Here is a 144,179-nt window from a genome sequence, read left to right as displayed (position 1 = left end):
TAAAATTAATTTCACATGCTATTCTCACATAATTTTGCATGTAGAATCTATTTCCAAGCTCAAAATAATCAAAATCAAACTTGTTCCTCATGAGCCAGCCTTGATCAAATAGTATGCTTTTAGGGTTCAAGATTTCGATTTTCAATTCTAATGCTTCCAAACTTGTTTTCTCACTTTTACCCCATACAATTTTTCATTTTAAACACATTGGAAGCATTAAAATTATCAAAATCACATCCTAGGAGCAAGAACTAGGTCTGGCCGAATTACTACTCAAGTTGCAGAATCATGAAATTCAACCAATTTCTACATCAAGCCACTTGATTTTTGTTCCTCTCAGGCCTTTAAACATTATTCTAACGTCAATTTCATCTTTCTCTTAACTTACAGATTTCATGCAGTATACCCCCTAGGGTTTCAAGCTCCCAAAATCATTAAAATCTATAACCAAACTCAATAATATAAGGGTAATGAAAAAAAACTACATCAAAAACCATGAACATACCTTGTTTTAGAACTTGATCTTGCATTAGGTCACTTGACCTTTCTCTCTCCTTTTTCTTTCTCTTTCTAGAATTCATTTTGCAAGATCTTTCCCATGGTTTCCATGAGCTTGGACGAAATGAGGGGTGGGGAGGGGGTGTTTTATAGAAAATAAGATTGAATCTTGGCCGTTGATCTTAAAATATGTGGTTTAATCTTGACCGTCCATTTTTTATTTTCATCTTGTGATGACAGGTGTCCTATGACATTATGCTTACATCATGTCTTCAATCCAACCGTACATGTATCCTTTTACTAGAAATTTCTAACATTATCCATGAATTTTGAATTTTATTTAATTAATTTCTTTGAGTGGCCAGCAATTCACGAAATTGGGCTCTCTTCCAGACCCAATGTGGGTCCCACATATGGTCTAGGATGGCCCAAAAAGTTGGCCCACAAACCATTTCGACTCCTTTTTTGTTACTATTCACTTGTAACATTCCGTAATTTTTTAGGCCTCCAAAATTTCATTTCTCTTCATGAAAAATCCCATTCTTATATAAGAATATGATTTGAAAATTTTCAAAATTTTTCTCCACCTCTAGATATTTATTTTGAATTTCCCCCCGATTAGGCCTTTATTAGTAAAACTGCGAGAAATAAATTTTTCAAAATTAATTCCTATACTTCCAAGGCCTGAAACTGATATTCAATCTCACATTTTAGATAATTTATCCATATTTTTTCCAAATTTATTGAGGCCTCTAGCTATTTTAAATAATTATTTTCCTCCAATTTTTTCACTATTTTTCTGAAAATCTCTGTTTTCAGAAAATTCTGTAAGAAACTATTTCATACTATTTTCAACTTTTGGACCTCAATTAAGGTTCCAAAGCCTCTAATTTACACCTTACCATTTTTTTAGAATTTTTCTAGAATTTTCAGGTATAATTTTTATTTTTACCCTTACTAGCCCAAAACTTTATAAAAGTACAATTTTGTTCCTCATTTGGCTTAATATGAAATTCACCTTATTGAAACCTCCAAGATAAACTTTGGCCTATATCTGTCTCTATTTCTCATTTCTGGGCCCTGAAACTTATCCAAGTCTCTCACTTTCTCTTTTCTCAGTCCCAGTAAACTTTCCCTTTGCGATTTAGTCATTAGGAATCGCTCTATCCTTTTAGGGAATCTCTTGGACCTCTATCAAAAAGAGTCTGGTATCCTATCCATTTTAGGCTAATTTCATTACTTTTAGGCTTAAAATTCAGGATGTGAAAAGGTGGTTTTATTGCTTATTGATAATACTACTCTTGCACTTTGTGTGCTCAATTTGCAGTGCCACATCCTGAATTTTAGGTTTAGAAGTACCGAAATTAGCCTGAATTGAGCAGGCTACTAGATCCCATTTTGACAGAGGTCCTAAAGATTTTCTAGAAGGACAGAGAGATTCCTAGGAACTAAATCATAGAGGAAAAGTTTTCCGGAACTGAGAAAAGAGGAAGTTAGAGACTCTGAAGAAGTTTCAGGACCCAAGAATAAGAAACAGAAATAAACATAGGCCAAAGGTTATGTTGGAGGAGGCTTCAATGAGGTAAATTTTGAGGTTAAGCCAAACCAAAGGCAAAGTCGTAATTTTGCAATTTTGGGTTAGTAATGGCAAAAATGAAAATTATGCCCGAAAATCCCAGAAAAATGAGAAATGGTAAGTTAAGGCCCGAACACTTCAGAAAAATTCTAGAAAAATAGGGATAAGGTTCATAAACCTTTATAAGGCTAAAAATGATGAAATACCCCTAGAAGAAATTGTGGAATTCCTAGGGCTTTGATTGATTTGGAATATTTTCAAAAATAAATTATTTAAAGTATAGGGAGGCCTCACATAATTGGAAGGAAATGGGAGAAGATACTTGAAGAATTATCATAGGTTTTAAAAATAATTCCGTCCTCAGAAAGCCAAGAGATTGGCTTTAATGGAATTTAAAGCCTATTTATATACTATCTGAGGAAAGTCAAAGTTAACTATCTAGAGGTTGAATTTTGGCTCAAGAAAAATTAGAGAAATTTTTCATGATGAATAAATAGTATTGGTACCCAGAGATAGATTCTCGGTGTTGTGGACCGGCAGAAAGAATTCGGTCAAGATCACTCCAAAATAAATATTATTAACTATTTTAATTATTTTAATGGAAGAACAAGAGAAGGGTATCATTGTCTCTTTGTGCATGTTATATAATGCCATATGGATTTATTTGAGGTGAGAAAATGGTACCATAACATGTCTTAGTGGTCTCGGGAAAGTCAGGACCCTAAAAAGTACCATATACGATGCAGAATGGCAAGATAGATGGAGGAATGGCTAAGGGTTGTATTTTGCATGAATTTTATACTAATTTCCTCCATATTTTAATGCCTTAATGATGAAGGAATATGGAGGAGATAGGCATACAGTTAGATGAGAAAAGAAGGTATTAAGTGTACTGCTGAATGCAAGACACGTGTACGATCGGATACAAGACACGTGTATGGTTGGATTAAAAGCATGTGGATTGATGAGATAGGTATGATGTCATCATGATGAGGTAAGCATGATGTCATAGGACACTTGTCACCATAAGATTTAAAAAGAAAATGGACGATTTAGATCAAGCCACATATTTTCAAGATCAATGGCCCATATTCAGTCTTGTTTTCTATAAATACCCCCTCCCCACTCCTCCTTTTTGTCCAACCTCATGGAAACCTTGGGGAAGCTTTGGCAAAATAATTTCTAGAGAGAGAAAGAAGAGGGAGAAAGAAAGGCCAAGTGGTCATATGTAAGATCAAGTTCCAAAACAAGGTATGTTTATAGTTTTTGATGTAGTTTTCACTACTTTTGTTATTGTTGAGCTTGGTTATGGATTTTAATGATTTTTGAGAGCTTGAAACCTTAGGGGGTTATGCTGCACAAAATTCTTAAGAGTAGGGAAAGATGAAATTGATGTTAAAATAATGTTCAAAGGCTTGAAAGGAACACGAATCAAGTGGTTTTATGCTGAAATTGGTTGAACTTCATGATTATGTAACTTGAGTAATATTTTGGCCAGGGCTGGTTCTTGGGGCTAGGATTGGATTTTTGATGATTTTGATACTTCTAATGTGTTCAAAATGAAAAATTGTGAAGGGTAAAGGTGAGAAAATAAGTTTGGAAGCATTAGAATTGAAAGTGGAATGTTGAGCCCTACGACCCTATGTTCAGCCAGATAAAGTTGAGTAGGGAGGAGTTTGATTTTGATTATTTTGATCTTGGAAATAGATTCTACATGCAAAATTGTGTGGGAATAGTATGTGGAATTAATTTTAAAAAGGTAGGATGTTTCATACAGTCTTTAGTGTAAGTACAGTTATACTTTCCATCAATTCTAATGTTTATGTGAATATTAGTAATGCTGTAGCTATTCTTTTTGTTGTGGTTGCTTCTTATTTCTTAGTCATGATTTATAAATTAGGGTAAAGGGGCACCCAGCACCCCAATCTTATTTTTTTAGGAGCACCCAACACCCTAATCCTTTTAGTAGTGCAATTTTACCCATTTCTAACGATCCTCTGACATTTGTTAGCACGGACATGTTTTTTTTTTTTTTTTAAAAAAAAAGAAGAAGTCCACATCAATAAGAGATCATGCGACTAATAAGGATGAAAATTGCCAGATAATAATAATTTCTTAATTTATTTAGAGATATAAGGGGGAGAAAACAAATTGAGCTATATTTGTGCACCCACTTTGCAAGCATTGGAACCGTACTTATTTCTATGGTTGGGAATACTAGCATCGGGAGAAGGGCAACAAATTTGTGTGAGCCTATGAGAAAAGTTTTCTAGGTTTGGAAAGGTAACAACTTGCTTGAAAATTTTACTTTTGTTTTCCTTCTATGGTCCTACATATGAAATAAGGTTTGCTAAAAGGGGTTTTATAATCAGAAAATGACAGGAGATGCGAATGTGGGAGATGATGTGGAGTTGGATGAAGATGATGTGGCTATCAATGTGTTAGTTGCTGAAGATGATATGGCAGTCCATATGTCAGTGACTGAAGATGATTTGGAGGCTGTCAGTTGCTTTGATGTCGATGTAGGGACAAGGAAGCTGCGTCAAGGAACAAGATATGAAGTTCAACGCATTGGTAAGGCTCATATAGTTGAAAAGAATTTCTAAAGTAGTTTGAGAAGGATAATCAACTACATTAATATTATGATGAATTCAAATGATAAGAGTTTATAACTTAGCCTCATTCAATGAAAGGAATTCTGCTTCTTTTTTTTCCTCTTCATACTTGCATAAATTTCATAAATATATTAAAGAGAAAGGTGGACAAGCCAGATTGAGGAGCAACATTTGAGTTTTATATACAACTTTATTTTATTGGTTTGTTAATACATCTAAAAACAACAAATAGAACGAGTAGAGAGATTTGCTGTTATATATAATTTTGATTTTGTTAAAGTTAAACATTCTAATCTACATTGTTTGTTACTTTTTTTTTTTGTGTGTGCAATAGATGACCAATTTTCCACCTTTAGTGAGAATGGAGAAGAAGGTGAGCAGGAAGAGTCACTAAATAAAGATTGTGAAGGTAAGGTGGGAGAGTCAGGAAGTGAGGAAATTGAATATGAAGAGAAAGAGTCAATAAGTGAAGAATGTGGAAGTGAGAAGGAAATGATGAGGTCGAATAACAATCATGGATTAAACAAACAACCCTTCTTCATGTTGGGCATGACATTTACCAATGTTGAAGAAATTAAGAGGGCCATTAGCAAATATGCCATTATAGAAGGGGTTAAGAATTTCAAGGAGTAAGCCTTCAAGAATTAGAGTTATTTGTCAAGAGGGTTCTCCTTTTGTTTTTTATGCTTTAAAAGAAGGGGATAACCTTGGATTGAAAGTTAAAACTCTATGCTATGAGCATAGATGCCTTAGAGTTTATAAGAACCCAAGAGCTAGTGTGAAGTGGTTAGCTAGGCACTTTAGAAACAAAATTCAGGAGAGACCACAATACAAATTAAGTTATATGAACAAAGGTGTAAAAGCTGAGTTTAAACTACACGTGAGCATCTATAAATGCAAGAGAGCAACAAAGTTAATAATGGAGGAAATGGAAGGAAGCTATAAGGATGAGTTTGCAAATTTAGAAGCTTATTGCAATGAGTTGAGAACTTCAAACACAGGGTTAGATATTGAAACATCCTGCCTTTAACCCCTCAGAGTACATATTCGTAAGCGTTATGGTTCAAGCAGATCATGACACAAGCCCGTGGATTTAAAATTTCAATATAATTACTCGGGTTACTATTCACTGTTTAAGTTTTTAGATTACAGGCCCAACTTCAAAAATTCATAACTAATTCCATAAAAATCGTATTGAGGTGTTCTAAAATTTTACAAAAATCTATCTCGATGCTCTTTAAGGAAAAAAATATCCAATTGGACTTATCCTTGCCCAATTCGTATAGTTTAATCAATAAATATTACTGTTCATTTCATAAAATTTGGGACTTCCAGATTCTATGCCTTAACTTTGGAAATTTGTATCTCCTTGTGTACACATCCAATTGAGATGATCTACCTCTCATTTAAAGCTTGAGACGTGTACTATGAGTCTACCAAATCTCATGACTTAACTTATTCGTTTGATAGGTCAAACTGGAGCTACAAACTTACTACTCCAGGACCTACGTCTTATCCCTTAACATCTCTTTACTTTCATTCTTTTTATTTCTTTGGCATACATAACATGGGCTTACTCTTTTCTATTCATGCTTATACATTTCTCTACATGCCATAAATATTATAATTAAATACATGGCATCATAGGCATCCATAACATAAATTACATGATAGGAGAATTACATATTGAATAATAATATCATTCATTAACATGAACAATTCTCCACTTTCTTCTCTTTGCTTCTCATGCCATTATTGCCCATCATTAATTGACCTAAATGGTTGGTTAGGGAGGGGTGAGATTCGGGAGAATCTCAGTAGCAAACAATACCATAATAATCATGCTAGATGGATACTAATGCACTACACGTAACTTGTTTATTCTCTTGTTAATTAGTGACATATTAACATGCTCAAAGCTAACTTCTTGATGCATGGCCATGGAGACATAATCTACTCATCATGAATAGAAATTACAAAAGCTAAAACATGTCACAATAACATTCAATAACATGTACATGGCAACGCACAAGCATACAACATCAAGCAATGACAATAGGTAAGTTCACTGCCTTGCACCTTAAGCTTTCCTCTTACTTTTCTTTTAACTCCCTTGACTTTCCAACTATATGGGCATTCAGTCAACATTACCAAACATCCTCTTGGATGTTCCAAGGTCCTAAACATAGTCACATTGATCATACAATCCATTAGGACCTCTAGATTATATAAAGTTTAAGACTAGCTCTCTTGAACCTCAACCCTTTCTCATGCTTTTAGGGTTTCCTTTATAGCTTTTCTAACATAAATCTCATCATTTCCCATCCTTAAGATCTATTTCTTGTCAATTAGGACCAGTTTAGATGGACTTAGATTCAAGAATATCAAATCTGAAAATTTTGCTTCGCGGGTACTGTTCACGCAGAAATTCCAGAATTTTTGCTCAACTTTAAAAATTCATAATTAATTCTAGAAAAATTAACATTGAGTGGCTCCAAGTCTCACTGAAAGCACCTTCAGTTAACTTTAGAAGAAAAATAATTTTAGGAACCAATTCTATGCTGAACAGTACCGGAATTGTACAGAACTCGACACTCTTCCAAAGGTTAAACACTGTTTCTAGATTTCAAACCCTAACTTTGAAAAATCACCATAAATTGTACACATATCCAAATGAAGTGTTCTACCAATGGATTTAAAGCTTACAGAGTGTACTTTAATCATGCCAAATTTCAAAATCAGATATAAAGAGCAACTAATTCGAAATAGGTATCAAATCAGATGCTATAACCATCACATACCTTGATATTGAAGCTTGAATCTTGTTCCTTCTTGAATCTTGTTCGTTCTTCTTGGCCTTCACCCCTACATTTTTCTCTCTAAATTTTAGTAGATTTTCTCCTCTTAGAATCATGTTGGCTGAAAATATGAAGGGGGAGAGGCTCTATTTATAGCCAAAAATTTGGCTTGAATGGACCAAAATGCCCTTGGTGGCTAATGGAAAGGGTAAGGGCAATTTTGGAACTTTAAGTTGACTTTTACATCATCATTGCATCATCTTCTTGCATCATCCTTACCTCATTCTTCTAGAAGGTGCTAGATGTCACAAAAGTAGTGGAGGAGAAGGGAGATCAGATCCTAGCCGTTGGATCAAAACTTAATCCTTAAGTTTCCTCCGAATTTACTTGGCCCACATTTCTCCGGCTTTCTTTATAGCCTTCCGAAACTCAAAAAATTCTTCTATCTACTCCATAAATTCTTTTTAATTCTAGAGAGTATCTATGAATTTTTTTAGGCCATAACACTTCCTTTAAGCCTTATATAAAAGTTCATTTACTAAAATACCCTTTTATCGGCATAATCATCTTTTTAATTTATTAAAACCACACCACTGGTCTTTAGTTACGGGACTAATTTTATAAATTAATACAACCTTTCAACCATTTAACCTCATTTTTGTGTATATTTTTGAGGTCTCTTGCTATTTCAAATAATTACCTCAAATAGTATACTTTTTATCGATCATAACCTCATAAATTCCATTTAAGCTACCTCAGGGGTATTTTCTTCATTTCTCTTAACAGAAGAGTCTTAGAATATTATTTCTCATTTTCTAGGATTTTCTTGGAATTCTCTGTATCCTCTTCTATTTTTACCCCTATTGGTCATAACTTTCTGAATTTACGGTTTAGTCCCTGCTTGAACTTAACTTTATACAATCCTCTCTTTGAGGTTTCTAACTTAACCCTTGGCCTATATCTAGCCTCTTTTTTTTCTCTTTCTAGGCCTTGAGACTTTACTGGAGCCTCTAACTTTGATTACACTTTAGCCTCTTAAAACTTTTACTTTGCAGTTTAGTCCTTAAAACTGCTTTGACTTCCTTTCTCATCTTTAGGACTTTTGCTCAAAAAGGGTCTAGTAGCCTATCCAATTCAGGCTATTTCGGGTACTTCTAGGCCCAAAAGTTTGGATGTTATAGATATTAATGTTGAGGTGAGAAAAAAGCATTGGAACATGAGAGGAGAGTGTTTAGAAGAATGTATATGTGCTTTATTGCTTGTAAGGTATAATAATTCTACTTAATTTGTGCCTTTTTTTTATTATGTCCTTTTTGATTAAGCATTGGAACCTGGACATATGTTGTGAATCATGTTGCTTCTAAATGGACGCTGACGGTATAGAATTTTGAATATTTGTTATACGTCCTTATTTATTTTATTTAGTTGGTACGCTGACACTACAGAATTTAATTAATTAGACTTAATTTATACTTGGATATGTTTCTTAATTATTAGTGTTAGGTACTATAGGATCTATATATTTATTTTATTTAGTTAGTACATTGACATCATTTAATTAATTGATTGATGTCTAGTTAAAGATTGTAATTGGTTAATTTTTTTATGTTTTATAGGTTGGATGGAAGGCCAGTTGTAGGCCATTTATTAGGCTTGATTTGAAAGGTAAATCAAGAGGAATTCTCCTCAGTATAACCAGGACTGATGCAAATGACTCCTTATATCCAATTGCATTCGTGCTAACTCAACAAGAAAATAAAGTAAACTGGAAATGGTTTTTGCAATGGCTTACGAAGTCACTAGATCTTAGGGATGGATTAAGAGTGAGATTAATGTCAAATATGCAAAAGGTAGTGTTACTCAATTCATAAACTTTCATTTTATGATATTGCCATTTTAATTGAGCCTTTCTTTTATAGGAATTACATTTGGTTGTTGAAGAGGTTCTGCCTCAGTCTAAGCACAGGTTATGTGCTAGACATATTTATGCAAATTGGAGTAAATGGTGGAGGGGATGTAAGCTATAGAAAAAATTCTTCTCTTGTTCATGGAGCACTTTTGAAGAACAATTTAAAGACAACCTAAACAAACTAGAAGGGTTGAGTAGAAAGGCAACAAAGGACTCTTTAGACTACAATTCACAATATTGGATGAGAGCCTATTTTAGTAATAGGTGTTAAACATGGACAGTAGATAGTGAGAGCTTAAATGCATGGATATATGAATGTAGGTTTCTTTCTGATATTCATGTGTTTGAAGGGATAACAAAGAAATTGATGGTTAAATAGGCAGAGAGTGATAAAATTATGGCAAGATAGAAGTGTGATTTTAGCCTGAGGTGTATGGAATTGTTTGAAACAAATAGGTAGTTTAGTAGTAGGTTGTAGAGTAGCTTTTAATGGGGATGATGGGTATGAAGTTAGGGAGGGATAAGATAAACATACTATGTTTCTACGTAGAAAGTTATGTAGTTATAGGGCATGGGACTTGCCTGGGATTCCTTGTCAACATGCAATTTGTACATTTTATAATGAAAAGATTGAACCCAACAGTCATATATCGAGATACTATCATAGGGCCTCTTACACAACGAGTTATGACATGAAATTTCAGCCAGTTAAGGGTGAAAGGTTTTGGAACATAGAGAATTTCTAATCTATAGATCCCCTGCCAGTGTATAAGCTACCTGGAAGACCGAGAAAGAAAAGGAAGAGAACTGAAGAAGCAAGTAAGAGGAAGAATAAAAGCATTGCTCAACAAAATGCTTCATCGAAATAGTTTGCAATGCCATACCCGATAATTGAAAAGTTGGCGAAGTCAAGTTCAACTTAGAGATGCACTATATGTAAGCAAGAAGGTCACAATAAATTAACATGCAACGATGTAAGTTTGCCTTCCATAATTCTATTTTACATGTGATGTGCCATTAAATCTAAGTGATAATCATACATAATTTGTCTTCAATACAACTTCCTCCATTAACAAGTATTGGTGGAACAAGAAAGAAAAGAGGAAGACCCAAAAGGGTTGTTTCCAATTCTAGTCAACATAGTCAACTTACTCGAGAAGCACAATGCCAAACAAATACATTAAGGTTTAAGTACCAGAAGAGTGCAGAATGTGGCGTGGGTGTTAGATTTGACTTAGACATTGGACGAGTTGTGCTAAATGTAAGTGGAGAATGCAGAGTAACTTCTGGTCATCTATTTTCAAAGTGCCTCCCAAGGTTTGACTAATGGCTGAATGTTGAAAATTACATTTTGGAATTCTAGTAGTCCTAAAAAAAATCACCATAGCTATATAGAATTCCTTCTGGATCCAGCCATTGCTTTAATATTACCACACACCACTCTATACTAATTTTATGAATTGAATTCTTCTTTACGTTGATTTATTTTGTTACAATATCATATTTCTTTCTTTCTTTCTTTCTTATTTATTTTTTTAGCCTAGAATGCAATTTGAAACTGTGATTGAAGAAGGGACTGCTCAAGAATACATGGAACATTATGCTGATCCTGAGATACATTTTCTAATTCCAAATGAGAGGGCAGCAAGCAAGAGGTACCTTCCACAAGGTCAAGAGAGGAGAATTGTACTTACTAGTGATGGTGCCATGGTCTCACAACCAATTCAACTTCCATTCAATCTACTGGGCCTAAGATGGATGGGACAACCATACTTGACTGCCTCACAATTACAAGTCCAAAAGACAAAGGAGGATTAGTTTGCAGACATCTAACTCAAAAAGTTTTGGCATATAGAATTTGGTCTCAAAAGATGTAAATTTTAGGCTGTTATATTTTGGTATAATTTGATATACAAAGACTGTATATTTTGGTATCATGGAACCATTTATTGCCTTTTTGGTCCATGAATTATGTCATTTTTTTGAAAATGACCTTATATGAATAAATGACTATTATTATTATTTCTATATTGTAAGTTGTAGCCATATTGGATTTCAAGTCACTTCCCATCTACTATTATTATAACCACACATTTCCATCTATTAATTTCTTTACCATCATCTTCTTTTTTTAAAATTTTTTTAAATTACAAGTAAAATCATGCTAAAGCTAACCACTTAAGATTTCTTTTGGGACCATACAGTTATGTATTTTGATGTAATTTGAAATAAAATGGCAGGTGTAAACATCAAAATTGTAAGTTGCAGCCATATTGGATCTCAAGTCACTTCCCATCTATTATTATTATACCCACACATAATTCTCCCTGTAACACCAATTTCCATCTATTAATTTCTTTACCATCATCTTCTTTTTTAAAATTTTTTTTTAAATTACAAGTAAAATCATGCTAAAGCTAACCACTTAAGATTTCTTTTGGGACCATGCAGTTATTTATTTTGATGTAATTTGAAATAAAAAGGTAGGTGTAAACATCAAAATTGATATTGATTCAAAAAAAGCTTAAAAAGTAATTCCTTTTTGAATTAGCTATATTTGATAAATTAGCTGTAGATGACTTTTGTTCAAAATAGAATATGAGAGCTAATCTTGATAGCAATTCTTCTTAATCTAATTTTGAAAATTGAAAAACTTAAAAGCACAATTGTTAGTAATCTTGTCGATACAATAAATAGCAAACATTAACATACTGTCATTGCAGAGTAAACCAAACTTACTAATATAAAATAACAACAACCTTACTGATAAAGTATATAGCATGCGTTAACATGCTGGGAACATAACAGTTTCTCATTAGCATAATAGCAACATTATAATAGTTGCAAAATCATTACAGTTGGAACTTCAATTATACTTTACAAAAACTTCCATTACGAATCGAATATCTACATCAATAGTTTCCTAATAAATATATTTATAAAAAAACCATGATAAGAACACAGCAACTATGAGAACTTTCAGCTTCTTCTTCTTGCTTTCTGCTTCCACTTCCAAGCTGTCATGTCTCCTCTCAATCTTCTTCACCTTTTGATGTATTTGAGTTACCTCTACACCCAACACTTCCCTTTTAAGTCCTTTTTTCAGCCTTATGTTCTCATCATACAAGGAATCTATATGATCCAGTAGCTCACTAATCACTTCAACAGACCTTTACCCCATTTCACTATCATGCCATATAAAGTACCCGCAACCCCTCCTTGTAAGGTTCAAGACATTGAGAATGACATTTGATCTTAGATAGAACCAACTTCACAGCCAAATAATAATTACATACCTAATTGTAATTACGGCACCTATTAAACCTTCTACCCGGGTTCTTTTCACTCCAAGCTGTATATCGAGGAGCCAATAAGCTGCAAAAACAATACCATCTTTGACCTTCATACTCCGTCTCTATGCCAACTTGCCTCACTAAGCCAACCCTTTACTCGATGCCATTGAAGATAAGTTTGATTCACCCATCAAACATTTAATTGAAACAAGCCATAGACGCAGTCGATTCTACCTTAGCAATGGAGATTTTTTATTCACCGTCTTCCTCGCGACCTTCGCTACTACAATTTGCAATTTGCTTTAGGGTTCATTCCTTTTGCCACTTCTCTTCTTCAATTCACTTCAATTTTTCTTAAACTGAATAAATAAACAAATTAAAGCTTTAATCTACTCAGATATTATGTGTCTTTCAAATGCCTATGTGGATTTTTTTTCTACAACAAATTGCTTACGTGTTAATAGGCATTTAGAAGACCATTAGAAATGGGTAAAATTGCACCCAAAAAAAAAAAGATTGTGGGTAAAATTGTACTACTAAAAAGATTAGGGTATTAGGTGCTCCTGAAAAAAAAAAAAAAAAGAAGAAGATTGGGGTGTTGGATGCACCTTTACCCTATAAATTAATGTCATACTAGTATATTGAGATTTTGGTCTTTCTATTTTGCATCAATTGGGTAGAGGTGAGTCATTCTAAATATAAATTTTGTTGTTTTTAATGATAACTAAGAGTGCATGCATGTGTTGACAATTTAAGGTGTCAAATCGACAAGTCAGGGTGCTATAAATGACGACTCTCTGTATATCAAAATATTATATTAGATTATATGAAGTTACAAGCAAAATATATCATATAACCATATTTAATTTGAAATCAACTTAAATGAGATTTATATTATAGGTTTATATTAAATTTTTAGCTGCATGCTATGCGTTGACAAGTTAATGTGTTAAAATTAACAATGTAGTGTGTTACAAATGACAACTCTCTTAATGACTTAATGTAATATAATGAACATGTAATGTAATATTTTAATCTTACATTATTTCTTGTTACATATGCTTATATGATACATTTTGGTTATAATGTGGCATAATATTCAGATTTAAAGTAAATGACTCAATGCAAAACATTTGTTATTAGTTGCATCCTTACTTGTTAATATTGGCACCCTCACTTATCAATGTAGGCACTATCTTAAATTTCAATGATGATAAAAATGTAGTTCAAATTTGAAACAATCTAAGTTTAAGTTACATATATTTATTTAATACATTTTGTTGCATTAAAATGTATTTTAGTTATAACGTGATATATGGCATATGATAATATAATATAAACATGTTAGTGCAGATGAATTGACAATATTATATCACCTTATGTTACTTGAAATCATATTTTTCCAAACTTATATTATCAGATAAATTGACAAGTGATAATGCCATAAGTGTCAGGTGATGAAGGGTGTATTGACAATGAATGGTGTCAATAATTACATACAAGAATATAACATTGGTTTATAGCCAATTTTCATTTATAGCTTCATATATGTATAATTACACCAATTTCACAACTCATAAAAAAAAGCATACAGATTGTATATATTCAATATCAAACTAACTGTTGGTGTGGATTATCACATCTGCAAAAAAAAAATTCTAGCCCTATATGCCATCAACTTACACTACATAATAATCTTTTGCTGATTATTCTTAATAAATTTGTATGAAAACTTTTGTGATACGTTGTACTTGTATAATGTGTCCCGAAGGGTGGCAGCATTTAAAAACATATGTCCTTCTCTAATAACTAAATCCTTTCATTTTGTAGAATTCGTTTAAAATCTATGTGTTGGTATTATTTCAATAGCACATGGCATTAGTGGTGACTCTCCAATCTTATTAAACAGGTAGGTGAAGACATAGATGATCCATTTGCATCTGAAAACAATTGATCAATCGTGCAGCAAATGGCAAGTTAAGGAGCACATATAGATCACTTATCAGTAGTCTTATAACAACTTACATAGCGATAAATGACAATAGAAAAAAAATAGAACAAAGAGTGTTGAGAAATTACAATTAAGGAAGAGGAAAGAAGGAGCAATGGGGCCCGATTTCTGTTATTGAGAACAATAAGAAGGTACATGAAAACAATGATGACAAGAACTAAAAATATATTACATAAGCATATGTAACTTTAAATCACATTGTTTCAAAATTGAACCCGATTTTTACTAGGAACAAATTGACAAGTGACACTATCTATATTAACAAGTGATTGTGTTTGATTAACAAATAAGGATGCAGTTAATGGCATGTTACTGCACATCAGAATATAATACATACTAGATAATATCTAAATTTCATTCACACGTCCATCAACTATGTATTTGATGAAAGTTTAATGAAAGTTTCGAGCTCATATTCACCAGACTTCAAAATTACTACTCATTTATGTGGACTAAATATTCAATTGACTCAAAGAAATAAAAAAAAAAATTGAAGGAACCCTAGTTATCCATTTTTCCTACATTTCAAATTAAGCATCATTTTCTCAGGCTTTTTATCAAACACCATGATGGTAAAAGCATGAAAATTAAAATGACAATGTAGTAAAAAAGAACTTCAGGAGGAAAAATGATTAAGCATAAGACTTTAAATAAGTACGTGAGCATGAAAGTAATTTTAACAAGCAGTGATCTTTGATCATAGAATGGGAGGATAAGATTTGAGACGAAGGCAAAATAATTAGACACTACCATATAGCAAAAGAGAGAAGGTTAGGTAAAAGAAGATGTTCAAGTTGATGCCGACACCAAAACCGAGATTTTGGGAGCATAAAGAGTGTAGATTTAGAGTATTTGTTAGCATTCAATGATGATAGTAGAGTGGCTAAGAGTTTGAATCAGGAGAGAGGCCTTGAGACTCAAATTTTTAGAGGCATTTATGTGTCTATTAGTATGGGCAAGGAAGTCTTTCCACATATTCTCAAGGGAGGTAGCGGTTTCAAGGGTCAGTGGGTTAGACCGGGGTCAACTAGAGGTCAAACCGGTCATATTAAAATAATATAATTTAATTAAAAATAACAAAATACAATAATATTAATGATCACTAATAATAAAATACAAGGAAATACAACAATAGTTTAGTTGTAATAATAATAAAATACAATAACATTGAGAATTTTGATCTTTATGATTCCTCAATAACTAAAATTAATAGTCATTGATACCAAAATCATCATTAAAATTCATGAAAACCTATAGTCACTGAGATATTTGAAGCCGAATGAGAAAAAAATAGGACCAATAGTGACATAATCATCCAAACCAATGCACCACTTATTTGATTGGGTTCATACTAGTTTAATTTTTAACCAGTTCAACACTGAAACCAAACCAAATGATTGAACTGGCCGGTTTATCGGTTTTATGCTTGAACCGACCAATTCGGTCCTTTTTTTGACTATGCATATCCTATAAATTGCAATCTCTCACTCAAGTCCCTTTAGGACTTTTATTTATTTACAATTTATATGGGACTTTTTTTTGCTGTATTTTATGTTCCTTGGGAGCTTAGTGCAATTTTTTCCTTTTTAATCATTTAATACTACCTCTGATTCTTAATATAAGATCTCATTTAACTTTTATTTTGATCCTAAATATATAACCCTAATCTATTTTGTCTCTCATATTAATCTATTTTTTTCAAGACAGTTCTTGTTATAATAGTAGTTCTAAGCCTTACGCTTAATTAGCAAGGCTATTTTAGGAAAAACAACATCTATTTATTACAAGTAACTAATTTAACTAACTTCTTTAATCTACTCAAATTAATCAACTAACTCTTATATTAAAGACTGGAGGTAATATGGTATAAGTGAAACTATAAGTAATTATTTTAATTAAACTTAAAATAGATTGATCTTATGTGATTTAGTGTGTTCTATGATAAGTGAATCAAGAAAGTTGAACGAGGCATAACCTACAACTTTTTGGTAGTCATCATGCGTTTCACATCGTAATGTTGATTTAGTCAAATTTATGAGAGTTTAATTAAATTATTAATTATTAAATTTGTGAATTTGTTACAACATGAATTACAAAGAATTTCTTTTAGAAGCACATATATTCTCCTATTAGAGGCAATTCTATTCAAGACACTGTCAATACTAATTATTTTAATTGTTGAACAATGCTTGATTCACTCTTGGTGCCTAACCCATTTTATTTGGGAATAAACAAGAGTATGGGTATTTATTTGGGACATGCCTGTCTTATTTGAAATGCATGAAGTAGGCAATGATTATCTCTATCTGAGTGTGAGGTATATATATATATATAGGGCATTATTCATGATTCATGAATAACTTATGTATGCAAGGATACTTTGTTACAGTAAACAAAATTACAAGATACAAAACTTAATATAAGCTTACTCAGATCACTAATAAATATTATAAAAGAAGGTCAATCTTGAGAAATGTGAACACAAGTTACAATACACATGTCCTTTTTTGCACCATATGCATAGATCATGCTTGTGTAAACGGATAACATTTTAATAGAGACAAGTTAATAAAAACCCTAAAATGCATTCAATAATCAGAGTCCCTACTAAATCCATGAATCTTCTAATAAATAATTCCCTCAAAATCCAAAAAATAGAAAAAGGACCAATTCTATGAATCACTTCTCTTTCTTGATATATGTATAAATATATAAATCTTTATGCTATATTTAATGCTCTCATTTCTATATCAAAAAAGATTTTAGGAGTTTTCTACAAGGAACTAATAAAGAGCTTGTCCAAAGTATAATCTTCTCCCTTCGTGTAGAATTTCATTTAAATTTTCACATATACATATAATTCCTAATTTTAGGAAGAGGCAATAGTTTCTAAAGCCCATATATGGTTCACATTTTAAGAGCTATGAGAGTTTGGGTTCGTAAAAGAACAACCTATCATCATTCTTAATATAAAGGGGAAAACAAACGAGGGTTGAGTTTAGCGGAAGAGACTAATCTCTCACAACATGGTGAACCAAGATTCAAATCCCTACTGGGAGAGGTGCCCATATTTAGTGCCCAATAGTGCCTCGAACAAAATTGCTTCCAATAGGAGGATACTTATGCTTTAACAAAAAAAAATATAAAGGACAAAAAAACAGAGAACCAACTATGTCCATGTAGCAGAAGGGAATAGTTCCTAGAGCCAACTAATCTAAGTGGCATTGTTTGAGGCAATTCCAATTATCATAATTATTTTGAGAAATTACAAAAAGAAAAAGGCCCATTGGCAGCCGAAGATTCTATCAGACCATACCCTTCTTGGAAAATAGGCCCATTTTATATCAGTTTTAATTAAGAAGCAATAGTTAAGCCGTGTCAAATACATTATTATTTGTATAAAATATAGAAATTTACTTAAATTGTACTATTCTCGAATGGAACACCCCTGGGGTATAAACATAAGCAACGAATTGTTTCTAGATTTTGAAAGAAGTACATTTATAAATCTTACTATTTTAGGGGAAATTTGAACTTTTCTTTCAACCTTTATACAAAATAATGAAACACACTTGGAATTTCAAATGCACGAACTGAACTCTTAGGTCTTGTTTGGCATAGCTGGCAAAAAAAAAGTCTTGTTTGGCCAAAAAAGTAAAAATAAATTACAAAATAAAATAAAGACTGGTGTCTCATTGCAGGTTAAAAACAAAAAAAGGATATTGACCCCTCATAAGAACTAAATTGAGATAGCATACCTTGATACCCAAAATAGGAAACAAATTTTATTAAATCCTTATTAGATAATAACATAAAAAACTAAGGACAAAACTTAGGTCTAGTTAATTAGGTCAAGTTGGTCTAGTTAACCAATTAGTTTTTGCCACGTATATTAATTGAATGCATCATCATTTAACACCCTTAATGGCTTCTTCTTGTATGCCAATGCTATTCCCTCTGCCCTCCTCCACCTTTTGCCCTCATTTTCATCCCTAAACCCCAATTAATTTCCACTCAATCTATATACGCTCACAGATTCAACACAGCAAATTCTTACACAACAACCTTATCTAAATTAGCATTTTCAACAACGAAGACCATGTCAACATAAAAGGGACAAATTAATTAATTTATATTTAACACCATAACTCCTTCGGATTAGAAGGGAATATTAGCCAGGACTAGGAGGGGATGAGGCTTCGTCAATCATCATTGATCAGGCCACTTGTCTTCATGCTGAATGTTAGAACCTCTCCCATCGAAGAAGCAAGCATCGAGTTCTAGAATAGATATTGCTTCTACGTCCTATCCAACCCCTTGAAGTCAACTCTAGCGCCATCGAGGTATATGGTGATGGTGGAGAGCGGCCTAAAGCGCATCAACTCTAGCACCATCGAAGGCAGGTCAATGGTTCGTTAAGATACAAAACGGCAATGCATAAACCCTTTTATCTTCTCTCTCCATCAAGTCCAACAATCCTTCTTTTCCTAGTTAGCATCTCTCTATCTCTCACTCCGCCTTCTGCTATTTCACCGTCCATCCCTCTCTTGGCTAGGTTAGCCATTCGACTTTAGACATTTAGAGATACGAAACAATTGATTGCATTTCCTTAGTCTAAGGTCGACTCCAAGGCCATTTCACCGCCTCCCCGCATGATCAGTCGATCCTCACTAACGAGGTTAATAAGTGTTAAACGATGGTGCGTCCAATTAATATATGTGGCAGAAGCTAATTAGTTAACTGGAACAACTTGACCTAATTAACTGGACCTAAGTTTTGTCCTAACGATAATTGTAGCCATTTGTCAGAGGATAAAAATTAATAATAATATAATAGTGGTAATTGTTATAAAACTAAAGAAAGAGTAGAGAAGAAGAGTAGAGAAATAGAGAGGAGAAGAGTATTTCTTATGCCGTTCAAGATTCTAAACACATGATACATGCTCTCTATTTATAGACATAGTTTTACATCTTTAATAGAATCTATAAATTATGTAATAAGAGGAGATAATTGTGAGATTAGATATAATGGGAGATATTGGAGATGATATGAGATATAGGAGATAAAGAAAGATATACGGATATTTACAAAGATATTATTATATTCATAACACTTTCTCTTGGATGTTCATTGATGTGTCTTATTAAAAAAAACTTCAACTAGGAAAAACCTATGGGACAAAAATCAAGTAGAAGAAAAAGAGTACATCATGCATTAATATACTATGCAATGCTGTCTCATTAAAAACCTTGCTAGAAAAACCCAATGGGACAAAATCATAGACAAGAAAAAAGAGTACAGCGTGTATCAACTCCTCCTCTTAGGAATATCAGTTTACATCTTTGAGTCTGCCAACTCTATTATGACTAATAAGCCTTGCAAATATTGTAGTGAGATAAAAAGTTAAATATTAATTTCATAATATTTTGACAATCATGAGATAAATAGTCTTTTTGTGGTCTATCCACATATAGATCATGCTCTGATCTCTCAATATGAGGATCATGTATACTTTATCTACATAGCCAGTAAGATTAGTTTTGGGTATATTTGGATAATATTGCCTCCACAATAACCTTAAAGTAATGAACAACATGCTCAACTTCATTCCAACATTTTCATATTGGTGAAGAACTATATTATGCTAATTAGTAAATGATATATCAAGTTTTATGTGGGTAGCTAGATATATAAGTGCTCTAGTGACATTAAGATATGATACTTCTTGACTAAGTATTTATTCATCATCTTCTAAAGGTCTAAATGGATCTTTGGTCCACGTCTAAAGATCTTCCAATTATCAGAGCACATAATAATAAATGTGACTTATCGACACAATAGATGTGACTTATCCATATTTATTCTTCCAAATCTTTTATTTTCAATTCTTTCTTTAAGCAATTCACAATTTTTGTAAACTTTTCATAAGTTTTAATAGTATTATATCATCAACATAAATAGTAATGACAATAAACCCATTTCCAGATCTTTCATATATCGACAATTTGGAATATTTTTATATCATCACTTTAACCAATATTTATTAACTTGGTTATACCACATACGCCTCCATATAGAAACTTATTTAATTTAATTGAGTGATATCTTAAGAACATAATTGTATGCTTATGGAAACTTGAATCTTTTAGGGATTTTCATATATTGTTATCCAAATCTTTCTATATATTGGATCATTTTGAACCCACATAAGGATTCGAAGCCTTCTAGATTTATATAAAATTTCACTATTTATTGAGTCACTATATTTCCTAGATGAATATGAAATATTTTTGTATATTATCAAACTGTCAGATTGATAAGATGCATAAAAATTTAATCCATCACAAGATTGTATTTCTTTTTTCTTATACAAACGCTCATTTATATAATACTAACATTACACTTCAAGTGCTTGGGTTAGAAATACACGAGTCCCTGTTATAATGTTGCATATTGTGTCTTTTGTTTTCTATTGGTCAATCATCATTCTATTTTCATCCCATAGCAAATTTAGATATAAGATCCTTATTTGATCACGTGATATCATCATTAAAATTATCATCGACAATTTTATTCCTTTTCGATCCCCCCTTTTCTCTTATGACATAACATATTGAGATGTCTTCATTGCTTTCAAGTACTTAAACATCTTCAAGGGTTAAATAGTTATGTTTTAGCCTCCTTTGCAATTCATGCCTCCTTAGTATGATCATCTTGATCATTTACTCCTTTTTCTTTTCTTTTGGAATCAATAATTCTAATATTTCAGACATGTTTTATAAAAAATAGGAGCCTGTAAATGTAATACTTTATAAACTTCTGGTTCATACTACTATATTTGAAGATCTACGTATGATAGTAAAAATGCATTTTATGTGTTATTTTTTCTAGCTACTCATTTTCTTCCCCTCATATTAGAAACATACAGTATAGTATCCTAAATTTATAAGTTTCTTTTAGAAACATTATTTTGTTTCATTGAGAGACAAATAAGAACAAGGAGGTTTTTATCCAACATTGATCCTAATGTTCTTTTAATATCCATTTATATGCATTATTGTGGTAGAATAATAGATATTGCATATTCTAATATGAGAGATATGGGGCTCTTGACCAAAAGCCAATTATAATAGGAGAATTGACAATACATTATTGGTTTAATGCATTTATGGGCAAAAATATATAAAATCAATTATCCCAACACTAAAATAGGAATTTTGTTTTCATAAGCTTTGATCTAGCTACTTATGGAGGCTTTTTGTTAAGCATATAATCATTGACAATTAACAACTTGAGGAATAATCACTAGCAATTTCACCTAAAATCATATGGTTGCATAATTCGGGACTTATCCACTCAATGTAATTATTTGAACATATTTGTAAACTTTCAGTTGCAAGTTGAGATAAATGTCCATGTGACCATTCTATAGATGTATATCTCATTCATAAGGTATTAATTTGGTCCGCATGGTATCCAAATAGGCCCATACGCATATATTTGATACATTATATTTGTGTATATATATGCACAGATTCCGATTTCAAGTACAACTAGTGATGTTCTCTTATTTAATTCTTTTGAGAATAAGCAGCATATTACGTCAACACACATTTTTAATATTTTGCATCATTATTATCTTGGATGATCTAACCGGTCATGCCAAATAATAAACATATGAATTTTGAGTTCACTGTAATATTATTCTCAAATATTGATAAACTTCTGCTTATCAATAAAAATGATAACTCATGATATAAGTCTTTTAGTGCCTTATATTCTCATCTCTCACCAAATGGGAGAAACTCATGCATTGTAATATTATTCTCAACCATCAATGGGGATAATAAAACATGATATAGCTCTTCTAGAGCCTTATATTTTTAGCTTCAGCCAATAAGAGAAGCTCACACATTGTAATATTATTTTCAACCATCAATAGGAGTAATAACCCATGATATAACTCTTCTTAAGCCTTATATTTTTATCTTTCATCTAATGGAAGAAATTTACACACCCTTAAAGGGTCAAATTCACAACCTCTTGACTTAAGTCAAGACTTAAGCAAAAGTTTAGTGTTAGTCAAATCTAACACTTCCATTCTTCTAAAATATTAATCAATATGTGATTTTTATTGTTATATTCTTACCCATATAAATAAAAGAAAAGATTATGATCTGTATAAATTAAAGAAATTTTGAAGGGATTGTGAAGAGAAATCCATTATAATGAATAAAAGATAATCAATTTGTTTTTTATATTTTCTCCCAAAATCTAATTATAAGGATAAAAAGATCTCTCTACAAAATCTTTTCTATTTTACAGATAATAATGAATAAAATAATGATTTTAAGTTATGGCGTTTAAATTGTAATTTCCTCCAAAAGAATAAGAGAAGAGGTGCTGCTTGGAAAAGGAAAAGTGGGATCCCTGAGTGTAATTTCTTTGAAAAATGGGGTCTCTAAGTGTTATTTGTTTTCTAGAATTTCAAAAAATAATCAATGACCCATTTAATAGCATAAAGCTATAATATTAGCATATATCAAATTGAATATTACAAATATATAAAAATAACATAGGAATAAAAATTTAAACTTCAAATTAATAAAATATAAAACATGAATATAATGTAATGAGAAAAAGTAAATTTTTGTACCTTATATGATGAATACAAATCTTCACTATAAGATTAAATTTTTTCCCAACAAATTGGAGCTATAGAGAATTAATATAGCTTCCAGCTATTTTATTATCGTGCTTTATAACGAATTAAGTCAATTCATATCAAATTTAGATGATCATAATCATAAGAATAAAACTAAGACTTTAAGTAAATAAAAATCTAATAAAACTAAGGAATATAATATATATCCACGTACCTTTATGTGATGAACAAGAATCTCATAAACAAACATAGCATGTTATCATTCTTTATAGTCAAGAGTTTCTTATAATATAATATATTTGAACCAATAACCTTTTAAGCTATATTATTTATTGTATTCAAAAAGTCTAATTCCTATAATTTTTTTAATAAACAAACCATGTAGTAATCTTTTTCAAAATCAAAACTATGTGGCTTCTGAAAATTTAATAAGATAGAAATTCAAAGTTGTATGGTTTCTAGCCATAACAAAAAAATCAAAATTGTATAGCTTCTGATCATAGTATAAAAAATCAAAGCTCTATAACTTAAGACCATTTAATCTCAAGAAAATAGAAAATCAAAGTTGTTAGTAGTAGTCTCACCCAAGAGGGAATGAATTGGGTGAGTTATAAAAATTTTAACTGAATTGAAACAAAGAAATCAATAAAACAGAGAGCTTTAGAGTTAGAAAGATTTCACCACAGAACAAAGACACCGGATTTATACTAGTTCAGTCTTAACCACTTGACCTACATCCAGTCCTTAGAACACCTCTAAGATTTCCACTATGATCCAAGATTAACCGGGCTCTTGGTGCCTCAGTACAGTAATTGATCTTCTCAATCACTCCCCCTTACTACACGTAAGGTTACAACTCATTCAAGAGTCCACACTCTTGAGTTACACTTAGAAAGTGATTAAAGATGATATGTTAGTCTCTCTCACAGAGTAAATGAATGAGAAATACTGAAGTTCGATAAAGACGAAAACAGAGTATTGAATGCAATAGTAAAATATTTGCAGAAGGTAGGTCACGTATTCAATATCCGTATTCAATGCTTCTTCATGCCTTTTATAGTTGCGGAAGTTTAATAACCGTTAGACAGAAGAGCTTCTAGCCGTTGAGAGTTCGGTCATGTGTTTTCCCAATTGCAACGGTACTCACCATTTAATGCTTCTGACATGGTAGGTTACAGGCTACTGAATAATTGTTGAACTTTCTTAATAATCTATAATAATACTTCAATCTAACAAGTTTTTCCTTCAGAATGAAATTCAAGAAGATAACTGATAAAATGATAGTAATATTCATATGGTAGAAGTCAAGGAAATCAATCAAACATCAAATCCAATAACTATGAACTGATCATCCTTGATCGAAGACACGATCGATAACTGGTTTGTCGATTACGTTATCAATTAATTAAGATGAAATATTTTGAAACAGATAACTATAATTATCAATCAAGTTATGGATTAACTCATGATCGATCAAGGCTGAGAAAAGGTCAAAGAGAAATATTCAGAAGATTCTTAAATCTCACCGTAGATTCTGGTATTGAAAGAACTGAATCATTGATCGAGTAGGTGATCAAAAAATATTTGATCGATCAATTTATCGATAAAGATAAGCAAGAGAGAATTTGATTTTCAAGGTACATTGATCTAATACTTTATCAATAAATTGATAACAGAAAATTTGATCGATAAAACGAAGTTTAACAAATATTTTCATAAAGAGCACAAATCCTAAGATGATCGAGTAAGTGATCGGTCAAAGACTTATCGATCAAGTGATTGATAACAATGTAGTCGAGAAGCTCAGTCCTGAAATACCAAGAGCATATTTGATCAATCACGTTAAGTGAAAATAGAATATTCAGAAGATTGGATGATCGATCATTTTATCGATAAATCGATGATCGATCAAGTGATTGAAGAAAGACTTAAACAGTTTAAACCATTGAAAAGGTGATGATCGATCATTTGATCGATAGACCGTTGATCTATCAAGTGATAAATAAAGTATTTTTCAAAAGCATTTTAAGAGAAGAAAAAATATCGATAAGTAGGTAAGTTATTATGCAATGACAGAACAAGTTATCGATAAAGCTGTGATTGATAAAGTGATCGATAAATGGTGGTTAAAACAAAAAAACAATGAGAGTAGGAAGCTTTACCATTTATCTGTCTTCGCATTGATAACTTATTTATCGATCAAGTGATCGATAAACACTTACCAAAATTGTGTCCCATTATCTGTCAATTGTTTGATCACTAGATTATCAATCAATTGATCGATAATTTTTTATAAACTTCTATATAAAACAGTGTTAACAATGATCGATAAATTAATCGATCAACACATACAAATTGATTTATCTATCAAGTTATCGAATAACATTTCTACTAAGTTAATTGTTTACACAAGAACTTATCATGTGATCGATAAATCCTTGATCAATCAAGTGATCGATCAATTTACTAAAACATAGATTCTTTAATTTGTTATCATCAAAACCTTAAATCTAACATTCTCCCCCTTTTTGATGATGACAAAACATAAGTGTAGAATTAATCATATATCATTAGCTAACAGTGCAAATCTAATTACAAAATTAGTAAAAACTTACGATAGATAAAAACTAGTAGAAATGCACCACTGATAATATTCAAACATAACTGATAACATTTAAACATCAGAATTCAGATTACATATCAGAATATCATAACTAGCAGAAAAACACAATAAAATAAGAAATAAAAAACTAAGCTAAACAGGTTAAATAAGAACTAAAGAACTAAGCTAAACAAATTCCTTCTCCCCCTTTTTGTTAGCATCAGAAGGTGGAGAAGAAGTAGAAGCAATAGGCAAGGTGATTGAGATGGGAAGAGGGGAAAGCTGAGTGAATGGAGAGACAGTCTAAGAGATAGGTGGGAGAGTTAGAGAAGGAATAGGCTGAGAAACCATGATAAGGGCTAGGGTAGCGGGAGGAGGAGTGGAAGAGGTGGAAGGTAGAGATGGTAAAGTAGAAATAGAAGAAGTAGGTATAGGTGAGGTAGGTGGTTCAGGTTCAAGATGAGGAGAAGATGGTGGGTGAGAGAGTAGGTCTTCAAAACTGAAGGAAGTGCTTGGTGTAGAGAAATTGTTGCAGAGAGAGGCTACCATCCCTTTTAAGTCTCTGATCTCCCTTTCAACATAGTCAGTCCTTTGAGAGACCTCCTTTTCCAAAACTACCATGGCTTGACGATGAAGGTCTAATATCTTGGAGAGTCCATCAAATTTCTTGTCTCAGATTTCTCCATAGTCTTTAGCTGTGGCATGCAATCTTTTCTTGAACTCTTGTAGCTTAGTTTGGAATATGTTTCGAATGATGTTGCCATAAAATGAGGGGCTCGAGCCTTGAGAAGGTTGTGTAGAAGGTTCAGCCTCATCTTGGCCCTTTAAAGCACTTGTCATTAGCTGTTTTCCTTTCTCCTTTCTTGCTAATTTCTGTGAAGATCAAAAGGGCACTGGAATCTTTATCTCATTGAGCTGGTTAATTCTAAATGCAAGAACTTTTACTTTGACTTCTCTAGGCTCGAATGGTGCAATGTTATGTACCTAGAGGAGGTATGTTACTAGCTGAGGATAGGGGATGGGTATGGATTTGGATTTGGATTTATTGAGGGTGAAATCCTTCATTTCACTATAAATCAAGGCTCCAATATTGATTTTCTTTCCACTAGTTATCTTAGCTAACAGTAGGTAGTCATCCTGATTTAAATGTAAAAAACTGCCAGACTTATTCACCATGCTCCTCGAATAAATGTAGTGGATTATTCTATAATAATCACACATTTGTTTTGGTAGGAAGTTTAGCTCTCCTGGTTAGCTATCACTCTGCATCAAAATCTTATATGCTTTTATGTCATTCATATCGAGTCCTCTGACAGATTTCGGATTTCCCAGAAGTTCATTTATCTTGGCAGAAGTGAGAGTAATGGTTCTACCTCTGAGTCTCGTTGTGAGATAATTATTCACTAAATTATCTTGGTCATCATACTCTTTTGCAGATTCCATATTGTAATAAAATCTTTTGACCACTTCAGGGCAGTATTCACCACCAATACTCAGCCAGTTAGAATAGTGTTCTAGATGGTTACTCAAATATAATTTGATCTTCTCATTCTTTTTCAAATTGTCCAAATCTACTGAGACCACATGACAAAATTTATGAGCTGCAAAATCAGCTTTGACCTTTAACATGCTTACATCTTGATCTAAATTTCCAACCAAGAATTCAGATGCTTCGGAAGGTATACCTTGGCTAGAAGACTGTTGAGGCACACCCTCTCTTATTCTCTGTTTCTTGTGTCATGGTTGTTTAGGAACAAGAATTCTAACGCAGCCTCCACAGCTTTTTGAACTAAAGCTTCATCATCAGATTCTATTTTAGATTCTTCAGTCACAACTAGCAACTTGGACTTTGAGCATGGAGACTGTCTCTGTAGTGTAGGTTGCCCAGTTCCTTAAGCTTGGCCTTCTTTGATTTTAAGCACTCCCTTTTTCTTTGAAGGCTCTTGCCTCACTTTGGGTCTATATCTCTTTTTCGTTGTAGGAGTGGCAACTTCTCTGGACTGGGTTTGCTTTTTCGTGTTTTCTTCCTGGTCACTTCCAAGTTGTTTGACTGTCACCATTTTTTGTTATACTAAAGGATTCTAAGAGTTTGATCAGTGAAAGGAGTGTTTGAAGGGTGTGGTAGAGATCAAGGATGCTTAAGTAGTGATTTCGAGTAGAAAGGGGTGAGAAATTTAATGAAACAATGAATTTTGGACCGTTGCACAAGAACAGGGGAACGATTTTATTGAGTTAAGGTTGCGATAACTGATGGGGTTTTTCAAAAATTTAACATTATAGACACTAAATTTATCGATCAAGTTATCGATCAATGAGTGATCGATCATGTGTTCAATAAATAATAAGAACACTGAAGAACACTTGAGACAATTATCGATCAAGTTATTGAACAATGAATTATCAATCATGTTATCAATAAATATTAAGTAAAAACGTGTACCTAGCCTAGTTAATCGATCATTTGATCAATTAATAATTTATCGATCATCTTTTAGATAATTTTTACCCATTTGCTAGACTTGACTGAGATTCTACATTGCTGTTGATCGATGTGTTGATTGATAATTGAGTGATCGATCAGTTGATTGATAAATCAACCCTTCCTTACAGCATGATTATTGATGTCTTTATCAATCATTCCATACTCTGTTTACCTTTGTTTTTCTTTGACGAAACAGAGTTTCCTGTAAAACAAATTTCTATACACTCTGATGCTTATGTTAGTCTTTTAAGCATAAAAAATTTAAATCTAAAGACTTAAATTAGAGAGATAATGTGAAATTTCTTACAGCTTATTGGGATTTACCATTCCCAATTCTCTTCTGAAGTAATTGAACTTCTGTTGATCAAGAGGCTTTGTGAAAATGTCTGCTATTTGATATTTAGTGGGGATGAATTCTACTTTTACATCTTTCTTTTGAATATGGGCCGAATAAAGTGATGTCTAACATTAATGTGTTTGGTTCGGGCATGATGAACTGGATTCTTGGACAGGTTTATTGTGCGTGTGTTGTCACACAGAATTGGAGTCTCCTTCAAGTTGATTCCCAAATCTTGTAGTTGCTGCTTTAACCATAGAATTTGAGCACAACAACTGGCAATGGCAACATATTCTGATTCTGTGGAGGATATTGCCACAGTATTTTTCTTTTTGCTTGACCACGAGACAAGGCATCCTCTTAGGAATTGACATTATCCATTGGTATTCTTTCCATCAGTCTTATAACCTTCATGATCAGTATCTGAGTATCCCATTAGATATTTTGCTCCTTTCTTTGGATACCATATTCCCAAATTTTGTGTTCTGACAAGATATCTGAGAATTCTCTTAACAGCTTATTCATGTGATTCCTTGGGGACTGATTGGTATCTTGCACACATCCCTATACTAAATTGAGTGTCTGGTCTGCTTGCTATTAGATAGAGTAATGACCCTATCATTCCTCTATATTTGGTTAGATTCACGTCCTTGCCCTTCTCCTCTGCGTCAAGTGAGATGGTTGACCTCATAGGAGTCTTTACACTTTTAGCATTTTCCAATCCATATTTCTTTAGTAACTCCTTGAGATACTTTGTCTAAGATAAGATTATGCCATTTCTCTTTTGCTTGATTTGCAATCCCAGAAAGAAGTTCAATTCTCCCATCATTAACATCTCGAACTTACCCTGCATTAACTTGGCAAACTCTTGATAGAGATCCTCATTAGTAGCTCTGAATATAATATCATCCACATAAATTTGAACAATTAAAAGTTCCTTTTTTACCTCTTTTGATGAAAAGTGTAGCGTTTACTTTGCCTCTTTCAAAACCTTTATCTATCAGGAAAATGGTAAGTTGTTCGTACCAAGCTCCAGGAGCTTGTTTTAAATCATATAAAGCCTTTTTCAGTTTGTAAACATGATCAGGGAAATTGGAATCTTCAAAACCAGGAGGTTTTTCAATAAAACTTCTCCAAGATATAACCATTCAAAAATGCACTTTTAACATCCATTTGATATAATTTGGAATCCTTAATGCAAGCAAAGGCTAAAAGTACTCGTATGGTTTCCAATCTAGCTACTAGAGAATATGTTTCCTCATAATCAATATCTTCTTCCTGATTATAGCCTTTAGCTACTAGTTTGGCTTTGTTCCTGACGATTTGTGCAAATTCATTGAACTTATTTTTGAGCACCCACTTGGTGCCTATGACTAGATGGTCATTCGGTCTGGTACTAATTCCAAACTTGATTTCTTTCAAATTGGTTCAGCTCTTCCTGTATTGCTACTATCTAGAATTCATTGGATAGAGCCTCATCAACATTGGTTGGTTCGATATGTGAAATGAATGCAGAAAAACGTACTCATTGAATACTTGTCTCTGGGTTTTAACCCCTTCATTGACTTTACCAATGACTTGTTCCAAAGGATGATTTCTATTATGTCTCCAAGCTTTAGGCTATTCTAAATTTTCTTGTGAAAGGGGTTCATTTGAATCATCCTTATTTTCTAAAGACTCTTCTAAAAGTACTTTGTTTGAGGATTTGTTCAAATTCAATTTTTTAAAATTTTGAACGATCTCAGCATCATCATCTAGAGGTTTTGAAATCGATTTAGTTTCAGCAAACACAACATGTATTGACTCTTCAATAGTGAATGTAGGTTTGTTAAGAACTCTATAAGCTTTACTACAATTAGAGTAACCAAGAAATAAACCTTCATCAGCTTTAGGATCAAATTTACCAAGGTTTTCTTTGTTGTTGTTGTCAATGTAGTACTTACTACTGAAGATCTTTAGATGAGCTAGGTTAGGCTTCCTTCCTTTATATAGTTCATATGGAGTTTTCCCGAGTAGTGTTATGATGTAAGCTCTATTGGAGATGTAGCAAGCTGTGCCGATTGCTTCGGCCTAGAACACTTGTGAAATCCCTTTCTCATTCAGCATTACTCTTGCCATTTTCATGAGTACTCTATTCTTTCTTTCCATAACTCTATTTTGTTGAGGAGTTATCAGTGCTGAGAAGTTGTAATCAATCCCATACTCATCGCAATAGTCCATGAATTCGTTGTTCTTGAATTCTTCTCCATGATTAAACTTGATTGACACAATAGAAATACCTTTCTCATTTGGTAACTTTTTGGAAAAAAATGATAAATGCATTAAATGTCTCATCTTTAGAGGAAAGAAATAGAGTCCAAGTAAATCTCGAATAGTTATCAACTATTACAAGAGCATACAAGTTTCCACCGAAACTTTTGACTCTTGACAGAGCAACCAAATCCATATGAAGGAAATCTTTTTGGCTTGACCAATCAGTCATATGTCCTCTGAAGTGGCCTCTTGGTTGAGACTATCTTCTTTGATTTAAATAAGGACTTTGTTTGTTTACCCTTCTGACAAGCATCGCAAATAATGTCATGTTCATATTGAATTTTAGGTAAACCAATGACCAAGTCCCTTTTTGTTAATTTTGAAAGTTGATTCATGTTAACATGTGCAAGTCATTTATGCCAAAGCCAACTTTCCTCCTTTTTGCTAATAAAACAGTTTTAAGAAGATTTCGAATCAATTTGAATAGTATAACAATTATCGTCCCTTGGAGCTCTTAGCTTTACATTCTACTCCTCCTTCTTAAGTGGTAAGTCATCTTTGCTTATCACTAAACAATCCTCTGAATCAAAGATTACCCAGTTGTTCTTATCAATACTCTAACTAACACTGAGCAGATTGTGACACAAATCTTCTACATAGTACACATCTTCAACCTTCATCCCTTTGTCACTTCCTATTTCTTCGATTCCAGCAATTCTTCCAGATTGATTGCCACCGAAGCTCACTTTGCCTCCTTCTCTTGGTTTGAGTGATGTGAAACTTCTTGGTATCACCCATCATATGTCTTGAGCAACCACTGTCGATGTACCATTTGTTTGTTCTGGATGCTTTGAAACACACCTACAACAACACAATCATGTTTTAGGTACCCATACCTTCTTAGGTCCTTTTTGGTTAGTAGGGATTGATCTAGGTACATAAGTACCTTTGGACACCCATTTTAATGTCCTGTAGGTTCCTTTCTTCTTGTGATAACAAGAAGAAGTTGTGTGACCTTTACAGTTGTAATATGAACATAATGTAAAAGGATTAAAGGAATGAACAACATTTCTAAAGAAAGTAAGATACGACCGTCCACCACTTTTCTTCTTTCCTTTCCTCTTATCTTGAATAGGATCATATCCTATTCCGGTTTTATCCATTAAACACCGTTGGGCTCCCAGAATCACTTTGAGCATTTCACTGCCCTTAGTGAATTTTTCCAAGGTTCTTGTGAGGTCCTTGGCCTTTCTTCTGTTTTGCTCACATTCTGTATATACTGGAGGTGGAGTTGTGCTATCTTTCTACTTCGTTTGTTGTTCCTTCATAAGCTTAATTTGTTTTCTTAGAGCTTAACAACTCCTTTGCAATTCTTACTAATTTGGAATGTAATATATTGTATTCAGATTGTAATTCATCATAGGAGGGTTCAGAAGTGATTACCTCATCTGTCTCTGAGTCTTCACCTTCCCAAGCCACAAGACAGATGTTGGCTATTTCTTCGTCGTTGCTCTCTTCTTCTTTTGAGGAACTGTCTCCCCAGATTGATGTGACAAAGGCTTTCTTCTTCTTGAACTTTTCTTTCTTCTTTTCTTTGTCCTTCATTTTAGCCATCTAAGGACACTCTACTTTGATGTGTCCTAGCTTTTTGCATTCGATACAGATGATTGGATCTTTTTGAGATGTGGAGATTTTGCGTTTTGATTGAAACCTCCTTCTGACTTTGTTTCTGTAGAATTTCTTGAACCTTCTGACTATAAGACCCATCTCATCATCTTCCAGGTCCTCTTCATCGTCGTCTTCACTGTCTTGGGTTCTAAGAGTGATGCCTCTGTGATTCTTCTCGTTCATTTTCTTTTTGTATTTTTGCTTGCTCTCATACTCTGCTAAACTCCTAAACAAAGCTGCGATAGAGCCAATTGATTCTCCCTTTGTTTCCTTAATGGCTGTTACTTTCAGCTCCCATTCTTTTGTGAGACCGCTTAAGATTTTCCTCACTTGATCCTCTTGACTATACTTCTTCCTGAGTGCAGTGAGATGATTGATAAGGTGTAAAAATCTGGCTTCCATGTCTCTGATGCTTTCTCTTTCCTTCATTCTGAACAATTCAAACTCCGTGGTTAGAGTGTTGATTCTGCTTTGTTTTATGCCCGTTGTCCCTTTATGAGCAATCTCAAGTGCCTCCCACATTTCCTTTGCAATTTCTAGACTAGAAACTTGGAAATACTCTTTTTGGCTTAGTGCACAGGTAAGTATATTGACAGCTTTATCATTTAGTATCATTAGCCTCTTGTTTTTTTCATCAAACTCATTAGGACTCTTACGAACTTGTTAACCATCTATGGTTTTCATTGGGGTGTAGTTGCCATGTTCGATCACGTCCCATAATCCATACTCTGTAGCTTTAATGAAGATCTTCATCCTTATCTTCCAAAAGGTGTAGTTTTCTCCATTGAAACTAGGAGGCTTCGATGTTGAACATTCTTTGGGTAGCACACTGTCTTAGGAACCTGCCATGGATCTCTCTTCAGACTGTTAAGTCTTTACTGAAGAGATCCGCTCTAATACCAAATATTAGTGGCAGTCTCACCCAAGAGGGGGGGTGAATTGGGTGAGTTATAAAAATTTTAACTGAATTGAAACAATAAAATCAATAAAACAGAGAGCATTAGAGTTAGAAAGAATTCACCACAGAACAAAGACACCGGATTTATACTGATTTGGTTTAACCACTTGACCTACGTCCAGTCCTTAGAACATCTCTGAGATTTCCACTATGATCCAAGATTAACCGGGCTCTTGGTGCCTCAGTACAGTAATTGATCTTCTCAATCACTCTCCCTTACTACCTATAAGGTTACAAACCCACTTAAGAGTCTACACTCTTGAGTTGCACTCAAAAAGTGATTAAAGATGATATGTTAGTCTCTCTCACAAAGTAAATGAATGAGAAACACTGAAGCTCAGTAAAGATGAAAGCAGAGTATTGAATGCAACAATAAAATATTTGCAGAAGGTAGGTCACGTATTCAATATCTGCATTCAATGCTTCTTTGCGCCTTTTATAGTTGCGGAAGTTTAATAACTGTTAGACGGAAGAGCTTCTAGCTGTTGAGAGTTCGGTTGTATGTTTTTCCAGTTGTAATGGTATTCGCCATTTAATGCTTCTGACATGGTAGGTTACAAGCTACTGAATAACCGTTAAACTTTCTTCGTAATCTATAACAATACTTCAATCTAATAAGTTTTTCCTTTAGAATGAAATTCAGGAAGATAATTGATAAAATGATAATAATATTCATATGGTAGAAGTGAAGGAAATCAATTAAACATCAAATCCAATAACTATGAACTGATCATCCTTAATCGAAGACATAATCGATAACTGGTTTATCGATTACAATATCGATTAATTAAAATGAAAGATTTTGAAACTGATAACTATATTTATCAATCAAGTTATGGATTAACTCATGATCGATCAAGTGATTGATAAATGAAAAGAATGACTTCAGAAAGATTATGTAGAGAAAAGGCTCAAGGGCAACTATGATTTTGAAACCCTTAAAATAGAGTATTAAGATAATCAGCAAGGCTAAGAAAAGCTCGAAGAGAAATATTCAGAAGATTCTTAAATCTCACTATAGCTTCTGGTATTGAAAGAGCTAGATCATTGATCAAATAAGTGATCGAAAAATGTTTGATCAATCAATTTATCGATAAAGATAAGCAAGAGAGAATTTGATTTTCAAGGTACATTGATCAAGTATTTTATCGATAAATGGATGATAAAAAAATTTGATCGATAAAACGAAGTTTAACAAAGATTTTCATGAAGAGCACAAGTCCTAAGATGATCGAGTAAGTGATTGGTCAAAGAATTATCGATCAAGTGATCGATAACAAAGTAGTCAAGAAGCTCAGTTCTAAAATGCCAGGAGCATATTTGATTGATCACGTTATGTAAAAACAAAATGTTCAAAAGATTGGATGATCGATTATTTTATCGATAAATCGATGATCAATCAAGTGATCAAAGAAAGACTTAAACAGTTTAAACTAGTGAAAAGGTGATGATTGATCATTTGATCGATAGACCATTGATTGATCAAGTGATCGATAAAGTATTTTTCAAAAGCACTTAAACAGAAGAAAAAATATCGATAATCACGTAAGTTATTATGCAATGACAAAACAAGTTATTGATAAAGCTGTGATCGATAATGTGATTGATAAATGGTGATTAAAACAAAAAAAGACGAGAGTATAAAGCTTTACCATTTATCTGTCTTCTCATCGATAACTTATTTATCGATCAAGTAATCGATAAACACTTACCAAAATTGTTTCCTATTATTTATCAGTTGTTCGATCACTAGATTATCAATTAATTGATTGATAGTTTTCTGCAAACTTCTATACAAAATAGTGTTAACAATGATCGATAAATTGATCTATCAACATATACAAATTGATTTATCTATCAAGTTATCATTAACATTTCTACTAATTTATTTGTTTACACAACAATTTTATCTATCATGTGATCGATAAATCCTTGATCGATCAGGTGATCGATCAATTTACTAAAACACAGATTCCTTAATTTGTTATCATCAAAACCTTAAATCTAACAAAAGTTGTATGACTGCTGGACCTTTAATTTCAAGGAAATACAAAATCAAATCTATATGAACAAATCTATCTCCAATATCAATAATGAATCTAACATAATCCTTTAAGGAGACTGTAAGTATCAACTGGATTTACATTAATTGCTAGCATTTAAGCTGATATGAATATATGCCCACCCCTACATCTTGTGGCCTTTTGGCTTCACAGTTTGAGCTTTCTAAGGGTTTACCCCCATGTCTTGTGGCCTTTTGGCTTTACAACAAGTCTTGCTATTTATTGCTAGCCTTGACCTTTTTCAGGGTTATTCCCACATCTTGTGCCCTTTTGGCTCCACAATAAATATTTTCCACTTACTTTCAATAAATATATTCATTGGCCATTTGCTAAAATATGACTTATAGCCATATTGTAACCATTACTCTCTCAAATTCTCAGTTTGAATGTTAGCCACATGTAATCATAAATATTGATTAGAACTCCTAGTTCCATCAAATTAGTGACGTCAAGTTGGATGTATAAAAACATCAATTGAAACTTGAGGTTTTATCGAAGATAGTGACGTTAGGTTGCCGAGGTATAGATAAAAGAAAAACAAATTCCTCATATCATAGTTAATTCAAAAGGAATAACATTTATATCAAAATTAAATAATAGTGCAAAAATATAAAATAATAATAATCTGTAATCTTAGCCATAGAACCCCATGTCTAAAACAATAGTAAATAATCCTTTTAATTCCATATAATGGCTCAGATTATCCCAAATAAATTAAATAGAGATACAGATACTTTGAAACACCGTAAATACAATTCTCGAGATATTTTCATTTCAATAGAGCAAAGGATACCTCTAGAAAAATCATAAAGATGATGCTCTAATGTTATGTTGAGAATCTTTGTGCTTATAACATGTTATAAAACTAAAGAAAGAATAGAGAAAGAGAGGGAAGAGAAGATAAAGATATTTCTCATTCCATTCAAGATATTGAATATATGATACATCCTCTACTTATAAACATAACCTTACATCTTTAACAGAATTTACTTATTACAAATAATAGAAGATAATTATGGAATATAGGGAGAATGAGAAATATTGGAGATAGCAGGAGATAATGGGAGATATATAGACATTCACAAATATATTATCATATTCATAATAGTAATAACATTATTACGTTAGTCGGCTTTTTTTTTTTTTAACTGAAGGGAATATAAAGTCAATTAATTTGAAGAGAAATTAATATAAAAGAAGAGGAAGAAACGTTTCCTGAGAAATTGATATGAAAACTTCTAATTTTAAGTAACTGAAATACAAAAATAAAATAGAAATCTTCAACTTTTATTTATCTCAACTTCTAAATGAGATCATGCTTTGACTCAATTGCACAAATCACAAGAGTGTTATGCAAATAAAAATAATTATATATGTATGTATAAAGAATTGAGCTGATATTATCATTAATTTCTACTTTTTCTATCTCTCAAATTACAGTGTAATTAATACTTTACAAGGGTCAAAAGAGGTGTGCTTTCGCTGGGAATATTGTCTTTTCATATTTTTTTTTCTTATTGTAATAAGGTTCTTCTAGACTTCTGATTAATTAGTGCATTTTAAGGACATATTTTACAGTATTTTGTTTTCTATGGGATCTCAGTGTCATTTTTCCTGATTTTATATACACATAGTGAAATACTGATAGAATTTTTATAATAATTAGAAGGATATTATAAAGAGAATTAAGCAGGCAACTTTAGATTTGTTGCATCCTATTACATATATTCTAGCTGATAACGTATGCTACAACAAAAAAGAAATAGTAAAATTGCGATGGAAATTTGAGGTAGATGCGCAAATTTTTTTTTTGACAAAAGCACATATTTAATTATTCTTTAATTTTATATAAAATTTCAGTTTGATTGATTAATTTTATAAAGTATTTTTTAGTCTTTAATCCTAATATTGTTAGTCTCAAATTATATTTTTTTAATGTCAATCATTGCTATTTCTAAAAATCTAACTTAATATATTAGTATTTAAGAATGTTTTATTGACATTTAAAATTTCTTGTTAATGAAGCAAATGGAGTCAATATCAAAGCATTGAAAAGGCATTTTATTAAGTTAAGATAGTAAAATAAAATCTTATGTAAAGTTAAATGACCACAAATACACTTTTATCACACAAAAATTTCTTTATACAAATTTCCTTGAAAGTTTTCTGTTTTGGTAGGAGCACGGGTTTTTACAATGCCAAAAAAAAACTGAATTACGTTTTGGACAAAACTTAGGTCCAGTTAATTAGGTCAAGTTGGTCCAGTTAACCAATTAGCTTCTGCCACATATATTAATTGGACGCATCATCGTTTAACACCTATTAACCCCGTTAGTGAGGATCGACCGATCATGCGGGGAGGCGATGAAATGGCCTTGAAGTCGACCTTAGACTAAGGAAATGCAATCGATTGTTTCATATCTCGAAATGTCCAAAGTTGAATGGCTAACCTAGCCAAGAGAGGGATGGATAGTGAAATAGCAGAAGGCAAAGCGAGAGATAGAAAGATGCCAACCAAGAAAAGAGGGATTGTTGAACTTGATGGAGAGAGAAGATAAAAGGTTTATGCACTGTTGTTTTGTATCTCAACGAACCATTGACCTGCCTTAATTTCCTTGACCTTTCTAGAACACTGGGGCTTCAATTAGGAAGAAAGCACACAAATTGATGTTAGAGTTGATGCGCTTTAGGTCGCTCTTCACCATCACCACATGCCTCGATGGCGCTAGAGTTGACTTCGAGGGTTGGATAGGAAGTAGAAGCAATATCTATTCTATAACTCGATGCTTGCTTCTCCGATGGGAGAGGGTCTAACATTCAACATGAAGACAAGTGGCTTGATCAATGATGATTGACGAAGCATCATCCCCTCCTAGTCCTAGCTAATATTCCTTTCCAATCCGAAGGACTTATGGTGTTAAATATAAATTAATTAATTAGTCCCTTCTATGTTGACATGGTCTTCATTGTTGAAGATGTTAATTTAGATAAGGTTGTTGAGTAAGAATTTATTGTGTTGAATCTGTGAGCGCATAGAGATTGAGTGGAAATTAATTGGGATTTGGGGATGAAAATGAGGGGGAAAGGTAGAGGAGGATAGAGGGGACAGCATTGGCATACAAGAAGAAGCCATTAACGGTGTTAAATGATGATGTATTCAATTAATATACGTGGCAAAAACTAATTGATTAACTGGACCAACTTGACCTAATTAACTGGACCTAAGTTTTTCCTTATCATTATGATTCTCAATGTCAATTTAATTTTCTTATTAATTTTTAATTATACATTTAACTTTCAAAATAAGGTTAGATCAAGAAGAGATAAGACATGAGAAATCAAGAAGAAATGATTGAGAGACTGATTCAAAGTTTATGAGTTAAAGTTATGTTGTTATTCTATTTGGCTCCCACATGTAACTATCTACATCCTTGTCTCCAATAAAGTTCAATTCTGGCCAAAATAAAAATAAGGTTATTAATATCATATTATCAGTACAGAATTTACTTCTTCTAGTTTCTTTTTAATACCGTAGTTAGGATTATGGCTATGTTTGATCCAACAGAGAGGATAGGAGAGGAGAGGAGAGCAAAGCAGGAGAAGGATTTTAACAAGAAAGGAAAGGAAGAGTTTTTGGGGGGGGGGATAAATTTTAGAGGCAGTATAAAAAATTTAATTAATATTGTTATAAACATGTTGGCCAAAAAAAAAACATTATAACACAACTACAATAATATTTATAGCACTTGTTGTCATAAAAATAGTGTAGAAAAGTGAGACTGGTGATCTTTTCATAAATAGGATGTGAGACTGTTAATTTTTTTATACCAGTTGCTATAGCTATTAAAATTATTTAATTTATCTTAAAATTTATCACCTTTTACACTAGTTGCTGATCAAATAAATGGTGTAGAAAGGTAATATCAAATTTATTCCAAAAATATTTCATTTAAAAGCCTCCTCCAATTTTTGGAGGAGAGGAGGTGGTTTTTTTTTCTTGCTTACCTACCTTAAAAAATTTCTCAGCCTCTTTCATTTTCCTTATGAAGGATAATGCAAGAAAATATGTTAAAGTTAGTTAACACTATTAATTGTATAAAAAATTTCATGAATGTCTAAAACTACTATTTATTTCATGACTTCATAATCACCGTTTAGCTTAACCGTAGGCGTACGGGTTGCAAGTAGTATAAAAAGTATCATTCCCTCAGAGACTAAGACCAAATGAGTTAAAAATTGCAATTGTGTTTAGGATTTTTTTTTTGGGGGGCCAAATTATGTTTAGGATTAAGTTAAGTGAAAATAGTGTGAAAATGGGTTGATTAAGAAAAGTATTTTGTAAAACAAGGATTATAAGCAAAATTAAAACTTAACTTTGAGACAAACAAGGCTCTAGGATTATTTCTCACTATTTCACTTTATAAAACTTGATTAGAAACCCCTCATTTGGTGTTTAAATGATAAAATATGTTAGCCCAAGATTCACAAATATTGATTAAGCCTTTTCAAGTCAAAACCAAGTGTTGTATTTACAATCTCTTGCTTTTGTTGAAAACATTATACTTTGAAAACCAAAACCCTTTGTGGACAATACTAAGTCCATAGATATATCTCTATTCTATCAACAAACAACCTATTTAATAGATAAACTTCCAGTCTAGCACTCTTTTACCTAAATTTTAGGATCAACTTAACTTTCTTAAGCTTCAATCAATCAAACAAATCAATCCAAGTGATGGCCAAACACACGGAAGCACTAAGTTCAGGATAAAAACAATATACATTACCATTCACACTAAAGAGAGTTAAAATAAGTCTTAATCTATATAATAGATCAAAATAATCCTAGAATGACTACTCTAGCTACACATATTTAGCGAAGAGCCATATATAAGAGTATTTCGCAATCGTTACAATAAACAAGGAGAAGAGAAGAAGAAAACCAAAGGAAATGAGGAAATCTCTTCCAAACTTCAAGCCCAAAGCTCCCTAGCTTCAAAACCTCCAAACCCTGGTAGAGAACTCCTCCAAACTAGTCTCAAAGTCAAAGAATGCCTAGAAAGCTTGAGTTCTCCCTTTTATATGTCCTCAAAGTCAAACTTCAAGCTATGTTTTGCAAAAAATTTCTTGCAAACCAAGAAGTGCTTTAACCATCTATACCACCCAAAATCACCTCCACACTATTAAAAGGCAAACGAAGGACTTCCTTATTCGCCAAAATACAAAAGCTAAAAGAGTTTGCGCATGAGAGATCAAAAATTAGTAAACCTGCACCTGTATAGATATGAGCTATTCATACAGGTCAGAAAAGTCAGTTCAGTAGAATATATACAAAATGAAACCAACATAACATCAGTTTGCATTAGTAAGGCAAATAGCTTATATACAGGTATTCACAGTTCTTCATTCAAAGTTAATTTTGTACCAAAAGATTTAGTGTTCCAAGCTATCAGTAGCCTTTCAAAATGTCAGAATAACAATTTATCAAGACAGTCAAATAGCTACCACAAAGCTAAGTAACCATAATCAAAACACTAAATAACATAATTAACAAAGGAAATGACTCAAAAAACAACAAAATAAAACAATAAAAGATGCAGTAGCAGTAAATGGCCCCAACTATGTATCATTATCCTTTAACTACTCATCCTCATTCCCAGCCATGTCTTCATTCTCATTGAAACCTTCACTAAATGCTTCATCTTCCTCCTCATTAAGCTCTTTCTCAACCTCAGTGCTGGTGTTTTCAACCTCTAGCACTTCAGTCTCTAGCTTCTAAGCTATTGGAACCAAAAGCTTCTCTATGTGCCTCTCTCTACATCTCCTATGGCGAATTTCTCTGTCTAACTTCTCATGAAGGTGGTTCAAGCTTTCAGTTGTAGGATTGGAGCTTGAGCTAGCCATGGCTTCTTGTTCTTCCCTATAGTCCTTAGGGAATTGCTCAGTATACATTTCCCTCTTCATGTGCTACTATTCTCACTCAAGAGCTACGGTGGAGTAGTTGAATTTGGAGGGTGGCTTGAACTTAGGATCTTTGTCTTTCCATTTTACACCTTCCTATGTCAAAAGATCAGAAATTAGGTAAGGTATGATAAGGTTGGTGTTATATGTCTGGTTGGTAAAACATCCTTCCATTTACCCCTCCTAGTACGTGTTTAGAAGCTTCAAGGTTTAAGCAAATCACAAAATAAGCCCATAAATTATATATTTAAATTGGAATTCTTAAGTTACTATTCTCTAGTAAATTCTAGTTTTTTGTTTAACTTTGAAAATTTGTAACTAATTATAGAAAAATTATATTTAAGTAGTTCAAATTTCTATCTAAGGCCCTTTCAAATCCTACAAGGAACAAAATACTCTCTGATTCATTTCCTTGCTAAATTCATACAATTAATTGTGTGAAGTAGCACTATTCATTTGGTCAAACAGTACATTTTAACTTTCTTGCCCTAACTTTAAGCAGTCATAATAGACATGCTATTTAACACATCTAAGCTATTGAAGATAACTTCTAATTTCAGAGTTTTCAAACTAAACTCTCAACAAACATAGGTCATAAACATCAAAACCAGCACACAATTTTCTATACTATCTACCCTAAACCAGAGATGCTATTTAGCACATCTAAGCACAACCTACAAGCTCCCCTCAATCACTATACACAATATACCTCTAAAAATATAAACTATAATACTCAAAATCAAACTAGAATAAAGGAAGGAAAGAAATAACTCAAACAAGAAGAATATAGAGCAAAACTAACTCAAGAAAAGAAAGAAGATAGAGACGATAGTAAAACTAAGAAGAAAATGATAGCAACAACGTTAAGGAGAAGACGACAATGGCGAGACGGAGAGGGAGAGAGACGGCAATGTTGTGGATGATGAAAGAGAAGGGGTGGAGTCAAATTGGAGGGGAGCAGTTAGGGTATGAAAAACAAAACCTGGAGAGTATGGAAGGAGAGAGTTATTTGGGAAAAAAAGGAAAAGGAAAATAGGACATAAAAGGGGTAAAAAGAAAAAAGGGTTAAGGATTTAAAAATTAGGGGACAAATAGAGACCAAAAAATGACTAGGTATAAAGGCAAAGCAAGTAATTCAAAATAAATTAAGAGCAAAAAAGGGAGAAGGAATCAAAGGACTCCTACTTAGACATACACACTATGGCACCTCAGGTAGAAGGAGAGGGGTGCCAATAACAAGACAGATGCTACGACAGATTATGATGGGTACCGTGGCTCTTATTACAAAATATTCATTTTGAGGCAAAAGACTAGACGCCGCTGCGTATAGGTACAGATGCCACTATATCCTAGACAAAGCTGACAACACGCTCATCAGAATGGATCTATTGTGGTGCATAGCTTAGTGTATCACAGCTTCTATGACAGAAATGAGAAATGCCTAACAAGAAGGGACACCGCAGATTTTACATCAACACACTGTGGCACATATTATCAAAAAGGGAGAATTTTATCAGAAGGGAACTGTCGCGGCGTGTAGTTACATATCCTATGATACCTATCACAAAAAAACCCTTAAAAGCACTTAAAATACTCCAAAACACTTACAACATAACTAGAACCACGAACCAAACAAGTCTTAAATTAGTGTAACTTCTAAAATGCTGAAACAAGAGCATCAAACCCAACATATAAGCACACACAAAAAAATGAAAGAAACAAATGTGAAAAGCCAAAGAGAGCATAATCAACAAGCCTTAAATTAGCGTAACTTCCAAAATAATCAAAGTACTTAACAAAAAGCCATAAAATCATTCTAATTCATGATAGACTCACTTGATTAGCTAGAAACAAGAATAAAAGCACAGTTAAAACTTGAGGATCAGAGTTTAACTTCATTGAGGTTAGGATTTAGGTTTTCTTCCCTGGATGTAGTGCTCACAGCGTAATCATTCTTCCTGTTGAGTGATCAAGTACTTGGGAAAAAACATTCATACCTACAAAAACCAAGTTCAAATAGAAAACTAATAAAATCAAATCAAAAGCTGCATATAAAATCAAAATAGTGCAAAAGAAAGGTTCAAAACTTGGGTTGCCTCCCAAGTAGCACTTGGTTTATAGTCTTCGGGCTGACTCTTCATCAACTTAGGTATCCTCTAACAAGGGGATAGTGACAGTTTACTGATCAATTGGGCTACCCCAGTAGTGCTTCAACCTCTAACCATTAGCTTGAAATTTTTCTCCCTCTTTTCCTTTTAGCTTCTACTACTCCATGACTATGAACTCCCATAACTGTAAATGGACCAAACCATCTAGATTTTAGCTTCCTATGAAAGAATCTTAGCTTTGAATTGTACAATAGAACTTGTTACCCTGATTGAATAGCTCTGATAAGGATTTTCTTATCATAAAGCCTCTTGGTCTTCTCTTTATAGAGTCTTGGATGTTCATAGGCATTAAACTGGAATTCTTCAAGATCATTTAGCTGTAAGAATCACTTCTCACCAATAGCCTTAGCATTAAAATTCATTTTTTTTAATAGCCCAATAACCATTATGTTCAAGTTTAAAAGGGAGATGGCATGCTTTTCCAAAGATCAGTCTGTATGGTGACATACCAATAGGCATTTTGCATGTCATTTGGCAGGCCCATAAAAAGTCATAAAGCTTAGTAGACTAGTAGTTTCTTGTGCGTCCCACTATTTTCTCCAATTTCTTTTTGTTTTCTTGATTAGAGATCTCTGCTTAATGGTTGGCTTGGGGATAATAAGCCAAAACAACCTTATACTTAACACCATACATGTTCAATAGAGCTCTGAATTGATTGTTACAAAAATGGCTTCCCCCATCACTGATTATGGCTCTTGGGGTTCCAAACCAAGTAAAAACATTCATTTTCAAAATTTAACAATGACCTTTATATCATTGGTTAGGGAGGCAATGGCTTCAACTCACTTTGACACATAATTTACTGCCATCAAAATGTATTAATTATTGAAGGACTTAGGGAATGGTCCCACGAAGTCAATCCTCCATACATCGAATGATTCCACTTCAAGCATATTATTTAGGGGCATCTCCTTTTGTCTTGATATATTGCCCACTCGTTGACAATGGTCACAAGTTAACACAAACTCATTGGTATCGTTGAGCATCAAGGGCTAGAAAAATCCAGATTGTAAGACCTTTATAGTAGTCTTGTTACCCCTAAAGTAACCTCCATACTCAGACAAATGGTAATATCTCAAAATTTCTTCTTATTCACATTCTAGAACACAGCTCCTTAATAGTTGGTTAGCACAATGATGGAACAAAAATGGTTCTTCCCAATGGTAGAGCTTGACATCATATAGGAATTTTCTCCCCTAATGGTGATTTAAATCTTAAGGAATAATGCCACAAATAATAAAAATGACAATATCAACATACCAAGGCACTGCAGTGTAAGTTATAGCAAAGAGTTGCTCATTAAGAAAAGTCTCATTATTCACTTGATTAGCTTCTATTTTAGCATCCGTACTCAATCGTGAGAGATGGTTAGCTGCTTGATTTTTGGTGCCCTTTTGATAAACAATTTCAAGATCAAATTCTTGCAAGAGAAGCACCCATCTAATCAATCATGCTTTAGACTACTTCTTGTTAAAGAGATATTCCAGTGCTGTATGATCAATGTAAACAATCACTTTAGCTCCCACCAAGTAAGAGCAAAACTTGTTAAAGGCAAAAACCACTGCAAGTAGTTCCTTTTTAGTAGTGGTGTAGTTCTCTTAAGCATCATCAAGTGTTCTGCTTGCATAATAATAAGGTGAAAAACCTTATCTTTTTTTCTAGCCAAGAATAGCTTCCACCACATAATCACTAGCATCACACATAACAATGAATGACAAACTCCAATTAGGGGCCATCATAATAGGGGCAGTGATAAGCCTTCTCTTTAGCTCTTCAAAAGCCTCACAACAAGTATCATCAAACTTCAATTCCATATCCTTCTCAAGCAAAGCACGTAGTGGCTTGGTGATTTTGGAGAAGCTCTTGATGAAGCATCAATAAAAACCAGTGTGGCTTAGGAAGCTTCTCATGCCCTTAATGTTTATAGGTTGAGGAAGTTATTCAATCATAAAAATCTTTGCTTTGTCAACTTGTAATCCATTATTGGACACTTGGTGGCCTAACACAATACCCTCTTTCACCATAAAGTGGCATTTTTCTCAATTGAGGACAAGGTTGGTTTCTTCACACTGCTTTAACATACTAGTGAGATTAGCTAGACACTCATCAAATGAATAACCAAAAACTGTGAAGTCATCCTTGAAAACTTCCATAGTGTGCCTAATCATATCAGCAAAAATGGCCAATACACAATGTTGAAAGGTAGCCAGTGTGTTGCACAAGCCAAACACATGTGTTTCAAAGCAAAAATCCCATAGGGACAAGTGAAAGTTGTCTTCTCCTCATCTTTTGGAGCAATGGCAATCTGATTATAGTCAAAATACCTATCAAGAAAGCAAAAGAATTCCTTTCTAGTAAGCTTATCTAACATCCGATTATGAATGAAAGGGGAAAGTGATCTTTCCTAGTTGTAGCATTCAATTTCTGTTATCCATACATACCCTCCATCCAGTAACAGTGCGAGTAAGAATTAGCTCATTACAAGTGTTAGCCACTATAGTCATACCACCCTTTCTGGGGATGTATTGGATTGAGCTCACCCAAGAGCTATCCGAAATAGGATAAGTGATTCTCACATCAAGCCATTCGAGAATTTCCTTGTTTACCACTCCCTTCATAATTTGATTGAGTCTTCTTTAGTGTTCAATGAAGGCTTTACAATTGTCTTCTAACAAAATCTTATGCATACAAGTGGAGGGACTAATACCCTTGATATCTGTAATTGTTCATCCAGTGGCCTTTTAATAAGCCTTAAGAACTTCTGTGGTTGCCAAATTCTCCTTTTTTGACATTGATAAGGAATCTAGCAATTGCCAAAAATGGTCTCCTACGTAGTAAAGGCATTTTCTTATTGACTTTAAAGTCAAGAATAATAAAGTCAGTAGGGAATATGAATTTGTTAACCTTGACCAATACATTTTCAATGATTCCCTGAGCATAGGACATGCTTTTATCAGCCAGTTACAATATAACAGTGGTAGGTCTAGCATAATCCAACTCTAACTTGTTAAAAACTGAGAGTGGCATCAGATTCACACTAGCTCCAAGATTGAATAAAGCTTGCCCCAAAAACCTATTTCTAATATGACAAGAAATAGAGAAACTGCTAGGATCTTTCAACTTATGAGGGATTTTCTTGATGACATCAGTGAAACTCTAAGTGATAGCTACTGCTTCATACTCAATAAACCTCCTTTTCTTTGAAAGCACATATTTCATAAATTTAGCATACTTTGGCATTTGTTCTAACGCTTCCACCAAAGTATGTTGATGTGCAGTTGCTTGAATATTTTGAGGAATTTCTTGAATTGACTATCCTCTTGTTACTTCTTAAGTCTTTGAAGAAAAGGTCATGGTAGCACATATTTGGGAGGAGAGGTATGAGTTTTCCTCTGCTATATCAAAGGTCACATGCTTGTCTTTAACCATATCTGCTATGTCCTCTTTAGCTTGCTTTCTTATCTTGTTGTCATCTTCAACGATGTGTTCTTCATTCCTTTCTTCACCCATGTCAAGATCAATCATTACCTCATTCCTAACTTCTTTTTCAGCTCCGCTGTAGCTAAACATGTCAGGTAAGATCTTTCCACTTCTTAAAGTGATTGCTTTATGATCTTCTTTGCCATCCCTCTTAAGATTAGGAATGGTGTCACTTGGAAGGTTATTCCTTGTAAGAACATTCATTGGTGATGCTAACTGACCCATTTGAACTTTAAGATTCTTAATAACGATTTCATCAAGAGAAAATGTGGCTTTGTTCTCAGTCCTTGTAGACTCTTGATTAGCTAACAACTAAGCAAATATTTTCTTAATTTTTGACTCTTCTTTGTGATGCTAGTGTTGTTGTAGTTTTTGCTCGCCATGAAATCCAGGAGGCATTATTGGTTTAGTGCCATAAGGTAATGCTTGTAGGGGAGTCAAACTTGGCCGTTCCTCTATGAAAGATTTGGATGAGTCCTCAAATTTAGATTGTAGGTTTGAGAATATAAACTTCCTTGAGGCCTTATATGCATATTGTTCATGTAATTGACAGTATCCAAGGTATAGGGGCACTGATAGGAATGATGCTCTTCACTACAATGTTCACAAGTATACACCAAGGCCTGAAGTGCATGAACTCCCACAGCATTGCCTTTCTTGATTTGCAATTCCAAGTTGTCAAATCTTCTAAAGATAGTAAAGATACCTTTTAAATGTGATGTAACATCCTTAGATCAAGAACTCCCATCTTGATGCCTTTTTGAACCTTGCCTCTGTTTGTTTTATTATTGCATAGTGCTCGAGGCTACATCTTCATACGATTGATATAGCTTATTAGCCTTCATTTTTCCACTTCTTCCATTGGAAGCCATGTTAAGCATAGTCACTATCTAATTATTCAACCTATTCCAAAAAGTTTCCATGAAGACATACTTCTTCTACTAACGATTTAGACAATTCTTCTACATGTCATTGAATCTCTCCCAAGCTTCATAGAATAGCTCATCTAATTGTTGCTCAAAAGACAATAGCTCTCCTCTCAATGTGGCTCTCTAGATATAAATCATGCCTTGAATTTTGCTACCAAATCATCCTAGGTTCGAATAGAGTGTTCAGGCAAAGAGTTAAGCCATGCTTTTTCCTTGTGGCTAGGGACATAGGGAATAATCTCAACCTAAAAGCATCTTTAGTAACTCCATTGTGCTTGAAGTTCTCACGTATTTCCATGAACTTGGTCAAATGCTCATTAGGGTCTTTATTAAAATTCCCTTGGAATGTATATTCATTCCCAAAAGTTGAATCATGGCCAACTTAACTGCAAAGTTTTTGGCTTATATATCTGGTAGCTGGATGCTTGAGTGAAAAGTCTAACCTTGCTTATCCAAATAATCATCCAAAGTGTACAAGTCATTCTTCTCTTGCTCTGTCATGTTTCCTGATTGTTCAGGTTCAAGTGGTGGTTGGAGAAGTAGTTGTGGGTGTTATGGATTCTTAAGTGTGACTTCAGCTTCTTCTTTAGAACTATATTCTTCTTCGACAACCCCTTCAAGAATAACTTCTAAATTTCCTTGCATGTATTAAGAGGTACCTACAAAATCAAATTAAATCCAAAAGTATTGAACTTACCCAATGAAACTAAACAACTAAATTTTTCTACTCTACCTATGACTATAACTAATAAACACTAAAAAGAAGACTTAAGTATAGCCAATCACACAACAGGGACAATTTACTACAAACAATCTTGCCTTTAATCCCTGGCAGCGGCATCAAGACTTTGTTCACCGTATAGCTTAGCTGCAAGCATATGGGTTGCAAGTAGTATAAAAAGTATTGTTCCCTCAGAGACTAAGGCCAAACAAATTAAAAATTGCAGTTGTGTTCAGGATTAAGTTAAGTGAAAATAGTGTGAAAATGAGTTCATTAAGAAAAGTATTTTGTAGAACAATGATTATAAGCAAAATTAAAACTTAACTTTGAGACAAACAAGGCTCTAGGATTATTTCTCACTATTTCACTTTATAAAACTTGATTAGAAACCCCTCATTTGGTGTTTAAATGATAAAATATGTTAGCCCAAGATTCACAATATTGATTAAGCCTTTTCAAGTCAAAACCAAGTGTTGTAATCTTAATAGCCCTTTACAATCTCTTGCTTTTGTTGAAAAGATTACACTCTGAAAACCAAAACCCTTTATGGACAATGCTAGGTCAATAGATATATCTCTATTCTATTTATAAAAAAAAACCATCTATTTAATAGATAAACTTCTGGTCTAGCATGCTTTTACCTAAACTTAAGCATCAACTTAACTTTCTCAAGCTTCAATCAATCAAACAAATCAATCGAAGTGGTGGCCAAACACAAGGAAGCACTAAGCTCAAGGTAAAACAACATACATTATCATTTACACTAAAAAGAGAGTTAAAACAAGTCTTAATTCATGCAATAGATCAAAATAATCCTAGAATGACTACTTTAGCTACACATATTCAGCAAAGAGCCACAAATACAAGAGTATTTCCAGCCATTACAATAAACAAGAAGAAGAAAAGAAGAAAATCAAAGGAAATGAGGAAATCTCTTCTAAACTTCAGGCCTAAAGTTTTCAAGCTTCAAAACCTCCAAACCCTAGCAAAGAACTCCTCCAAACTGGTCCTGAAGCCGACAAATGCCCAGAAAGCTTGAGTTCCCCTTTCTATATGTCCTAATTTTTAAGTTACAATGCAAAACACATAGCTGCATAAGGATAGACACTGTGGTAGATATAAGTTCATCTGCCACAGCGGATTGAAAAACGATGAAACTCATTACAAGAGAGGAGGTGTAGTGGTGGATTAAGCCAGGTGTTATGGCGCCTTGTATAAAACACGTCCTCCTTGCTTTCTATTTTAGGGGCCACAGGGGATGGACATAATTGATCATATAGTCTTGGCCTTCTTCACTTAGGTCTTTGTTTCTTGATCTCTCTGCGTCCATGATCTTCCTCTCGACAACTAGAATGAGTTAAGTGTTTGTCCTTGTTGTCCATCTTCTAATTCTTGCTGCTTCCTATACCAAGAATTTTAGAAGCATTCTACAAATAATCCCCAAATGGTAGTACAAAACAAGCATCACATTTTCAAAACATATTTTTTTCAGCTTTAAGGGTAGCACACTTGCACACATAGCTTCCAAAACCACTAAAAAGTGTTCAAAACAAGCTAAATTGGTAGGAATTTCAAAAGGTTATCAATTCACGAGCAACTTCATTAATCCCTCTAGTTGAGAAAAGGTATTTTCAGCCCAAGAAAAAAACATCGAGGTTCATATATTCATGATTAAAATCTTTTGTAAAGAGTATGATTTTTAATATTTTTCTTTTTGATTTACGATGAGCTATTATGGGGAGTTGCATCGCTTTTTTAGGACAACAAATGCTATTTATTATAATAAATTAATTAAGAATTTGGGAGCTGATGACGAACTTGAATCGGATATCTTTAGTTTGGACAACATGTATGCTGGTGCGCGTTGCTTCTCTTAAGGGTTACTCCTTCCTTTAAAATATGTCAAAAAGTTTTTTTAGGAATAACATGTTTCTATTTATAATTGAAAAGACATTAATTAATAGCTTGTTTGAATTTTTTTAATACTTCTTTGAATACTAAATGTAAGAGTTAGTAGATGGATTTATTTTGATCCTAATTATAAAATGAGAAAATGGCAAATAAAGACTCCCAATATGTACAATTATGATTTAGGACCCTTAATTTGGAAAATAGCAAATAAAGACCTGGTCTCATATTGCATATATGAAATCTTGGTGAAATATTTGAAATGCCCTTTAGCCAAATAACAAGTTGACTATGGAAAATGACAAATTCACTTTAGCGAATGACAACTTCAGTAGACCAAATTACAACTTAGTTAAGGGTATACCAAATGACAAGTTGACTATGTGAAATGACAAGTTCACTTTTGCGAATGACAACTTTAGTAGACCAAATCACAATTTAGCTTAGGGGCATTTCAGACATTTCACTAAGATTTCATATTTGCAATATGGGACTGGGTCTTTATTTGCTATTTTCCAAATTGAGGATCCCAAATCACAATCTCACATATTAGGGGTCTTTATTTACAATTTTTTCTTATAAAATCCCAATTCATTTTGTCTCTCAAATTTATATTTTTTTTCCCTAAGCTCTCCCATTAATTATACATATTAACGAGAATTTTCATCAAGGGAGTAGCAATTTCCATGCAAATAATCAGAAGTGATACTTTAAGAAAACTGACACAGTTTATTTATAAATGATTGACTTAGTTAATTTTCTTAATCCCTACAAATTTGTTAACTAGTTTTAATATTTAGTATTGGTGGGACTCTCATTTTTTATTTTTAACTTTATTAATTATGGGTAATCTTAGTGTATTAATTATGGGTTTGCTCATTCTTTCTCTCGCTTACTCTCTCTCCGTGAATAAGTTTTTTTAAAAAAATAACTTATATTTTTTATACACTTATTGTTTTAAAACAATTTTAACCAACTTTTTAGTGTTCCCTCCTATCCTTTTTATACGATCCTGTTAACTAAATTATGCTGTTTAAAAAAAGTGTTAAAATTAGTTAAAAGCAACAAATATGTAAAAATTAATCCTCGCTCTTTTTTCAATTATGTCCTTATTTAATGAGAGGGCATATAAGAGAGAGAAATACTAGTAATGACATAAAAGATGAAAGAGAATGAAACATGAGAAAAATATTAGGAGAGAGAATAGAAAATTAATTGTAGATAAAGTCAATAAAAACACATTTAATGTTCAAATAATCTTTAGTAGGATTTTATAAAAACAACAAAAAAAAATCAAATTTTGAGATCTTATAAATAAGACCGAAGGAAGAATAGGTAATTCGGTTATTTAATTTGTATCATACAAAGGAGTAGTTTGTCAATGATGAATGTATTTGTATTACATATATGCCTTGGTTTATGTGAATTACTAGTTTTAAATGTTAATGGAGAGAGCATTGTTAAATCATGATGAGAACTTTGATCAATACCGACAAGAAGCTGAGAATTTTGTGTGCAAGATTTTGCCTGACTCTCCCAATTCAACCACCCAATATACAAAAGGTAAGGGCAAAATTTACGAAAAGATGTATTAGAAAACTAATAAATGACTTAAATGCTCCTCTATTTATTTTGTACCTTAGTGAAGTTGTAATTAATTAAAGATACATTTGGTGTTGTGCAGGAGGGCTAATGTTCAAGCATCCTCAGAGCAATCTTCAATATGTGGCATCTCTAACATTCTCGCTCACAACCTATTTCAAGTATATGTCATTCAGAAAGCATACGTTCAAGGATCTCTTGGTCACTTCAAGCACTTTAAGAAGTCTTGCAAAGAGACAGGCAAGTTCTTGATTTCAAATTTCATATAGTTGAAAGAGATTTTAGTCTCATCCAATCCAAGACTCGAAAAGAGTATAGTAGCAATCATTTGAAATAGATATTGTTGCGATTTTTTACTTTTATTTACTACCTCCACTCCTTAATATATGAGCTAATTAAAAATTAAATTTGATCATAAATATAAGGTCTAATACACTTTTGTCTCAAAGATTTATCCATTTTGTCTCCAAGTACTCCCTATAATGACTATATATACATATATATATATATATATATGTTAAGGAGTTGGCATCAAAGGATACTTTCAATGCACATGATTAATAAGGGTATTTTAGAAAAAATAATATTTATCTATTACAAATAACTAACTAAAATAATTTTTGTAATATCCTCAAATTAGTTATCTAGCTCTCATATTAACTACCAGAGGTAACATCTCTTAATTTCACTTTCTTAACACAATTTTTGTTAAATATTTGTAGGTGGACTATGTCACATCCTAAAAATTTTCATCTTGCAATAAAGGATAAAAAATTGGTATGAGGGTCAATGTAAGAACTAGACAGAGAGATAAAACAACTTTTGATATGAAACCCCAAAAAGGTCCGGACTGACATTTTTGTAATTATCAGTCTAGGAAGGGCAAAGCGAAAAAATTTGAGAAAAATTCTAGAAAATCCTCAAAAAATGGGAAAACTGTAGAATAGAGGTTTTGGAAACTCAGTTTAGGCTCGAAAGGTGGAAATTCAATAAAGGTGAATTGTTACGGAATTTCCCGTAAATAGAGGTTTTTCGGAAAATTATTCAGAAATTGAAGAAAAATAATTATTTTAATTAGTTAGAGGTCTCAATAAATTTGGGAGATTGATGGACAATTCATCTAAATATTTATTTGAATTTATAAAATTTATTTTAGGCCTTGAAAGCTCAAGAATTAATTTTGGAAAATTTATTTTCCCGCAGTGACACCGATAGAGGCCTAATTGGAGAAAATTCAAAATAAATACTTAGGCGTAGTAAAAAATTCTGAAAATTTTTAGGTCATATTCTCATATTAAAAAGTGAATTATCATTGAGAGAAATGAAATTTTGGATGTCTAAAAAAATTATGAAATTTTACTAGTGAATAGTAACTGATAAAGTTTCAAATTAGTTTGAGATAATGATTAGGTTTGTGGGCCAGACCAAACCATTTGTGGGGCCCACAAAAGACCCAATTGAGGGCCCAATTCGTGCAGCTTCCATATCCTTTAATTTTAATTAAATAAAATCCAAATTAAAGGATATTTGTGTGGAAAAATCTAGTGCAATGCCACTTGTTCAAATCCGAAAGTTTGAGGCACTTGATGGTTGCCAACACACCTCCTTATTTGTCATTTGGGCATGCTAATTTGGGGGGGAAGTGGGAAAATTTTTTGTCTATAAATACCCCTTGAAAATACAAAGAAAATGTTAGAAAATTGGGAAAAATAAGGGGAAACTCCGTCACTATTCATCCAGCCCTGTTGCACAAAATTCTTGAGGACTTTTAGGCAAGGAATCATCCAACTTACTTCAAGGAAACACTAAGGTATGTCTAAGCATCAATACTCCTAAGTTTTTCATTGGTTAGATTAAGATTTTACTTGGAAAAATGTTGGAAAAATGCTGAAAAATTCAGTTGAAATGTGTGATGCTTAGGGAAGGATAGAAACCTTAATAATCAAGTGGAATAAGCAAGATCAAGTTATGTATGGATTAATTTTTGGATGAAATCAAGGTTAGGGTTTAAGGGGAAAATTTCGGCCAGCACTGTTCATGCAGGAGCTGATTATTTTTCACTGATTTGATGATTCCAATGGCTTTAAAACATGTTTTTGTGTAGGATATGTTGTTGGAAAGTGTTTAAAATCATTGGAATCAAAAATAAAATTTTTGAAAACATTAAGGACCCCTATTCAACCAAACCAAGTTTATGGAGAAAGAGTGTGGTTCTCAAAAATCTGATCGCACCATTAGGTTCCTCATAAAAAATTATGTAGGATTGAGTCATGAGATGGTTGATTCTAAAGAAGGAATCAATTTGTTAAAAATCAAAGAAAAATGGGGGAAATTGTTGAGTTAATGTTTAAGTATTGGAATTAAGTTGTTTTGTGATTAATATGGGCTATGATTATGCTTGGTTTAATAGGCATTGAGAGAAGGAATTAAGGGGAAGCATTGCTCCTTGGAGGAATTAATTGGACAAGTTTTGCAACGGTAGCTTTGAATTATAATTTGATTATTTATCTTGCTTGTTTGTTGTGATTGTTGTTGCTTGGATTCGAGGCACTTTGTGCTAATTTTGATTGACATTGGTTATGCTTTGTCCAAATGCTTTGTGGTATGTCAATGTGATGTTCCTCTCTTTGCATGACATATAGTATGAATTCCTATGGTTTGGGAATGATTTTGGATTGCATGATATTTCACAATTAAACTTACATTGATTTACATGATAATTCTCCTTTGTTATTTTATGCACTAATTTGGAAGTGGACCAAGCATGGATCAAGGGAAGGATTTGGCCTTCAAATGAATTGGTTTGGTAGATGTTATGTCATGTTGGAAACTTTGCAATGTATAATGAACTTTACATGGATTTTGTAATAAGTTATGGATGACATTTTGATGTAAATTATGTTGTTATCCCATATTCCAATGTTGGAATTATATTTGATGCATTGTGAAAAGGATGCGGATGAAGGAAAAAGAAGAAATAAATCAAGAAAATAGAAATTAGGGCATAGAAATTTCCTAAAAGGTGCCAAATTTGTGGCACATAAAATAATAAGCAATTGTTGGAGTTTGGATATAAAATTTTATAGGAAAATAGATCTCATTTTTAGCTTTAAAAAAAGTGATAATTTATTAAATTTGGAGTTGTGTGCTAAGAGTTATGCCCTTCCAAAGTTGGGCAAAAATACTGAAAATTCGAAAATTTACCAAATGAACAATACAATTTGACGAATTTCCTAGAATTATTCTAGATGAAATTGGACCTAATGATTATTTTTCCTCCATATAACTCTTAGCAAGCTTTGCATGGAAATTAGAACTACTTCGTTTCGATTTTTCTAGATTTAGTCATGAATTTTCAAAGTTGATCCTTTTTTGAATGAACAGTGTACAGACCGGATGAACAGTAAAATCCTGAATTTCAAATTTTTCATCCAAAAATTTTATGAAACAATTTATATTGGTCCAATTAACGTAGAATAGGATATAAAGAGAGGTGTGACAGACTACATTTTGGGAGACAATCCTTTGAGGATGTCCTACATGGTAGGGTATGGTTCTTATTTTCCAAGGAGGATTCATTATGGAGGATCTTCGTTGCCTTCTCTAGCAACTCCCCTTGAAAAATTAGGATGTAAAGGTGGCTTTTGACCATTCTTCTACTCATGAACTCTAACCCTAACATATTGGTTTAGATCAGAGCAACAATTCCTTGATGATCACAAAGATTATGATCACTTAGAACCTCCTATACTTACACTAATGGTGCTATTGTTGGACCTCTTGCATACTTTGCCACTGCAAATTTGTAGCTAAGTCTAGACATACCTTCATTAGAAGTTGGCCTATATGTGCCAACCCACCTAAGAAAAAGAATGGGAGGAACTAAATTTAATTGGGTGTTTGAGTTTTCAATTTATAATATGTTCATGAGCTACAACCCAAATCTAAGTCTTGGACGAGTCTCAGAACCTCAATCCTAAACTCTAAGACTTGTAGTTTATCTTAGTTTGAAAGATCTGAGTTTGATTCTCGATGAACTATCAGCTCATTCATTGATATAATGTTCTTCTTACTTGTAATTAAGGATCATGTAACGATCAAGTCAATTACCTCAAGTTTGCTACTCCCAAATAGAATTGACTAACAACTATGAAATCTTATGCTAGTATAAGCACCATTGTAGAAAGGCATTTTTACACCAATTAAAAAGATTTTCCAACACTGGCTATATAAACTAGTATGGATACAACTAGTATAGAAAGTATTGGACTTTTTAAACTGGTTCTACAACCAATGTAGAAAATTACAATTCTACACTGATTATTATCATAATCGGTGTGGAAATCTCGTTGATATTTTTTAAAAATAATGATTCTAAGACTAATGATAGAGAAATTTTAATTATTAGTAAGAAGGATGCTCTATACTAGTCTCATAAATACTTATTACAAAGCTATTGGTTTTTCTGTAATTAACAAATCCAAGTATTCCAAAGGCCCTTATATATCCCTATGCCAACCCTTTGTGATATGTGGATTTGTTGTAAAAAGCTAATAATTCGAGGATGGGTGGTTTGGAGATCACTTCAACATACTTCTTACTAAATTATGATTTCTCTTCTAGTTTTAGAAGAGATAACAATTTGAATTTTGAAAAAATGATTGTTAGGTAATAACAATATATATTGGCTGTTATCTATAATTGTGCTCAAAATAAGTTGAAACATTCTAATAGTTAGATATATATTTATTGAATAAAATTTATCCTCTTGTACTATATAGATAACAAACCAATTAAAATTAATACACACACACTAACAACAGAACAAAATTAACCCCAACATATTAATTAGTATAATTTATATATAGTATTAATAGGAAAACAGGCCTAAAAAAATGCTTGACTGGTCGAGTAGTTGCTAAATATATATTGTGAGTAAACTGTAATCTTCTTTTTTTTTCATTTTGCTAAAATTGGAGAGGTCTCTATTCTATTTTCAAAACTTATATTTTAATCCAATTTTCTGTTAACATTCTTAGGAATATTTGTTTGGAAAAATTGGGGATAAATCCCCATTTGAAAAATTAATTGTAGAATGAGACCTAAACATTTGAGATCCTTTTATAGAATTAAAAAGGGAAAGGAATACCACAATATCATTAATGAAATACAATTAGGATCAAGCATGTGCAATTGAAGATCAAGGATGTGCAACTGGAGATCAACGATGTGCAATTAGGTTCTATATGCAACTAGGCACATGCAATATGTAATTAGAATCAAACATATGTAACTGGAGATCAAAGATATGTAATTAGGATCAGTGATATACAATTAGATCCTATATGTAACTAGGTATACACAATATACAATTAGGATTAAGCATATGCAACTGGGGCTCAAGGATATATAATTAGGATGAGTGATATGTCGTTAGGTCTTATATTAACTAGGTCTAAGTGATATGCAATTAGGATCTAGCATACACAAATGAAGGTTAAGAATATGCATTTAGGTTTTATATGTCATTAGGCATTATAAATATGTGATTATGATCAAGTATATGTAACTTAGAATCAAAGATATGTAATTATGATCAGTGATATGCATTTGGGATCAATGATATGCAATTAAGTCCTATATGTAATGAGGCAAATGCAATATGCAATGAGAATCAAGCATATGCAGCTAGGGTTCAAGGATATGCAATTAGGATGAGTGATATACAATTAGGTCCCATATGCAACTAGGCATATGCAATTGGAGATTAAGAATATGCAATTAGGTCCTATATGTAACTAGGCATATATGCAATATCCAATTAGGATTAGTAACATGCAATTAGGTCTTATATACAACGAGATATGTGTAATGTACAATTTAGATCAAGCATATATAGCTAGGGTTCAAGAGTATGCAGTTAGGTTCTATATGCAACTAGGCATATGTAATATGCAATTAGGATCTAATATATGCAATTGAAAATCAAGGATATGCAATTAGGATCTAGCATATGCAACTGAAAATCAAGGATATGCAGTTAGGATTAGTGATATGCAATTAGATTTCACATGCAACTAAGCACATGTAATATGCAACTAGGATCAAGCATATGCAGCTCAGGATTAAGGATATTTGGTTTTTTTTACCCCAAACTTATTATCATCTAAGATCAGGTTTCATTCTATCATTAACTTTTCAAATAGGAATTTATCCCCAATTTTTTCTATTTGTTTTGTCATAATGAATTTTTTTTTAAAGTATAGTATCTCCATCTTTGGATGGAGGAAAAATAATGGAGGGCTAAAAAACTAGGAAAAAATGAGAAAACAAATGAGTTTTTTCTTATTTGAATATGAAGAAAGAGTGAGGCAAGGAAGAGCGAGAGAGAAAATAATCGAATAATCTTATACTCTACTTTTGATGCAAGTTTTTTTATTTTATTTATGGCTATTTTATAATTCTTTTGCATTTGGAATTTTCAATAAATAATATACATAGATATATTTTCATAATCTCTTTCAACTTTTATATTAAATTTTTATCATTTATTAATAATTTTAAATAATATTTAATTTTTTCCCTTCTTTTCATTATATTTAATTTAAAAAATTTATCCACTTTTTTTAAAAAAATTTTACCCTGAATAATAATGTTTTGTGCTAAATTATTTGGTTTAATTTAAAATATAATCACATGATAATATATCTTAACCAAATAAGTTTTTTCATTTTGGTATTTAATTTTTCTACATAAGAATAAGGGTTTTTTTTTTTTTGGGTGATATGAACAAGATTATTTTAGTCATTTAAATATTAGCTCATTTTCTTTCATTCCTATTTTCTCTTTTTCATCCAAACAAGAGGGATGATAGCATTTTCTCTTTGGTTTCATTTTCTTTTCCTTTTCTTTCTTCTCATTTTCTTTTCTCTCAATTTTTCTTTGCATCCAAATGAAGCATAGAGTTTTCATAGGTTTTAAAAATAGAAAGGAAGCATTTGCAATTAAGATAAAATATTAGAAAAATTAGTACATTTTATTAGAAAAATTAGTACATTTTACTTTTTATTTTTAATTTTCATATTATTTTTTTGAGCTAAAGTATACATTGGGTCTTTTAGTTTTATATAAAGCTTTAATTTGATCCCTTAAATTTAAAAAGCATTTTTTTTGTTATTAGTCTTAAATAATAATTTTTTGTAATAATGATTGTTATTTTAAAACTTAAATTCAATGTATTTGCGTTTAAGAATGTTTCATTAACATTCAAGATCTCAATATCATCTTTATTTGTTAATAACTAAGGGTCAAAAGACTAAGAATATAATTTTTTTTTTTAAGAATTAATGGACCAAATTAAAATTTCAAATAAAATTAAAGGATTAAAGTATACTTTTATTCTATATTTATAAGACACTATCTGACTATGGGATTATCAGGGAGACTCAAGGCTCTTCTTGAGAAGAGAATGGAGTGTTGCAACCACCAGTGTTCAAACTAAAACATAAGGTAGTTGACAAGGGGTTTCTGGTTGTTGTAAGGGGGGGAAAAATCCCGGAGGCCTAGAGGTACATAAGAAATGACAATATTCTCATTTTTATTTTTCATAAGACTATTTTTTATTTTTTATATTGGACAAAAAAGTTAATTTTTTTTTAATAAAAGGAATGTGAAATCAGTGCTTTTTAATTAATTAGGTCAGAAGATGAGAGAAAAACAATACTTATTGAAGGATATTTATGAAAAACATAATATAACTTTAAAAGCATCAACTAATTTTTTATTTTATATAATTTTAAAAAACAAAAACCTTGGGAGGACATTTATATGTATATTATAAGTAAAAGTTACTCCTGAACAAGGCTTGAGAATATATATGGTTGCCAAGAAAAAGAATATATATATATTTATATATATATATATGCCGATGAATATAATTATTGCCGGTTATTAATGATTAATTAATTAATTAATTTTTTTGTCATTGATTAATTGATTAACTAAATTTATAAGAAATGTCGTACGTTGGTCAATGACAATATTTTAGAATTGGAAAATACTTTAGAATTTTGTCTCCATCTCTTATCGAAATAACCTCAACAAATTCCTTTACAATAATTCAGTAAGGACAATTTAAGCTTGCGCGTACTTATCCCGCTCCACCCATCTCAATGATTCTTAAATTATTCAAAGATAACAAAAATGCGAGAATGAAAAAGCAATGAAAAATTGTTCTATATTCAGTAAAATAAAAAAAAGGGGTACCTTTCTTCAATTTTTTAAAAAACTTGTTCGACACTTTAAAATATTTTAATACAATTTTCTTTTCTTTTTTCAAAAGATACATTACATAAACGTGTGTGTGCATTCTAAAAGCTTTTATTTTTTTTATTTTTTAAAGTTTGTGTGTGTGTAGAATTTTATTATACATGTAGTTAATTATGAAAGTTAATACATTGCCCTGTCTGAAATAACTCGTACTCCCCGAGATTGTCGCCGTCGAAGAAGTCGCTGAAGTAACACCAATTGTGATAAACAAGTAGGAAGCTTAAATATTATTCTTTATAGAGCATTTTCGATGGGTTCCCACAGCTTAAAATGTTATTGTCTAACATTCCTCCTTTTGGTTTTGTCTCTGTTCTTCGTATAAAACCATTTTCAGAGAATGTGAAGCTGTCTGGTTTTCTAGTGTTATTAAACTATTTGTCTTGAATTTTACAAAACGCATATTGTGATTTACAACTTTCGTAGTGAAAGTGACCACTTTGTTAATGGGCTTTGCAACCTGTTTTCAGGAGATAAACAACTTGTTTGTAAAAACTAATAAAATTCCACGCTAAATTTGACAAAACATATAGTGAGATTTACAACTTTTAGTGAAAATGACTACTTATTCAATGGGTTTTGTAACTTGTTTTTAGGGGATGGGCAACTTGTTTCTAAAAACTAATAAAATTTCACGCTAAATTTAACAAAACACATAGTGAGATTTACAACTTTCGTAGTGAAAATGATCACTTCCTCAATGGCTTTTGCAACATGTTTTCAAGGGATTGACAACTTAATTCTAAAAGCCAATAAAATTTCATGCTGAATTTTACAAAACATATAGTGAGATTTACAATTTTCGTAGTGAAAATGACCACTTCTTAAATGGGTTTTGCAACCTCTTTTCAGAGGATGAGCAACTTGTTTTTAAAAATCAATAAAATTTCATGATGAATTTTACAAAACACACAGTGAGATTTACAACTTTTATAGTGAAAATGACCACTTCTTAAATGGCTTTTGCAATTTGTTTTCAGGGGATGGGCAACTTGTTTCTAAAAACCAATAAAATTTCACGTTGAATTTTATAAAACATATACTGGGATTTACAATTTTTGTAATAAAAGTGACCGCTTTGTTAATAGGTTTTGCAACATATTTTTGGGGGATGAGTAACTTACTTTTCATCACCAATAAAATTTCACGTTGAATTTTACAAAACACATAATGAGATTTACAACTTTTATACTGAAAGTGACTACTTCTTCAATGGGTTTTGTAAACCTGTTTTCACCGGAAGGGCAACTTGTAAACATAAATAAATCATTCAGTGAACATGCAGCTGAAGTACGTCATAATAAACATTGAACTATTAACTTTCATAATTAACTACATGTATAATAAAATCTACCATTCACATAATTGTTAGGATTATGGTTTTGATGATAACAAAGTAAGATAAAAAGGGTTCAATATGTTGATCGATCAAGTGTGTATCGATAAGTTGTCAGATAAATTGACTGTGTAAACAAGGAACATAACTGATATTTTGATCGATAAGCTGTTCGATAATCCACTGATCGATAAAATGATCGATAATTATTAACGTAGAGGTTATAGAAGTTTACCGTGAACTATCGATCACTTGATCGATAATGTAGATTAATCAAACATGAAACAGGTAAGACAACCAAATCTGAAGTGTATTTATCGATCACTTGATTGATAAATCAGTTATCGATAAAGACTCCGATAAATGGTAATACACTTTACTCGTTCTGTACTTTGATTCAGTCATCATTTATCGATCATATTATCGATCAACCAGTTATCGATAACATGATTGAATATTGTTAGCTAACTATCTGAATGTAGGAACTTATCAAAGCTGCTGATCAATAACCCGATCGATCACCAAATTATCGATCACATGATTGATAGTCAATGTTTCATCTGCTCCTACTTGGTTCTTCCATAGTTAAATTATCGATAACATTATCGATAATTGAACCATTCTGAATAGTTCTTTTTCACATAACGTGATCGCTAAAATGTTTCAGGACAAAGTCTCTATCTCACATTTTATCAATAACCTGATCGAACATTCACTGATCGATCACCTATTCGATCAAACCTTTTTGCCTTTGCTCTTCACTGAGTATTTTTCACATGGTGTTTATCGATGGCATTATCGATTTTGAGTTTATCAATAATGTGTTCGATTAACATTGACTGAAGTTTCATTTCTGTAACATTTGGATTATCGATAATCTGATCGATTAACAAGTATTTGATTAACTGATCGATCATGGAACTTCTTCAGTTCAATTTCAGCAAGCTATGATATTTCTCATATTCAATTATTTATTTCCTTTCTAACTGGTTTTAGTATGCATGATCATCTTGATTATTTTGCTAAGTGATTTATGATCAAAAGTGATTCTGATCTTTCTCTGGTTTACATATCAGCATAAGTGTCTCTGCTGCGTTTTATCGATCACTTGATCGATAAAGCGATGATCAATCACTTGATCGATAATCCTTATTAACTGAGTTAAAAGCTTTCACTCTTATTATCGATAACCGGATCGATCAACCAGTGATTGATCAGCGCTTCGATCAAATTTGTTCAGATTATTATTCTGCATATTCAACAAACATTTGATTCCACCTGAAAACAATGAATAATCATATTATCACCTATTCAGTTTTGCTTTAAGGGTTACACTGTAAAAATCAACTTATTGAGTAAAAGTTTTGTTGCAGATTATGAAGGAAAATTCTAATGGCTCTTCAACGGATGATTACGTAGCCTGTAACCTACTTTGTCAGAAGCTCAGAAGCATTAATGGCAGAACCGTTGCAACTGGGAAAACACACAAACGGAGTCACAACGGCTCGAAGCTCTTCCGTCTAATGGTTATTTAATGACCTCAACTATAAAAGGCGTGAAGAGGCATTAATGAAGAAATTGAATACCTGAGCTACCATCTGCGATCATTTACTGTTGCATTTAATACTCTGTTCTTTCAATTTACTGAGCGTCAGTGTTTATCATCTATACACTCTGTAAGAGAGATTACTCACTCATCATTAATTATATTTGTGTGATACTCAAGAGTGTGGACTCTTGAGTGGGTTTGTAACCTTACAGGAAGTAAGGGGGAGTGATTGAGTGAATCAATTACTATACTGAGGCGCCAAGAGTCCGATCAATCTTAGAAGATAGTGAAATACTCAAAGGTGTTCTGAGAACTAGACGTAGGTCAAGTGGTTAAGACCGAACCAGTATAAACATTGTGTCTTTCTCTCTACAGTGAAATCTTCCTAAACTTACACTCTCTGTTTTCGATAGTATTTATTTTTAATTCCACAATTTTTTATAACTCACCCAATTCACCCCCTCTTGGGTGAGACTGCCACTAACATTTGGTATCAGAGCAGGTCTCTTCAATAAAGACTTAACAGTCCGAAGAGAGATGTCATGGCAGGATTCGGAGATAGTGTGCTACCGAAAGGGTGTTCAACGTCCAAACCGCTAGGCTTTAATAGTGAAAACTATACATTTTGGAAAATGAGGATGAAAATCTTCATTAAAGCCACCGAATATGGATTATGGGATGTGATAGAGCACGACAACTATGTCCCTATGAAAACCGTAGACGGACAGCAAATATGCAAGAGTCCCAAAGAGTTCGACGAAGAAGACAAGAAGGTGGTGACCCTAAACGACAAAGCCATCAACATACTCACCTGTGCGCTGAGCCAAAAAGAATACTTCAGAATTTCCAGCCTGGAGACTACAAAGGAAATGTGGGAAGCCCTGGAGATAGCTCACGAAGGAAGCACCAGTGTAAAACAGAGCAGAATCAACACTCTAACCACTAAATTCGAGCTATTCAGAATGAAGGATGGAGAGAGTATTCGAGACATGGAGGTCAGATTCTCACATCTCATGAACCACCTCACGACACTTAGAAAGAAATACATCCAGGAAGATTAAGTGAGGAAAATACTGAGCGGACTCACAAAAGAATGGGAACCGAAAGTGACAGCAATTGAAGAAACCAAAGGAGAATCAATTGGCTCTGTTGCAGTGCTGTTTGAAAGTCTTGCTGAATACGAGAGCAAGCAAAAATACAAAAAAGAGATGAACGAGTCGCAAAAGTATTGCTCTTAGAACTCAAGAGAGCGAAGATGACAATAAAGATGATTTTGAGGATGATGAAATGGGCCTTATAGTCAGAAGGTTCAAGAAATTCTACAAGAGCAGAGCTGGAAAGAAGTTCCAGTCAAAACGCAGAGTCTCAACATCTCAGAATGAATCAAAGGAACCAATCATCTGCTTCGAATGCAAGAAGCCAGGACATATCAAGGCAGAGTGTCCGCAACTATCTAGAATGAAGGATAAAGAAAAGAAGAAAGAAAGATTTAGAAAGAAGAAAGCCTTCGTCACATCAATCTGGGGAGATAGCTCTTCGGAGGAAGAAGAAGAAGAGGTAATCATTTCTGAACCCTCTTATGATGAATTACAGTCCGAATACAATGCATTACATTTAGAATTAGTAAGAATTGCGAAGGAGTTGGTAAGCTCCAAGAAAAGAATAAAGTTTCTAGAGGAACAACAGACAAAGCCTGAAGACAACATAAACCTGCCTCCAGTATGCAAGGAATGCGAAAAGAACAAAAAAAAAGGCTAAGGATCTCACAAGAACTCTAGAGAAATTCACTAAGAGAAGTGAAATGCTCAAAGTAATCCTAGGAGCGTAACAGTGTTCGATGGATAAAACTGGTATAGGATATGATCCTGCTCAGGATAAGTCGAAGGGAAAGAAGAAGAGTAGTGGTAGATCGTATCTTACATACTTTAGAAATACTATTCATTCTTCTAATCCGTTTGCACTATGTTCTTACTGCAACCGTAAAGGTCATTCAACCTCTTCTTGTTATCACAAGAAGAAAGGAACTTACGGGACATTAAAATGGGTACCCAAAGGTACTTATGTGCCTAGGACAACTCATACTAACCAAAAAGGACCCAAGAAGACATGGGTACCTAAAACATGATTGTGTTTTTACAGGTATGCCTCAAAGCATCTAGAACGAACAAATAGTATGTCAACAGTGGATGTTCTAGACATATGACGGGTGATACTGAGAAGTTCACGACTCTCAAACCAAGACAGAGGCAAAGTAAGTTTTGGAGGCAATCAATCTGGAAGAATTGCTAGAATTGGAGAGGTAGGAAGTGACAAAGGCATGCAAGTTGAGGATGTGTACTACGTGGAAGGTCTGTGTCACAATCTACTCAGCATTAGTCAGAGTACGGATAAAAAAACTGGGTGATCTTCGATTCTGAAGAATGCATAGTAATAAGCAAAGATGACCTACCCTTAAGAAATAGGAGTTAAATATAAACTGAGAGCTCCAAGGGACGGTAACTGTTATACACTTCAAATTGACTCTAAATCCTCTGAAAATTGTTTTATTAGTAAAAAGGAAGAAAGTTGGATTTGGCACAAACGTCTTGCACATGTTAACATGAATCAACTTTTAAAATTAACAAAAAGGGATTTAGTTGTCAGTTTACCAAAAATTCAGTATGAACGTGATATTATTTGTGATGCCTGTCAGAAAGGTAAACAAATAAAGTCAAAGAAGACAGTCTCAACCGAAAGGCCACTCCAAATGCTCCATATGGATTTGGTTGGTCCATCGAGAGTGAAAAGTTTCGGTGGAAACCTATACACTCTTGTGATAGTTGATGACTATTTAAGATTCACTTGGACTTTGTTTCTTTCCTCTAAAGATGAAACGTTTAGCGCATTCATTATTTTTGCCAAAAAGGTCCAAAATAAGAAAGGTATTTCTATTGTGTCAATCAGGTCTGATCACGGAGGAGAATTTGAAAACAACGAATTTGCTGACTACTGTGATGAGCACGAAATTGACCACAATTTTTCAGCACCGAGAACTGCTCAACAAAATGGAGTAGTTGAACGGAAATATAGAGTACTCACAGAAATGACAAGGGCGATGCTGAACAAAAAAGGAATTTCACAAGTATTCTGGGCAGAGGCAATGAGCACGGCTTGCTACATCTCCAATAGAGCCTACATCAGAACGCTACTCAGGAAGACGCCATATGAGCTATACAAAGGGAGAAAGCCTAACTTGGCTCATTTAAGGATCTTTGGGAGTAAGTGCTACATTCACAACAACAACAAAGAAAACTTGGGTAAATTCAATCCTAAAGCTGATGAAGGTCTATTTCTTGGTTACTCTAATTGTAGTAAAGCTTTTAGGGTTTTCAACAAATGTACTTTTACAATTGAGGAATCAATTCATGTTGTGTTTGCTGAAACCGAACCAATTTCAAAACCTCTAGATGATGATGCTGAGATCGTTCAAAATTTTCAAAAATTGGATTTGAACAAGTCTTCAAACAAATTACCTTCAGAAACTTTTTCAAAAAACAAGGATGATCTAAATGAACCGTCTTCACAAGAAAATTTAGAGCAGCCTAAGGCCTGGAGACATAACCGAGATCATCCACTAGAACAAGTCATTGGTAAAGTCAATGAAGGGGTTAAAACCTGGAGACAAGTGTTCAATGAAGTGCGTTTCTCTGCATTCATATCTCACATTGAACCTACCAATGTTGACGAGGCACCATCCGATGAATTCTCGATAGTCGCAATGCAGGAAAAGCTTAACCAATTTGAGAGAAATCAAGTTTGGGAATTGGTACCCAGACCTAATGATCATCCGGTCATAGGCACCAAATGAGTATTCAAAAATAAGCTCGATGAATCTGCACAAATCGTCAGAAACAAAGCCAGATTGGTAGCTAAAGGTTATAAATCAAGAAAAAGGTATTGATTATGAAGAAACATATGCTCTAGTAGCCAGACTGGAAGCCATACGAGTACTTTTAGCGTTTGCTTGCATTAAAGACTTCAAATTGTATCAAATGGATGTTAAAAGTGCATTTTTAAATGGTTATATCTCAGAAGAAGTCTTTATCAAACAACCCCCTGGTTTTAAAGATTCAAATTTTCCTGATCACGTTTATAAACTGAAAAAGGCTTTATATGGTTTAAAGCAAGCTCCCAGAGCTTGGTATGAACGACTTAGCAACTTTCTAATAGAAAAAGGATTTGAACGAGGCAAAGTGGATGCCACACTTTTTATTAAAAGAAAGAGGAAAGATCTTTTAATTGTTCAAATGTATGTGGACGATATTATTTTCAGTACTACTAATGAAGATCTCTGCCAAGAGTTTGCCAAGCTAATGCAGGGAGAGTTCGAAATGTCAATGATAGGAGAACTAAATTTCTTTCTGGGATTACAAATCAAGCAGAAGAAAGACGGGATATTTATATCCCAGACGAAATATTTGAAGGAGTTATTAAAGAAATATGGGCTGGAGAATGCCAAAAGTGTAAAGACTCCTATGAGCTCAACCATCTCGCTTGCAGACAAAGACGACAAAGACGTGAATCTGACTAGATACAGAGGAATGATCGACTCATTACTATATCTCACTGCTAGTAGACTAGATATTCAATTCAGTGTGGAAATGTGCGCAAGATATCAATCAACTCCAAAAGAGTCACATGAAGAAGCTATCAAGAGAATTCTCAGATATCTTGTAGGAACTCAGAATTTAGGAATCTGGTATCTAAAAAAGGCAGCAGAATATCTAATGGGATACTCGGATGCAGATCATGGGGGATATAAGACGGACAGAAAAAGCACCAGTAGATAATGTCAATTTTTCGGAGGATGTCTTGTCTCATGGTCAAGCAAAAAGCAGAATACCGTGGCAATCTCCTCAACCGAATCAGAATATGTAGCCACTGCCTGTTGTTGTGCTCAGGTCTTATGGTTAAAGCAACAACTACAGGATTTAGGAATCAACTTACATGAGATTCCAATCCTATGTGACAACACAAGCACAATAAGTCTGTCCAAGAATCCAGTCCATCATGCCCGAACTAAACACATCGATGTGTGACATCACTTCATTTGGGACCATGTTCAAAAGAAAGATGTAAAGGTTGAGTTCATCCCTACTGAATATCAAATAGCCGACATCTTCACAAAACCTTTATATCAACAGAAGTTCAACTTCTTTCGAAGAGAGTTGGGAATGGTAAATCCTAATGAGTTGTAAGAAATCTCACATTGTCTCTTAAATTTCAATATTTAAATTTAATGTTTTGATGATTAGATAACTAACTTAAGCATCGGAGTAGATAGAAATTTGTTTTGCAGGAAGCTCTGTTTTGTCGAAGAAAAACAGAGGTAAACAGAATATGGAATGATTGAACAAGAGATCTATAATCATGAAGCCACAAAGAAGTAATTTATCGATCACTTGATCAATAAATATAGCATGTGTGGAAAATGAAGAGATTCAGAATGATGATTATCAATAAGCTGATCGATAAATGGATTATCGATCAGAACATCGATCAGGAAAACCAAGTTTTTGAGACACTTCTTTCAGAATTGGTAAGCATTAATCGATAAGCTAATTGATAAATGGATTATCGATCAAATGATGGATAAACAGACCAGGTACGCGTTTTTGTCACTTATTTTATCGATAACCTGTTCGATAATTGCTTGATCGATAACGTGATCGATAATTCTATTCTGTGTTCTTATGTGTTCTTCATATTTATCAAACACGTGATCAATCATCAGTTGATTGATAATTCTAAAGCTTATAACGGTAAATTTTTGAAACCCCTCTGTCAGTTATCGAACCCTAACTCAAACATTACCCGTCCCCTGTTTCTCGCAATGGTCAAGAATCACTATTCTATTAAATTTCCAACCTCTCTTCCACTCGAATCCATCACTACTACCTTTTCGACCTTCACCGAGCTCAAAACACATACTTTCAACCGATCAATTTCTCAGAATTTCCTCAGTACCTTAGAAATGGCGCGAGTAAAGCAACTGAATATGGGAAGGGAAGAAGGGTCGGAGAAGCAAGTCCAATCAAGCGACACTACTCCTTCGGGCACTCAGAAGCGATATAGACTGAAAGTGAGGGAAGAATCATCCAAGAAGAAAGGCGTTCTAAAAATCTGAGAAAGTCAGACCGAAGAGTAACCGGTCCCTCCAAGAAAATCTCCCCGGTCCAAATCCAAGTTACCGGTAGTCACTGAGGAATCGGAAACTGAGTCAGATGATGGCACCTCAGTTCAGAAAGCTGTGGAGACCACGTTGAGAATACCCATTCCCAAGCAACTGAGGCACAAAAAGCAAAGGGCAAGTGAAGGGATCGCGCGGCAAATTCCCCCTGAAGGTATATCAACTGAGTTCTCTGATTTGTTAATTGGCAATCTTGATAGTGAAGTTAATATAGCAAAGTATAAAGCTGATTTTACCAATAGAAAATTCTGCCCTATGGTATCTATGGACATAGAAAGTCTAAAGAAAAACAAGCAGATGAATCTTGACTTAGGTGACCCACTGCAGCACTACTCTAATTGGCTAATTATAGGTGGTGAATACTGTCCTGAGGTAGTTAAAAGATTCTACTGCAAATGGAATCAGTAGAAGAATATGATGATAAGGACAATCTCATAGAAAATTATTTGAAGGTCACACTGAGAGGCAGATCGTTCAAAATCACTAGTACTAAGTTGAATGAGCTGCTGGGGACTCAGGATTTTGTAAGAGGGGGAGATATGAAGGAGATAAAAGCATACAGAATTTTGATGCAAAGTGATGATTACCCTGGTGAGCTGAACTTTCCACCTAAGCAAATGAGTGATTTTTATCGAATAATCCATTACATCTACTCTAGGAGCATGATCAATAAATCTGGAAGTTTCTCACACCTTACTCAGGATGACTATCTTCTTCTGGCTCGGATTATTAGTAGGGAAAAGATAAATATTGGGGATCTCATTTACACTGAGATGAAGGACTTTGTCCTTAACAAGTCCAGATCCACCCCAATTCCCTACCCTCAGCTGGCTACCTACCTCCTACAGGCACATAATATTGCCCCACTTGAGCTTGGAGAACTCAAGACCAAGATTCTTGCTTTTGGTCTCACGCAGCTCAACAAGATGAGAATTCCTTTTCCCTTCACTCCATCACAAAAGATATCTCAGAAGGATAAAGGGAAACAACCAGCTGCAAGTACCTCTAGGACTCAGGATGAGGCTGAATCCACTACAGCTCCCTCTCATGCCCCTGGACCATCTTTTATGGAGAGATCAATTAGGGAGATGTTTCCGACTGAGCTTCAAGAGTTTGAGAGGAGAGTATACATCACTGCCAGAGAGTATGGGGAAATCTCAGATAAGAAGCTTAAGGGCATTTCCACAATCCTGGACCTTTACCGACAAGCCATGGTGGTTTTGGAACAAGAAGTTTCAAAGAGATTTGATTTAGTGGACAAAGAGATAAGAGAACTCAAAGGGATGGTAGCTTCTCTCTGCAACAACTTCACTGCCCCCAGCACTAGTTTCAGCTATGAGGCCCTCTTATCTCATCCACCCTCTCCTCCTCACCATGAGCTTGCACCTCCTTCCTCTCCCTTACCCACTTCACCCTTTACCACTTCTCCTTCTGTCCCATCTACCTTTGTCCCTCCCTCACAGTCCCTCAGTCAGTTCCCTCCTTACATTTTCCACCTTTTTCTCCAATTTCTCGACTTCTACCTCTTCCTATTCCCTTGACCATTCCCTCTGTCCCTACTCCTTCCCCCTCATCTGATGCTGACAAAAAGGGGGAGAAGACAACTGATGTTGATTAGATTTTTCTGCTGCTTATTTCTCTGTCATTTTTTTGTCATTTTTGTTTCTAATATATTTTGCTGCTGTCATTCTTGTTACTGATGTATTTTGGCTACTGTTGAATGTTGACAGCTTATGTTTGACAGTTTATGCTCTCAATGAATATTTGTTGCTTTGATCTGTCTATTGTCTTAATTTTTTTATGTTTTTGATGCTACCTGTTTAATATTTCTTACTTATGTTTTGTCATCATCAAAAAGGAGGAGAATGTTAGGATTATGGTTTTGATGATAACAAAGTAAGATAAAAGTGGTTCAATGTGTTGATCGATCATCTGATCGATCAAGTGTGTATCGATAAGTTGTCAGATAAATTGACTGTGTAAACAAGGAACATAACTGATATTTTGATCGATAAGCTGTTCGATAATCCATTGATCGATAAAATGATCGATAATTATTAACGTAGAGGTTATAGAAGTTTACCGTGAATTATCGATCACTTGATCGATAATGTAGATTAATCAAACATGAAACAGGTAAGACAACCAAATTTGAAGTGTATTTATCGATCACTTGATCGATAAATCAGTTATTGATAAAGACTCCGATAAATGGTAATACACTTTACTCGTTTTGCACTTTGATTCAGTCATCATTTATCGATCACATTATCGATCAACCAGTTATCGATAACATGATCAAATATTGTTAGCTAACTATCTGAATGCAGGAACTTATCAAAGCTACTGATCGATCACCAAATTATCGATCACATGATCGATAATCAATGTTTCATCTGCTCCTACTTGGTTCTTCCATAGTTAAATTATTGATAACATTATCGATAATTGAACCATTCTGAATAGTTCTTTTTCACATAACGTGATCGATAAAATGTTTCAGGACAAAGTCTCTATCTCACATTTTATCAATAACCTGATCGAACATTCATTGATCGATCACCTATTCGATCAAACCTTTTAGCCTTTGCTCTTCACTGAGTATTTTTCGCATGGTGTTTATCGATGACATTATCGATTTTGAGTTTATTGATAATGTGTTCAATCAACATTGACTGAAGTTTCATTTCTGTAACATTTGGATTATCGATAATCTGATCGATTAACAAGTATTTGATTAACTGATCGATCATGAAACTTCTTCAGTTCAATTTCAGCAAGCTATGATATTTCTCATATTCAATTATTTATTTCCTTTCTAACTGGTTTTAGTATGCATGATCATCTTGATTATTTTGCTAAGTGATTTATGATCAAAAGTGATTCTGATCTTTCTCTGGTTTACATATCAGCATAAGTGTCTCTGCTGCGTTTTATCGATCACTTGATCGATAAAGCGATGATCAATCACTTGATCGATAATCCTTATTAACTGAGTTAAAAGCTTTCACTCTGATTATCGATAACCGGATCGATCAACCAGTGATTGATCAGCGCTTCGATCAAATTTGTTCAGATTATTATTCTGCATATTCAACAAACATTTGATTCCACCTGAAAACAATGAATAATCATATTATCACCTATTCAGTTTTGCTTTAAGGGTTACACTGTAAAAATCAACTTATTGAGTAAAAGTTTTGTTGCAGATTATGAAGGAAAATTCTAATAGCTCTTCAACGGATGATTACGTAGCCTGTAACCTACTTTGTCAGAAGCTCAGAAGCATTAATGGCAGAACCGTTGCAACTGGGAAAACACACAAACGGAGTCACAACGGCTAGAAGCTCTTCCGTCTAACGGTTATTTAATGACCTCAACTATAAAAGGCGTGAAGAGGCATTAATGAAGAAATTGAATACCTGAGCTACCATCTGCGATCATTTACTGTTGCATTTAATACTCTGTTCTTTCAATTTACTGAGCGTCAGTGTTTATCATCTATACACTCTGTAAGAGAGATTACCCACTCATCATTAATTATATTTGTGTGATACTCAAGAGTGTGGACTCTTGAGTGGGTTTGTAACCTTACGGGAAGTAAGGGGGAGTGATTGAGTGAATCAATTACTGTACTGAGGCGCCAAGAGTCCGATCAATCTTAGAAGATAGTGAAATACTCAGAGGTGTTCTGAGGACTGGACGTAGGTCAAGTGGTTAAGACCGAACCAGTATAAACATTGTGTCTTTCTCTCTACAGTGAAATCTTCCTAAATTTACACTCTCTGTTTTCGATAGTATTTATTTTTAATTCCACAATTTTTTATAACTCACCCAATTCATCCCCTTCTTGAGTGAGACTACCACTAACAATAATGAGATTTACCAAAAACCAGCAGGCATATGATATCAGTTACATTACATAATTGCTTGCCACTATTTTTTGATTTTTGCTTCATCATTCACCAAATACTGAATATAAACCCTCAAATGCAATAATCCTATTCCTATTTCACCATGAAGTAGCCACAAAAATGAATAATCCAAATCCCGCCATCAACTTCGACTCACTCACGTAATCCTACAGGTTCACTCCCTCTCTTACCACAAATCCTCTTTCTCACAACCAAAACCCACCAAATCAACAATGTCTACAGAATAGTGATGCAAAGGAGTAAAATAATAGCATTTCCAACATTCTTCTTTCCTTCTTCCCGTGTTTCATCAACGTCTTCTTCTGTTTGCTTTCTTCTCACTTTCAGCTCCTTTTTACCTCACTCATCAGGGTAATTCGGTCATTAGGCCAAAAATCTAAATTCTAAATTGGTACCCAGTGCCCTATTTGTTATTTTGCTTATTCAAGTACCTTATTTGTCTTTTTAAAATTCATATGGTATTTTGCTGTCATTTTTCCTTTTAACTATACACTTATCTTCATTAATATTAAAAGTTTCAGATAATATTGATTAATTATTAAAATTTTTTGGCAAAAAAATTTTACATAGTGCTATTAATTATATTTCTTCAATTTACGTATGATCGAAAGAAATAAAAAAAGATTTATTCAAAAACTTCTTAATGAAATGGACACACATGGCGGTCAGACAAGAAAGCCAGGGCTAGACTGCGGCGTTTTGCGTTCCCACCAAACGGGCCAACGGGCTTCATTGGCTTCCCAAGTTTCATCATCATCTTTCATTCTCTGCAGTTTTCCCTGTAACTGAACATGGACGCCACAAAGGAAGAATTTCTCAAGGAATTTGGCCAGGATTACGGGTATCCCAATGGTCCCAAGAGCATTGATGAACTTCGAGCCACTGAATTCAAGAGATTACAAGGTCAATAAGTTTATCTCAGTAGACAATTTCAATTTAAAAAAGATAGGAAAGTGGGAAAGAAATTGATTTTTCTTTGACCTTTTTGACCTTGGGTTTAGTCTGGTTCTGCTCAAGGTATGGAGTTTGTTAAGGGGAAGCTATTATTAGTTGAACGGGGTTGATGGTAGAAGCGGTGTTTACTGAGGTTTCCCAGTCGAAAAATAGAAGAACAAGAGAAAAAAGTAACTGAAACATATTCTGTGAAACATTTCTAACAATGGTGATAGACTAAAATTCAACAAGCCTCCTTCCTTTTCATTGCAAGACTATATTCAGTTTGAAGGAAGCTATTCTTCATGTCCGATATGTATGTAGAATTGTTATTGTGAACAGTTTGTATTAAGATGACTTTAATTACCAATGAAATATGTGCTTAAACTGTGTGAGCGGCAAAAAGTGTGATGTCTGTATCAAGTAAAGGGTTTTCTGTTGTGTAAATTATTCCGTTGCAATTTTAATTTTTAGATCTCGTATACTTGGATCATGCTGGAGCAACTTTATTCTCCGATGAGCAGATGGAATTGGTTTTCAAAGACCTTACCAGCAACGTATATGGAAACCCTCGTATCCTGATACGACAGTGATAACGTTAAGATAGGTGCATCTTTATACTGGCTTATTTTGGGCCATGTAAATAACTTCAAGTATTTCGTTTGAGCTTGTTATCCTTGACATAATTCTATTTGCAGCATGTATGATTTTCCTTTTCCTTTTTCTTTCACACACATGTAAATATGTATATATATTCAGTTTACGGTGCTTATGTTGAAGAAATATCCAGTTTTGTCCGATCTTCAACACAAGAATCAAGGACTTAGGTCCTGCATGCCATTTGCTTGCCACTTGCGACCAGTCTGTACTTTGTTGGATGTTTCAGCACCAGCAGTTTGATTTGTTTTCAAAAAAGATCTGCTTGCCCCGGATTGCTAAATGACAGATTTTTAAGAGAATTAGTGCTATTTCATGTGATGTTACTTTGAATAGTTTCATTTGGAAGGCCTTTGTTTGCCTTTCAATGTTACCAGTCATGCCACTTGTAATTCAAATGGCTGTTCAGCATTTTTTGGTTGAAACGAAAGTCGAAAAATTTGAATTTAAAAGCATATATGTTCTTCAGTATGTCGCAGGCACTCTTCTGTCTGTAGCAACTATTATACTTTGAATAGTTTCGTTCAGAAAGGCCTCTGTTTGCCTTTCAATATTACCAGTTACTTATAATTCAAATGCCTGTTCAGCATTTTTAGCTTGAAGTTAAAACCCAAAAATTTGAATTTAGAAGCATAACTGTGTTCCTCCGGATGCTGCAAGCACTATTCTGTCTCTAGCGACTATTTTAGCAATTAAGGTAATTGGATCTGGCTTGTGGAAGAACTAAAGTAGGAACTCCTGCCAATTTTCTGATGATCACTTGTATTGGGGTCTTGCTTATGATAAGCAAATTGCATCTATCCAGTGCTTGCTGTAACTGACATGGTAGTAGAAACTGAAGAGGAATGAAACAATGTCTAAGTACTACATCCTAAATCCTCATTTCCTGTGATGATATCTCATTTATGCTTTCATCAAGGAATATTGCTTTTGGGACTCAGAGGGTTTTTCTTGGTATATATTCAGATTAAATTGGAGGTTTCTTTTTTTTTTTTTTGGGCATTAGTATAATATTTCGTGCTTTAGATAATGTCTTTTGAGTAATCCTCCTCATTATTTTACCCTTCTTTTTGTATTCAATTGAGTCAATCTTCTACGTGAAAAGAAATCCTGTTCATATAAATTGTATTCTTACCTGTGGGAGTAACTTATTTTATCGGTAGTTTGCGTCTTCTTTATTAAGTAAAATTCCTTAATCTCCACACTAGATAGCCAAAGTGACTCCAGTTCTGCTACATTGGAGATTGTGAAAGAAGCTCGTCAGCAGGTACATTGAGTTGTCTTGACACATGGGCTACCTGTTGTAAAAGTCAATAAGCTTAGTTTGAAAACAGCTTTTGTGCTAAGAGGTCTTTAGGATCAGTGAATATTATATCTTAAATTCAGTCCTGTCTATCTAGGAGATGGTGAATGAAATACTAAGTTAAATTGCCTGATGGATGACTGAATTTTCTTCATTTTTCATGAGCAACATGCTACTGTGGATGGCCTTGTCCTTTTGCCTTTGTTAACAAACCTTGTAGGGTGGGCCATGTTACCACTAGTTGCTAACCAGGCTATTACTATTAATGTTTTTCATTTTTTCATTATTTGTAGAGAGAATCAACATATCTAAAAAATTTATATTCGGCTTGGATTATTGTACTGTGTGCCATACAGGTCCTTGACTACTGCAAAGCATCTCCAAAAGACTATAAATGTATATTTACCTCTGGGGCTACAGCAGCGTTGAAGCTGATTGGCGAGGCTTTTCTGTGGAGTTGTAAGAGCCATTTCATGTATACAATGGAGAATCACAATAGTGTTCTTGGAATGAGAGAGTATCCTTTCTAATAAGTAAATTATTCAAGACTGCAAATATGGTGACATTATGAATACCAAACTATAACACATTAGCACTTCATATGGTATTGATGCCATTTTAACTGTAATTATATCTATTTTCAATTAACCATTTTGTAATTCCAGTTAATCAGTTGTTAAATGAGCAATTAGGTCAAATATAGTTAATCCTGTTGGTATTTACTCCTTTATGAGTTGTGGATCCAAGAACAGATCTTGTGAGATACGGTCAAATATTTATTTAGCATTAATTATTTGTTCTCATTTCTTTCCTGCTTTGAAGAGAAGATTGTTGGCTTGTTGTACCTTAGATTGAATTGTCTTTAACGCAAGGACACACGCTTGGTACTTGAGCGTGTAATGTTGAAAAAGAAATGGAATCATGAAAAAAAAAAAAAATAGTATGTTTAAATGCGTAACATTTTAGATTGCATAATGTATAAGACTGGTATCTAGTGATTAAATGTGATCTGAGATTTTTTGTTTTCCTCTTAATGCAGTTGTAGGTTAATTTGACTTTATCAACATCTGAAGAACCATATTTATGCTGCAATTTTTTTGTTTTTATTTTGATGATGATTATCAACATCCCATGCACTTAACTAGTGTTAGATATGCTCTGAATGAAGGAGCTGCAGCCACTGCAGTAGATATTGAAGAGGACATGCATCCATGTGTATCTGGAGATACAATTTCCATAAGGATATCACCACACCAAGTACAAAGGAGAAAAGCAGCGGGATTGCAAGATCAAAAGCCTACTTGTAACTTTTGAAGTCATATGTTATTCTTGGGGTTTTGGACTTTCTTTATGATATCTGCTTATTCATTTTGCCCCACAATGCAGGTGATATGTATAATTTGTTTGCCTTCCCCTCAGAGTGCAATTTCTCAGGGTTGAGATATAGCCTTGACTTGGTTAAGATTATCAAGGAAGATTCGAGAAGGATTCTGGGAGGTTCTTCAGCTTGCAAGTAATATGCTACATTGTTTGTCTTATTCACTCCTTAGGTCTATGTATTGCTTTACATCTGTCATTTAAATAGCACGTAAAATGACATGGTGCTGTTTATATTTTCTGCTACAGTGTCCATCATATAGAACGTATTAGGACAATAAAACCGATTGTCAAATTCATGTTGTTATGCAAGTTTCCTCTTGCTTCTGGTGTCCTAACTGAGTTTTTTCTTCATGTTTAAATGAAATGTATGATAAAAAGAGGCCAAGGAAACTTTTCCTATCTCAATCCATGGTTTATTCTCTTGTTTAGAAGCTTAAATTGTTTTTAGATTCTTATATCCAGAACACTTGCCTGTTATATATGTATTGCTCCGCTTTTAGGATTTTGATATTACTTTTATCTGGATTACCGGGATATTTCACCAAAGAGTCCTTTACCCTTATCTTTGTTTTTGCCTTTTGTTTTATTTATTGTTTATTGTATTTGCTTTTGCTTTCTTGCAGTATTTTATTTGGCTTGTAATGCAATGGTGATTCCTACAACAAATAGAAATATCTTGGCTTTGGTGGAAGTAAAGCTGATATATTTGATTTATCTTAGGGGAATTGCTGCTGCTTTTGAATATTTTGTTTGCCTATGAAAAGATTCCATATAGACAGACACGTTAATTTTACATTGGACTAGATCATGCTATTTTGCTGTTCTCTCTTTTTCTCTATTCCTACTGGTCTTACATCATTGGTGGCTACCTTATTCTGTGTGACATCTTCAGAGCATTGATGGTAGACATTTGTTTGTATGTTGTTTTTGTGGAAATGGTGGCCAGTGGATTGTCCTGATTGATGCTGCAAAAGGATGTTCTACTAGACCTCCTGATTTATCCACGTATCCTGCAGATTTTGTTGTTATCTCCTTTTACAAGGTAGTTTGCGATAGTTGAACTCATTTTGATTGATCATCAATGACTATGAAAAATTGACGTTTTACCTTGTGGATTTTTATTAAGATGTTTGGCTATCCCACTGGGCTTGGAGCTCTCATTGTTCAGAATGGTAAGAAACTTAAATTTAAAAAAAAATATATATATATTTTAATTTTGGTTTAAATTAAACAAGATGCTAAATTAGTCATGATATTGATGGAAATTTTATACTTGCTATATTAGACTAATTTCACGAATGTTTGTCTTGTAATGATTGTCTTCATTATTCCTTTTCTAATCACAGATGCGGCCAAGTTACTGAAGAAATCTTATTTCAGTGGAGGTTTGTGGCGTGATGGCTTGATGTCTATCTGTGGTTAATGCTCAAGTCAGTCATTTATCCTGTCCCCATTGTAGGTACAGTTGCTGCATCAATTGCCGACATTGATTTTATCAAGAGAAGGGAAGCTATTGAGGATCTGTTTGAGGATGGCACTGTTTTGTTATTGGGCATAGCATCTATTCACCATGGCTTCAAGATCCTGAGTTCTCTAACGGTATCAGCAATATCACGGTATGTAGAAGAGCATACATACATACATACATGTGTGTGTATAAAGATTTAAACAAGCCTATGTTCCTACTTAGAAGCACTGATATGGTGTTGTCCTCTGGTATCTTATCTCTGTCTATTTGAATTTTGACGGCATTTTTTCTTGATTTGGTATTGCTTATAATTTGCAAAATCCGCTGTTTTAGAATATTGATAAAAGTTACGAGAAGGAATTATGCTGATGACATTTATAGCTTTGTGAACGTGTTTATGCATCGTTTCTTCTGTTTGAAAGACAAGCACAATTAGTATATAACATGCTTGTAATTTGTAATGTCCAAACACACAAGAAAATATTGAAAATTCAAACAAAATACAATGAAATGCCATTGAATCACTTACTTGTTTTAACTTCTAATGCTAACTTTAGAGACATCATTCTGCAATACCAACCTACACCTCTGTTCGCACATAAATTTTTGTTGTGAAACCTGATTGACTATTTAGATAAGAAATAGCAAAGGTGATCCAAAATACTTTGCTAGCCAAATTGGCTGAAGGTCAGTGCCAAAGATCATTTCACTCCAAATTTTAAGCTGTTAAGTAAAAGTTACATGAATAATTTGATTATAATGTCTAACATACCTCCTGAACATGGCCTTCACATGAAAGCCCTATGGCATGAGGTTTAGACAAAGTGAAGGCTTTTTACACCTTGTGCTGAAACTCTATTTTGATTAATAAGGGGTACCAAGGGTTAAACACCTGACCTTTTTGGATCTAGAGGCATTCATTTCATGCCAAATACTATTTCAAGTAAAAAGCTTAAGGTGCTAGGTGAAGGCCCACGACCCATCTTCATGATTAAAATTCTGTATGTTCTGTTACCCAAAAGAAAATATCCGTACGTTCTGAGTAATACGAAGCCTTTTTGCCTTGTAGGCATACAATGTCTCTGGCCTTGTATACAAGGAGAAAGCTTTTGGCCCTCAGGCATGGGAATGGATCCAGAGCGTGCATGGTCTATGGATCTCATAAATCAAGGGTATGTTACTGTATAATTTGGTTGTTGTCCAATGCTCGGTTTTATATGATAGTTTTTTTCTTGTGGTTTGAAAGTTTGTGACTTGTGATGTTTTTAGTTTTTTCTTTTGGTGGTTTGAAAGTCTTGTGACTTATGGAGGTTGTGAATTTCACAGTTGGAAGTTACCAACCTCTCAATGCATCTGTTTAGGTGGTTGCAACCTCCCACTGCATTGCTGTAAACATTGTACAACATTATGAATCTAATTCAATTTCTGGAGCACTTTAACAACTTTGGCTTTCAATAATAAATTGCCCTACATAGCCGATGGTGAAGCTACACTCCTGTATTCAACCAATGTTGGAAAACCTGTCCTTGCATTTCTTTTTATCAATGTGATTTGCCTATGGTTTCTTCCTCGGAATTGTCCATTGCTTCTTAAATACATCCCCATTAGCATGTTCTGTCTCCACCTCTGCCTTGCCATTGTCCTTGCTGCCCTCTGTACCTCCCTTAATCTGCCAAGGGCAAAATGATGTAAGGTTTGGCTTCCATGGAAGTCAGGTGACTTCCATGGGGTATGGGATGGAACCAAGTTTAATGAATTTTGATGGAAGTCTGGTTCCTTGGAAGTGGGCTTGCGGCACACTAGACAAGTGTTTTTTTTGACTTTGATCCTGAGTTCCATTTCCACCCTTTCCATTACCCATACGCCAAATGGGCATAAAGTGCAATGTGGAGGATCCATAGCTCTAAGGGTAAAAGCATGATTTCAAAACTAATTCATAATCATGTTTCAGCTGTCATTTCTCCCTGTGCATCTTCATACTCTTAGTCCAATGTCTGTTATTCCCTTGTAATCATTACTCAATATTATCTATCCCCTTTTTTCTTATTTTCCTTAAACAGGGCATGAGAGTCATTTTCTATACTCAAAATTACCTTTTCATTCACTTTCTATTTTTTGTACCTACATGACTCCTTACTTTTCCATTTGACCTTCCAATGTTGACATCTTCCTATGGTTTTTCTTCTCTTCTGTTTTCCTCCCTAAACAAAACTTTTCATTATTTCTTAGGTTGTTGTTACCCTTCTGACCATCATTCTAGGTCTTCTACATTCATAGGATTGAATGCATATAAAAAGAGATAAAGAGAATAGATAATGGGTGTAAGGGTACAAGTTGGATCCTCTATATTTATGAATTTCACCCTTTTTTTTTTTTTTTTTTGGGGGGGGGGCACTAAGAATGTTACTATGTTCAGGGTGCACCTCCCTTCTTTACACCATGATCACTTTTCGTTCTATCTTCAACCAAAAGCATTATATGTATCTATTTTAGTGAATGTAGAGGACCAGGATAGTAAACAAACGTAAAAAAGACAGCTTGTTTCAATGGTTTCACTGCTCCCTTTCTCCCTAAAGTCTGCTCATTGGGCTTTGTGTCTTTGACCTTTGGCAAGATGGCATCTTGACTTCTCAAAAGTTGGTCTGGATAACCATAAATATGGCACTTGATGCTTGTGTTCCTGCCTCTTTGTTATTTGAATTTTATAATGTTTTCTTTATTAATATTTATTATTGCAATGATGGCGAAGTTGGTGAGTTGTTTTTTGTTTTCTTGAATATCATTATATTTAATTTATTTGAAAAGTAAAGTCTTGTAAGTTGGAACTAAAAAATTAATATGTTGACTTGTATTCCTTTGAAATAAGTAAACATTAAAATTGTTTTTGGTGGGTTTCACTTATTATATGGGCTGGTAATGTATTATAAAATATTAATTTTTATTAATTATAAAAATATTATATTCTATATATTTATTGCTTCATATAAGTATTGTGCAGTTCCCACGCCTTATATTTTTAAAGATTGGCATTTCCTGTACCCGTCTTAATTTTTATACCTTCAACATAGAAGCTGGATAATTCGCCAAGAAATTTGTCAAGGTTGTTTTTCTCTTTTTGTTTCTGTATCTCACAATATAAGCAGCTGTTCCCTCATAGTTCCTTTTGACCCATTAGTAAGTGTTATCTGTGCACTTGATTGTCATTTTAGCAGGTAGAAACCATAACTTATGTAGCTGATTGGCTTTAGATTTAGATCATAATTTCCTGTAACTTTAAGTTGTAAAGCTTTTCAAACAAGAGGCAGTGATTGATTTTCTTACTATGATAAAAGAAAATAAACAGGCCACATGCAGAATTCTCCTATCTTGTTACTCTTATTTATCTTAGTTTTCTTGAAATTAGTACTGTTAGAATTTGTGCTGTGGAAAGTTGTACAAGATCTTATATTCCTTTTATTATTGTTGTTGTTGGCGTCGTCATCATTGTTGGTTTTTCTCTATAAGTGGAGCTAGCTTGATCCAGTTATTTTTCCTAATCCAGGAATTGTGTGATGAAATGGGTCCAATTGTCTCATTCAACTTGAAAAGACCTGATGGTTCTTGGTATGGATACCGAGAAGTGGAAAAGCTGGCATCTCTATCAGGAATTCAGCTACGGGTACAAATGAGGATTTTCTTCATGTTGCTAACCTGTCTTTTTGAAAGATCATGTTTTCCATCTATCATGATAAGACCAAACTTTTTCTATTTGCTTGTCCTGATCTAGCACCTTGCTACAATGCTGATTGTATATCTGTATCTGCTATCTGTTTAGACAGGATGCTTCTGCAATCCTGGTGCCTGTGCAAAATACCTTGGGTTGTCTCACTTGGATCTACTTTCCAATACTGAGGTTGCTGCTTGTTAATGTTATTTTCCAGCTATTGACATGATTGGTTTGTCTAAGTTTCATTTGTTTATATCCTTGGAATGATAGTTAGACTTACAAACACAGGCAGGCCATGTTTGCTGGGACGATCGTGATATAATTAATGGAAAGCCTACTGGAACTGTAAGAGTATCCTTTGGTTACATGTCAACATATGAAGATGCCAAGGTTTGAACTCTTCTTGTCATCTTATCTTTTATTCAACGTACGAAGGGGATCCTTTGATTCGGCATTCTGAGTTAGTCGAGTCTTTGTGAGTAGGGAGACCAGATTGAATAATTCGTATTATTCATATATTTCCAGAGCACATGTACACAGCTTTATATGAATTATACAGAGCAAGAAAAAGGAAACATAATAAAGGCCTATAACAGCTACATACAACGGTAAAAGAATCAAGGAATAATGAGTAATAAATGATGGAATAAATGGCAGAAAATCAGGAGGAAATAATGAGCATTATCTCGGGGATTTCACACTCCCCCTCAAGTTGGACCATAGATATCAATCATGTCCAACTTGCGCACAAAACCTTCAAATTTTTCTCTGTGTAATCCTTTTGTAAAGATATCAGCTGTTTGATCCCATGTTGGTACATGTATGAGAGTAACAAGCCCTCCATCTAATTTTTCTCGGATAAAGTGTCTGTCTACTTCAACATGTTTGGTTCTATCATGTTGCACCGGGTTGTGAGATAGGCTTATGGCAGCCATACTGTCAGTGTATAACTTCATGGGGAATTCCATGTCCATCTTCAGTTCTTCTAGGACCCTCTTCATCCAGATTAGTTCACATATTCCTTGTGCAACTGCCCTATACTCTGATTCTGCACTGCTTCGGGATACTACATTTTGTTTCTTACTCCTCCACGAAACCAGGTTTCCCCAAACATATGTGCAATAACCTGTTGTAGATCTTCTGTCTCCTTGAGAGCCCGCATAATCTGCATCTGTGAAGATCTCCACCCTTCGATTGGTACCCTTCTTGTATAATATACCTTTACCTGGGTTGCCCTTTAAGTATTTCAAGATTTTGTAGACAGCTTTGAGATGTTTTTCTTTGGGTGCATGTGCATGTTGGCTTGCTACATTAACTGCAAACGCTATATCTGGTCTTGTGTGGGAGAGGTAGATTAACCTTCCCACAAGTCTTTGGTATCTGCCTTTGTCAACATCATTCTCTTCACTCGCTTCTTCTTCTTCTTCTTCTTCTTCTTCTTCGTCTTCACTATCTTCGGTTTCTTGTTTATCCTCTGAATCTTCTTTGTTTGCTTCGTTCTTTTTCTTTTTTCTTTTAGTTGTGACCTCAATTGGGGTAGAGCTTGGTCTACAACCTAGCATTCCTGTGTCTTTGAGTAGGTCAAGTACATATTTCCGTTGGGATATATATAGTCCTTTCTTTGATCGAGCCACTTCCATCCCAAGGAAATACTTCATTTCCCCTAAGTCTTTCACTTGAAATTCTTTTGCCATAGCTGCCTTTATTTTCTCAATTTCTTCTGAGTCGTCTCCTGTGAGTACTATGTCATCCACATAGACACTTAGGATGGTTTTCTTGTTATGTCTATGTTTGAAGAATAGTGTGTGATCACTTTGTCCCTGAGTGTAGCCCTCATTCTTTAGGACTCGGGTGAACCTTTCAAACCACGCCCGTGGTGATTGTTTCAGGCCGTACAATGATTTCTTCAGTTTGCACACCATGTTTGGTTTTGTGGTAGGGAACCCTGGTGGTGGTGTCATGTACACTTCTTCCTTGAGGTCACCGTTTAGGAATGCATTTTTTACGTCTAATTGGTAGATGGGCCAGTCTAGATTGGTTGCCAATGACATCAGAACTCTCACCGTGTTGAGTTTAGCTACCGGAGCAAATGTCTCTGTGTAATCTGTTCCATAGATCTGTGAGAAACCTTTTGCCACAAGTCGTGCTTTGAACTTCTCAATGGTTCCATCAGCTTTGTACTTTACTGTGAATACCCATTTGCATCCAACAGCTTTCTTGCCTTGTGGTAGGATAGCTTCTTCCCAAGTTCCATTCCTCCTTAACGCGTTCATCTCTTCCATGATAGCTTCTCTCCAATTAGGAGATGTTAGAGCTTCTTCAATGGTAGTGGGAGTTCTTGTAGCGTCTAAGTTGTTTATAAATGCTCCATATTGTGATGATAGGGCTTTGTAAGATATGAAGTTTTCTATTGGGTGTTGAGTGCAGCTTCTAGGTCTCTTTCTTAGAGCGATTGGAAGGTCTAGATCTGATCTTGTGCTCTCCATAGGTTCTGCATCATCTACACCAGATTTATCAGATTCCTTGTTGGCAGGATCTGTCAACTGTTCAGTCGCTTGGTTTTGTTGGGAGCTTGATGGCCTATGAGGAGGTTTTATTTTCCTGTTGTAAACTTTGTTAAATTCCTTATGTTTTCTTTTGGTATGGTTTTCTCCCTCAGGTTGATTGTGTCTTTCTTCCTGAGAACTTTGCTGTTCATTTGAAAGGGTGAGAGGAGGCTCATATTCTAGGTAGGGTTGATCAGGTGACTCATATTCTAGGTAAGACTGATTTTCATTCGGGTCCTTTTCTATCGGTAGCAATTCACCTAGACTCTCCCCCTGAATTGTGGCCTTGGGATAAAAGGATTCTGACTCATGAAAGGTAGCATCACATGTGACATGGAGTTGCTTCTTAATTGGGTCGTAGCACTTATACCCTTTGTGGGAGGCAGAGTATCCTAGGAAGATACATTTGACTGCCCTAGGATCTAGTTTACTATGATGGTGGATGTGAACAAAGACAGTGCTCCCAAAGACTTTTAAGGGAAGATTGTTTTGGAGATATGGGACATAATGAGTGGATTGAAGAACTTCTAGAGGTGTTTTGAAGGAGAGGGGTTTACTTGGCATTCGATTAATTAGAAAGGTGGCTGTGAGAATAGCATCTCCCCAATAGTATTTCGGAACATTATGTGTGAGAAGAAGAGTCCTGGCTACTTCAAGGATGTGTCTGTTTTTCCTTTCGGCAATGCCGTTTTGTTGAGGGGTGTAAGGGCAAGAATTTTTGTGGATGATACCGTGTAGTTGGAGGAAGTGAGTCAGGTTTTTGTTAATGTATTCTGTGCCATTATCTGTGTGTAAGACTTTTATGGAGGTTTGAAACTGATTTTTGATCATGTGATAAAAATTAGAAAAAACCGAATAGACATCTGTTTTGGCTTTTAGTAAATATGTCCAACAAACCCGCGTATGGTCATCAATAAAAGTTATAAACCATTTTTGAAGAGTTCGGCTAGGGGTACGACTTGGTCCCCAAAGGTCACTATGGATAACCGAAAAAGGAGAAGAAGGTTGGTAAATGTTTCGATGAAAACTAGTGCGTTGGTGTTTAGCAACCTCACAGATATCACAATAAGTATCTGAAATTTCTTTATTTGAAAAACTAGAAGGAAACATTTGAAGCATATACTGAAAGTTTGGATGACCCAGACGTTTATGCCATAAAAGAAAATCACTTGATTTAAAGGAAGACACTTTATTTCCAATGCTAGGGTTTATTGAGGCTTCATCAAAGTAGTAAAGACCATCAAACTCTTTAGCATAACCAATCGTCTTCTTTGTTGACAGGTCCTGAAATAAACAGTGTGTGTCATAAAAATCAGCATGACATTTTTCATATTTGGTGAGTTTATGGACAGAAAGTAAATTGCATTTTAGATTTGGAACATGTAGTACAGCATAAAGAGTTATCTGGTTTGACAAGCGAATACTACCTATACCAATCACTGGTGATAAAGAAGCATCAGCAATTTTTACTTTTAATGAGCCATCACACGGGGTATAAGTAGTAAATAAAGTCCGGTTATCAGTCATATGGTCAGAGGCACCAGAGTCAATTATCCAACATCTACCTGAACATAAGCCCTGGATGGTATTTAAGGCATATATAAAGTTACCTCTATGGACCACAGTGGCAGTGGGTTGAGCTCGTGCTGGTTGCCCAGAAGGTTGAAGGTTAGTTAGGAGCTCCATTAATTTTGAAACCTGTTCGGTCAATGTATTTTGAGATGTGGAAGCCTTTTCCTCACTTTTCTCAGCAACATATCCACGGCCTCTTCCTCTCTTGGGCTTCCAATCTACTGGTTTCCCATGAATATCCCAACAAGTTTCTTTTGTGTGTCCTGTTTTCTTACAATGCTCACACAAAAGTTTAGTCTTTTGATTTTTAAGGTCAGTTCCACGAGAAATGAGGGCAGATGATTCAGATTTATTTATTTGGGTATCTAATAGAGGCTGTAACATAACCTTTCGGCGTGACTCCTCCCTCCTAACTTCCGCAAAAGCCTCTCGAACGGTAGGAAGAGGCACACGACTCAAGATGCGTCCTCGTACTGCATCCAGATCCGAGTTGACACCAGCGAGGAACTCAAATAAGCGCTCCTTTTCGACCTTCTTTTTGTACTGGGCTGCATCCTCAGAGCACTTCCAGTTTTCTTCGTTCTGGAGGTCTAATTCCTGCCATAAAGCAGACATATTTAGATAATATTCGTTTAGGCTTCCTGTACCTTGTTTCATCTGCCACAGCTTCGTTTTGATTTCAAACGTTTGAGAGACGTTTTCTCCATCAGAATAAGCTTCGCGGACCGCCTCCCAAATCTCTCGGGCTGTTGGGAGAAACATGAAGCTACGTCTAATGGTGGGTTGCATTGCGTTGATCAACCAAGAAGCTACCAGTGAGTTTTCAATTTGCCACACGCGTACAGCTTGCGAATTCGTGTTGGGGGGATGCGCGACATCACCGGTGAGGTACCCGAGCTTCCCTCGTCCTTCAACAGCGAGGCGGATTGACTGGGCCCACTCTCTGTAATTATCGCCGGTGAGTCTCTCCGGTACGATCAACACTGCATTTCCTTCGAAGCTTTGGTTCAGCGCAACTGGCTTCGAGTTCGTAGCGGCAGAGCCGTCGGGTTCCATAGTCGACTTTGTCGACTCGTTGAGATCGTTAGGCATGACACGATACGGTCAACAGGTCAGATCTCCCCCTCTTGCTCTGATACCATGTGAGTAGGGAGACCAGATTGAATAATTCGTATTATTCATATATTTCCAGAGCACATGTACACAGCTTTATATGAATTATACAGAGCAAGAAAAAGGAAACATAATAAAGGCCTATAACAGCTACATACAACGGTAAAAGAATCAAGGAATAATGAGTAATAAATGATGGAATAAATGGCAGAAAATCAGGAGGAAATAATGAGCATTATCTCGGGGATTTCACAGTCTTGTTAGGGTAGCTAACATTTACTAACTATGTCATGCTCATAACAAAGTTCAAATGAAGTGAGGGAAATCTCATTTTCATGAACTTGTAGTTTGGCTTGGCTTCTTGGTTCATGTGTCAATATTTGATGATTCTTGAATGCATTTCCAACAATCTTAGGTCACCATTCTTTGTAATCTAATTCTTGTGTTCCTTCTCCCCCCCCCCCCGGGCCCCAAAAAAAAGAAATTTATTGATTTTGTAGCAGGTTCCTTTATTTCACCTGAAAGTCACTTTGGCCATACAAAACAATTGAAAGGTCTGTGCTCTTTAATTTATGACATCCTTCCATCTAGAGGGCTTAGTGTTTTAAATTTTTTATTTCTCTCGTATTGCTGCTCATATTCTTTGGCCCTAAAAGACAGGAATAAACTTGCATTATATGCAAAATAAAAGTGCACACACATATGAAGCTTATTTGTAGGCTTGCATATGCCAACCAAGATAGATTTTTCAGCCAGTGATTTGAACTTATGCACAAACATTTACTTCATGCAGGCTTTGACCATTGTTCCTTGTCTTCTTGTTTTTCTCTTCAATCTATTACTATATATCCAATAAATCCTGTGGTGGTTTCAGCTCGGGAAGTTGGCCTCATAGCAACAATTGTAATCATTTACTTTTCACATATTATCGTCTTATTAGAAATGAGGTTTATAATGAGGTTTAAGAACAGAGAAAACAGTGGGTTGCAATTGCTGCTTCTAGCTCAACCAGAAACACGAGTGGTAAACTTATCTCTCATTGGGAAAGTTCACTTTATTGTGCCAAACTTTCTTCTGATCTTTTCCCTACCATGTGGTCAATTCATTGTTACGGATTTGAAGCCCGTTTATATAACTGATCCTTTGGGAAGGATTTGGTCTTTTTTATCATATCATTGGTCACAACTCTGTTTCTGTTTAGATGGGAATTTTCTCATATTTCCCCCTTCTCCATTTCTGTTGTCTTCTTTATTGTATAAAATTTCTCACCTTCTACTTCGAATATTCTAATTTATCACAAATAATCAATCAAGATTTCTCCTTTAAAATAAAAAAAATATCCTTAATGTACATTCTCACCTGCAATTATTATAATTACAGATATGTATCTCATTTCTGAAAATTTTGAGCAGGCCTGAAATATGATCGGGAGTGGATTCTTAAAAGCCTTAGTGGCGAAATTCTTACACAGAAGAAGGTAAAACCATTATTTGATTCTTGAATCCTTCAATGTGTGTAATTTAATGTATGGATGCACATTTCAGAGATTGGACTTGGTTTTGTCGTTGCTTACGGTGGTGGATTTTGATTTTTTTTATTTTTTCCTGGTAAAACAATTATCATTTTCTTCTTTCTCATTTCAACGTAATGAAATGAATTCTCATTGGTGAACTCTCTTCTGCATCCTTTTCAGTTTTTATCTTGTGATGTTGATTGTACTGTTTACGTGACAAGCCCACAAGATGATACACTATGATCATTTTAATTTCTGATCCATTGAACCATGTTTCACCTATCTATTAAAGGGAATGAGAACAAAACTGAAAGCAGTGAATTTTTCTGGGACCAAATGTAACTGTTGTCCTTTTTTTTTTTTTTTTTAAATAAAAGAAGAAAGGGCAATGGTGATTGATGAGGCTTGATACCCTGCCAAGAAAATAGATGGATTGGAGAAAAGCTAGAGAGAATCTAATAAACCTACGATGCTTCACATCAAATGCTCTTGTCTCTATTTATATGTATCTAGTTTGGCTGGTCTTGTCTTTTCACTCTTGTAATAAACAGTGTTCTAAGAAGATCCGATGTTTCCTGGCAGAATCGTTCCAGGCAATGCTATAATGCCTCTTACGAATGTTTTTTTTCCCAAGTTCTAGCCTGCCTCTAAATGCTTCAGAAGAGAAAAATTCAAATGCATAAAAGGTGTGAAGAAATATTCTTGAAATGCATTGAAATGTTACAAAATGCATTAAACACAATAAGAAATCTCTGAAACTTGTCAAAATATTTTATAATTGTCAAGGGTAAGTATATATTATGATAATATTTGTCAGTAATTCTGGTATATTTAAAATGTAAATTGAATAATCTGTTTACAATATTTTGCAGTATCCTTGTCCTGTTTTTTTAGAAAGTTGTATTCCATGTTGTATTGTAAATATCTCCTATTGATTAGATTCAGGTTTTAAGGCAAGGTTGACTATTGTTGTTTGCGCAAGTCATACTTTGTCACAGGTGCTAGCCAATTCTAGCTATCTGCCTATCCTATTCGTGGTACTTTATAGTGAGATTTGATTTATTATGTGTTGCTTTTGTAGGTTCCTCAAATGTGCTTTATAAGCACCTATGTTGACCTCAGTCGAGGAATCTTGTTTGTGGAGTCCCCACACTGCAAAGAAAGACTACAGATCAAGCTTGATTCTGATGTGGACATCAGTGGCAGAGAAGATGTTGGTTTGTATGGTCAGAGGTATATGGTTGCATATTTGTGTCCACTAGAATTTTATATACACTGAGTTCTTGTGGATGGTATTGGGTGATTTTAGTTGGTAATTATACGGGGAAAACCTGAAAATTGTAGACTAACTTTCATTTAAGGATCGAGGCAGCGGATGGTTGAAACAAAGAGCATTGTGAAATGAATCCTATTTTGTTGCTCTGTTGTGCTTGTCAAGAGGCATCCACAGGAATCCTTTCTTCTTTTCTGTTTTTTGCCTGTTTTTTTTTGGGGCGGGAGGGGGGGATCCTTGTTAGCAGCATGAGCTTTGGGGTATTTTTGTTATGTGTAAGGGTGTTTTTGTCAGCAGATGTATGTATTTCTATTCCTATCTCTTACAAGATGTGATTATGATATTACAATACGCCTTCCTAGTATTTTGATGTGCTCTCCTCTACATTGGAATATAAAAAGAAAATGATCTGATAGTTTTACTTTTTGAGCAAGTATAGCAGAATTCTACTTCGGCTGGCCAACTAAATCCTTTATAAATATTGGAGCACCATGGAATCATGTAAACCAGTCACATTATTTTAGTGATAATTGATCAGAGCCAACCCCCCCCCCCCCCCACCAAAAGAAAAAAAACCCAAAAAAAAAAAAAAACTCCTTTTCATGAATAACTTTTCTGTTGGCAGAACCAACAATTCCTCTTGCGATGCATAGAGTTTAATTGAATCTCTCAGTCTGTCCTTAACACATGGAATTATTTTACATGTGAAATTGATCTTTCTCCTTAATTCGTTATTCTTTTTAATTATTATGGTTCAGTTATTATTGTTTCCTCTGAATTAAATTTTTTTCCCTTCTGGCTTGTCACTATATGAGATTTTACTTTTGTGTAAACGAATCTTTCAAAATTAAATCGCAAATGCCCTGATTAGTAAGCAGTAGACATGCCCTTTCATTTTTTAACCTCACGCTTGGAATAATTGTTGTGCCCTTCAGGTACATAGTCCATAGTTACGATGAAGACGTCAATGCTTGGTTTAGCAAAGCCATTGGTAGACCATGTGCTTTGTTACGCAATTCTAGTTCTGACCATGATCTAATATTGAACAAGTCCAAAGACGCAGTTACATGTGGAGATGCAAAGAGCAAGCTCAACTTCGCCAATGAAGCGCAGTTCTTGCTTGTGTCGGAGGAAAGTGTACTTCACCTCAACAACAGATTAAGTCCCTGTATGCCCTTGTATTCATTTTCTCATGATATGCAATTCCTTCTACGGGAATAGTCAATTTCTTCTAAATATGCAATAGTTACTTTCACTCTTTCTAGGGAACCTTAAATATTCTGTCCATTATATCAAGGAAGATCATAAACTAGTTCATGACAAGTAATGGCTTATTTGATCGTTGATTAAGCTATTTAGTGGGTTGCAAAGGGGATTTCATGTATTAAACAATGGCTTGATTAATTGTGATGAAATTCCTTTTGGATACAACAACCTTCCATTTCAAAATTTCCACTATTTTTCAATATAGAATCGGGACCAATTATAATTGATGTCACTAGATGTGCAGAAGAGCCCATGCGCAGAAGACATGCAAGTCACTCCAACTAGATTTCGACCAAACCTTGTGGTATCTGGAGGCAGGGCCATATGATGAAGATGGATGGAGAAGCCTTAGAATTGGGAACCATTATTTCAGAGTAAGTTCTCTAACCTTGAATCCCTTTAAGACTTGTTTGCGGTGCCATTTGAAACTCTTGGTGCACATTGGAAAAACTTCCGTATGAATTATTTCCAATGATATGATGAACTTAAAATGATAGTAGAGTTTTACATTACCATTGAGTCATCATATTGTATGAAAACTGTCCTAACTACAGAATATAAAGAATGATAACAGTTAGGATTTAAATACAAATTAACATCTTTGGCATGACGTACTGTAATTAAATATAACAAAGCTCTTATGCAACCGGTTCGTGAAGAATCATAATGATTACAAGATAACCCTTGTTGGGTCATGTTATGATTGGAGAATCTGATGGTATTGCTATAAAAAAAACTACATATACATTTTTGTCTTGACATTTTTTTTTTGGGGGGGGGTTGTACAGAGCATTGTACTTGGCCTCTTGGGATCCATCATATGTTAAGCTGTATATATTGTTTGGTAGCTCAGAAATTCTCTATCCTTTATACAGGAGACGAGATATGTAATCCTTACTGTATTCTGCATATCATCACTTTACATTTACCTTTTCATTATTATTATTATTCTGTTCAAGGACACGAAGAATATTTCCCTCCTTAAAATCACTTTTTCCGTTTTATTTTCTTTGGTATTCTTTTGGATTGGTTTGCATTGTGATGCTTAATAAGGACGTAGCTGTTTTCTCTGATTCTGATATTTTCTTCCTCTCCTCTCCAGTCATTAGGGGGATGCAACCGTTGCCAGATGATCAATTTTTCACAGAAAGATGGGCAAGTTCATAAGTCAAACGAACCCTTAGCATCATACCGGAGAGCAAAGGTTAGACAATGATATCATAATATATTGCTTACTATCTTGCAACTTTATTTCAATTCTATACTCAATGGTTAAACATGTTTGGTTTCCCATTGGCAACTATAGGAACTATTGTTTTGATAGAAGCAGGTAACTACTTGCTTTCACCAAAACTATGTTTTTGGTGGGCTTTAACGTGAAATTAAACACACTCGAGTAGGAATGCTCAAACCTGATAGAGAGAAAAGGGAGAGAAACAGAATATTCATTCCACACCAATTGATTCAGAGCAGTACACAATATATTCCAGCCTTCACACACGTCAGGCCACACATTCTCTCTCCTGTAACTAACTAACTTTTAGGAACTTACTCTCTTTCAACCTAAGATAATTACCATAAAAGCCTTACCGAATTAGAACATATATCAATACTCCCCCCCTTAAACAGAATCCTTGTCCACAAGGATTGTCCTGGTAGGCGGTGCCGCAGTAGAAAATTCAGGAAATTGCTGCTGGATGGTAGATAAGTCTTCCCATGTAGCGTCTTCAGGCTGAGAATATTTCCAGTGAACCAACACTTGTGTAACAGCAACATTGTTTTTCTTAATGATTTTCCGGCCCAAAATAGTCTCTGGCTCCAGGGTAAACTGTCCTTGGGAGTCAATAGGGGGTAGAGAGGGGGCCAGGACAGAAGTAGGCCCAATATGTTTTTTAAGGAGGGACACATGGAAGACTGGGTGAATCCGTGTCTCTGCTGGTAATTCAAGCTTATAAGCAACAGCTCCTATCTTATCCAGCACCTTATAAGGACCAAAATAACGAGCAGCCAATTTATGAAGGGAGGAATTGTTCAACAAATTTCGACGAAAGGGGTGCAGCTTCAGATAGACCATATCCCCAATATTAAAGTGACGTTCAGACCTGTGTTTGTTGGCTTGTTGGATCATTCTATGCTGTGCCTTCATCAAATGTTGCTTGAGCAATTGTAAGACCAACTCTCTAGAGAGACAGGTGCGATCCACTAAATCATTGGAAGAATCGCCAGCAATATAAGGTAAATGTATTGGTGGTGCAACACCGTAGACAGCCTCAAAGGGTGACATTCCAATAGAGGAATGATGGGTAGTGTTATACCATAGTTCTGCTAGAGGTAGCCATTTCACCCATTGTTTAGGGAAATCCCCCGACATACATCTAAGATAACATTCCAAGCAGCGATTTAGAACCTCAGTTTGGCCATCCGTTTGAGGATGGTATGCAGATGAATATTGAAGTTTAACCCCATATAATCGGAAAAGCTCTCTCCAGAATTTGCCACAGAAAATAGGGTCCCTATCTGTTACGATTGATTTAGGAAATCCATGTAATTTGACCACATTGTCTAAGAAAATCTGAGCTACCTCTACTGCTGTGAAGGGGTGTTTAAGGACCATAAAATGAGCAGCCTTGGAAAGGCGGTCAACCACTACTAAAATAGTGGATTTCGAGTATGACTTGGGAAGACCACTGATAAAATCCATAGAAAGATCAGTCCATATGTGCTCAGGAATAGGTAAAGGTTGAAGTAATCCTGGTGAGGCAGTCAACTCAGGTTTAAATCGCTGACATGTAGTACAAGCACGCACAAAATTCCGTACATCTCTCTCGAGTCCCTTCCAATAAAAGAAGGAAGAAATCCTTTGGAAGGTAGGGTGTATCCCTGAATGCCCTCCAACCCCATCCTCATGAAAAAATGAGAGTAAATCATGACGGAGGCCTCTATCAGCGCCAACAACCAGCTTGCCATTCCGTTTCAAAAGCTGATGCTGCCAAGTGAACTTAGGATGTGAGGAAGGATCCTGTTCAAGAGCAGAAATCAAAGTTTGTAGCTGTTCATCAGTCAACCAGGAATCCCTAACCCGTTCATAAAGTGGGGAAACAGGTCTGGATAAAGCTAAACAAGAGGCGTCCCCCCTCCTAGATAGTGCATCTGCAGCTGCATTCTCACTTCCCTTGCGATAAACAATTTCATAGTTCAGCCCCCACAACTTATGTAGCCACTTAAACTGATCTTGATTCAAATCACGCTGCTCCAATAGGTGCTTAAGAGGCAAATGATCAGTTTTGATGATAAACTTGCGGCTGCACAAGTAAGAGCGCCATTGTTTCACAGCAAAAATGATAGCCAACAATTCACGTTCATAGGCTGAAAGGGGCTTCTTCTTAGAAGCCAAGACCTTACTAGCAAATGCCACTGGATGCCCATTCTGAGAAAGAACAGCTCCTAGCCCAGTCCCGGAAGCATCAGTCTCTACAATAAAGGGTTCATGAAAATTAGGAAGAGCTAACACCGGAGGTGAAACCATTAATTTTTTTAGCAGGAGGAAAGCTGCATTTGCCTCAACAGACCATTGGAAGGGGATGTCTTTCCGTAATAAATCAGAAAGGGGTTTACTAATAGCTCCATAATTCCGAATAAAACGGCGGTAGTAACTAGTAAGGCCAAGGAACCCACGTAGCTCTTTTAAAGTAGAAGGAATAGGCCAAGAACAGATTACTTCAAGTTTCCTTGGGTCAGCTTGAACACCTTGAGCAGAGATAATGTGACCCAAATAGTCTATTTGAGTGGCAGCAAAAGTACATTTGGAAAACTTTGCAAACAGCTTGTGATGCCTCAAAGTGGATAAGGTTGTATCTAAATGCTGTAAATGTGATTCCCAATCCCTGCTATAAACCAATATATCATCAAAAAAAACCAATATAAATTTTCGCAAGAAGGCCTTGAAAACATAATTCATAAGGCCCTGAAAGGTAGCTGGGGCATTTGTAAGCCCAAAAGGCATAACCACAAACTCATACAAGCCATCATGGGTTCTAAAAGCTGTTTTATGGACATCTGACCCTTTCATTCGTATCTGGTGGTAACCAGATCTGAGATCGAGTTTAGAAAAAAACACAGCACCAGTCAATTCATCTAAAAGCTCTTCTATCACAGGGATGGGAAACTTGTTCTTTACTGTAGCTTCGTTAAGCCTCCTGTAATCAACACAAAAGCGCCAAGTGCCTTCTTTCTTTTGTACCAGAACCACAGGGGCAGCAAATGAACTGGAACTCTCACGTATAATGCCATGATGAAGCATCTCCTGCACTTGCTTCTCAATTTCGGTTTTCTGCATTGGCCCATACCTATAAGGTCTACAGCTTATAGGCTTATCACAATGCAAGGGAATCGAATGATCGAATGGACGGGAAGGGGGTAACTCTTTAGGTTCTTCAAAAACATCAACATAACTATCTAGTAGCTTATATAACTGCTGTTCATGTTCCTTGGGAAGGGACGTACGGTTCTTTAGCTCCACTTGTAAGGATGAGGATGCATTAACAAGAAGAATACACGCAGCAGCAACTAAATCATGGTTTGAAGAGAGCTCTGTTAAAACAGAAGAAGGGGAGTAACCCAAGCCATGCAACTCAATTTTTCGACCCTCGTAGATAAATTCAAATAATCTCAATTCAATGTCCATAGCAAACCGACCGATCGTCCTCAACCACTGAGTTCCAAGAATCATATCATACCCCCCAATTTTCATAATTAAAAAGTCAGCAGTGAATATTGAGTCACCCATTTCCCATGCTAAATTAGGACAATGCTTAGTAACTATCACCTGCCGTGCATCTGCTACAGTGAGTCGGATTGCAGTACGGTCTTGAGGTTTTAATTGAAGCCGTTTGGCTACCGAGGCATCCAACACGTTATGTGTACTACCGGTGTCTACCAGAATAATGACCTTCTGATTCTTAATCTGACCAACGAGTTTGAGAGTGGGCGCTCGGTGGTCTCCTTCAATGGCATTGATTGTTCCTGAAGCATCAATCTGAGCATCCCCCAAAGCGTCTTCGAAGTGATCGTCCTCTTCTTCAATTACCAACGCAAATAATTGCGATTCCTTGCAGCGATGTCCGGTGGAGAATTTTTCGGGGCACCAGTAACATAATCCCTTCCTCCTTCGATCATCCATTTCCTTTTTTGAAAGTTGCCGGGTCGGTTTAGAAGAAGCAGAGGCAGCCGTGACCGCAGAGGAAGACGTAGTGGATCGGCCTGGTAGCTGGTCGAATGATCTAAGCTTAGAGTTTCCTGTAGCATCCGTAACTGGGCTTAGTCGAGGGCCCATTACTGGTCGCGACCCAACAGACTCCCCTGGTACCCAGCTGCTAGAACGGCGATAGGACACCGGTGTATTATCATGGAGTGCCTGGATAGTCGATTCTTGCAACCTCGCCGTCGACATTGCACTCGAAAGTGATGAAGGAGCGAAGTTGAGAACAAATTTTTGAATATCGGCACGGAGCCCACCGATAAACAGATTAATGGCAACTGGTTCGGGCATGTCAATCTCGGAGAGGAGTTCGTCGAACTTCTTTTCATACTCAGAAACGGGGTCGGTTAGCTGTTGTAGCTTCTTTAAAGTAATCAGAGGATGCTCATCTCTAATATCAGCGAACTTGATCTCCATCTGCCGAAAATACTCAGCCCACGAAATCTCTGTAAGCGAGCGATGGCGCATGAATGTTTGGTGCCACCGCAACGCATGGCCCTCAAGGTGAATGCTGAGGAGGCGTATACGTTGGTCTATTGGAGTTCCGTCGACCTCAAAGAATTGACGGACCCGATATGCCCACCCACGAAAATCAGACCCATCAAACTTTGGGAACTCCACCCGGCTCTGTTTGGTGGCGATCGAGTATTCAGGGGTCGAACGCGAACGCGAGTCGTGCAGCTCATGGAAGGACCCAAACGTTGGAATAGCGGGCGAACCTGAACCGAGTATGCCAGCTTCACTCGAACCAGGTCGTTTGTCACCATCGCCGGAACCAGGACGGATGCCAGTTGAAGATCCCATTTGAGACAGCTTAGAGGATATGTCCTGTAATGTCACTTTGAGGTCAGAGATATGAGAAGATTGTTGATCCAATCGAGTATGAACAGAGTCAAGAACGGTCTGTTGCTGATCGAGACGATGTTCGATGTCAATGAAACGATCAGATGAGGATCGCGTCTCCGGCGGAGCCATGGGCCGGAGAAGGAGCGCTCTGATACCTTATGATAGAGAGAAAAGGGAGAGAAACAGAATATTCATTCCACACCAATTGATTCAGAGCAGTACACAATATATTCCAGCCTTCACACACGTCAGGCCACACATTCTCTCTCCTGTAACTAACTAACTTTTAGGAACTTACTCTCTTTCAACCTAAGATAATTACCATAAAAGCCTTACCGAATTAGAACATATATCAAAACCTCTGATGTGCAATTTTTCGTTTTTACTGAACCTTCTTTACATTATCTGCTCTGTTTGTTCCCCTTCCCTTATATGGCTTCGGTCTAATTCTGATTTTACACAATGAAATAGTGGAAGATCTTGTTTGGAATTTTGCTTAGATATGAACCTAGTGACAAAGGGGAACAACAATGTGATTCATGGCTTCATGTGGGACGACATGTTCATCCAGATCCTGTTTAGTTGGTCAGCAGTTTTGATCAAAAGAAGGAAATATTTGAGTATGAAGCCCATACACACAATAATCCAATAACAACACCATGAGAAAAAAGTGACCGGAAGATCCCAGTGGCCGGGGTATTTTGTGTTGTGCATTATTGACAGTATAAACACGGATCCTTTCCAATGTAGGTGAATATTTCAATTATTACTATATATGGAAATCAGAAGCAGCTGTTCATGATATCGGTTTGGCTTCAAATATTACTTGTAATTTTCATTTTAAAAATACTTTTTGTTTACGTGTTTTAAATTTAATTACTCTCTCCGTTCCTTATTATAAGAGACAAATAACCAAATTACGTTGATAAAAAAAACAGTTAAAATTAGTTAAGAACAATCAATGTGTAAAAAGTATAATTTTTTTCCCAAAAATGCCCTCATTAATAAGGAGAGAGAGCATGAGAGAGAACAATTAAATTATTAAAAGAAAGAGAAGTGGGAGGGAAAGAGAGTGTGAATTGGAGATAAAATAAATATGGATAAAATAGGAAATCAACACAAAAAAGTAGAGATAACTTTTAAGTGTCTCTTATATATATAAACATGCCATAAACATCAAATGTCTCTTATAATAAGGAACGGAGGGAGTAGTATTTATACTTGTGCGACAAATAAATTATTCATAATTGCAAGTCCTACGGTATTTTTTTCCCCCTTTATCCACCAACCATGATGCCTTAGTTATCACAATTAAGTTAAATCATATCATTACAAATCATTGTGAGGAGATGGGAAGAGTTGCTGCATCAAGCCGGAGGATATTCATAACTTTGCATGCGGATTCGACTCTTATCTAAAGGCATGGGGTTTGCCCTCCGTTCATTAATCTTTAGAGAATTGATTTCGGGAGCCATTGGAGAAATGGTCATGGGCTCTTCACCTACAACTTGCTCCAAAGGCTCATAGCTAGCATCCAGCTGCTTAGTTACAACTTGTTTCAAAGGCCTAGATCACCCTTTGACTCTTTGCTAATTGCTCCCATTCGTTCCAAAGGTGTAGAGCTGGTCTCTGGCTCTTCATCTTTATGGAGTTGATTCTAAGAGCTATTAGAAGAATGATCGTCAAACACTGAATATTTTCTTGTAAATCTCTTAGTGCTTCCAGTAATCATATAATTTTAGCTGAGTAGTTTAAATAAATAAAAACTACCAAAGTTATTTGCGACTGGAAAATAACTAATGGAAAAAAAAAATTTTTATTGTGCTGCTGCAAGATCAATATGATCACATGATAATGAATGTTAGGCTTTAAAGGGACAATAAAATAATAAAGTTGAGATGATAATGTTCAGATGGATGTGTGGGGTCATGCAACAAAAAATACGATTTCTAATTAATATATATATATAAAATAAAGAGCCAGAGTGGCATCTGTTAAAAGGAAAACAATAAAAAATCAGTTTAGGTGATTCAGATACATGGAAAAGGTCATTAGATGCGCTTGTAAAGAGGTAGATCAAATAATGGAAAAGGTCATTAGATGCGCTTGTAAAGAGGTAGATCAAATAATATGAAGTTTTTTTAAAAAGTAGGAAAGTTGAAGAGAACATTCAATAAAATTATTAAGAGAAATCTTTTAGTGAATAAATTATCTAAACATTTAGTTGGTGAGTAACTTATATAAATATTTAGTTGTTGATATATTACCATGGTGTTGTGCAATTTATATAACCTACTTCACTTAGTGAGACAAGAAATATACACCCATAGGAATTAAAAGAAGGACTCTTTAGGAGGACCCTCTCCCTGGAGGATAGCTTCAAGCATATTTTATTTATTTATTTATTTTTTGGATTGAAGCATATTTTTAACTTAGAAGGACTAATATGAAGTTGGTGACTTCTTTTTTTCCCCAGATAGTCCAGCTTTGCCTATAAAAAGTGATTAAGGTATTAAAAATCAAACCATTGATTAAGATTGAAGCAGTGATTCAAAGGTGAGTGATCCAACTGTGATTAAATTAAAAACAACCTGATCATGACTGAAATAACACTCCCTTAAATTTCATTAATAACTTTTCAATTGTATTCATAGTTAATATATATTATACTCTTCTAGTCTTATTTATAGAGAAGAGAAAAAAAAAAATTTGGTCCTATTTATAGGGCATTGAGAAAACTTTTTTGTGTAGATGTCAATTTTTTGTTTACATGATGTATAATATATATTAAATAAAAATAAAGTTAAAAAGTTGTTGAATTTTAAATAAGAGCTAATGAAGTTTGTTTTTTTTTTTCCTTTTTGGGGTTTATGTGAAACATTTTAAATAAGAGCTAATGAAGTTTATGTTTTTTTTTTCTTTTTGGGGTTTATGTGAAATATGTTGGAACTGACTTATAAATACGATCGAAGAAGACTAGAGAAGTACCTCATGAAAATAAAGTCAACACAATAATAAATGAAGGGTAAAATTATACATTCATGTCAAAAGTTTTTTTCTCTACCTTATAAATAGGACCAACAAATTCCTTCTCTCCTTACCCTATAAATACAACCAAAGAACTACAGGTAACAAAAATGATGATAAAGATACATGTATTTAATGGGAGTAAAATAAAAGGAAAATGAACTAAAATGTCAATAACTTACAAAATGAATCAACAATATTTCAAAAATTGTAATTGACTCCTCATACAAAATACTCCTCCGATTCTTAATATAGGACCTAATTATTAAGTTTGATTTTAGTCCTAAATAAAAGACTCCTTTATCATATTTATTAGTCTTTTCTAAATTACCCCTATTGATACTCTTTCCAGTGTAATCAAATAAAAGAGGGAGGGAAGATATTAAGAAAGATGATTATAGTATTTTATAAAAAACATATCATATTTCTTATAATTAAATAACTTACCTAACTTCTTTAATCTAATCAAATTAGTTAAATAGGTCTTATATTAAAAATCGGAGGAGTATAATTTACTTTAACTAATTCATCATAATAAAAAAAAATATAGTAATTAACTCATTAGATTCGTTTCAAGTTGCTTGCATTGTGAGCTGGGGTGTATACATATATACAGATGAGAGATAGAGAGAGTATAATTTAATTAAAATACTCAATAATGTTTAAGCATAATCTTAAAATGTGTAATATTTAGATGAGAGGTTAATGTATAAAAGTGCGCCAAAATATTCATAATTACCCTTAACTTTAGCTATCTTGCACATAGCCCTTCTCAACTTTAAAAGTTTAGAAGTCACATCCTCAACTGATGACTATTAAATCTAACAGAATACCTACCACATCAGATTACTTAAAATTATTTGGCAAATGATGCGTAATTTTCATTATTTTATTTGTTTATCCTGTGACTTAATTTTCACAAGGGCATTTTTGTGATTCTCTCTAAAACTGGCCTTCACAATGACAAGGATCCACCAGAAAATTCCTTCTCCAGTGAGTCGTTTCCTTCTCCCATGCTCTCCACTGTGCTCACCGTCTCTTCCTTCACCATCTCTTGTGTTCGAGCACTCGCTGGGTATGAATCTCCTCACAGATCTCTTAAACTTTTCATCCAAATGCGTCGACATTCCACCTTCCTCTCCCGATAGTTTCTCTTTCGTCTTTATTCTCCAAGGACACCTAACACTATTGATGAAAGGATTTGTCAGCAGTGTAGATGGAACCATAGCTGCAACTCCTTCTAACCTGCAAATCTCAAACTAAGTCATATCAGTTCAAATGCAGAATATGAACTAAAAAAATTTTGATGATATCAAAATTTGAAGCACCATGTTTTGAAGTAACAAAATATGAACTAAAATTATCCTTCTGATAACAACTCTATATGGAGACCGATCTTAGTGATGGGATTTATTTAATTATAGGATAGACGAGATACTAATTATAGGATAGACAAGATACATTCACCTCATTTTCCACAACAGAATTTTACAGTACTAGTGAAAAACAATAGGAGACTATCCATCACCTCTAAGTTAAGAGACAAGCATATAAAATGATATAGAAAGACGCATATCATCGTTATCACTTCTTCACAGCTTCATTGAACAGAAAAACAGCCCATGAAAGCAACCAGCACATAGGAAAAAATTATAAAGCTCCATCAAAACGCGATTAACCTACAAAACGCATGCCGAATAGTCCGCAAAATCCAAATATAAGTGAGAGCTTACCAATGCTTTTGTGCAATGAATTCCCCCTACAGATGATTCTTTGGAAAAGTGCCGCAAAGAATGTGATGTTGGATTTTTCCGACTAACATTACTGTGTATGGGATTAATAGGAAAATACTCATATTTGCAGAATCGTCCGTTTAAGCCTGATATTAAAGCCCGTGTAGCTTTTTCCTATTGGCTTCCTACTCGCCATGTTGTGACTGTCGTTCCCTTTTCTCACCCACCTTGTTGACAGGGGGAACAAAAGAAGAAGAATTCAAGTAAATGCAAGATCCTGAAATTAGAAATAGAAAAATTGGTAGAATATCATTACCAGGATTTAAGTAAGATCACATGGATCGGACGCATAAGAATAAATTTTTGAATGAAGATCATGGTTAGAAGATGAAGCAAGTATGACCGACAAAGTGGATAGGATCTAGTTGACTCAGAAGCTGCGACTTGCGAGCGACTAACCGAAGCAAGGAAACCGAGGGAGCAAGACCATTACACAAATTAAAGTACTACAAGTTGAATCACCAAAATAGCCTTTAGAGTGTAATTGTCAAAATTAAACCAGAATAAATAAATAAAATGATAAAAATTACATAGGAAAAATAACACAAAAATGATACTTAATTTGAAAATCCCAATTGGTTACCTGAATAATGAAAATTTCCATTTGGTCACACATGACTAAATTGGAATTTTAAAATTTGCTGAAAAGATCAAATTGTCCTTTAATTTTTTTAACCAAAAATCATGAAGCATCCTCACCGGCTGAGCCGGTCACCAATTTTTCTAAAAATGCCAATTTTTAAATTTTTTGAAAAACCTATATATACTAAACTTGTTGATAGCATTAACGAACTTATTAATCACATTACTAAAGTTGCAAAAATGTCAATTTCTGAAATTTCTGAAAAATTTATTGTTAATTACTATATTAAAATTGTTAATAGCGTTAAAGAGCTTGTTAACTGCATCACTAGAGTTGTAAAAATCCCAAAAAATAGTTACCAGTCATCGGAGCTCTGGTAACTGGCCGCCAATCACTTGAGCTTTGGCAGGTTGTTAGAGCTTAGGCAACTGGTGGCCTGCCTGACCTCTGGCGGTGGTCACCGGTGTCGGAGCTTCAGCCATCGGTCGGCCGGTAAGGGTGGTTGATGAATTTTTTTAAAAAAAATTAAAGGCAATTTGGTCTTTCTAACAAATTTTAAAATCCCAATTCTATCATGTGTAACCAAGTAGGAATTTTCATTATTTAGGTGATCAAACGGGAATTTTCATATTTAAATATAATTTTTTTGGTCACTTTTCCAATTACATATCATTTGCCAAATGATTTTCAGCAATTTGATGTGGCATGTATTCGGCATATTTAACGGTCATGTTATGGTAGAATGTTAAATGTCAAAATATGACAGCTAAAGATGTGATTTTTAAATTTTTAAAGATGAGGGGATTATGTGTAAGAGAGTAAAAATTGAGACGGTTATGGATACTTTGGCCATAAAATTATAAAGAGTTAAGGTGCATCCAACACCAGAAATATTTTTTTAAATACATCTAGTGTCTTGAAGTATCTTTTGATACATCCAGCACCTCAAAATAATTTTTATTTGCATCCAATACCTTAAAATATTTTTTTCGTCTTGGTGCTGGATGTACCAAAAAATATTTTTAAGTGCTAGATGCACCTAACCAAAAATACTTTGAGATGCTGGAAAATACTTTACGGTGCTAGATGTACCTAAAAAAATACTAAAAGATACTAGATACATCACAAAATATTTCAAGGTGTTGAATGTATATGGGGAAAAAAATACTTCAGGGTGCCTTAACCCAATTATATAAATCACACATCTAACAAAGAGTCAATAAATAAAGAGAGATTTACAATAAAATTCCAAAAAAAATTATTAAAAAGTTTCAATAACAACCTAAATAGCGTGTAATAACCCCCTTATTTGGATGGAAAGAAAAATAGGAGGAAAGAAAACTAGAGAGGAAAATGAAGAGAGAAATGAGTTTTTCCTTGTTTGGATGAGTAAAGAAAAGTATGAAAGAAAATGATTTGTGAGCCTCATGTCATTTTCTCTCCAACTTTTCTCTCCACACACAGAGATAAAAACAGGCCAGGCTTTGGCCCTAACAGGCTAGGCATGTCTAGTAACAAGCGGCTTGAGCTTGGCCTGTGCCTTATCACAGGTCTGTTTCTCAGCTTGAACCTAGCCTGCACAAAAGCCTAGCCTAACTTGGACTTGTTTAAAAAGCCTGTAATTTTAAAATTTTTAAAATGCGTAATAAAAAATACATGGACTAATAACAAAACAAAATATAAATAATATATAAAAATTATTTTTTAATCTAGTCTTTTATTTAATTTTTAATGTCATAAATACTATTTTAAAGCTTAATTATAGTTAATATTACTTAAAATAAGTTATAATTTTATGTTAAAATTTGGAATAAGACTAGATATAAGTATAAAATAAAAATAAAAATAAAAATTAAGACAAATAAATAAGAAGAAAAAATATTAACTTTATAACAAATAAAGGTATATCATAATTTGATTAACCTAACGTACAAGTTAATTAATTTATCAATTTTTTCCTTCTTCTTAGCTATCCTTCTAGGATTTTTTTTTTCATTTCCATTTTATCTAACTATTTTATCTATATTTTTAGAATTTAAAAATCACATTATTTATTGGCATTATCATTTTAAATTATATTCTTATTTTCACTTGCAAACTAAATTTCAAAATTCAATGAAGCATTAACTATATATAAAAAAATAAATTGAAAGATCACATTAAAAATAATCATATCAACTAATTTTCCTATATTATGATAACTAGGGTGTGCTCCCCCGTACAATGCATGGGAAACTTATACTTACAGCAACAAATTTTAATTTCTAAGCATGAAATTAAATGACTAATAATAATCATTAAGAGTACACTAACAACCTTAACATTGAACAATTGCTTACATGTCATTAATTACATGGTCCATTGAGATCTCAAAACCCTTCCTTGTACACATGTTTTGTTCTCCCCTTATGGCTTGAGTCAGTGTCATTCACCACAATCTTCAATCCATCCATTGATCTTACTCTAGATAATGCAACATATAATTGGCCATGTGTGAAGACTAGCTTGTATGGATATAACCCAACTTGACGTAAAGATTGACCTTGACTTTTATTGATTGTCATAGTAAATGATAAGGTAATTGGGAGTTGTCTTCTTCGCATCCAAAAGGGCCATCTACTATCTGAAGGATTCATATCCATCCTATGAATTAACACCTTCTGGTTAGATCTACTACCGTTAATATTATGGCTTCTATGACTGATTTTTCGACTTTAGAAGCCCTAAGTCGTGTTCCATTGCATAGATCAGCTGCTTGATCAATGTTCCTCAACAACATAATAGGTGCTGCAACTTTTAGTACTAACTAATGAGGTGGTAGCCTAGAGCTGTTAATTGTGTTCAAGAATTTAGTAGTGTATAGATCATCAAAGTTGCCAGCATCATCAGTCAACTTATAAATAGAATCACAACCAAAAAACTCATATACCTCCCCTATCAGCATAGAACACATATGATCCTTTGATTTGATTAACCATTTCAATTGCCGGAGCAAGTATGGTCCTATCATTGAAGTACTTATTCGACGCTAAATTCTAAAATATCCCACCGTATATTGATTTGATAATTATATCCATTGGGAGGTAGCAATAATTGCTTTGGGATTTCAATCTCTGCAACTCCATCATGTGCTTCACCAATATTCCCATCACCCACATCTAGTAGCCATCTTGAGAACTACTCTGACTTTGCTTTATCAGCCTCAGAAGAATATGAAGTTAATCTCATCTTTTTGGTCAAGTGGAAAATAATACAGTGTTTCCATCGACGTGATGAGCTAATACATGCATCAATAATACTACCTCTTATACCTTTTGGAATTATAGGAAATATTTGATGAAAGTCACTAGCCGTAACAATACATTTTTCACCAAAAACTTGATTGCTTTGCATTGTAGGAAGTAATTACACATTCGTCATATAGCATGCCTTCCATATCATTATTCCTAGAACCAAAAATTATTATTGACATGTTTATATGCTGGGTCAATATAAAAAATTCCTATTAAAGTTTTGGAAAGATCAAAATACTCAGTGTCTGTCAAAATCATCCTTAACTTGGTCTTTGTTTCATTGTCCCTGCAATATTCCTCTAACGTCCCAATGCGCTTAATAAAAGCAATGACATCTGCATGGGAATCAAAATTTTCATGTTTAGTTTGCGAAAAAACCTATTATATTACTACTTTGGCAATTGATACTAAAACAATTAATACACATTCATTCCAATATAAGCGATGACATCTACATAGGAATCAAAATTGTCATGTTTAAGATGCGAAAAAACCTATTATATTACTAACTTTGGCAATTGATACTAAAACAATTAATACACATTCATTCTAGTATACATTACCAATCGAAAAATAATAGGATGTTCATCATCAATCTTCAAGATGTCAAGAGTAGAAAAGCAAGAGTAAGAATAAACTAGAATCTTCCCAACTTGCTCAACCACCTATGTCTAGGGAGTGAAAGTTAACTTAAATTGATGATTGGTTGCTTTGCAAGAACTCCCATTAGCACTAACAACAAAGTTAGCAAAAAAGTAGGTTTTTCCTTCCTTCACGTCTTGCCTGAACCTCTCTTGGACAGATGTATTTAGCACACTTGCTTGTATTTTTCCCCCCTTATATTGAAAAGAAACAGTCAAATATGTATGAAACCATATGTACCCAAACATAGCATGAAAAACTGAAATATCATATACCTGCTCATCCAATAAAACCATTGATATACATAAAATATCGATAAAAGAATTCTTATAACAGACATTTCATATATGGAACACCCTTGCAACAATTTCCCACCTATCAATCCCATCATGCAAGTTCTTAAAAGAAACACATTTAGATATTTTGTGGTTAATGAGGAAGAATCAAGATACGGGGGGGAAGGCTCGGAGACTTCGGGTTTGAAGTGGAAATCGTTTAAACATGCGGTTATGAATGAGAATGAAGATAGCGAAGTAGAGGGAGATTGGTGGAGCGAAGGTCGATAGAAGGAAAGAATCTCTGTTGTAATGACAAAAAGGGGTCTAAACATTATTATACCCCTTGAGGAGAAGGAGAGGCTTGCGAAATGATGGAAGAATGCTTTAATCATGAAGTTAATAGGTAGAATGGTGAACCCTGACTATCTCGAAACTAAGGTGAAGCAGTTGTGGGTGAAACAAGGAGAGGTGGAAACGATCAATGTAGGCTCGGGTTTTTTCGTTGTGCAATTCACAAAAACACTGAACTATGATCTAGCCTTGACTGGGGGGCCTTGGTTACTCTATGACCACTATCTAGCGGTGCAACCTTGGAAGCAAGATTTTGAGCCAGATGAGGAACGGATTACAAAGGTTGCTACATGGATCAGGATTAACAAGCTATCATTAGATTATTATGATCAAGGTATATTGCATGTCTTAGGATCTCAGGTGGGAAAAGTGCTCAAGATGGATATGACTATGCTTAAGCGAAAGAAACGTCAGTTTGCACGGTTGTGTGTGGAACTGGATTTGAGTGCACCGCTTCGGTCGTTGATCCTTATAAATGGCAAGGCAAAGAGGGTGCAGTACGAAGGTATCCATCTGATTTGCTTTCAATACGGACGGTATGGGCATGATGAAGACCATTGCCCGCATAAACAACAGAACGTCACAAATGTGCAAAGCCAATGCTCAGGGGGGGAGATGGCCGAGGAGTTAGCGAAGATGGATGGGGGCCGGGGTGCCATGGAGGAAGGTTAGCAGGGTGAAAACCTATCAGAAGAGGTGGTAGGAAAGATCTACGACAATTGGATGGTGGTGTAGCGGCCGCGACGGCCGACGTGGTTCGCTTATCGGACGGTGACCCTTAATGAAGGTAGGCGGGATTCTAGGTTGCAAGGAGGGAGTGGTTCTCGCTTCCAGGCATTGAATATGGAGCAGAATAAGGGAGTTAATGGTGGATCCCAACAAGTTAGCGAGAAAAGTCTGCTCGGGAATATTTCGAATCTGGTTCCTAATATACCGTTTCAAAGACAGGGCTTAGAAAAGGGCTTGTCAGGTGGGCTGAATAAAGGGAAGATGAGTGGGCCAATGAGAAAGTCTATGGGAAACGGGATCAAAGCTAAAGAAGTGAATAACAAGGGAGAATGCAGTAATGGTAGGTCCAAGTCTCAAGAAGTGGAGTCGAGTGACATAGACACCCTCATGCAGGCAAAGGAGAGGTTGGGCTTGGAGAACGAAGCTGAGAGGGAGGGAGAGCAAGAGAATGGAATGGACCTACGTGTAAGAAAAATAATAGAAGGGGATTCTAGTGAATCAAGAAACAGAAACACTCAGACCCCAAAACCTGGCAGCACCGTAATGGTAGAAGACGTAGAAACAGCGGGGAACCCGATAGATCCTGGTGCAATGTAGGCGGGGAATTTCTTTGTTCACTCAAACCCGTTGTCGGCTGACCAAAGTGGTATAACTATGATGGACCTGGGTCATACCCAGGATGAGACTTTGCAGTAGTAGGGCTCTTTTTCTTTCCTTATGTTGTTTGTTATGATGAATACCAATATTATAGTGTGGAATTCGAGAGGTGTTGGAGGGAAGGCCTTTCCGAGGCTCCTCAACGAATTGCGCAGGAAGTATGATGTGAAGTTTATAGCTATACTAGAACCAAGGCAGGGGAGAGCAAAAGCAGAGTCTTTGGCACGCCAAATGGGTTTACTAAAGCTGGAAGTGGTAGATACAACGGGATTCAGTGGAGGGATATGGTGTTTTTGGGACAAAGAGGTAGATTTTACAGTGACCCAGAAGTCGTCACAAGTGTTACATGGCTCGTTCAATATAGGCAAAACAAGTGCTTGGGATCTTTCTATAGTCTATGGTCACTCGAATAGGATTAAGCGGTGCTCCCTTTGGGAAGAACTTCGGCACATATATGCTATTGGTGTTGGAAAATGGTGTGTGGCTGGAGATTTCAATGCCACGTTGCGGGGCAATGAACGAGTACCTATCAACAGAGGCCTGAATGGTGCTGACAAATCCTTTGTTGATTGGGTTCGAGGTTGTTATTTGAATGAAGTCGATTTCCAAGGTCCACGTTTCACGTGGAGCAGGGGGAATTCGTACAGCAGAATAGATCGCGTTCTTGCTAACTCTGAGTGGTTCGAGACCTTTACTGACACCTCGGTCTTGCACCTGCCCAAATTAAAATCTGACCACTGCCCTCTACTGGTAAAACTGAACAGACAACGTAGAAGTAGGGGCAAGACAAACCACTTTTGCTTCTTTGCCCCTTGGGTTACCCATGAGGGCTTTAATGATGTTGTGAGAAATGCCTGGAGAAGCTCCAATAGCTGGGAAGCTAACGCGGGAAACTTCAAAGAAGACGTGCTAGAGTAGAATCGCTCAGTGTTCGGAAATATTAATAGAAGGAAGGCAGAGTTACTAGCGAAACTAGATCGACTAAATAAGCAAGATGCTAGAAACACCCTTTTGGAGTGAAAACGACAGGAAACTTGGGAAGATTTGGAAAGATGTCTAATTCAGGAAGAGATTATGTGGCTTCAGCGTTCGAGATGCAACTGGTATGTGAATGGCGACAAGAATACACGATATTTCCATACAGTTGCTAATTATCAACGACGTAAAAAAACAATTGAGGCGCTGCAAGATGAGAATGGAAATTGGAGCTATGATCCAGACGTACTGAAGAGAGTAGGAACCAAATTCTTTCAGGAGTTGTACAAGGGTAAGGCTACGTACTCTAATTCTGTTAACTTCGGGAGATGCTTTCCTACTGTTTGGACTAGTTGCTTGGAAATGCTAGACTCAGATATTACTAGATAGCAAGTCAAACTGGCGGTGTTTAGTATGGGGGCACTGAAGGCTCCAGGACCAGACAGATTGAATCCGCTTTTTTCCAGAGTCAATGGGAAGTGGTAGGGAATACAGTTGTAGACATGGTTCGTGATATTTTTTCCAACCCGATAGAAGTGAAGAGAATAAACAGCACGAATATCGCTCTTATTCCTAAAGTGGATTCTCCATAGACGTTTAAGGACTTCCAGCCAATCAGCTTGTGTAATGTGGTGTATAAAGTGATTATTAAGATTCTTGCTAACAGACTAAAGAGAATTATGCCTGAAATTATAGCCCCAAACCAGTGTAGTTTCATACCCGGACGACAAAGTTCTGATAATATTATCTTGGCACAGGAAGTTATTCACTCTATGAGGAATTTGAAGCGGAAGAAAGGATTTATGGTGTTGAAAATTGACCTGGAGAAAGCTTATGACAGGATTCACTGGGACTTTGTGATCCAATGCTTGAGAGAGCTAAAGATCCCAGACAGATTTTTGAACATCGTCTATCATTGTATTACTTTAGCTGAAATGTAGATTGTTTGGAATGGGTCTAGGGGGTGTTCATTTACTCCAAGCTGCGGAATTAGACAAGGTGACCCCTTATCACCATATCTTTTTGTACTAGTGATGGAGAAACTCGCTCACCTGATCCAAACCGAAGTAGAACTCGGCAACTGGCTTCCTTTTAAACTGAATAAAAATGGCACAGAAATCTCTCATTTGTTTTTTGCGTATGATTTAATACTTTTTATGGAGGTAAGCATGGAGCAAGCCGGGGTTATTAAAGCCTGCTTAGATGACTTTTGCTCGGCAACAGGAGAAAAAGTAAGTGAGGCTAAGTCAAGAATTTTCTTTTCGTCAAACATGAACCACACGCGAAGGAATGAGATTAGTGGATTTCTCTGCTTTACTGCCACTGCAGATTTGGGGAAGTACTTGGGGTCCCCTTACATCACCAACGTGTCACTAAACAGACGTATCAATACGTGTTAAACAAAATGGATAGCAGATTGTCAAGCTGGAAGGTGAACGCTTTATCCATGGCAGCTAGGCATACTTTGGTTTCTTCAGCAGTGGTGGCAATTCCGTCATACACCATGTAATCAATGATGATGCCTGCTGGTGTTTTAGACAAAATTGACAAACGAGCTAGGAATTTCCTCTGGGGCAGTACAGGTTCGGCGAAAATAATTCATCTGGTCGCGTGGGATGATGTTTGCAGAAGTAAAGAAGAGGGAGGCCTTGGGCTTCGGAATGCAAGGAAGCAGAACAAGGCTTTCATGATGAAATTGGGATGGGGTTTGGTAAATCGAAGAGAGACTCTTTGGGTGAAGCTTATACGGGAGAAATACAAGTGCAGTAATGACATACTTCCAACAATTGGCAGGAAGAAGGTTGAGTCACAGGCTTGGAAAGGTGTTAGGCAAACGTGGGCTCTGACAGAAAAGGGTATTGGTTGGAAGCTTGGCGATGGTAGTAGGATTAGGTTTTGGGAGGATTGTTGGATCCCAAACCATGAGAAACTTTTGCAGTTTGCTATCCGGGAAGTCCCAGAGAGTATGCGAGAGGAGCTCGTCACTACCTACGTGTCCGATTCTGGTACTTGTGAGTGGCAGAAGTTTGCAGAATTTCTACCGAACACAATCTTGAACACCATAAACCAAACTTATCCCTATGTACACGGGGAGTCCTGTGATAGACCGGTCTGGAAAGGGTCGAGCAATGGAGAGTTCTTAGTTAAAGCTGCGTATAGTATGCTAAGTGGTGAGAGCTTCGTTTCGAACAAGGGGGTCTGGAGAAAGATATGGAAACTTCATGTGCCTTAGAGATGCAAGACTTTCTTATGGTTATGTGCTAGAGGACGGTTGCTGATGAACGGTGCCAGAATGGAGAGAGGAATGGTACATAGTAATAAGTGTGTTTTTTGCAAGAATGTAAAGGAAGATACTTTGCATGCTCTGAGAGACTGTAGCCTCACGTCACCATGCTGGGAGAGAACTGTGCCTAGACAGCTACGTGAGAAGTTTTTTCGTCTTGATGATCCTGTACGTTGGTTACTATAGAACCTGTCTCAAACTGAGAAGTACTCTGGGGTCACGTGGAGCACTTGGTTTAACATCTTGTATAGACACGTGTGGTTCAACAGCAATGAAGGAGTTTTCCAGGATAAGGCGATAGGGCCACAAGGGGTAATCTGCAAAGCGAGGGCACAAACAGTTTGGGCAGATGCGGGACTCTGTCAGCCGGATCTAGAGCAGTCTGGTTACATTCAATGTACTCTATGAATAGAGGAATACATAGAGTTGAACATAGTAAAATAAGAAATTGAAAGATTTCGTTGAAATTGTTCGTTTGGAAATTTCCTGAAAAGCTAATCATAGGTTCTTCTCTCTATCGGAACAATAGGGCCGTTATGCTCATTACTAAACTTGTTGAAGAGATAAAATATAACCAAGGTATATCTTTTTGATCAGAGGTTGAACCTTGTGTGGGCTGGATCAAGTTCAATGTAGATGGTGCCTGCTCATTAGCTGGGAACACGACAGCTTGTGGTGGTATTACGTGCAGGACTGATGGAAGTTTTGTGCATGGCTTCATGTTCCATATGAGAAGGGGTAGTAGTCTTCAAGCTGAGATTTGGAGAGTGGTTTGGGCCTTGAAAAGAGCTTGGGACCTGAGATGGCGTAAGGTTATTGTAGAAATGGATTGCTGGGAGATCACCGAACTCTTTGGGGCAGAATGGAACGAGGCACATCCAGAAGGGGAGTTACTCTCTAAGATACGGTCTTGGATGAGTCAAGATTGGGAGACAAGGATTGAGTGGTGTAGCCGTGATAAGAACACCTTCGCTGATACACTTGCGAAGGAAGCTTTGCAGATCGCTCCTGGTGCTGTGTTTTTTGATTCCCCCCTAGCTTCATTTTAGAGTCGGTTGCTTTAGAAGCCGGCACGTAGTGCACTAAGTTTGGGCTTATTCAATCAAAAAAGAAAAAAAAGAAAAAATAAGAGATTCTATGCGTGAAGCATAGCTCATTGATATATATATATATAGAGAGAGGAGGGAAGGTTGAAATTTGGAGGGAAATTTTGGTGAGCTTAGACCCCCAAAAAAAAAAAAGGCCAATTAGAAGCTAACATGTGCGGCAATTTCTCATATGTAGAGTAGTGTTGGCTATTACAAATAGCTAACGAAAAAAAAACAAATTGTAATGATGACAATTCAAAGCTAGGTAGGCCGCATGAGTTATGAATAGACTGGGATGAATCAATAAAAAAACAAATTGGGAATCAAGAATTCATGGTCAATGCATAGAAAAGCAGTTGTGCACTAAACATTAAACTTAGATACTGCCAATACTCATAAATACACAGCTAACTTAGAAAATATATGAAAGATGACTCACTAAACTTAGAATCAAGTAGGTTATTCAGTTCTATCCCCTAGAAAAAGGCAGAAACCAACTTGTTACAATCGAATTGGTTACAAACAAGATTTGTAAAAATGATCATGAGCTGAAAAATAAGAAGGACAATGCAAATGGTCAGACAAGATTATTGCATGTAATTTAATTCTGTTTTATACGTTGTCTAAGAGATGTAATAACATGTGTCATTCATAATGCAAAGGTCTATCACCATGGGTGTTATCTAATTTAGTTCTATGTACTTAGATGGTTATACCTCACAATATCTTTTTATGCAAAATTGGATAATTGATATATATCTTATCATGAGTTTTATATGATCTTAATAGTATTGATGATTAGTTAAGAGAATATTTGTAAGGCTTCATATCTAGAGTTATATTGGAACTTTCAAATTTCAGATTATAAAGGTTCACTAATTTATATTTCTTATTCTGAGTGAAAACCATCATTATGCCATTTATAGGTTTGAGGAAAATATTAGTTCACCAATTTTAAGATGATGTGATAGCCAAGATAGAAAAAGAATTTAAGAATGATTAAAAATGTTAGACATTAAGGACGAAATTAATAGGCATGATATGATAGCACCTCAACAAGGTCTTAAAGGGATGATGATACTACTTAAAAAAAAATATTATAAGGAAAACTCAAAACACTATACCCACCTCTGATGATGTGATGCCATCTCAGCAGGACATTAAAATGCATGCAAGCTTAGTAATAACATAAATATAGAGAATCCTATTCATTTAAATGTACAGAGTAAATGAATCCAATAAAGAAAAGAGAATCTTATCATGTCTATGAAAGAAATCAACTTTGCCCCTTAGAAAATATACCAATAAAAGATTAGATGGATTTGTACAGAGCAAGTATTAGAACATGGCAGTAACTATAACAGAGGAAAAGAATTGTTAACTTCACATGGGAATACCAATGAAACTTTGAATACACTTTCACATATGGACAACTAATAAGGACATACATAAAAAGAACAAACAGAATAATCCAAATAAATTCAAAGCCTACTACTGCATTTCAGTCAATGACCTTACTTTAAAACAGTAGACAATATATGACTGATTCATGTAAGAGGTAACATGCAAAAGGTTTTTCCTGAAGACATGAAATATAAAGCATCATAGTAGATTCCTTAAAAATTAAGTCATGTCTAGGTATTTGACAAATCTTTTTGGCTTCTGAAAGGTAAACCATAAAGGTAAAATGAAGATAAGTCATTTCACAAATAAGGCAAACTAAACATGCAACCGATGAAAAGTCTGTCAATCCTCTTGCTTAACTAATTGCTCGGTTGACCTATATTCATATCTTTATATTAGCAGAACCACTTTTGTATAAAGCACCTTCAACATATATTCGAGTATATATAATAAAAGACATGACAGCATATTCTTTTTATAAATTTCCATTTTAAGGTATTTTATAGAAAGTTGATATTGTTGAAAAGTTAAGCACAAAAGCACATGAAAGTTGATCAAACCCTCTTCTATTTGAGGTATCATTGTTCCCAGTATTGCATGGTCTCCAACTCTTTTCACTATTAAGGAAAAATTCAAAGGTAAATGGTAAAAAGCCTAAATATAATTGTAAAAATAAATTTGCATCGTGTCAAATCATGTAAAAGCATATCATTAAAAAAAAAAATATTATACTGAACCTTTTACTTTTTACCAAGTTGGAGACACACCATACCACATATAAAGCAACGGAGACAAATTAATTTTCAGTTTGACTAAAAACCACAACCAAAATTTAGAACCTGTTTTAGGCTTGTCCTGTTCTATTCTAAATATATGAACCAAATAGGGGAAAAAATACTTTTCAAGAAAAACTTGCCTTTGACACACTTCCCTCCATATCCTCAAACTTCCTTTAAAAGAGTAACTTTCCCATCTACATCCATGCAATTTCATTCTCACAAGATAACACAAAATAAAACCATGAGCCACCTACATCACTTTTTTGAGCCATCCTTCGTCACTTTCATTTGTTACTGGATAAACTTTGGATTCCACACCATCAGTATAAGGTGTGGTCCTATAAAGATCATTTGGTAGGTCCATATGGAGTCTAAAGTCGCTGATCTATCCTTTTATGGACCCTTCAACATCATTTACTACATGAAGATGGTAAATTACTATATGATACATTATCTACTAACAAGTGAATGCAGACCTGTCTAACCCAGTTCCTACACTTGGGATGAGGGCAGGTATTACTTATTCTACTGTTTCTATGCACTGATGAAAATTGAAGGATTCTTGGCTTCAAATTGGGACGCAAGCCATGATAGCAGATTCAACAAACCACTATATGGAACTGATTGAGACATATACTCCTTATATAAGAGTGAAATTCCTGTGCAACCAAAACCAACCTCTGTTAATCCAGGATCTATCAATGGCAACCTATATGAAGGTGTTGCCTGTCAGGCCTAGAAGCGTTCAACACCACCATACTTCAATCAAGAATCGGTCGCCATCAAGGGCAGCAAAACTAATCATCAAGGAAGTCGAGGAACCAAAGACTTCAAATGTATTGACGTCTGCTTCCGAGACAGAAACAAAGTTGGGTTTTGTTAATGAATAATTTAAGTTCATCTTTCTTAGGTTTTTAGGTTCAGTTCTTTATCTATGTCAATGTTTCCATCGTCAGTCCATTTCTTTCGTTGCCTGTCACAACAGAAAAGGCTGGGCATCATTAATCTAGAGTTACTATAACTAAACAACTCATATGGGCCGAAAACTATCAATCAAGAGCTATGGGCCTTATTTTGTATTTGATAGTAGCATATTAGGCTTATGTTTGGAACTTTTTTTTTTGTGGAAAATGACATAAACATGCCTATTGAATTTTTTTTTAAAAAAAAAGATCAAACTAACTACTCTTGTAATAATTTTGACTACTTTTATGATAGTTTTGATGTGTCAAAATCTACTAAAATCACCTATATGTCATTTTGAAACTCATGAGGCATATTTTTGTCATTCTACTTTTTTTTTTTTATTTGCCCACACCAACGTGATTTTAAATATATGGTCATATATTGAATTACAAAATAGCTCATGTATTCATGGTGAAAATTGAACAGCATACATGATAAATAGAAAATAATGAAGATGATATATTAAAGTTAAAATACTCAAGTATTATATTTAATTAATTGCGTAATATTTATATTACACTTACATCACATATCTCTCATAATATTTACAGCACAGTTGTTATCATAAAATATTTATTACATATCTTCAATAAAAGTTATTACATTTCATGCTAAAATAAATGGAAACAGCAATTACGAGAGATCTTCTCTTCTAAGAAGATTCACCTGCAAACAAAATGTTATCCTCAAAACAAAAATTGAAATAGTTTATAATCTTACTTGGCTTATTTTATCTAACCTCTGAGCATCCAGGGCACTTTAATTGTTGCACATATATCCAGTCAATGGATTCCACAATATTATAACATAGGTAGACAAAAACATACAGTTCCCACCATCCACCTAAGCTACATGTCCATTAAAACATAACACATCATCATAGAAACATGTAGTTGCCACCATCCACATAACCAACATAACAACATAAACTACATACCTAGATTAATATAAGACAACATTATACATAATATAAGTGGTTCCTCTACAAGTTAGGATTTTGCTTTATCATGAAGACCACTACACAGAGCCATACATAATAGAACATCAAGGGGGTTCAAGGTGAGGGCTGAGACATGGGTGCTATCATGAGATTCTAAATGCTTTGAACCTCTGGATCGGATGGGTTAAAGAACATCCTTGTAGCATCAAATAAAGAGTAAATAATAGGTGCATCTATGCAACAAAATATATATCTATGTTAGATCAATATAATCACAACCACTATAAAGAAAAGAACATAAAATCTTGACTATTTCTTAACTGGTTGTTTGCACTAGAGAACTTATAACATACTGAATCACCACAAACACATAATCAATACTCTTTAAATTTTGGTAAACTCGCAGTGTTGCCTTAGCCACTTCACCATGGATCTTGCATATAACCTACTTTACTCCCCTATTAATGAAGAAAGATATAGCTTAGAATAAACCATATAATTAAAAAGTAGTGTTCATGAAAAAAATAAAAAACACTAGTCGGTTTTGCCATCCGGCATTTGTGTTATTCCCCTCAAGAATCAAAGTCAGCTCTTTTATGTATGAGCCCCTGAGCTTCACCATAGTTGGCCCAAAAGCACAACATAACCACTACCAGAAAAAAGGCTTTTCACGGCAGTTAAAAGTGGCTTTTCACGGCGGTTTTGAAGGTGAAATTGATAAAGGCGATGTTGAAAGGTAAAGAAAACATGGTGGTTTTGAACCGCCGTGGAAGGTGATTTTCCACGGCGGTAAATCAATTTTCCACGGCGGTTAAAATAAAAACCGCCGTTGAAATTTGACTTTCAACGGTGGTTTATAAATAAACCGCCGTGGAATATTATTTTAATGGCGGTTATAAATATAACTACCGTTAAAAATACATTTTTTTTTAAAAAAAATTCTGCTTGATTTTCATTTTTACCACCCTGCAGTTTACAGTTCCAAATAAATGTAGGCAGTGCAGATCACGCAGAACAAGATCAATTAGCTAGTTGATATATATACAGCATTGAAATTTCTTTTACACAATTCGAAAATAGGGAACCGGCCAATATAATAGAACTAGGTGGTTAATTAAGACCAAGGAACACGTATTGTCTAGGTCCAACAATTCTGAAATAGAAGTAACTACTTCTCTGTACAATGGAAATCATAAACATGTACATATAAGAGGGAACTGAGAGAGAGAACATCTAACAATGAATTTTTTGAGAAATAACCTATCTATTTGAAAGCTAAATTTCAATTTTTTCTACCAATGTTGTTGACAAAGTGTCCCTCATCAAGTTGATGTCATCCATGAGATATGGTGCAGTATTTTGAAATATCTATTAATCAAAAATAACATAGTAAACTTAGTCAAAAATATGAAATGAATTGAAGAACGTCATGCAACGTAACTCATCTTTACCTCGTCTAATTTCTCAGTCGTTCCTGTCTCAATTATGTCATTCATGTAGCGGATGACATAATATCCACACTCAACATGTCCTTGTTGACAATGGTACTAAAAAAATAAGATATAAAATTTGAATATTAGACAATATTGATTATAAACATTAACTTTAATTCATCCAAAAATGTTTAAAAGTTAGTTCAAAACAACATATACCTTTGGAAGAATCCATGTTGGTGCTTGTCTATTTTGTTTAATCGCCACAACATTAAAAGTATGAAAAGCCCTAATCAACATTATAAGAGAAAATGATATTAGAGCATGCTTGTATAAACTTCACAAGTAATAAATATATAAATAAAAACTAACGTGTCAATGACATCTTTGGTTTCTTCGGATGGACTTCCACAGAGTGAATCGAACCAGTAAACTTTGTTGTCAAAAGGGGCACAAACAATTAGAGTCCAATGATAACTGCAAAAGGCAAACCATGTTAATTATAACCCAACACATACAGCTTGTATATCTCAAATACAATAATACACTTACCCTTCCACATAAGGTGCAAAATATATTAGCTTTCTGGTCTGAGTCATTGTGGTCATAATGTAGATTGACCTTGCTTCCACAGTATTAAATTCTTTCTGTACCCTTTGAGGACACATAAAGCCATATGTTCCTTCAAGTTCTCTGTTTTGACAGATTTGATTAAAGTGCCTGTTGTTCAAGTAAAAAACATTAGGACATGCATGAAGTATAATATATAATAAGAAAATGATATTGTAACTTACAAAATAGCGAGCTGCATGAAAGCTATATCAAGCTCCTTAAAGTTGAGGAACTGAATGAGATCCCTCTTGTCAATGGTGAAGTTGTATGTTATATCTGAACCTACAACCCCCAATGGCATCTTGAAAGTCACAGGCTTATCTATGTTTGGCACTATGGAATGAAGAACCTCCAAATTGGAATACATAAGCGCAACATCACTAGGAAGAGGCAAGAGTACAGGATCAGATGATGCGCTCGTTGTGGCCTTCTTTGCTGCCGCCTTCTTCACCATTGGCTTTGCAATAAGTCTCTTTGGCCACAAAATGAAATGTCCTTTAGCTTGGGCCAAGAGTCGAACCTCATCAGTAGGATTGGGCACTGGTGTACCCCCTTGACCACGAACAATCCTCTCCACTATCACCCTTGCTTGATTGCTCAGAATTTTGTTGCCGTGAATTGTTGTGCCCATGAATGCTCGACCACTAGCAACATGAACAGGTGAATTTTCATAATCCACATAGAGAGAACACGGCATCCCATTGTCTTCAACAGGGTCAGGGCTAGGGTCAGGGTCAAACACTGTCAGTGGCTGTGTTTGATTATTACTACCCTTCTCGCTTTTTATCACAGGTGAACCCTAAAACATAATATGAAATTAGTTAAGAAACATTAAATAAGTTTAAATGGATCAAATGAATCTTTAGAAGATTTAAAAAGATGTGTAATTATTACCTGGGAAGGTTCAGATACTCGAGGCATCTGGAATCTACTCGTACCCATCATCATTAGAGTCTGTTGAAACTTGACATCGAATTCGTTATGTATCTTTTGCATCTCTGCCATGTGTTGTTGACTTAGTTCAGCTCGAACTCTCTCTATTTCTTCCTGTTGTTGTTGGTCGAGCTCCTCTTTAGATACCATGTTAGCAGAGGATGATCTAGTGCTTCTTCGTGAAGCGGAGCTAAAAAATTCTTTAATACCAATCCCTTTAGGGGTCCCTCGGACTCTTTCGGGATGGTCAGCCTTTCCAATAGCAGTGGCCAAGATATCCATCCGTCCTTGAGGGATGAATGTACCTTGAGATAATTGCTCCTCAAGTGTATCCTATATCATTAAAGCAACAAATTCAATTTAAGATAATTGAAAAAAACAATTAATGAAGCATAATTCTTAAATATTACTTATAATCCTCTCAGCAACAGCAGCAGACTGTGGAGTAATGTATTGACCCTTTTTAATCCTCACCGCCTTCCATTTTTCTTGGCGAGAAGGACGCTCAATAGGTGGCATATAGCCAGTAGGATCTGAAGCAGCAGCCATCTGTGCATTCTTCAGTCGTTCCTCCATCATACTTCTTTCCAACCCACCATACCCTGCACGAGACATGGTATGTGGGTATACATTCTGCTGAGATATTTGTTTGTTCTTCTGACTCAATGCCTATGACAATGAAACCAAATCGACAAAATTAGTTTAGTTAAATAAAATATGACCTGATTAAAAATTAAGTTTGAAGAAACCAAACCTGAAATGCAGCGTCTTCACGTTGCTTCACAAAATTCTCCCATGCCTCTTCATTAATAAATGAATATCGTTCCTTAGGATGCTCACCCTTTCTTTTTCCATGAATATAATATTTTGTAAGCGTGGACTTAAAATCCCTCCACTGTTCATCAATTTGCTTCAACAGACGGTCTCTCAATTGCTTAGTGGCAGGAATATCAAATGTCAGCTGCAATACAATAATAGCATAGAGTTATAAAGTAAATAAGCAACTATAATTGAAACAAGTAGAGAAAACAATGCACAATATACCAATATATCCTCCCAAAGGTTTTTCTTCAAATCTTTGTCCACCTTCTTCCAGCTAGAAATGTCAATGCTAATCTTACTGCGTGCGAGATAACCCATATAACTAGTAAATTGAGCCTCATCCTTTCCTATAGGCTTCAGATTATCATCAAACTCCACTATAATCCTCATAGGCTGTGTGCTCTCATCACGTAAAGCTAAATGCCTCATATGAATTGGCCCTCTACCCTTTCTCCGGCTAGTAAAAGAGTTGTCGTCACCAGAACCCTGTTGACCGGATCCGTCCATTTCCTGTTTAAAGAACAACGAATTAATAAATGTAAAAATAAAAAATATCAAGTTAATATAAAACATTATATTATTAAGTATATTTAGCAAAAAAAAAATATCAAAGAATTCATTTGAGGCTTACAACGATTATCCTCCCAAATTCCTTCACAATGATCATCTCTAACAGCATAGTCATCATCTACCAAATCTAATTCAACTGCTTTAGGTTGAGTAGCTGTGAAAGGCGGGGTTTCATCAAGATTAAGCTCTAAGTCACCATCATCTCCACCAACTCCTTGCCTTTTACCTTGAAGCACGATAGACAATTTCTTTTTTGCTAGATCGGGAACAAAGAACACTTGTTTTGCTTGACTTGCCAAAATAAATGGCTCGTCTCCATATCCAAACCTCTCAAAATCGACCGAAACAAATCTAAATTCTTCATCCACTTGCATAGCATTACTATTAACCCACTTACATTTGAAGACGGGAACTTTAAACTTGGTATAACTAACCTCCCATATCTCTTCTATTATTCCATAATAGGACATTGCCACCAACATTGGGTTTCTATCTCTAGAACTAGCAAAATGCATGGCTTCTGCTACTACCATGACCCTACTATTCTGCATAATACTCTTATCGTCTTGGGTTTTTGTGTAAAAAGAATAACCATTTATATCATATCCACCCCAACACAAAACCTCAAAAGAAGGCCCTGCAGCTAGCCTCTGTATTGTCTCAGAAGGATTGCCATCTTTTAATACTTCTCGCTTGAACCACTCTGCAAATGACTTATTATGTTCATTAGCTAGTTGCATATCACTCTTTCTTGGATTCAAGTTCCTCAGCATATTCTTGTGAGCATTAAAGTAAGGCAAAACTTCATCCGTGTTGTTTAAAATGTATAGATGTGCCTGCATTACAACTTCTCTTGACATAGACCTCACTATGACACCCCGTGTTCCCTTGCTTCTTCTCCCCTGATCATGTCGAGATTGAGGAAGACCAACTACCTTTACCCTATCAAGATATGCGTTACAAAACTCAATTGCCTCCTCAGCTACATATCTCTCAACAATTGATGCCTCAGGCCGATAAGGATTCTTAGAGTACCCTTTTAGGATTTTCATGTATCTCTCAAAAGGATACATCCATCCTAAACACACAGGGCCACAAAGTCTTATCTCTCGTACAAGATGAGCTATCAAGTGAACCATAATATCAAAAAATAATGGAGGAAAATGCATTTCAAATTGAGAGAGGATCACATAACCTTCATTTTCTAATTCATCCAACTCAGTAGGATCAATGACTTTGCTGCAAATGGCACTAAAAAACATACAAAGTCTTGTAATAGTATTTCTCACATCGGTTTTCCAGTTAATTCCCTCCACCCGCTGATAAACTTCTTCTCCAGTTAATGGTCTTGGAGCCATTTCATATTCTTGTGAGCCATTAAATGCCTTTTTCAATCTACGGTAAGGGTGATAGCGACTAAGAAACCTTCTGTGACCAAAGTATACTGTCTTCCTGCCATGTTTAAGTTGCATATAGTGGGTGCCTTCTTCGCATATTGGGCATGCTTTATGCCCCTTAACACTGTATCCTGACAAATTTCCATATGCTGGAAAGTCATTTATCGTGGTGAAGATCATGGCACGTAAATTGAAGGTCTCTTGTTTATATGCATCATACACACCAACACCTTCCTCCCATAATTTCTTCAGATCATCAATCAAAGGTGCCAAATACACATCGATATCGTTTCCTGGTTGTTTTGGCCCTGAGATCATCAAAGATAGCATGATATGCTTTCTTTTCATACATAACCGAGGAAACAAGTTGTAAATTATGAGGAGCACTGGCCAAGCACTGTGTGTGCTACTAAAATTACCATATAAGTTAATTCCATCCGTACAAAGCCCTAGCTGAAAGTTTCTTGGCTCACTGTAACACCTCATGTTTAAATCAATTAACTTTCCTTGCGGAAGCATTTGGAATCACTTTTGAAGGCTACAATTGATGAAAAATCAAGTTTGAAAATTTTCATTTACGGGTTACTATTCATTGTCACCTTAAAATGTGACAAACTTTGAAAATTCATAACTAATTATAGAAAAATTGAAATTGAGTGATTCCAAGTTCTACAGAAATCTCTTTGAATAAAATTTTGAGGAAAAATAGTTTCTGAACTGATTTCCTTGAAATTCGAGCTCAATTTCCTATGAAAAAGTTACTGTTCATTTGATCATTTTCAGATTTTACTGTATTTTTGCCTAACTTTGGAAAGGCATAACTTTCTGATCGGTTATCAGAAACGGGCAAACTACCCCTCATTTTAAAGAGAAACATCAGATCTCTTTGCTTGCCAAATATTATGACCTAACTCACTCGTTTGATAGGTCAAACTGGAGCTACAAACTCATTGCTCCAGGACTTACGTTTTATCCCTTAACATCTTTTTAATTCTTTTTATTTCTTTGGCATACATAACATGGCCTTACTCTTTCCCGTTCATGTTCATACACTTTCATTCATGCCATAAATATTATAATTAAATACATGGCATCATTGGCATCCATAACATAGTTCACAAAATAGTAGAATTATACATTTATCAACAGTCTCATCCATTAACAAGAATAATTCTCCGCTTACTTCTCCTTGCTTCTCATGCCATTATTGTCCATCATTGATTGACCTAAATGGTTGGTTAGGGAGGGGTGAGATTCGGGGGAATCTCAGTAGCAAACACTACCCATAAGCATGCAAGACATAATGCACATGCATGACATGTGATAACATTAACACATTAATGCCATGGAAAGTAAGCTAAAGCATTTCATGCTTCCATAACATATTGCCAAGGCAAAACATAACATAAACTTGCAAACATAACTTTGCAAACATTTCATCATAGCTTAGTCACATCATGGCAACACAATCACATCATGCAAGCATACATATCAAGCACACAGTATAGGTAAGTTCACTACCTTGTAACATGGCTTTCCCCTTGCTTTTCCTTTGGTTCCCTTGTCTTTCCAACCATGTGGACATTCAGTCAACATCACCAAACATCCTCTTGGATGTTCCAAAGGTCCTAAACATAGTCACATTGATCATACAATCCATTAGGACCACTAGATTACATAAAGTTCAAGACTAGCTTTCTTGAACCTCAACCCTTTCTCTTAGTCTTAGGGTTTTCTTTCCAACTTTTCTAACATAAATCTTATTATTTCCCATCCTTAAGATCCATTTCTTGTCAATTAGGACCACTTTAGATGGCCTTAGATTCAAGAATACCAAATCTGGAAATTTTGCTTCGCGGGTACTGTTCACGCAGAATTTTCAGAATTTTTGCTCAACTTTGAAAATTCATAATTAATTCTATAAAAATCCAAATTGAGTGTTTCCAAGTCTCACTGGAAGATCCTTAAGTTAAATTTAAAGGAAAAATATTTTCAAGAGCCAATTCTACACCGAACAGTACCGGAACTGTACGGAACTCGAAACTCTTCTAAAAGTTCAACACTGTTTCCAGATTTCAAACCCTAACTTTGAAAAATCACCATAAATCGTACACATATCCAAATGAAGTGTTCTACCTATGGATTTAAAGCTCACAGAGTGTAATTTAAGCATGCAAAATTTTAGAATCAGATACGCACAGTAACTAATCCGAAATAGGCATAAAATCAGGTGCTATAACCACCACATACCGTGTTTTAGAGTTTGATCTAGCTTGGAACCACTTGGCCTTTCTTTCTCCCTCTTCTTTCTCTCTCTAGAAACCATTTTGCAAGAGCTTCCCCATGGATTCCTTATGCTTGGATGAAATGGTAGGGAGGGGAGGGGGTATTTATAGAAAAGCAGACTGAATCTGGACCGTTGATCTTAAAAATACGTGGCTCGATCTGGACCGTCTATTTTCTCTTTTGATCTTATGGTGACAAGTGTCCTATGACATCATGCTTACCTCATCGTGATGACATCATGCTTACATCATCAAGCCACATGTCTTTAATCCGACCGCACACGTGTCTTGCATCCGACCGTACACGTGTCTTACATTTAGCCGTACACATAATATTTTCTTTTTCTCATCTAACCATACACTTGTCACTTTCATGTCCTTTCATCATTTATGGCATTAAAATAGGGAGAAAATAAATATAAATTCGTGCAAAAATATTTTCTTAATTATTTCTCCACTTATCAAGCCAATCTTGCACCGTATCGGATACTTTTCGGGTCCTGACTTACCCTGTACCACCAGGACATGTTCTGACACTATTTTCTCATCTTAATTAAGTACATATATGGTGCCACCTTAGAGGAGTAGAGGGAAAAATAATTAGCTTTGCTGACAGGCTACTTGACCTTACTGAGTCATGCAGTAGAGATTTCACTATAACGGGTAGACAAAAGACTGTCTAAAATATTCCCGTACTGCGTTCTGATTTTTATACTGTCCATAAATATCTTCTGGTGACTCAGCATGATGACTCGTCGGTGTCATGATTACGCTTGGTGACTCAGCACGCTGACTCGTCGGTGTCATGATTACGCTTGATGACTCAGCATGCTGACTCAGCATCGTCATGATGGCTCTTAGATATTTTCTTTGGTTTTGTCTCCTATTTAGGGGACAAAATTATTTAATATTTGATTGGAGCATTTTATTCAATCCAGAGCTCCAAAAATTCATCCAAAAATATCATAAAATTCCTCATATTCTAGAGAAAATTTGTGAATTTTCTCAGGTCATAACTCAACCTGTAGCTCCACTTAAAAATCATTCTTTAAAATGCCCTTTTTCGGTACAACTGGCTTTTAAGTATTCTTAAAGCCATTTTACTGGTCTTCTGGGGATGAGACTAATTTTATAATTTTCTACAGTCTCTTAGGTCATACATCCCCATTTTACCATAATTTTCTAAGGTTTCTTTATGACTCAAACAATTAAATCTACCTCTACATCTCAAATTGAGCCATAAACTTATAAATTCCTTTTAAGTTACCTCAGGGGTATTTTTGTCATCTCTCTTAACAAAAGAGCCTTAGAATATTATTTCCCATTTTCTGGGATTTTCTTAGAATTTTCCAAGTACTTTTCATTTTTACCCCTGATGGCCGTAACTTTCTGAATTTACAGTTTTACCCTTGCCTAGGCTCAACCTCATAAAACCATCTCTTTGAGGCTTCTAACTTAACCTTTGGTCTGTATCTAGCCTCTCTTCTCTTTCTGGGCCTTTAAGACTCTACTGGAGCCTCTAACTTTGATTACACTTTAGCCCATTAAAACCTTTACTTTGCAGTTTAGTCCCTAAAACTGCTTTAACTTCCTTTCTTATCTTTAAGACCTCTACTAAAAGGGGTCTGGTAGCCTATCTCATTTAGGCTATTTCTGATACTTCTAGGCCCAAAAATCGGGATGTTACACTCACCACCAAATTGAGGAAATTTTTGATCTATTGTTTTCTATTGAGGAGAATCTGCTAGGTGACGAAGCTTTCCATCACATATTTTCTCATCGAAATGCCATCTCAAGTTCTTTGCATCTGTGGCATTAGCAAATAGACGCTTAAATCTTGATATTATTGGAAGATACCACAGAACCTTTGAAGGAGAACCTTTGGTCATCTCATTATAATCACCATCATCTTTCTTCATTTTGTATCTTGAAGTCCCACATTTAGGGCACTTATTCAACCCTTCATAATCATTTCTGAATAATATGCAGTCATTAGGACACGCATGTATCTTCTCATATTCCAAACCCATCGGACACAAAATCTTTTTTGCCTCATACATTCGTTTCGGAAGTGAATTCCCTTTGGGAAGAATATCACTCAGCAATTCAAGCAATTCCGTAAAACTACCATCGGTCCAACCATTTCTTGCCTTCAAATTCATTAGTTTCAATACGGTTGTCAATCTTGTGTAATCATCTTTGCACCTCGGGTATAAAGGTGTCTCTGCATCACTACACAAAGTTTCAAAGGTGGAAGAAAACTGTGTAGAGGATTCACAACCTTCTCATTTGCAGACAGTGTAGTCTTTCTAATTTCTCCATGCCATATCCAATTTGTATACCTCAAATTTATCCCATCACAGATAAGATGCTCTTTTATCTCAGAAATACTCCGTCGACTATTGTTTAAACATTTGACACAAGGACAATATACAATCCATCTCTTTTACTAGGGGCATTTCTCTGAGCAAACTCAAGAAACTTTTCAACCCCATCCTCATATTCCTTGCTAATTCTCTTAGCTTTCATCCAACTACGATCCATTGTTCTAGAAATTATTTAAACACTTTACTATCAATCAAAATTCATAACGAAGAAAAAAAACACAAAATAACAAACAGATTATTTATTACTAAATTCTTATATTTATTACAAGAAAATTACCAAAAATTCGAAATAAATATCAAAAAATTATAAAAAAATTTAAAAACTTCACAACTAGTCAACTCCAAACATTTAAACATGTTTCTAATACAGTATATAAGAAGGAATTAAGGTTTTCTCACATCCAATACCCACCAATCAACACCAATCAACGGTTCAACCACATAAAAAATGCAAAATGAACAATACAAGCCAATCATAATGTAAAACTAACAAACCCATTTCATATATAACAGATTTTCATGGCCAAAATATTCAATAAAACAAGAAAAATTGAAAAGAATGAAAGAAGAGGATACTTACAGAGAGCAGAGAAGATTTAAATGCGAAGTGAGGGCTTTCAAACGGCGGCGGACGCACCACAAGCTCAATGCAGGAGTTTCAAAACGGTGGGATAGTGTGGGGTATGATTGGTTTTCGGTGGTGGGACGAAGGGGACCACGACTGAGCAAGAATGAGGCGAAATGAGAGGCGTTCGAACGGCGGCAGACGGCAACAAGGCACCATAAGCTCAATGGAGGAGTTTAAACGGTGGGATAATAGCGGGAATGGCCGGTAATGGCAGTTTTTCGGTGGTGGGGCAGAGGGGGACCACGACACACTGAAGAAATGAGAAAGAAAGTGAAGCAACTCAAGCGCCGCGGGGGGGATAAGAACACACTTTCCACGGCGGTTTTCTTAAAAACCGCCGTGGAAAGTGCAACCCCTCTTCATTTTATTTACAAAAATGCCACTGCCTTTTTTTCCACGTCGTTTTTCTGCTTAACCGCCGTTATTTTGCGACGTCAAAAGTCTTTTTTCTAGTAGTGAACACTCCGTACACTGTCGGAAAAAAAGGCTTTTAACGGCTATTATTAGTGGTTCTTCAAGATGGTTTTGGAGGCAAAGTTGATACAGTCGATGTTGAAAGGTTTACAAAACACGACAGTTGAGAACTGTCGTGGAAAACTGATTTTCCACGGTAGATATGTAAAAAACCACCGTGGAAAGTTAGAGTTCCATAGTGGTTATGTAAGAAACCGCCGTGGAAATTTAGAATTCCATGGCGGTTTTTTATGTAACTGCTGTGGAAATTGGTTTTAACTGTGGTTATTTGAATAACCACCGTTAAAATAATTTATTTTCTTTAAAAAAATTCTGTGTGATTTTCTTTTGAACCACCTTGCTGTTTACAGTTCCAAATAAATGTAGGCATTGCAGAATATGCAGAACAAGACCATATGAACAAGTAATCAACTGGTTAGTTAATATATACAGTAAGCATTGAAATTTCTTTTACATAAAGCAAAAATACAGAACTAAGAGAACTAAGGGGAACCTAAGAACAAAGAACACGTATAAGAACCAAGAGAACCGGCATCTTGAAAGAAAAGTAATTTTTTCTGTCTGTACAATAGAGATAATGAACATGTATAGGAGGGAACCAAGAGAAAATATCTAACAATGAATTTTTTGGGAAATGACCTAACTATTTGAAAGTTTCAACATTTTGTAGTAATGTTGTTGACAAAGTGTCTCTCATCAAGTTGATGTCATCCATGGGATATGGCACAGCATTTTGAAATACCTATTAATCAAAAATAACATAGTGAACTTAATAAAAAATGTGAAATGAACTGAAGAATGTCATGCAATGTAACTTATCTTTACCTTGTATAATTTCTCAGTCACTCCTATCTCAATGATGTCATTCATGCAGCGGATGACATAATATCCACATTCAACATGTCCTTCTTGACAACGGTACTAACAAAATAAAATATAAAATTGAATATTAGACATTATTGATTATAAACATTAACTTTAATTCATCTAACAAGGTTTAAAAGTATATATTTAGTTCAAAACAACATACCTTTGGGAGAATTCATGTTGGTGGTTGTCTTTTTTGTTTAATTGCCACAACATTGAAACCATGAAAAACCCTATCAACAGTATAAAAGAAAATGATATTAGAGTATGTTTTTATAAACTTCACATGTAATAAATATATAAAGATAAACTAACGTGTCGATGACATCTTTGGTTTCTTTGGACGGACTTCCACAGAGTGGATCAAACCCGTAAACGTTGTTATCAAAAGGGGCATAAATAATTAGAGTCCAATGATAACTACAAAAGACAAACCATGTTAATTATAATCCTACACACACAACTTGTGTATCTCAAATACAATAATACACTTACCCTTCCACGTAAGGGATAAAATATATTGGCTTTCTGGTCTGAGTCATTGTGGTCATCATAGAGATTGACCTCGCTTCCACAGTATTAAGCTCTTTCTGCACCCTTTGAGGACACATAAAACCATATGTTCCTTTAAGTCCTCCATTCCGACAGATTTGAGTAAAGTGCCTATTGTTCAAATAAGAAACATTAGGACATGCATAAAGTATAACATGAAATAAGAAAATGATATTGTAACTTACAAAATAGCGAGCTGCATGAAGACTATATCAAGCTCCTCAAAGTTAAGGAACTGAATGAGGTCCTTCTTATCAACGGTGAAGTCATATGTTATATCTGAACCCACAATCCCCAGCAGCATCTTGAAAGTGACAGGCTTATCCATGTTTGGCACTACAGAATAAAGAACCTCCAAACTGGAATATATAAGTGCAACATCACCAGGAAGAGGCAGGAGTACAGGATCTGATGATGTGCTCTTTGTGGCCTTCTTCACTACTACCTTCTTCACCGTTGGCTTTGCAATAAGTCTCTTTGGCCACAAAATGAAATGTCCTTTAGTTGGGGCTAAGAGTCGAACCTCATCAGTAGGATTGGGCACTGGTATACCACCCTGACCACGAACAATCCTCTCCACTGTCACCTTTGCTTGATCGCTTGGAATTTTGTTGCCGCGAATCGTTGTGCCCATGAATGCTCGACCACTAGCGATATGAACAGGTGAATTTTCATAATCCACATAGAGAGTACACGGCATTCAATTGTCTTTGACAGGGTCAGGGCTAGGGTCAGGGTCAGACACTGTCAGTTGCTGTATCTGATTATTACTGCCGTTCCCACTTTTTATCACAGGTGAACCCCGAAACATAATATGAAATTAGTTAAGGCACATTAAATAAGTTTAAATAGATCAAATAAACCTTTAGAAGATTTAAAAAGATGTGTAATTATTACCTGGGAAGGTTCAGATACTCAGGGCATCTGGAATCCGCTCATGCCCATCATCATGAGAGCCTATTAAAACTTAGCATCAAATTCATCACGTATCTTTTGCATCTCTGCCAAGTGTTGTTGACCGAGTTCAACTTAAACTCTCTCTGTTTCTTGCTATAATCGTTGGTCAAACTCCTCTTTAGATACCATGTTATTGGAGGATGATCCAGTGCTTCTTCGTAAAGTAGAGCCAAAAAATTCTTTAATACCAATCCCTTTAGGGGTCCATCTGACTCTGCCAAGATAGTCAGTCTTTGTAATGGCAGTGGCTAAGATATCCATCTGTCTTTGAAGGACGAATGTACCTTAGGATAATTGCTCCTCAAGTGTATCCTGTAACATTAAAGCAACAAATTCAATTTAAGATAATTGAAAAAAAACAATTAATGAAGCATAATTCTTAAATATTACTTACAATCCTCTTAGTAACAGTAACAGACTGTGGAGTAATGTATTGACCCTTCTTAATCCTCGTCGTCTTCTATTTTTCTTGGTGAGAAGGATGATCAATGGGTGGAATGTAGCTAGTAGGATCTGAAGCAGCAGCCATCTATTCAGTCTTCATTCGCTCCTCCATCATACTTCTTTCCAACCCACCATACTCTGCACGAGACATGGTATGAGGGTACACATTCTGCTTAGATATTTGTTTGTTCTTCTGACTCAGTGCCTATAACAATGAAACAAATTTGACAAAGTTAGTTTAGTTAAATAAAATATGACCTGATTAGAAACTAAGTTTGAAGAAACCAAACCTGAAATACAAGGTCTTCACGTTGCTTCATAAAACTCTCCCATACCTCGTCACTAATAAATAGATATCGTTCCTTAGGATGCTCACTCTTTCTTTTTCCACGAATATATGTTTTGTAAGCGTGGATTTAAAATCCCTCCACCGTTTATCAAGTTGCTTAAACAGACGGTCTCTCATTTACTCAGTGGCAGGAATATCAAATGTCAGCTACAATACAATAGCATAGAGTTATAAAGTAAATAAGCAATTATAATTGAAACAAGTAGAGAAAACAATTCATAATGTACCAAGATATCCTCCAAAATGTTTTGCTTCAAATCTTTGTCCACCTTCTTCTAGCTAGGAATGTTAATCCCAATCTTACTGCGTGTGACATAACCCACATAACTAGTAAATTGAGCCCCTGTCTTTCCTATAGGCTTCAAATCATCATCAAACTCCACTGTAATCCTCATAGGCTCTATGGTCTCATCACGTAAAGCCAAATGCCTCATACGGGTTGGCTCTCTACCCTTTCTCTGGCTAATAAAAGAGATGTCGTTGCCAAAATCCTATTGACCAGATCCATCCATTTCCTGTTTAAAGAACAAAAAATTAATAAATGTAAGAATAAGAAATATCAAGTTAATATAAAACATTATTAAGTATATTTAACAAACAAACATCAAATAATTCATTTAAGCCTTACAACGATTATCCTCCCAAATTCCTTCACAATGATCATCTCTAACAGCATAGTCATCATCTACCAAATCTAATTCAACTATTTTAGGTCGAGTAGCTGTGAAAGGCGAGGTTTCATTAAGATTAAACACTAAGTCACCATCATCTCCACCAACTCCTTGATTCTTACCTTGAAGCATGATAGACAATTTCTTTTTTGCTAGATCAGGAACAAAAAAACACTTGTTTTGGTTGACTTGCCAAAATAAATGGCTCATCTCCATATCCAAACCTCTCAAGATCGATCAAAACAAATCCAAATTCTTCATCCACTTGCATAGTATTACTATTAACCCACTTACATTTGAAGACAGGAACTTTAAACTTGGTATAACTAACCTCCCATATCTCTTCTATTATTTCATAATAGAACATTGCCGCCAACGTTGGTTTTCTATCTTTAGAACTAGCAAAATGCATAGCTTCCGCTACTACCATCACCCCACTATTCTGTATGATACTCTTATCATCTTGGGCTTTTGTGTAAAATGAATAACCATTTATGTCATATCCGTCCCAACACAAAACCTCAAAAGAAGGCCCTGTAGCTAGCCTCTATATTATCCTAGAAGGATTGTCATCTTTTAACACTTCTTGCTTGAACCACTTTGCAAATGACTTATTATGTTCATTAGCTAGTTGCATATCATTCTTTCTTGGATTCAAGTTCTTCAGCATATTCTTGTAAGCATTCAAGTAGAGCAAAACTTCATTCGTATTGTTTAAAATGTATGGATGCGCCTGTATTACAACTTCTCTTGACATAGACCTCACTATGACACCCCGTGTTCCCTTGCTTCTCCCCTGATCATGTCGAGATTGAGGAAGACCAACTGTCTTTACCCTATCAAAATATGCGTTACAAAACTCAACTGCCTCCTCAGCTACATATCTCTCAACAATTGATGCCTCGGGCTGATAAGGATTCTTAGAGTACCCTTTTAGGATTTTCATGTATCTCTTGAAAGGATACATCCATCTTAAACACACAAGGCCATAAAATCTTATCTCTCATACAAGATGAGCTATGAAGTGGACCATAATATCAAAAAATGATGGAGGAAAATGCATTTCCAATTAGGAGAGGATTACATAACCTTTATTTTCTAATTCATCCAACTCAGAAGGATCAATGACTTTGCTATAAATGGCACTAAAAAACATACAAAGTCTTGTAATAGTATTTCTCACATCAGTTTTCATAATGCCTCGGATAGCAAGTGGAAGTAATTGTTGCATCAACACGTGATAATCATGAGACTTCATTCCTGTTATCTTCAAATCTTGCTTTGAAACAAGTTTGCTTAAATTAGAAGAATAACCTTGTGGCATCTTAATACCATTGACAAAACCACAGAAACTTCTTTTCTCTTCTTTTGATAATGTGTGCACAGCTGGATGTAAATAAGCCCTCTTACCATCTCTTTCTTGTGGGTGGAAGACATTTCTCATTCTAATTTTGACTAAGTCTCGTCTTGCATTGATTCCATCTTTAGTCTTTCCACTTATATGTAAAAGTGTGCCAACAAGGCTCTCACACACATTCTTCTCCACATGCATCACATCTAGACTATGCCTCACATCAAGACTTTACCAATATGGAAGATCAAAAGAGATGGATCTTTTTTTCCATATATTCCTCTCACTAGTAGTCTTCTTCTTCTTTTTACTGAAGACCACATTAATTTCTTCCACTCGCTAATAAACTTCTTCTCCAGTTAATAGTCTTGGAGCCATTTCATATTCTTGTGGGTCATTAAATGCCTTTTTCAATCTACGGTAAGGGTGATACTGACTGAGAAACCTTCTGTGACTAAGGTATACCGTCTTCTTGCCATGTTTAAGTTGCATATAGTAGGCGCCTTCTCTGCATATTGGACATGCTTTATACCCTTTAACACTGTATCCTGACAAATTTTCATATGCCGAAAAGTCATTTATCGTGGTGAAGATAATGGCACGTAAATTAAAGGTCTCTTGTTTATATGCATCAAACACATTAACACCTTCCTCCTATAATTTCTTCAGATCCTCAATCAAAGGTGCCAAATACACATTGATATTGCTTCCCGGTTGTTTTGGCTCGGAGATCATCAAAGATAGCATGATATACTTTCTTTTCATATATAACCAAGGTGGCAAGTTGTAAATTACGAGAAGCACTAGCCAAGCACTGCGTGTGCTACTAAGATTACCATATGGGTTAATTCCATCCGTACAAAGCCCTAGCTGAAGGTTTCTTGGCTCGCCACCAAATTGAGGAAATTTTTGATCTATTGTTTTCTATTGAGGAGAATCTGCTGGGTGACGAAGCTTTCCATCACATATTTTCTCATCGAAATGCCATCTCAAGTTCTTTGCATCTGTGGCATTAGCAAATAGATGCTTAAATCGTGGTATTATTGGAAGATACCACAGAACCTTTAAAGGAGAACCTTTAGTCATCTTATTATAATTACCATCATCTTTCTTAACTTTGTATCTTAAAGTTTCACATTTAGGGTACTTATTCAACCCTTCATAATCATTTTTGAATAATATGTAGTCATTAGGACACGCATGTATCTTCTCATATTCGAAACCCATCGAACACAAAATTGTTTTTTGCCTCATACATTCATTTCGAAAGTGAATTCCCTTTTGGAAAAATATCACTCAGCAATTCAAGCAATTCCATGAAACTAGCATCGGTCCAACCATTTCTCGCCTTCAAGTTCATCAGTTTTAACACGGTTGTCAACCTTGTGTAATCATCTTTACACCCTGGGTATAACGGTGTCTCTGCATCACTACACAAAGTTTTAAAAGTGGGAGAGAACTGTGTAGAGGATTCAGACCTTATATCACGAAACATATCCAAAATTCTATCACTAAAGTCTTCATTCGCAACCTTCTCCTTTACAAACAGTGTAGTCTTTCTAATTTCTCCATGCCATATCCAATTTGTATACCTCAAATCTATCCCATCACAAATAAGATGCTCTTTTATCTCATAAATATTCCGTCAACTATTGTTTAAACATTTGACACAAGGACAATAGTACAATCCATCTATTTTACTAGGGGCATTTCTCTGAGCAAACTCAAGAAACCTTTCAACCCCATGCTCATATTCCTTGCTAATTTTCTTAGCTTTCATCCAACTACAATCCATTGTTCTACAGAGTCAATGAACATAGTTTCCAAGCTCAATTCTAATTTCTTAATTCAAATATTGAAATAATAAAATCATTAAATGTTAGTCAATAAATTAAAATTGACTAACACTTACTTACAAATTAAAGGGAATGTCTCTTTTTTAAAAATAAAAAATTCAACAAAATTTCCCCTTAACAACTATGTACAAATTAAACTCCAAATTAGAAACAGAAAAACTCAAAATTTGTAATCAAAATTAAAATTTTCTCAACCCCTATTTATCTTATTAAATATATTATAATAAAAAAGTAAAATATATAAGTATTTTTAAAAATCATATTAAGTAATTTCTTAAAAATTAGTATATATAGTGAATGAATGAAATGTTAATAAAATAAAAAAAATCAAACAAACATACATAAGTTTTGTGAAATAGTTAAACAAAATTATTTTAATCAACAAAAAAACTATTCTTGATAACATATTTCAACGTGATAAATTTGAAGAAATATAACAAATAAAACAAAAATAAATATTCAATTTCAAACCAATTCAAAAAATAAAAATTCTTAAAGTTAAAACTTCTGAATCCAAAATGAGAACACAAAAGATATCCATTTGGAATGAAATTTTAAACAACACTTTACTATCAATCAAAGTTCATAACGAAAAAAAATCACAAAATACCAAACAGATTACTTATTACTAAATTCTCAAATTTATTACCAAAAAAACTACCAAAAATTCGAAATAAATATCAAAAAATTATTAAAAAATCAAAAACTTCAAAACTAATCAACTTCAAACATTTAAACATGTTTCTAATATAGTATATAGGAAGGAATTGAGATTTTCTCACACCAAATGCCCACCAATCAACGGTTCAAGCACATAAAAAAACACAAAATCAACAATACAAGCCAACCACAATGTAAAACTAACAAACCCATTTGAAATACAACAGATTTTCATAGTCAAAACATTCAACAAACTAAGAAAAATTGAAAAGAATGAAAGAAGAGGATACTCACAGAATAGAGATAATTCAAATGCGAAAAGAGGGGCGTTTAAATAGCGGAGGACAGCAACAAGACATCATAGGCTAAATGGAGAAGTTTAAACAGCGGGGAAGTGGGGAGAATGGCCGGTAATAGAAGTTTTTTGGTGGTGGGACAAAGGGGGACCATGGCACACTGAAACGAAAGTAAAAATGAGAGAAAACGAACGCGCTATGTAAGGTTATTTTAAAATTTTCCATGGCGGTTTTCTTAATAACCATAGTGGAAAATCAAACTTAATCAACTTATTTACAAAAATGCCACCGTCTTTTTTTCCACATCGTTTTTCTGATTAACCACCATTATTTTGTAACGTTAAAAGTCTTTTTTCTAGTAGTGGTATATGTCTACAAATAAAGTAACAGAAGCAAATATCCTTAATGACTTTTACTAGTAGATTATCCATAAAAAAATAACTCACCGACAACACCCCACTCCTTAAGGATCCCCCATGTAATGTTAGTAATAGTCTTGAGATGGAAAATGATCTACCATATAGGCATGCGTATCCTTAACCATGGCTGTCAACATCAATGCTATATAGAAGTCATGGTGGAAGCTTGTACCCCCCCGAATCACATAAAAATTATCCATCTTGTAACAACAACCTTTATTGAACATCCAAGAGAACATGTCCATAACTATTTCACCATTCAGAACAATGTAGTAATGATTTCCCTGCACAAAACCAAGATGTTAGTTCATTAAAATGAAACAAAGCTTATAATTGTGATGCAAATATGATTACAACTCCATAACCACACTCACCGCTTGATCAAAGATTACTAAGTCAATGGAAACCACCTCCCTTAACGGTATTTTGTCATCTCCACCATAATACACCATGTCTGTGGTGAACATCCGGTCAACCTTCACCAAAGTAGACCCCTCACATCTCCTGCGTTAAAGGGTGCTAATCAGAACAGGGATATCTGGAGTAGCCATCACTCTGAAAGATAATAACGACTGGGATAGAGATATATGTATGCTGTGTGTGAAAAATCCCTGAATGTTCATCTTTATCTATAGTGAATGAATATGAAAACCTTAAATTTGTATTAAAAGATATTGTACCAAAGACCCAACTACTCAAAACCACCAATAAAGGCCTCATCCTTCGGAGCTATCAACTGTCCATTATTATGAAGGATGATTGTCTTAAAGTTTGACTTGTACGGTCACAGTTCACTGCACATTCTAGAATTTCGGGGCTAACTTTGAAAAATCATAACTAATTCTAGAAAATCAAAACGGAGTGGTTCCAATTTTCACATAAAGCTCCTTCAATTCTTTGTAAGGAAAAAAAAATAAGAATATGGACTTAAACCATGCCAATTTGTACAATTTATTCATCAAAGATTACTGTTCATTTGGTCAAAACAGTGTTTTCTAGAAGTCCTGCCTCAAATTTGAACAGCCATATCTCTTAGCATACATACCCATTTCATATGATATACCATATTTGTTAAAGCTTAGGATGTGCTCTAAACACTCACCAAATTTCATGGCAAAATTCATTCATTTGCTCTGTCTCATCATTGGCACCAATTTGTGGCTCATTTAGGGACTCTCTAACTCCCTAACTTAATTCACATTTTCAAATAAATTCATTTCTTGCATTTCCCATGTTGTCATTGCATATACTATTTCCATACATAATCTCATGCCATCTTACATACCATAAACATTTTAAACATCATCGAATATACATGACATGATTATAACATCAACTAACATAATAGTTACATAACATAGCATGTTATGGAAACATAAGACATGCTTGGTTTCTTCCCTTTAACTTGTACTTCCACTTCTTGATTTTTCCTTCAAGCTTGTAGCACCTATTAGGAGTTGTTAAGGAAGGGTGATATTCAGGAGAATCTCAGTAGCAAATACTACCCATAAGCATGCAAGACATAATGCAAATGCATGACATGTTATTATAACATTAACATATGGATGCCATAGAAAGTAAGACAAACATCACATGCTTTCATAACATATTGCCAAGGCATAACATAACATAAGTTTACACTTAACTTTACAAACATTTCATTACAGCTTAGTCACATTATGGCATCACAAGCATACCATGCAAGCATACATATCAAGCACACGATATAGGTAAGTTCACTACCTTGTAACATGGTTTTCCTCTTGCTTTTCCTTTAGCTCCCTTATTCTTTCAAGCACATGAGCCTTTGGTTAGCGTCCCCAAACATCCTCTTGGATGTCTCAAGGTCCTGAACCAATCAATACATTACACAAAACATTCATTAGAACCAACACACCAACCTATCCTTACTTGGTTCTTTCTTGGACATACTTTAAACTTAACTTTTGAGTTTCAATTCCAATCATCTTAAAATTATTTCCACATGCTATTCCCATATAATTTTGCATGTAGAATCTATTTCCAAGCTCAAAACAATCAAAATCCAATCCTAACCATTCAAAACAGTCAAGGCTAAACAGAATCACAAATTTGGATTTCTCACAAAATCAACACAGAACCACTTTATTCTTGTTGTTTCCAAGCCTCTAAACAATTCCCTAACATCAATATCGTCATATCCTAACCCAATCAAATTCGTGCAGTACCTTGGCCTAGGTTTTCAACCATCCAAAACTCAACTAAACCAACATCCAATCTAAAAAATAGTAAGGGGGTTGAAAACTACATCAAAATCCATAAACATGCCTTGTTTTGAACCTTGGATCGGCTTGGGATTACATGATCTTCCTCTCTTCCTTCTTTTCCCTTGTTTTCAATCTTGTCCTCTTGTCTCTCCATTTGGCCAAACCTTACAAGTGAATGGGAGGGTGGTTATCCATTTCCTAAGATTTCTAGCACAACCAGAATTTTCCAACAATTTCCCTTACTAAGAACTCATGATTTAGCCATTTGAAATGCACCAAATTAAAGCCTAAACATACCTTAAGGAGTTCTTGATCAAAGCTTGATGATTAGCCTTGGATTGGAAGTGGTTTTGAAGGTGTTTAGAAGTCAAGAAAAATTTGTGCAGAACCTGCCCTATTTTTCAATATTTTTGCATGAATTTTGGGAGAATTATGGGGGTATTTATACGCCACAATTTCTACCAGTTCTTCACCTTTTGGCAAGCATTTTCAAGTGCCAAACATGGTCTAAAATTAAAGTCAAGCCATCAGCAAATCCTAGCCATCCGCTTGCATCTTGCTTTCCAAGTCATTTTTCATCAATGGTTGAAAATTTGTCCAGCACATAAGTCAGCTGTTCTAGTCATGATGAGCATGAATTTGGGCCTTATTGGATGCTAAATAAATGGTAAAAACTAATTAGGAAGCAATGGAATTGGTTAGGGCACTTTAAAAATCATTTGGTTACATAATACCCGATTTCTTGCCCCCTGTTAGGAAAAATAGATAAGGGCTTCAAAAATTCCATTTCTTTTCGTGATAAATCCCTATTTATTCCAAAAGTTTGATCTGGAAGTTTTGGAAATTTTTCAAGACCTGTAGATATTTATTTTACATTTTCTCCGAAATCAGGTCTTTACCGATAGGAATTCGGAAGTAAATTCCCCCTAAATTATTTCCTGTATTTCCAATGGTTGAAAACAATTTTATAAATTCATATAGTTCACAAGGAAATTACCCATATTTTTTATTGAATTATTGAGGCCCTCATATAATTAAAATAATTATATCACTTTATTTCCCCTTTATTTTTCCTATTTTCCCAAAAATAATTATTTTTTGGAAATTTTCACCAAAATTTATTTTGGCCATTCTCACTCCCAAAACATCATATGGGCCTCAAAAACCTCTTTTTTGGCCTCTTTCCATTTTTAGGGAATTTTTGAGAATTTTAGACATAATTTTCATTTTTGAGAAAATAGGAAAAATAAAGGGGAAGTAAAGGTTCTGGCATAGGATAAAAAGCTCTGCTTAAGTATCAGAGCAGAGGTTCTGGCATAGGATAGAAAGCTCTGCTTAAGTCTATGCATTAGATATCGGGTTTACTTAAAGAGGAACTGACAAGTTTTTACTAGAGTTGAGATGGAAAACACAATGGATTGGGATGTTAGATCTGAAAAGTCGATCAATGATTGGGATACTAACACAATCGATCTCACCAAAGAAGAGGATCCGGTGGGATGGGCTATGGAGACTGCTAGCCCAGGATACTCAATAAAGGGGTCCAACAATTATCCAGAGCATTGGGCTAATCTTTTAGGGATTACTAAAGAACAGTTAATGTTCCTTCTTGGACCCGGTGACTTGATAGATCCTGTAATTGGCTTGTACTAAGAACTATTAGACCTTGGCCTTTACATTCAATCTATCAGAAAGCCTGTTACCCCAAATGTGCGTCCAAGCAACATTCTCAGACCGAGTACCAGGCCAGTAAGACCCCTAACACCTGTAACACCTGACCCTGCTCTAACAGAGCTTAAGATTTGTAGTCATGAGCAGCTAAAAGAGAAGTTAGAGTTCTTGGGTCATCATATCAAGAAAGATGAGGGTCAGTAAGACCCAAACATTTACCTAGATTACCTTCAGGGGGTAAAGGTGTTGTATTAGACTTATCGGCCGGATAACCTTTATCGAGATACTGAGGATTGGATCTATACTGTAACATCCTAAGTTTTACCGGGTCTTAATAGCCTCTTTTGGGTTGATTTTGAGGATAGATTAGTGATTTAATCTTGATTTGGGTGTTTGGGTTGGATTTGAGGTATGTTGGAAGTATAGGTGAACGTACCCCTCTCAGGGTATGTTCGCCGCGGCGAAGTTTACTTCGCCGCGGCGAACCGGGAGTTCCTAGTAGGCTATGTCTTTCGGGCAGGTTTGGCCGCGGCGAAGTCTAGGTTACGCCGCGGCGAAGTTGTTCTGGTGAGCGAGGCTTCCCTTTCGGGAAGGTTTCGCCGCGGCGAAGGTAAGGGCACGCCGCGGCGAAGTTCTTCTGGGCGAGCGAGAGTTTCCTCTCGGGAAGCTTTCGCCGCGGCGAAGTAGGTTTTTCAGGCGAGTAATCCCTCTCGGGATTAGTTCACCGCGGCGAAGATGGAGTTCGCCGCGGCGAAAGGTCGCGATTCTATATAATCGCTGGAGGGTTCAGTGTTGCGAAAATTAGAAAATCTGAAGGAGGAGAGAGGAGCTCTGCTAGGGTTCCGGTTTTAAGGCTTGGGAAAGACATTTCTAAGGATCCATTACCTCAAGTAAGTGATTTTAACCTCTAATCTTCTTTCTTTCTTGAATTTTCATGGAATTTATGAGGATTTTTGGTGGAACCCTAGGATTTTCTAAGTTGTGATTGAACTGAGGTTTTTGACCGATTGTTTTGGGTTTATTTGATTGCATTGGGTTAGTTTAAGTATTTAATCGGTGTAGTTTCCTTGGATTTAAAGAATCTTGAATTTTGGAGTTAGGGTTTATGGAATTGGATGATTTGGGATTGAGGATGATAATGTAGAGATTGATTATGAGTTTTGTGAATTGGGTTATGTTAAGGAGGGTTAAAGTGGATGTTTAATCGGTTTAGATTTGTTGTTGGAACCTTAATTGCTCAAATGGGTTGTTGGAGGTTGAATTCCTATAGTGGGTCCTTAAGGTTTGAACTCTAATTGATGCTTGGAAGGAGACTTGATGTTTTAATAAACTTTGAGGACTTTGGAGTGTTGTTTTGATAGTTATACCCTTTTGAGTTGGGTAGAGTTTTGATGGGAGATAGGAATTTTGTGTCCCCAAGTGTTGTTTTGGCCACATTATTAGTTTGAAAGCTAATATATGTTGGTTGTATGTTTGTGTGCTTGTGTAGACCGGTTGTGAGTCTTGGTGGTGCACGGGGCCACATCGTTGGTTTGTTGTTCCTTGCTCAGGCGAGAGGTAACCACTTTCCAATCCTTAGTACTTGCTTCTGTGGTATTGTGAGTAGATTTGTGTTTTGTGCTCCAAATGGCATTTGTGTTCAAACTATATGTTGTATATAAAAAATGGAAAACCGTCTTGTGGGGTTGGATTTATGATGAATGAAATTGTGGAATTGTGAAAGATATGCCACTGAATGAGGTTAATTGTGAAATGACTATTACTCTTGATTATGATTTGAGCATGATGCATTAATTGGGAATTTGG

The 144,179-nt window shown here is 34.9% G+C and overlaps 2 protein-coding genes and 2 pseudogenes across 2 annotated transcripts; all 4 read left to right on the top strand.

Annotated features, from left to right (window-relative positions):
- Positions 1–50,711: 50,711 nt before the first annotated feature.
- LOC114757581 (endoglucanase 9-like) lies at positions 50,712–56,306 on the top strand (annotated as a pseudogene).
- An 18,332-nt stretch (positions 56,307–74,638) lies between these two features.
- LOC114757669 (molybdenum cofactor sulfurase-like) lies at positions 74,639–99,380 on the top strand (annotated as a pseudogene).
- A 10,752-nt stretch (positions 99,381–110,132) lies between these two features.
- Positions 110,133–110,975, top strand: LOC114757572 (uncharacterized). Its single transcript, XM_028946648.1, has one exon. It carries the CDS (start codon positions 110,133–110,135, stop codon positions 110,973–110,975), a length of 843 nt encoding a protein of 280 aa, XP_028802481.1.
- A 1,226-nt stretch (positions 110,976–112,201) lies between these two features.
- On the top strand, positions 112,202–114,365 carry LOC114757563 (uncharacterized). The gene is made up of 5 exons (XM_028946637.1): positions 112,202–112,415; positions 112,571–113,229; positions 113,503–113,713; positions 113,821–113,895; positions 113,986–114,365. Exons 1-5 carry the CDS (start codon positions 112,202–112,204, stop codon positions 114,363–114,365), a joined length of 1,539 nt encoding a protein of 512 aa, XP_028802470.1.
- Positions 114,366–144,179: the final 29,814 nt, after the last annotated feature.

The sequence above is a fragment of the Neltuma alba genome, unplaced genomic scaffold, assembly GCF_004799145.2.
Source record: "Neltuma alba isolate B1F8T4 unplaced genomic scaffold, ASM479914v2 tig00001496_pilon, whole genome shotgun sequence".
In the NCBI taxonomy this organism is placed as follows: Eukaryota; Viridiplantae; Streptophyta; class Magnoliopsida; order Fabales; family Fabaceae; genus Neltuma; species Neltuma alba.
Note: the sequence above shows the minus strand (reverse complement) of the source record. Positions and strands in the feature narration are given on the sequence as shown.

Excerpts from the sequence above, each read along its gene's own strand:
- LOC114757572 (XM_028946648.1), top strand. The coding sequence starts at position 110,133 with ATGAATACCAATATTATAGTGTGGAATTCGAGAGGTGTTGGAGGGAAG.
- LOC114757563 (XM_028946637.1), top strand. The coding sequence starts at position 112,202 with ATGGAGCAAGCCGGGGTTATTAAAGCCTGCTTAGATGACTTTTGCTCG. Across the intron at positions 112,416-112,570 it reads CAACGTGTCACTAAACAGAC|ACAAAATTGACAAACGAGCT; the intron begins GTATCAATACGT and ends CTGGTGTTTTAG. Across the intron at positions 113,230-113,502 it reads GCTTCGTTTCGAACAAGGGG|AACCTGTCTCAAACTGAGAA; the intron begins GTCTGGAGAAAG and ends TGGTTACTATAG.